A 144,179-nucleotide genomic window follows, 5' to 3' on the forward strand; every position below is an offset into this window, starting at 1 on the left:
GGGAAGAAGAAGGGGAACTTCAAGAAGAATGGCAAACAAGTTGCTGCTCAAGAGAAGAAACCCAAGTCTGGACCTAAGCCTGAAACTGAGTGCTTCTACTGCAAACAGACTGGTCACTGGAAGCGGAGCTGCCCCAAGTATTTGGCGGATAAGAAGGATGGCAAGGTGAACAAAGGTATATGTGATATACAGGTTATTGATGTTTACCTTACTAATGCTCGTAGTAGCACCTGGGTATTTGATACTGGTTCTCTTGCTAATATTTGCAACTCGAAACAGGGACTACGGATTAAGCGAAGGTAGGCTAAGGACGAGGTGACGATGCGCGTGGGAAATGGTTCCAAAGTCGATGTGATCGCAGTTGGCACGCTACCTCTACATCTACCTTCGAGATTAGTTTTAGACCTAAATAATTGTTATTTGGTGACAGCATTGAGCATGAACATTATATCTGGATCTTGTTTGCTGCAAGACGGTTATTCATTTAAATCAGAGAATAATGGTTATTCTATTTATATGAGTAATATCTTTTATGGTCATGCACCCTTGAAGAGTGGTCTATTCTTATTGAATCTCGATAGTAGTGATACACATATTCATAATATTGAAGCCAAAAGATGCAGAGTTGATAATGATAGTGCAACTTATTTATGGCACTGTCGTTTACATCATATTGGTGTAAAGCGCATGAAGAAACTCCATACTGATGGACTTTTGGAACCACTTGATTATGAATCACTTGATACTTGCGAACCGTGCCTCATGGGCAAGATGACTGAAACACCGTTCTCCGGAACTATGGAGCGAGCAACAGATATGTTGGAAATCATACATACAGATGTATGTGGTCCGATGAATGTTGAGGCTCGCGGCGGGTATCGTTATTTTCTCACCTTCACAGATGATTTAAGAAAATATGGGTATATCTACTTAATGAAACATAAGTCTGAAACATTTCAAAAGTTCAAAGAATTTCAGAGTGAAGTTGAAAATCATCGTAACAAGAAAATAAAGTTTCTACGATCTGATCGTGGAGGAGAATATTTGATTTATGAGTTTGGTCTTCATTTGAAACAATGCAGAATAGTTTCGCAACTCACGCGTAATGGTGTGTCCGAACGTCGTAATCGTACTTTACTAGATATGGTGCGATCTATGATGTCTCTTACTAATTTACCGCTATCATTTTGGGGTTATGATTTAGAGACGGCTACATTCATGTTAAATAGGGCACCATCGAAATCCATTGAGACGGTGCCTTATGAACTGTGGTTTGGCAAGAAACCAAAGTTGTCGTTTCTTAAAGTTTGGGGCTGCGATGCTTGTGTGAAAAAACTTCAACCTGATAAGCTCGAACCCAAATCAGAGAAATGTGTCTTCATAGGATACCCAAAGGAAACTGTTGGGTACACCTTCTATCACAGATCTGAAGGCAAAATGTTTGTTGCTAAATTTGGATCCTTTCTAGAGAAGGAGTTTCTCTCGAAAGAAGTGAGTGGGAGGAAAGTAGAACTTGATGAGGTAACTATACCTGCTGCCTTATTGGAAAGTAGTTCATCACAGAAATCGGTTCCTGTGACACCTACACCAATTAGTGAGGAAGTTAATGATAATGATCATGAAACTTCAGATCAAGTTGTTATCGAACCTCGTAGATCAACCAGAGTGAGATCCACACCAGAGTGGTACGGTAATCCTGTTCTGGAGGTTGTGTTACTAGACCATGACAAACCTACGAACTATGAAGAAGCGATGGTGAGCCCAGATTCCGCAAAATGGCTTGAGGCCATGAAATCTGAGATGGGATCCATGTATGACAAAAAAGTATGGACTTTGGTTGACTTGCCCGTTGATCGGCAAGCCATCGAGAATAAATGGATCTTCAAGAAGAAGACTGACGCTGATGGTAATGTTACTGTCTATAAATCTCGACTTGTTGCAAAAGGTTTTCGACAAGTTCAAGAGATTGACTATGATGAGACCTTCTCACCCGTAGTGATGCTTAAGTCTGTCCGAATCATGTTAGCAATTGCTGCATTTTATGATTATGAAATTTGGCAAATGGATGTCTAAACAGCTTTCCTGAATGGATTTCTGGAAGAAGAGTTGTATATGATGCAACCGGAAGGTTTTGCCGATCCAAAGGGAGCTAACAAAGTGTGCAAGCTCTAGCGATCCATTTATGGACTGGTGCAAGCCTCTCCGAGTTGGAGTAAACGTTTTAATAGTGTGATCAAAGCATATAGTTTTATACAGACTTTTGGAGAAGCCTGTATTTACAAGAAAGTGAGTGGGAGCTCTGTAGCATTTCTAATATTATATGTGGATGACATATTGTTGATTGGAAATGATATAGAATTTCTGGATAGCATAAAAGGATATTTGAATAAGAGTTTTTCAAGAAAGACCTCGGTGAAGCTGCTTATATATTGGGCATCAAGATCTATAGAGATAGATTGAGAACCGTGATTGGACTTTCACAAAGCACATACCTTGACAAAGTTTCGAAAAAGTTCAAAATGGATCAGGCAAAGAAAGGGTTCTTTCCTGTATTGCAAGGTGTGAAGTTGAGTAAGACTCAATGCCCGACCACTGCAGAAGATAGAGAGAAAATGAAAGATGATCCCTATGCTTCAGCCATAGGCTCTATCATGTATGCAATGCTGTGTACCAGACCTGATGTGTGCCTTGCTATTAGTTTAGCAGGGAGATACCAAAGTAATCCAGGAGTGGATCACTGGACAGCGGTCAAGAACATCCTGAAATACTTGAAAAGGACAAAGGATATGTTTCTCGTTTATGGAGGTGACAAAGAGCTCATCGTAAATGGTTATGTCGATGCAAGCTTTGACATTGATCCAAACGATTATAAATCGCAAACCGGATACGTGTTTTTATTAAACGGTGGAGTTGTTAGTTGGAGCGTCATAGTGGGATCTACATGTGAAGCGGAGTACATAGATGCTTCGGAAGCAGCAAATGAAGGAGTCTGGATGAAGGAGTTCATATCCGATCTAGGTGTCATACCTAGTGCATCGGGTCCAAAGAAAATCTTTTGTGACAATACTGGTGCAATTGCTTTAGCAAAGGAATCCAGATTTCACATGAGAACCAAGCACATCAAGAGACGCTTCAACTCCATCCGGGATCAAGTCCAGATGGGAGACATAGAGATTTGCAAGATACATACGGATCTGAATATTGCAGACCCGTTGACTAAGCCTCTTCTACGAGCAAAACATGATCAGCTCCAAGGCTCCATGGTGTTAGAATCATTACTGTGTAATCTAGATTATTGACTCTAGTGCAAGTGGGAGACTGAAGGAAATATGCCCTAGAGGCAATAATATAGTTATTATTTATTTCCTTATATCATGATAAATATTTATTATTCATGCTAGAATTGTATTAACCGGAAACATGATACATGTGTGAATACATAGACAAACAAAGTGTCACTAGTATGCCTCTACTAGACTAGCTCGTTAATCGAAGATGGTTATGTTTCCTAGCCATAGACATGAGTTGTCATTTGATTAACGGGATCACATCATTAGGAGAATGATGTGATTGACTTGACCCATTCCGTTAGCTTAGCACTTGATCGTTTAGTTTGTTGCTATTGCTTTCTTCGTGACTTATACATGTTCATGTGACTATGAGATTATGCAACTCCCGTTTACCGGAGGAACACTTTGTGTGCTACCAACCATCACAACGTAACTGGGTGATTATAAAGGTGCTCTACAGGTGTCTCCAAAGGTACTTGTTGGGTTGGCGTATTTCAAGATTAGGATTTGTCACTCCGATTGTCGGAGAGGTATCTTAGGGCCCACTCGGTAATACACATCACTTAAGCCTTGCAAGCATTGCAACTAGTGAGTTAGTTGCGGGATCATGTATTACGGAACGAGTAAAGAGACTTGTCGGTAACAAGATTGAACTAGGTATTGAGATGCCGACGATCGAATCTCGGGCAAGTAACATATTGATGACAAAGGGAACAACGTATGTTGTTATGCGGTTTGACCGATAAAGATCTTTATAGAATATGTAGGAGCCAATATGAGCATCCAGGTTCCGCTATTGGTTATTGACCGGAGACATGTCTCGGTCATGTCTACATAGTTCTCGAACCCGTAGGGTCCGCACGCTTAAAGTTCGATGACGGTTATATTATGAGTTTATGTGTTTTGATGTATCGAAGGTAGTTCGGAGTCCCTGATGTGATCACGGACATGACGAGGAGTCTCGAAATGATCGAGACATGAAGGTTGATATATTGGACGACTATATTCGGACACCGGAATGGTTCCGGGGTTATCGGATATATACTGAAGTACCGGGGGGTTACCGGAACCCCCCCCCCCCCGGAGGTTAATGGGCCTCATGGGCCCAATTGGTGGGAGAGGAGAGGCGGCCAAGGGGCAGCCGCGCGCCCCTCCCCTCCCAAGTCCGAATTGGACTAGGAAGGGGGGCGGCGCCCCCCCCCCTTTTCCTTTCTCCCTCTTTCTCCTCTCCTACTCCAACATGGAAAGGGGGGAGTCCTACTCCCGGTGGGAGTAGGACTCCTCATGGGGCGCGCCAAGGGTGGCCGGCCCCCTCCCCCTCCTCTACTCTTTATATACGGGGAGGGAGGCACCCCTAGAGACATAACAATTGATCCCTTGGATCTCTTAGCTGTGTGCGGTGCCCCCCTCCACCATAATCCACCTCGGTCATATCGTAGCGGTGCTTAGCCAAAGCCATGTGTCGGTAGAACATCATCATCGTCACCATGACATCGTGCTGACGGAACTCTCCCTCATAGCTCGGCTAGATCGGAGTTCGAGGGACGTCATCGAGTTGAACGTGTGCAAAACTCGGAGGTGTCATACGTTCGGTGCTTGATCGGTCGGATCATGAAGGCGTACGACTACATCAACCGCGTTGTGCTAACGCTTCCGCTTTCGCTCTACGAGGGGACGTGGACACACTCTTCCCTCTCGTTGCTATGCATCACCATGATCTTGCGTGTGCGTACGAATTTTTTTGAAATTACTACGTTCCCCAACAATACATGCCTACATTATATTGATGAATTGGAGCTAGTTCTGTGTCACCCTAGGTCATGACTACTACATGATGAATATTATCTAGCACAATTATCATTATTGATCCAATGCCTACGAACTTTTCGCACATTGATCTTTGCTAAGTTACTTTCGTTGCTACTGTTGTTACAATCACTACAAAACTGCTACTATTACCATCACTATCATACTACTTTGCTACTGAATACTTTGTTGCAGATATTAACTCTTTCATGTGTGGTTGAATTGACAACTCAACTGCTAATACTTGCGAATATTCTTTGGCTCCCCTTGTGTCGAATCAATAAATTTGGGTTGAATACTCTACCCTCGAAAACTGTTGCGATTCCCTATACTTGTGGGTTATCAAGCTTCTGGCCCATTCATCAATGTGATGTCAAGAATGCATTCATTCATGGAGCTCTCAAGGAGATGGTGTACTACGCTCAAACTTCTAGTTTTGTTGATCCTCACCGTCCAGATCATGTGCACTTACTTCATAAGTCTCTATATGTCTTGAAATAAGCCTCCCACACATGGTTTAACTGATTTTGGTCATTCCTCCTTTCCCTTGGCTTTCTAGCCTCCAAGAGTGACTCCTCCCTCTTCATATTGCATCATGGTGACTCCATTGCATATCTTGTTGTCTATGTGGATGATATCATCCTCACTGCTAGCACCCCCCACACCCTCCAACGTGTCATCCATGCTCTCAAATGAGAGTTCTCCATGACAGATCTTGGTGAGCTTCATCACTTCCTTGGCATAAACGTCACACCCAACACCTCCGGTCTATCTTTGTGTCAACAACAGCATGCTCTGGAGGTCCTCAAATGGGCAAACATGCTTAATTGCAAACTTGTTTATACACCAGTTGACACCCACTCCAAGATTTCTGCCGGGGATGGGAACTTCTTAGACAACCCCACCTTGTATCACATCCTCACTGGAGCTCTTCAATATCTTACCCTCACTCGGCCCAACCTTGCCTATGCCATGCAACAAGTTTCCCTCTTCATGCATGCACCACGCGATTCCCATATGTAGCTCATCAAGCACATCCTCCAGTATTTGCATAGCACTTCTCACTATGGCTTCCAACTATACAAGTCCTCCTCTCATGAGCTTATGGCCTACACGGATGCGGATTGGGCCGGTTGTCCCGACACCCGCAAGTCCACATCTGATTTTTGTGTATTTCTTGGGCAAAATCTTTTGTCGTTGTCTTCCAAAAGGCAAGCTATAGTCTCACGGTCGAGTGCAGATGCGGAGTATAGGGGTGTTGCGAACTGTGTGGCCGAGTCTTTGTTGGCTTAGTCAACTATTGCATGAGCTTCGACGACCTCCTTCCCAAGCCAGCATTGTGTATTGTGGCAACATCAACGCTTCATACATTTCCTCCAACCCATTCTAGCATCAACGTACAAAGCACATTAAGGTTGACCTTCATTTTGTTCGTGATCGAGTAGCCTTCGGTGAGGCCCGTGTATTGCATGTATCGTCCAGCTCTCGGTTTGCAGACTTGTTCACCAAGGGGCTCCCTACACAGGTATTCCATTAGTTTCGAGGCAACCTCAATGCCCTTCTGAATGGCATTCCGGCTGAGGGGGGGATGTTCACATGTAATATAGCTTGTGTGCAACTTTGTACTCTTGTACACATTACTCCCTAGTTTATAGGATCGTGACGACTGCTCAAGCCTGCGTGTCGACTCCATCGAGCTACCTGTTGTACTCAACCTCATGGATATGACTATATGTTGTAATTGATCCATGTACAAATCAATACAGAGAATAGTTCAGCCTATCATCTTCCAACTCACTTTGCACCCGATCAATACATCGACAGTTGCATTGCCAAAACCTATTCTCCTACAGCCGGGCATGTCTGGGTCCAACGTAGTGGAGGTCCGGGCGCCCTCAAATTTCCCTACCTTTGGTTCCAATTTATTGGATTTCAAACATCAAGACCGGTTTGGAAAAATTTGTAGACACCGTATTAGATTGCAAAAATGTCTAGGTCGTCCAGTGTGAACATTTTTTTTAATGTTAGCAGGAGAACTGCTCAATTCATTGAATAGATAGATGGTTGGTCCAGTTTATGAGGGAAACTAGACCAAAAAACCATATAGACGACGCCAAATGGCATACAACGCATACATCCACGAGCCACGGGTCCCTCTAACCGAATCCACCTCCAAGACGATGCCCCCAAGAGAGAACGTGGCGCCAGATAGCACCGCCATCGTCTGATCTAAACTAGATCAATGGTTTTCCCCGAAGCACGTCGGAAAAGACAAGCTAAGAGCAGCTACATTGATGCCTCCAACGAGGGAGCGATGCCTGAAGGCGCCACCATCGACGACTCCGGCTACAATCGGAGTACGACTTTTGCCGACAGTCTCACCTACATAGTCCAAACTCAGGATCTGATTAGGCGAATGTAACACCCCGGTAACTAAGCTACAGTAATCACACCCTAATGGTTCCATGTCATTGCAATTATTTTTTCTAAACCTCACTTTGTTCTAAACCGAATTCAAATTCAAATTAAAATAAATTTAAGTTATTATTTCTTCAAATGGTAAAACAAAAATGTTTACTATGTTGCGCAAATTTGCTAACTAATGTTAGTGAATAAACCAACATTATTTGACTTATTAAAATGCCATTAAAATATTTTAATCTGGACCAAACAGCCCCAAATTAAATATTTTCTATTTAAAAAAATTCAAATCAATTCAAATACGGTTCATACTTTTTATGGCAGTGCTAAATATGACATATTATTTATTAAGACAAGTTATACTTTTTACAAAAATTAATTGGTCGCTCTACTTAATGCAGAACAGTGTACAAATTACAAAATAGAAAAATAACAGCGAAAAGTAAAAGAACTAGAGGCCTACTGCTACACTGGGCCCTAGTGGCCACAGTGCAGCCCAACCCATCTAGCCATCCTCTACCTCACGCTACAGGGGTAGAGGCAGGGCGTGGCGAGCATCCAAGCCGCCATGACCATGGATGGCCTCCACGTGCCCTACCTTGGCCTATAAACACGCCCAACCGAAACTGCTCGTCCGATCCCCTCTCGATCCCCCTTCGCCCCTCTCCTCTTTGTCTCGAAATCGAGCTCGGGCTCGATGCGGTGACTGCGTTCGTCGTCGTCGTTACCGCGGCCACCGTCGTCGCCCTCGCGCGGGAAGACGTCCAGGAGATCCGCAGCTGCCGTCTTCGTGTTCCACGTGCACCAAATCGAGCCGAGGCGGCCCGTACGTTCGCCATCGACCTCGTTTCCACCGCGTACGTCGTCGTCGTCCGCCGTTGATTGCCACCGCTTCGGTCCATCCCCGATCTTCCCGAGCACGCCTACAGCTCCGCGGTGAGCTTTTCCCCCAAATCCCCACTTTCACTACCTCGACCCGTCGCCGTTGAGGCCCGCCCTGTGCTCGACCGCCATGGCCGCCGAAGCTGTCCGTGCGCGCTGGCCCATCTCGGTCCGCGTAGGTGCCAGCACCCCGCGCCGCTCCGCGCCCGCACGCAAGCATCCGCGCACGCTCCGTGCCGCATCCACCTGCCTCTGGCTGCGCCTTGGGCGCGCGTGCCCATGCCCGCGGGCCTGCTGCTCGCGCTGCTGCCGTGTTCTGCTGCTCGTTACTTGTTCCTACTGTTGTTTGCTGCCGCCACCACCCATTGCTGTCGCTGCTGCCAGCTACTGCTGCTCCCATGTGCTGCTCGCTGGTGGTGCTCATTTGCTGCCCGGCCGGCCGCGCCGTGGCCATGGCATAGCACGGCTGTGTGCGTGTGTGTCATGTACTCATGTGTGTGTGGCCGGCCCTATCCAAATTGCTTAGTGCTAATTAGATTAGTTAGGTTTAGTTCAGCCTAACCTGTCCATGACAGGTAGTCTCATCGCACTAAAAATCCTTTTAGTTAAAAGGCCACTCAATAACATGTGTGGACCTTGTTAATTTAATCCCTAATTACTAATGTTCCTATTACATGTGGGCCACAAACCCTCTGTTGACCAGTTAAATTGATGGGGTTAAACCCAACCTATGGCCCCACTGCCATACACACCGTCTAGTAGAGCCCCTTGTGACAAAAGATTTTCTATTTAAATTTTCGAATTAAACAATTCTAGAATGTTGTTAAATCTTTTAAAAATTAATATAAAATAAACCGTAACTCAGATGAAAAAACTTTGTACATGAAAATTGCTCAGAACGACGAGACGAATCCGGATACGCAGCCCGTTCGTCCGCCACGCATCCCTAGCATAGCGAACACGCAACTTTTGCCCTCCGATTTATCTGTCCGAAAACACGAAACACCAGGGATATTTTCCCGGATGGTTCTCCCCTTCACCGGTACCACCTTATACCGCGTTAGGGCGCACCGAACATCACGCTTTGTCATGTCATGCATCACTATGCATCTGTTTGCTTAATATTTATAGTTTCTTCCCCCTCTTCTCTCGCTAGACACCGAGACCGACGCCGCTGCTACCCAGTACGACTACGGTGTTGACGACCCCTCTCTCTTGCCAGAGCAACCAGGCAAGCCCCCCTCCCCCTTGATCACCAGATATCGCCTACTCTTCTCTATACTGCTTGCATTAGAGTAGTGTAGCATGTTACTGCTTTTCGTTAATCCTATCCTGATGCATAGCTTGTCATTGTTGCTACAACTGTTGATACCTTACCTGCTATCCTACTGCTTAGTATAGGATGCTAGTGTTCCATCAGTGGCCCTACACTCTTGTCCGTCTGCCATGCTATACTACTGGATCGTGATCACTTCGGGAGGTGATCACAGGCATATATTATATACTTTACACTGTTACATTACCGGTGATAATGTTTGAAGATGGGGGCTGAATGGGCAGGTGGCTCCATCCAGGTTGTGGTGGGCCTGAGTTCGCAACGGCCCCCGACTGTTACTTTGTGGCGGAGCGACAGGGCAGCTTGAGACCACCTAGGAGAGAGGTGGGCCTGACCGTGGTCGGCGTTCGCGGTTATTTCAAGATAACATGTTTAACGAGATCTTGGTATTTGATCTGAGTCTGGCCACTGGCCTATACACACTAACCATCTACGCGGGGACAGTTATGGGCACTCGACGTCGTGGTATCAGCCGAAGCCTTTGTGACGTCAGCGACTGAGCGGCGCGCGCCGGATTGGACTGGAATGCCTGCTAGGCTAGGTCTGCTTCCGGCCGCCCTCGCAACGTGCAGGTGTGCAATGGGCGATGGGTCCAGACCCTTGCGCCATAGGATTTAGACCGGCGTGCTGACCTCTCTGTTGTGCCTAGGTAGGGCTGCGATGTGTTGATCTTCCGAGGCCGGGCATGACCCAGAAAAGTGTGTCCGGCCAAATGAGATCGAGCGTGTTGGGTTATGTGGTGCACCCCTGCAGGGAAGTTAATCTATTCGAATAGCCGTGATCTTCGGTAACAGGACGACTTGGAGTTGTACCTTGACCTTATGACAACTAGAACCGGATACTTAATAAAACACACCCTTTCAAGTGCCAGATACAACCGGTAATCGCTCTCTCACAAGGCGACGAGGGGAGGATCGTCGATTAGGATTATGCTATGCGATGCTACTTGGTGAACTTACCATCTACTCTCTTCTTCTGTTGTAAGATGAAGGTGGCCAGAAGCGTAGTCTTCGATAGGACTAGCTATCCCCCTCTTATTCCGGCATTCTGCAGTTCAGTCCACATATGATACCCTTATTCCATTTGATACCAATGCACACATATATAGTGTAGCTCCTTGCTTGCGAGTACTTTGGATGAGTACTCACGGTTGCTTTGCTCCCTCTTTTCCTCCTTTCTATACCCGATTGCTACGACCAGACGATGGAGTCCAGGAACCAGACGCCACTGTTGATGACGACTACTACTACTCGGGAGGTGCCTACTACTACGTGCAGCCCGTTGGCGACGACCAAGAGTAGTTTAGGAGGATCCCAGGCAGGAGGCATGCGCCTCTTTCGATCTGTATCCCAGTTTGTGCTAGCCTTCTTAAGGCAAACTTGTTTAACTTATGTCTGTACTCAGATATTGTTGCTTCAGCTGACTCGTATATGGTCGAGCTCTAGTATTCGAGCCCTCGAGGCCCTGGCTTGTAATATGATGCTTGTATGACTTATTTTATTTATAGAGTTGTGTTATGATATCTTCCCGTGAGTCCCTGATCTTGATCGTACACGTTTGTGTGTATGATTAGTGTACGGCCGAATCGGGGGCGTCACAGCGAACTCCACCCCTCGACCCCATTTTGTCCGGCCCCATCCGTTTGGGGTAAAAGGGACAAACCAGGCGGCCCAGCGTGCGACGGCCCGGACCCATCTGGTCTGTTTTGTGTCCGGACCGACCCATTTCGAGCGCAAACATGCGCCGGTTTGGGTCGCGGCGGACAGCGAACGGACGCTTCGAACGTCCACGTCGGGGCCGCGTGGTAGCCGCCACCTACCTCCCACCCGCCAACATCAATGCGCACGGGCGGATGGCCCCACCTGTCATCCGCCCAGCGAACGGTCGCCGTCCTTCTTAAATGGGAAGCCGTGGACCGGTCGTCGTCCACACTTCCCACTCCGGCCCTCTCTGCCCCCTCGAAACCCGACACTCTCAAAACCCTAGCCACTCCTCGTCCTCGACCTCGCCGGCCGGCCGCAGCCATTGGGCTTTGGAACTATGGCCGCAAGGGGAAGCACGACCGCGAGGCCGGCTCCTCCTTGGGACGCCACCGCAGCTCCGTCAAGGAGGAGCCCGCATCACCACCGCGCTCCTCCAATCGAGCCCCCGCTCCTGCCCCCTTCACCATCGCCCCTAGGGCCGTCGGCAAGCGCGACCAGTGGTACCTGGCCGTGGACGTGTGCTGGCGGTACTTGGAGACGAGGACGCCGGTCCCATGGAGCGACGTGCACCTCCCAACAATTGACACATCTCCGTGGACCGGGTCCCGATCCCGCCGGTGCCGACGAGCAGCCGTGCGCGGCGCGATGAGATCAAGCGCCGCCGTCGCCTCCTCCCCGACGACATCTACTACGACGAGAGGTATGCCCCCGACTCCGTGTTGTGGTACATGTGGCTCCAGGACAAGCACGACATGCAACGCGCATCCTAGTTCGCCGGCACGGTGTTGAGGCCGCGTCGGCTACGTCGGGAGGTGCACGGGCGTACGCGAGTGCGCGGCCTCACGCCCACGCCGTCGCCTTCCCCGTCTCCGTCACCACCTCCACCTCCTCGCATGACAGCGGAGAAGGAGGCCCGTCTCATGGCGCGTGTCATGGAGGACTCCATGCGCACGCACGACGAGCGCCAATGGGAGGGCCTCAAGGAGATGACGGCCCTCTCCGCGGCCGGCGACGTCGCCATCCCTGAGCTGGAGATGATGCCGAAGGAGGTGATGGAAGAGCCGTTGATGGCCGCCTTCCACCCGGGCCTGATGGGCCAGGGGTGGACCTGGTCGTGCATGGCGGGACAGATGGCCGACGCCGTGGGGGCATTAACTGGTGCCCCACGCCGCTGCGGTCGCCGGAGCGGGACGCCTCGCCTTGGGAGGAGGTGGTGCAGGCATCGGCCACCTTCCAGCCCGCCGCCCCCTAGTGCCATTCATCTCCACATCCAGCCTAGCACCTCCCCGACACGCAAGCACAGTGCCACGCCTCGCCCTGTACGGCTCAAATCTGCAGCACGGGTCCTCCACTGCAGGCTCAGAGCGACCCAGATCGGTCCTGCAGCCTGCAGATCTACCGCCTCCGACAAGCCGGAGCCTCCGCACGCATGCCGAACTGCACACAGCCCTCCCTGTGGAAACTGGCGGCCGACACTCCACTTCCACGAGCACTTGCCATGGCAGACTGCCCCGACGTCACCGTCCAGCCGCCCCAGCAGATCCGCATACGAGCACATCCGCATCGCCAAGCGGCTCACTCGCGCCGAGCACAAGCACGCCCCGACGCCGCCTCCCCAGATGCGTGGCCCAGGGCCCGCCGGAAACCCAGATCGGACCCGGCCCCTGCAACCCTCGCACCGCCGCGGCGCGCTGGACCATCTCGCGCTGCACAAGGGCCTCACCGCACCTCCTCGCGTCCCCGCGTGGCCGCGTCGCACCTCCTCACGGCCATGGGCCCACCGCGCCGCGCGGCCTCACGCCACTGCACATGATGCACTGGCGCAGAACTCCTCGAGCCAGGAACTTGCGCCCCACCGCCGCCTTCCTTGGGGCCGGCCCAGGCTTCATCAGAGGCACCCTCTCGCGGCGGCAAGACGGGCAGGGGGAGGGGAAAGAAGGTGGCGGCTCCTCTCGATAGCCGGTGTGAACATTTAGAAGCGACTTGGTAAAGCTCGCGTCGGAGTTGCCCGTAGAGTAAAGGTGAAAAAGGCGACTGAAGGCTGATGCGGAGGGAGGAGAGGTAGTGTAGCGTGAGCTCGTGTGTGCTAGCATGATGCATGCAGCACAGACTGCCACCGCTGCTGCTAGAGAAAAGAAAAGGAAAAGGGCGTGAGCAGGAAATGCCCCGCGATTCGCGCGGGACTTCTGCGCGAGCTGCAGTCTCCAGTCGCATCGTTGCTGGCCGTACCGGCCCCACACGTAGGTGGGCCAACTTGCGTACTGTTTCTCAGATGCACACTCGCGCTCCCCGGCCTAAACCAATGGATGCACACTCGCGCTCCGATCCTTCATTGTGCACTTCACTCTACATTTTCCTCCAAATTGCAATATTCTATTGGTCAGCAAGGAGCAGTGGTGGTAAGTGTGGAAGGAGCGGAATTCGTGGATTTTTTACCACAAGAACTCGACGGAAAAATAGGTGCTGGATCAAATCAAGAATGATCTCATTAATTGGACGTTGGCCAGCAAACATAAGGTGGCTTTAATGATTCACAGACCTAGGGAATCAGATTAATATTTGTGCTGTTGGTAGGCTAGTAATGAGGTTCAGATTGTAATTAGGTGGCTGGATACTAGCTTTGTATCCTGGGTAACTTGCTAGTTGCTATACCACTATAAAACTCTTCTCTAATTTCAATGAAATGCTGCATCATACAGTCTTTTTGTCAAAAAAAAAGCAAGGAGCAAGACCTGCCTTTCCTTGGCTGTAATTTTGTTTCACCGAAACTACTAGCGTTCACGACCGAATTTGAATTATTTGACGGTGAGAAATGCAATACTATTGTTTTGCCTCTGTGCAACTTATCCCCCCACTCCCGTGGCACAAGAAAAAAAACATTCAAGGCAAGCCAACAATGAAGATCAGAACATATTTTCAATTAAAAAGGTTGTATAGCCTTATCCTCTATAACACTAATCTCTCTAATTTTAAAGACCACACATTTAATTGGGGCGATGATAGGCGCCGATGCATTGGCCCAATCATCCCGCCGATCGGCTGCTAGCCACCTGATCTAGAAAACGAGAACCGTCAGATCTCAGCGTTGTCTTCCTCCGTTCTCTGTCTTTCTTCTTACTCCTGCATGCATAGGGAACAGAAAAAAAACAAAAAGGGGATCCACACGCTCCCCACATGCACGCCACGACTCCCTCCTCGTCGTCGTTGTGGTCGTGCCCAACGAGCTCTGGCGAGGTCCCACCCCACTGTTGGGTTTCGTAGTAATTTCAAAATTTTCCTACGCACACGCAAGATCATGGTGATGCATAGCAACGAGAGGGGGAGAGTGTGATCTACGTACCCTTGTAGATCGACAACGGAAGTGTTTGGTTGATGTAGTCGTACGTCTCCATGGCCCGACCGATCAAGCACCGAAACTACGGCACCTCCGAGTTCTAGCACACGTTCAGCTCGATGACGATCCCCGGACTCCGATCCAGCAAAGTGTCGGGGAAGAGTTCTGTCAGCACGACGGCGTGGTGACGATCTTGATGTACTACTGTCGCAGGGCTTCGCCTAAGCACCGCTACAATATTATCGAGGACTATGGTGAAAGGGGGCACCGCACACGGCTAAGAATATGATCACGTGGATCAACTTGTGTCTCTAGGGGGTGCCCCTGCCTCCGTATATAAAGGTTCAAGGGAGGGGGGGCGGCCGGCCAGGAGAGGCGCGCCAGGAGGAGTCCTACTCCTTCTGGGAGTAGGACTCCCCCCCTTTCCTAGTTGGAATAGGATTCGTGGAGGGGGGGAAAGAGGAGAGAGAGAGGAGGAAGGGGGGCCGGCCCCCTCTCCTTGTCCAATTCGGACCAAGGGGGGAGGGGCGCGCGGCCCAGCCCTGGCTGCCTCTTCTCTTCTTCCACTAAGGCCCAAACATAGGCTTCCGATATCACCCGGGGGGGTTCCGGTAACCTCCCGGTACTCCGGTAAAATCCCGATTTCACCCGGAACACTTCCGATATCCAAACATAGGCTTCCAATATATCAATCTTTATGTCTCGATCATTTTGAGACTCCTCGTCATGTCTGTGATCACATCTGGGACTCCGAACAACCTTCGGTACATCAAAATGCATAAACTCATAATATAACTGTCATCGTAACCTTAAGCGTGCGGACCCTACGGGTTCGAGAACAATGTAGACATGACCGAGACACGTCTCCGGTCAATAACCAATAGCGGAACATGGATGCTCATATTGGCTCCTACATATTCTACGAAGATCTTTTATCGGTCAGACCGCATAACAACATACGTTGTTCCCTTTGTCATCGGTATGTTACTTGCCCGAGATTCGATCGTCGGTATCCCATACCTAGTTCAATCTTGTTACCAGCAAGTCTCGTTACTCGTTCTGTAATACATCATCCCGCAACTAACTCATTAGTTGCAATGCTTGCAAGGCCTAAGTGATGTGGATTACCGAGAGGGCCCAGAGATACCTCTCCAACAATTGGAGTGACAAATCCTAATCTCGAAATACGCCAACCCAACATGTACCTTTGGAGACACCTGTAGAGCTCCTTTATAATCACACAGTTACGTTGTGACGTTTGGTAGCACACAAAGTGTTCCTCTGGCAAAAGGGAGTTGCATAATCTCATAGTCATAGGAACATGTATAAGTCATGAAGAAAGCAATAGCAACATACTAAACGATCGGGTGCTAAGCTAATGGAATGGGTCATCTCAATCAGATCATTCAACTAATGATGTGATCCTGTTAATCAAATGACAACTCTTTGTTCATGGTTAGGAAACATAACCATCTTTGATTAACAAGCTAGTCTAGTAGAGGCATACTAGTGACACTCTGTTTGTCTATGTATTCACACATGTATCATGTTTCCGGTTTAATACAATTCTAGCATGAATAATAAACTTTTATCATGATATATAAGGAAATAAATAATAACTTTATTATTGCCTCTAGGGTATATTTCCTTCAGTCTCCCACTTGCACTAGAGTCAATAATCTAGATTACACAGTAATGATTCTAACACCCATGGAGCCTTGGTGCTGATCATGTTTTGCTCGTGGAAGAGGCTTAGTCAACGGGTCTGCAACATTCAGATCCATATGTATCTTGCAAATCTCTATGTCTCCCACCTGGACTAGATCCCGGATGGAATTGAAGCGTCTCTTGATGTGCTTGGTTCTCTTGTGAAATCTGGATTCCTTCGCCAAGGCAATTGCACCAGTATTGTCACAAAAGATTTTCATTGGACCCGATGCACTAGGTATGACACCTATATCGGATATGAACTCCTTCATCCAGACTCCTTCATTCGCTGCTTCCGAAGAAGCTATGTATTCCGCTTCACACGTAGATCCCGCGATGACGCTCTGTTTAGAACTGCACCAACAGACAGCTCCACCGTTTAATGTAAACACGTATCCGGTTTGCGATTTAGAATCGTACGGATCAGTGTCAAAGCTTGCATCAACGTAACCGTTTACGATGAGCTCTTTGTCACCTCCATATACGAGAAACATATCCTTAGTCCTTTTCAGGTACTTCAGGATGTTCTTGACCGATGTCCAGTGATCCACTCCTGGATTACTTTGGTACCTCCCTGCTAGACTTATAGCAAGGCACACATGATAGAGCCTATGGCTGAAGCATAGGGAACATCTTCCATCTTCTCTCTATCTTCTGCAGTGGTCGGGCATTGAGTCCGACTCAACTTCACACCTTGTAACACAGGCAAGAACCCTTTCTTTGCTTGATCCATTTTGAACTTCTTCAAAATCTTGTCAAGGTATGTGCTTTGTGAAAGTCCAATTAAACGTCTTGATCTATCTCTATAGATCTTTATGCCTAATATGTAAGCAGCTTCACCGAGGTCTTTCATTGAAAAACTCTTATTCAAGTATCTCTTTATGCTATCCAAAAATTCTATATCATTTCCGATCAGTAATATGTCATCCACATATAATATCAGAAATGCTACAGAGCTCCCACTCACTTTCTTGTAAATATAGGCTTCTCCAAAAGTCTGTATAAAACCAAATGCTTTGATCACACTATCAAAGCGTTTATTCCAACTCCGAGAGGCTTGCACCAGTCCATAAATGGATCGCTGGAGCTTGCACACTTTGTTAGCTCCCTTTGGATCGACAAAACCTTCCAGTTGCATCATATACAACTCTTCTTCCAGAAATCCATTCAGGAATGCAGTTTTGACATCCATCTGCCAAATTTCATAATCATAAAATGCGGCAATTGCTAACATGATTCAGACAGACTTAAGCATCGCTACGGGTGAGAAGGTCTCATCGTAGTCAATCCCTTGAACTTGTCGAAACCCTTTTGCGACAAGTCGAGCTTTGTAGACAGTAATATTACCATCGGCGTCAGTCTTCTTCTTGAAAATCCATTTATTCTCAATTGCTTGCCGATCATTGGGCAAGTCAACCAAAGTCCACACTTTGTTCTCATACATGGATCCCATCTCAGATTTCATGGCTTCAAGCCATTTTGCGAAATCTGGGCTCACCATCGCTTCTTCATAGTTCATAGGTTCATCATGATCTAGTAGCATAACTTCCAGAACAGGATTACCGTACCACTCTGGTGCGGATCTTACTCTGGTTGATCTATAAGGTTCAGTAGTATCTTGTTCTGAAGTTTCATGATCATTATCATTAGCTTCCTCACTAATTGGTGTAGGTGTCACAGAAACAGTTTTCTGTGATGCACTACTTTCCAATAAGGGAGCAGGTACAGTTACCTCGTCAAGTTCTACTTTCCTCCCACTCACTTCTTTCGAGAGAAACTCCTTCTCTAGAAAGTTTCCGAACTTAGCAACAAAAGTCTTGCCTTCGGATCTGTGATAGAAGGTGTATCCAATAGTCTCCTTTGGATATCCTATAAAGACACATTTCTCCGATTTGGGTTCGAGCTTATCAGGTTGAAGCTTTTTCACATAAGCATCGCAGCCCCAAACTTTCAGAAACGACAACTTTGGTTTCTTGCCAAACCATAGTTCATAAGGCGTCGTCTCAATGGACTTTGATGGTGCCCTATTTAACGTGAATGCGGCCGTCTCCAAAGCATAACCCCAAAACGATAGCGGTAAATCAGTAAGAGACATCATAGATCGCACCATATCTAGTAAAGTACGATTACGATGTTCGGACACACCATTACGCTGTGGTGTTCCGGGTGGCGTGAGTTGCGAAACTATTCCGCATTGTTTCAAATGTACACCAAACTCATAACTCAAATATTCTCCTCCACGATCAGATCGTAGAAACTTTATTTTCTTGTTACGATGATTTTCAACTTCACTCTGAAATTCTTTGAACTTTTCAAATGTCTCAGACTTATGTTTCATTAAGTAGATATACCCATATCTGCTTAAGTCATCTGTGAAGGTGAGAAAATAACGATATCCGCCACGAGCCTCAATATTCATCGGACCACATACATCTGTATGTATGATTTCCAACAAATCTGTTGCTCTCTCCATAGTACCGGAGAACGGCGTTTTAGTCATCTTGCCCATGAGGCACGGTTCGCAAGTACCAAGTGATTCATAATCAAGTGGTTCCAAAAGTCCATCAGTATGGAGTTTCTTCATGCGCTTTACACCAATATGACCTAAACGGCAGTGCCACAAATAAGTTGCACTATCATTATCAACTCTGCATCTTTTGGCTTCAACATTATGAATATGTGTGTTACTACTATCGAGATTCAATAAGAATAGACCACTCTTCAAGGGTGCATGACCATAAAAGATATTACTCATATAAATAGAACAACCATTATTCTCTGATTTAAATGAATAACCGTCTCGCATCAAACAAGATCCAGATATAATGTTCATGCTTAACGCTGGCACCAAATAACAATTATTTAGGTCTAATATTAATCCCGAAGGTAGATGTAGAGGTAGCGTGCCGACCGCGATCACATCGACTTTGGAACCGTTTCCCACGCGCATCGTCACCTCGTCCTTAGCCAATCTTCGCTTAATCCGTAGTCCCTGTTTCGAGTTGCAAATATTAGCAACAGAACCAGTATCAAATACCCAGGTGCTACTGCGAGCATTAGTAAGGTACACATCAATAACATGTATATCACATATACCTTTGTTCACCTTGCCATCCTTCTTATCCGCCAAATACTTGGGGCAGTTCCGCTTCCAGTGACCAGTCTGCTTGCAGTAGAAGCACTCAGTTTCAGGCTTAGGTCCAGACTTGGGTTTCTTCTCTTGAGCAGCAACTTGCTTGCTGTTCTTCTTGAAGTTCCCCTTCTTCTTCCCTTTGCCCTTTTTCTTGAAACTAGTGGTCTTGTTGACCATCAACACTTGATGCTCCTTTTTGATTTCTACCTCCGCAGCTTTCAGCATTGCGAAGAGCTCGGGAATAGTCTTATTCATCCCTTGCATATTATAGTTCATCACGAAGCTCTTGTAGCTTGGTGGCAGTGATTGGAGAATTCTGTCAATGACGCAATCATCTGGAAGATTAACTCCCATTTGAATCAAGTGATTATTATACCCAGACATTTTGAGTATATGCTCACTGACAGAACTGTTCTCCTCCATCTTGCAGCTATAGAACTTATTGGAGACTTCATATCTCTCAATCCGGGCATTTGCTTGAAATATTAACTTCAACTCCTGGAACATCTCATATGCTCCATGACGTTCAAAACGTCGTTGAAGTCCCGGTTCTAAGCCGTAAAGCATGGCACACCGAACTATCGAGTAGTCATCAGCTTTGCTCTGCCAGACGTTCACAACATCTGGTGTTGCTCTAGCAGCAGGCCTGGCACCCAGCGGTGCTTCCAGGATGTAATTCTTCTGTGCAGTAATGAGGATAATCCTCAAGTTACGGACCCAGTCCGTGTAATTGCTACCATCATCTTTCAACTTTGCTTTCTCAAGGAACGCATTAAAATTCAACGGAACAACAGCACGGGCCATCTATCTACAATCATACATAAACAAGCAAGATACTATCAGGTACTAAGTTCATGATAAATTTAAGTTCAATTAATCATATTACTTAAAGAACTCCCACTTAGATAGACATCCCTCTAATCCTCTAAGTGATCACGTGATCCAAATCAACTAAACCATGTCCGATCATCACGTGACATGGAGTAGTTTCATTGGTGAACATCACTATGTTGATCATATCTACTATATGATTCACGCTCGACCTTTCGGTCTCTGTGTTCCGAGGCCATATATGTATATGCTAGGCTCGTCAAGTATAACCTGAGTATTCTGCGTGTGCAACTGTTTTGCACCCGTTGTATTTGAACGTAGAGCCTATCACACCCGATCATCACGTGTGTCTCAGCACGAAGAACTTTCGCAACGGTGCATACTCAGGGAGAACACTTTACTTGATAATTTAGTGAGAGATCATCTTATAATGCTACCGTCAATCAAAGCAAGATAAGATGCATAAAAGATAAACATCACATGCAATCAATATAAGTGATATGATATGGACATCATCATCTTGTGCTTGTGATCTCCATCTCCGAAGCACCGTCATGATCACCATCATCACCGGCGCGACACCTTGATCTCCATCGTAGCATCGTTGTCGTCTCGCCAATCTTATGCTTCCACGACTATCGCTACCGCTTAGTGATAAAGTAAAGCATTACAGCGCGATTGCATTGCATACAATAAAGCGACAACCATATGGCTCCTGCCAGTTGCCGATAACTCGGTTACAAAACATGATCATCTCATACAATAAAATTTAGCATCATGTCTTGACCATATCACATCACAACATGCCCTGCAAAAACAAGTTAGACGTCCTCTACTTTGTTTGTTGCAAGTTTTACGTGGCTGCTACGGGCTTAAGCAAGAACCAATCTTACCTACGCATCAAAACCACAACGATAGTTTGTCAAGTTGGTACTGTTTTAACCTTCGCAAGGACCGGGCGTAGCCACACTCGGTTCAACTAAAGTTGGAGAAACTGTCACCCGTAAGCCACCTATGTGCAAAGCACGTCGGGAGAACCCTGTTGAGTCAAGTGATTATGATACCCAAACATTTTGAGTATATGTTCACTGACAGAACTATTCTCCTCCATTTTACAGCTATAGAACTTATTGGAGACTTCATATATCTCAATCCGGGCATTTGCTTGAAATATTAACTTCAATTCCTAGAACATCTCATATGCTCCATGATGTTCAAAACGTCGTTGAAGTCCCGATTCTGAGCCGTAAAGCATGGCACACTCAACTATCGAGTAGTCATCAGCTTTACTCTGCCAAACGTTCTTAACGTTATCAGCAGCATCTGCAGCAGGCCTGGCACCCAGTGGTGCTTCCAGGACGTAATTCTTCTGTGCAGCAATGAGGATAATCCTTAAGTTACGGACCCAGTCCGTATAATTGCTACCATCATCTTTCAATTTTGCTTTCTCAAGGAACGCATTAAAATTCAATGGAACAACAGCACGAGCCATCTATCTACGATCAACATAGACAACCAAAAAACTATCAGGTACTAAGTTCATGATAAATTTAAGTTCAATTAATCATATTACTTAAGAACTCCCACTTAGATAGACATCTCTCTAATCCTCTAAGTGATCACGTGATCCAAATCAACCAAACCATGTCCGATCATCACGTGAGATGGAGTAGTTTCAATGGTGAACATCACTATGTTGATCATATCTACTATATGATTCACGCTCGACCTTTCGGTCTCAGTGTTCCGAGGCCATATCTGCATATGCTAGGCTCGTCAAGTTTAACCTGAGTATTCCGCGTGTGCAACTGTTTTGTACCCGTTGTATTTGAACGTGGAGCCTATCACACCCGATCATCATGTGGTGTCTCAGCAGGAAGAACTTTCGCAATGGTGCATACTCAGGGAGAACACTTATACCTTGATAATTTAGTGAGAGATCATCTTATAATGCTACCGTCAATCAAAGCAAGATAAGATGCATAAAAGATAAACATCAAATGCAATCAATATAAGTGATATGATATGGCCATCATCATCTTGTGCTTGTGATCTTCATCTCCGAAGCACCGTCATGATCACCATTGTCACCGGCGCGACACTTTGATCTCCACCATAGCATCGTTGTCGTCTCGCCAACTTATGCTTCTACGGCTATCGCTACCACTTAGTGATAAAGTAAAGCATTACAGGGCGATTGCATTGCATACAATAAAGCGACAACCATATGGCTCCTGCCAGTTGCCGATAACTCAGTTACAAAACATGATCATCTCATACAATAAAATTTAGCATCATGTCTTGACCATATCACATCACAACATGCCCTGCAAAAACAAGTTAGACGTCCTCTACTTTGTTGTTGCATGTTTTACGTGGCTACTACGGGCTTAAGCAAGAACCAATATTACCTACGCATCAAAACCACAACGATAGTTTGTCAAGTTGGTGCTGTTTTAACCTTTGCAAGGACCGAGCGTAGCCACACTCGGTTCAACTAAAGTTGGAGAAACTGTCACCCGCAAGCCACCTATGTGCAAAGCACATCGGGAGAACCGGTCTCGCGTAAGCGTACGCGTAATGTCGGTCTAGGCCGCTTCGTCCAACAATACCGCCGAACCAAAGTATGACATGCTGGTAAGCAGTATGACTTATATCGCCCACAACTCACTTGTGTTCTACTCGTGCATATAACATCAACATATAAAACCTAGGCTCGGATGCCACTGTTGGGTTTCTTAGTAATTTCAAAATTTTCCTACGCACACGCAAGATCATGGTGATGCATAGCAACGAGAGGGGGAGAGTGTGATCTACGTACCCTTGTAGATCGACAACGGAAGCGTTTGGTTGATGTAGTCGTACGTCTCCACGGCCCGACCGATCAAGCACCGAAACTACGGCACCTCCGAGTTCTAGCACACGTTCAGCTCGATGACGATCCCCGGACTCCGATCCAGCAAAGTGTCGGGGAAGAGTTCTGTCAGCACGACGGCGTGGTGACGATCTTGATGTACTACTGTCACAGGGCTTCGCCTAAGCACCGCTACAATATTATCGAGGACTATGGTGGAAGGGGGCACCGCACACGGCTAAGAATATGATCACGTGGATCAACTTGTGTCTCTAGGGGGTGCCCCTGCCTCCGTATATAAAGGTTCAAGGGAGGGGGGCCGGCCGGCCAGGAGAGGCGCGCCAGGAGGAGTCCTACTCCTTCTGGGAGTAGGACTCCCCCCCCTTTCCTAGTTGGAATAGGATTCGTGGAGGGGGGGAAAGAGGAGAGAGAGGAGGAAGGGGGGCCGGCCCCCTCTCCTTGTCCAATTCGGACCAAGGGGGGAGGGGCGCGCGGCCCAGCCCTGGCTGCCTCTTCTCTTCTTCCACTAAGGCCCACTAAGGCCCATATACCTCCGGGGGGGGGGTTCCGGTAACCTCCCGGTACTCCGGTAAAATCCCGATTTCACCCGGAACACTTCCATATCCAAACATAGGCTTCCAATATATCAATATTTATGTCTCAATCATTTCGAGACTCCTCGTCATGTCCGTGATCACATCCGGGACTCCGAACAACCTTCGGTACATCAAAATGCATAAACTCATAATATAACTGTCATCGTAACCTTAAGCGTGCGGACCCTACGGGTTCGAGAACAATGTAGACATGACCGAGACACGTCTCCGGTCAATAACCAATAGCGGAACCTGGATGCTCATATTGGCTCCTACATATTCTACGAAGATCTTTTATCGGTCAGACCGCATAACAACATACGTTGTTCCCTTTGTCATCGGTATGTTACTTGCCCGAGATTCGATCGTCGGTATCCCATACCTAGTTCAATCTCGTTACCGGCAAGTCTCGTTACTCATTCTGTAATACATCATCCCGCAACTAACTCATTAGTTGCAATGCTTGCAAGGCTTAAGTGATGTGCATTACCGAGAGGGCCCAGAGATACCTCTCCGACAATCGGAGTGACAAATCCTAATCTCGAAATTCGCCAACCCAACATGTACCTTTGGAGACACCTGTAGAGCTCCTTTATAATCACCCAGTTACGTTGTGACGTTTGGTAGCACACAAAGTGTTCCTCTGGCAAACGGGAGTTGCATAATTTCATAGTCATAGGAACATGCATAAGTCATGAAGAAAGCAATAGCAACATACTAAATGATTGGGTGCTAAGCTAATGGAATGGGTCATCTCAATCAGATCATTCAACTAATGATGTGATCCTGTTAATCAAATGACAACTCTTTGTCCATGGTTAGGAAACATAACCATCTTTGATTAACAAGCTAGTCTAGTAGAGGCATACTAGTGACACTCTGTTTGTCTATGTATTCACACATGTATCATGTTTCCGGTTTAATACAATTCTAGCATGAATAATAAACTTTTATCATGATATATAAGGAAATAAATAATAACTTTATTATTGCCTCTAGGGCATATTTCCTTCACCCACTGCCACCATTGATTTCAGGCGCAATTCACAATGGATGCAGCCCCAAAAACGGTCAAATCCGGTGCGGACGCCCTGATTGCTACATCCCCAGCGTAACCCCAGCCTCCGGCTTGTTGCGGTCGTCGGCTTGCACCATCATGCTCAGCAAAAAAATCTAAAAAATCATCAAATGCTCAGTGGTCTGTTGAAGCAAATCATTATAAGGTTCCGGCAAAAACAGACATTGTTTTCAGCAAAATCAAGCTCAACATGGATAACTTCAGTGATTGATTCCTAGCAAACCAAAATGCTAGTTCTAGCAAAAATAAATGATGGTTCCAGCAAATAACTCATTAGGGAGACTCCCATCGGTTTCGATTATAGCACAAAAGAAGGATTGTACCAAAAAGAAAAGCTAGTTCCAGCAAAAACACGCGCTGGCGGCGAGGGCGCGTCTGGTTCCAGCAAATCGCATAGCCGATGGCAGCAAAAACTGATGTCGGTTCCAGCAACTGGATGACCGGTTACAACAAAGAAGGTCGTTCACAGCCCGCTGTCTGTCTCCCGGTGTGAAGACCTTTCGGTGGTTGAAGCAGCTGGGGGCACCGGTTCCAGCTCTGGGATGTCGGGTTGCAACAAAAAGGCCATTGCTGTCATGGGTTTCCAGCACTTGTCGTCATCGTCACCAGCGCTAGCGGGTACTGATTGTGGCACTTGTCACCATCGACTGAAAACGGATGCAGAGATGGTGGATGGTGGCGCTCCCATGGTCGGAGACCCGCGACGGCCGCTGTTGCGCGGCGTCGTCTGTCGACCACTGCCGCACCCTATGGATGAAGAAGCAGAGAGCGAGCATAGGTAGCGAAGTGCGCGGTCAGGATAGGATTGAGGATGGATGGGCGAGGGAGATGGAATGTGTGGTGAGGAAAACAAAGGAGATGGATAAGGCAATGCTCGCTCGTTGTGAAACGGTGCGTGGGGCCCATAGGCAGTGCATGTGTGGGAGCCGACCGGCACAAGCTTGAGCCGGTCCACCGACTTGAAGCGTTTTCCATTTAATCGACGTCTTTAATTAGAATTGGATCGTCTGATTTTGATCAGGTCAACAATTTCTCAAAACCCTCTCATCCAATTTTCTTATACTATACACTATGCTTCCTAATTTTTAAGGCCTCACAATTAATCGAGGTATTTAATTTAGAATTGGACCAACCGATTTTGATCGGGTCAACACTTTCTCAAGCTCTTCCATTCAATTCTTTTAATTCACTGTGTTCGTTAAGTTTGAAGCTCTTTCATTCAATTGAGCTATTCAATTTTGGATTTGGTTTATGATTTTGGTTGGGCCAATGACTTTTTAAATCAATCAGTAGTAATTGGTCTGTAAAAACATATTAATCCCGCGCACCCTCCCACCATTGGCGAAAAAGAAGGGCCGCCATGTGATATTGTAGCATCAATATAGTAGTACATGCAACCACTGACACACAATTTCTCCACAAGAATATACGTTGCTTAGCGGATAACACATAATCACACCACGAAAGACCCTCTAAATAACCACATTATAATTAAAAATAAAACACACTTTATCATCTCCCCTCTTATCAAACTAAATATTCCATCGGTCAAAACATAAGGGGTATTAGTTTTATAGAAAGTCAAATTTCTTTAGCTTTGACCAGGTTCAGAGCAAAAATATCGACATTCACAATATTAAACAAAAAAGATATGGAAATTCAATTTATGTTGAATATAAAAATACCGTATCGATACTGACTTGATGTATTGCTCTCTTGTAAATATTTTTAATTAATGAAAATATAAAAATACTGACTTGATATTATGGATTTTGGTATATTTCTCTACAAATTGGATCAAACGGTTTGATTTTTTAAAAAAGTAATGCATCTTATATTTTGAAACGGAGTGATTAGTTTTTTCTTTTTTGAGAAACCCAACAACATCAATAACATAGCAAAGCGCGTCTAACCCTTCTAGTCTCAAATTAATTGTCAGCCTTGCTATTTGACAATCCATCCAAGCCCAAACCCTGAACTAGTTTAATACTATGTGTGTATTAATCCATCTCTAGCCATCGGCACAGCTTAAAAAATCCGAGCAACCAACTACCTCGAACTTTGTTAAGCGAAAGAACGACCAGTAATGGATCGGTTCTGCTACGTCGCAGTCTGCTAAGCATGCATGCACTACGATGCTTTGTCCTGCAACATGTTATGCCATCATTTGCAAACTGTTCAAAAGAATTGCGTAAGGGCATATGTAAAGTGGATCTCAAACCGCACGCATTAGTCCGGACCTGAACGTTTTTTGCCATCTAACACGGGACTGTAGCAATGTGCGAACGTCCGAACACACTTTTTTGGTAAACTCGAAGCAAACCGGGACGGAAGGTGTGGAGGTGTTGCAGGGGTCCGAATATAAGCCACGTAAGACTTTTACACCCCAGGCCACTCAAATCTCCCTCTCGGTCGCATTCTCTTCCACTCCGCCCTGCCCCCCCCCCCCTTGATTTGCGTTTGTGGCCTCCGATGATGATGATGCGGCCGTACTACCTCTTCGGCCGCCACCCAGGCATTGCGGGACATCCGCAACCATCACCAACGCGCCCGCTCCCCTTGTACTATGGTGTCATCCACTTAGGATCCCTCCCCAGCCAGGTACCTCCGCCCCAGTTGTCGACGACGTCCATGACGATCACCACACCCGACAGGTGTTCGGCCAAATGTCATTGAGCTTTTTTCGAACTTCATGTCTTTTTTAGAGTACGAAGGAGGACGGAGTACTCGAGCATGGACGATGAGTTCTCGTGTGATGTGTGGTTGGCTGTATCGTGGATTTCGTAGGCAGGAGCAGAAGGGGGCTCTTCTGGCAGTGCATGCATAATTCATTTCACGCGCGAAAGCACACCGCATCCTGCGACATGCACATCATCCATGAACACAATGTCAAAGTCGTTATTATATCGATGGTACAACATCCGGACCACCGTCACCAAGTTTTGTGGCGTGGTTGATTGGCTGGAGGCAAGGTGGCCATTTGCGTGCGGTAGCCGTGGAGATCGTAAGTTTTGCTTCTTGCTCAACTTGTTGATTGAATATTTCATTCACTCAATGTTGCTCTACACATTATACAGCCCGTAAGCGTTGTTGTGAAGTACCACAGGATAGATGGATGACTATTTACGCACATAAACTATTGGATGAAACTGAAGGAGCGGTATGTGTGGGATGACATGATCATCCATTCATGAAAACTTTTGAACATATGATTAATCTTGTTGAATTTCAACTTATTGAATTTAACTAATTTAAATCTAATAATCATTAAGGAAAATAACCAGTAGGATGGAAAAAACTAGACATGGAACAATCAATAGAAACTAAATTACATTAAATTTGTATGCTGCCAGCCATAGATCGAAAATTACACCGAAGCAATAGTAAAAGAAATATATGCCTGCAAACGTCTTCGCCATACCAAGCTTAAAAAACCGTAATAGTTACTCGCCTCTTCAAATAGGATATGGAATCAATGAAGCAATATGGGCTGGACCATCACCCCACACCACACAGACTTGCAATCCATCACTACCAGTGTAAAGAGTAGGAAAAATTGAATAATGCCGCAAAACATCACGTAAAAACATGTCGAAGTAGCTGCAACAATAGCCGGCCAATTGCTCTCTTTGCCACATACACCCACTGAGAAGATCCGAAGAGCCAATAGAACTGGCGAAACAAACTCTCATATGCACTTCGTCAATGCTGGTGTGAATGTCGTCGAAGTAAGGAGAGACCAGAGTCACCTTATTCAAATATACCATTTTCGGTGCCACCTCATCGATGCCGCCAAAGAAACAAAACCAAAGAAAAAGAACATGAAACGAATGGGTCCCATTCTCTTGCCACCGCCGAGGCAGCTAGACAGGGGAGAGGAGGGGTACTGACAAGAGAAGGGCCGTCACAGATACCTTTGATGACGACAACTAGGGCTAACGTAGTACTAATTTGACTGTACTAATAGGAACTCTTTAAGACGATAATTCAATTTAGAGCTAGGACTCATGTACACCCGATGAACAGTAAAATCAAAACAAAAGGTACAAAAACCATAAAAATCCGAAACTTTTTTCATTCAAGATGCTTCAATGCATGAGGTATATATGTGCAAAAATTCGTGGGTAAACGATATTCAAGGAGCTTGCGGCAAAAAGGATAAAATTGGTTATGACTTGTAGTTTTTTCAAACTTCCTCACATCCCCAAAATTTATCTTTTTTCCACGAGTTCCTCAAATGTCCAAACTCCACCTAATTTTGGCACGGGCATCACACATTTGACCATCTTGCACCATAATTTTTTTTGCTATTTTAAATACTTTTATTGTTCACACCTGGGAGCATCTGGACCTCGGTGCAGAATCGCCGCGTCCCTTGTTAAGAACTCTCGTTTAAGACAGAGGGGGAAGGTGGAGACACGGGAGGGAGGACAGTGAATCACACGCTGGTGCATTAATACTTGTGCAAATACCTACATTTTAACGCTTCTTTTTTTGTGAAAATACATTTATAATGCTAGTTGGGGTACAATGGAGATCACACCAAATTGTCTAGATCTTTGAGATATAGCTGTGATTGGTGTGATTGTCTAGATTTTTTTAATGATTTGAAGATTACTCACCACGCCTGTTGCGCGATAAGATTAAGATTATTTAGATAGTACTAGGAAATGTTGATGGGGAACGATACATGGGAAACAAATAATTTCCTACGCTCATCAAGATCAATCTAGGAGATGCACATCTACGAGAGGAGAGATTGGATCTACATACCCTTGTAGATCGCTAAGCGGAAGCGTTAAGAAACGCAGTTGATGTAGTCGAACATCTTCATGATCCAATCACGATTCGTCCACGAACTCCCGATCAAGTGCCGAATGGACGACACCTCCGAGTTTAGCACACATGTGTCTCATAGGCGTCCTCTCCTTCTTGATCCAGCAAGCGAGAGAGAGAGAGGGGTTAGATGATCGAGACCAACACGACGACATGGTGATGGTGGTGGCAGCGGAATTTTGACAGGGCTTCGCCAAGGGCGTACTGGTGAAACGTGAGAGGAGTTGGGAGAGGTAAAGGGCAAGGGTCGAAGGGTGGCTTCCCCTAACGCCTCTCCACCTTTATATAGGCGTGGAGGGGGCTGGTGGCTTCCCCCCCAAGGCCCTAGGTTCATTGGCCAAAGGGGGAGGAAGGAAATCCCACCTTTCCTTCCCCACCGATCGCTATCCCTCCTTTTAGGGATCCTGATCTTATCCCCTTGGGATATGATACTATTCCTTTTAAGGGAGGATCTTGGTGCGCCTAGACCAGGGTTGTGGGGACATTCCCCAGTACCCACGTTCATGTGGGTTTCCCATGCAGGTGGGCCCCACTCCGGAACCTTCTAGAACCTTCCTGGTACAATACCGAAAAAACTCGAACTTTTTCCGGAACCCTGATAACAATTTTCCATATATGAATCTTTACCTCCAGACTATTACGAAACTCCTCGTGATGTCCCGGATCCATCCAGGACTCCAAACAACCTTTAGACTTTCCACTATTAATATCTCAATACTACCCTAGCGCTACTGAACATTAAGCATGCGACCCTACGGGTTCGAGAATCATGTAGACATGACCGAGACTCCTCTCCAGTCAATAACCAATAGCGGGAACTGGATGCCCATATTGATTTCTACATATTCCACAAAGATATTTATCGGTTGAACCACGATGTCAAGGACTCATTTAATCCTATATACAATTTCCCTTTGCCCGGCGATGTGTTACTTGCCCGAGATTCGGTCGTTGGTATCTCCATACCTAGTTCAATCTCGTTACCGGTAAGTCTCTTTACTCGTTCTGTAATACAATATCATGTGACCAAACTCATTAGTCACATGATTGCAAGCTTCTTATGATGTTGTATTACCGAGAGGGCCCCGAGATACCTCTCTATCATACGGAGTGAAAAATCCCAGTCTTGATCCATGCCAACTCAACAGACACCCTTGAAGATACCCATAGAGCATCCTTATAGTCACCCAGATAAGTTGCGATGTTTGATACACTCAAGGTACTCCTCCGATGTCAGTGAGTTGCATGATCGCATGGTCATAGGAACAGATACTTGACATGCAGAAAACGATAACAATAAACTTGATACGATCATATGCTACATTTATAGTTTGGGTCTTGTCTATCACATCATTCTCCTAATGATGTGATCTCGTTATCAAATGACAACTCATGACTATGACTAGGGAACCATAGCCATCTTTGATCAATGAGCTAGCCCGGTAGAGGCTAACTTGGGACATGTTGTTGTCTATGCAGCCACACATGTATTTGAGTTTCCAATCAATACAATTATAGCGTGGATAATAAACGATTATCATGAATAAGGAAATATAATAATAACCACTTTATTGTTGCCTCTAGGGCATACTTCCAACAGTCTCCCACTTGCACTAGAGTCAATAATATAGCATTACATGGTAATGAATCTAACACCCATAGAGTCCTAGTGTTGATCATGTTTTGCCCGTGGAAGAGGTTTAGTCAACAGATCTACAACATCTAGATCTGTATGTACTTTGCAAATGTTTATGTCCTCCTCCTTGATCGCATCGTGGATGAAATTGAAGTGTTGCTTTATGTGTCTGGTCCTCTTGTGAAACCTTGCTTCCTTAGCTAGAGCAATGGCACCAGTGTTGTCACAGAACAGAGTCATTGGGTCCAGTGCACTGGGCACAACTCCAAGATCTATCACGAACTACTTCATCCAGACACCTTCCTTTGTTGCCTCCGAGGCAGCTATGTACCCTGCTTCGCAGGTAGAATCGGCTACCATGCTTTGCTTGGAACTGCACCAGCTTACCGCTCCCCCATTTAGAATATACAAGTATCCGGTTTGAGACTTAGAGTCATCCGGGTCAGTGTCAAAGCTTGCATCGACGTAACCCTTTACGATGAGCTCTTGATCACCTCCATAAACAAGAAACATTTCCTTAGTCCTTTTCATGTACTTAAGGATATTCTTGACCGATGTCTAGTGTTCCACTCCTGGATCACTTTGAAACCTTCCGACCATACTTATGGCAAGGCTGACATTTGTCCTTGTGCACAGCATCGCATACATGATAGAGCTTATGGTATAAGCATAGGGGATGACACTCATCTTTTCTCTATTCTCTGTAGTCGTTGGGCATTAAGTCTTACTCAACTTCACACCTTGCAAAATAGGCAAAGAACCCCTTCTTGGACTGATCCATTTTGAACTTCTTCAAAACTTTATCAAGGTATGTGCTTTTTGGAAGTCCTATCAAGCATCTTGATCTATCTCTATAGATCTTTATGGCTAATATGAAAGCATCTTCTCCTAGGTCCTTCATTGAAAAACTCTTGTTCAAATATTCCTTCACATTATCCAAAGTTCTATATTGTTTGCAGTCAGCAATATGTCATCCACATATAATATTAGAACTGCTATAGAGCTACCACTCACTTTCTTGTAAATACAAGCTTCTCCGTAAACTTGTATAAACCCAAACGCTTTGATCACCTCATCAAAGCAAAGATTCCAACTCTGAGATGTTTGCACCAGTCCATAAATGGATCACTAGAGTTTGCACACTTTGTCAGAATTCTCTGGATCGACAAAACCTTCCAGTTGCATCATATATAACTCTTACTTAAGGAAACCGTTAAGGAATGCTGTTTTGACATCCATCTGCCATATTTCATAATAGAAAAATGTAGCTATTGCCAACATGATTCTAAAGGACTTAAGCATCACTACGGGTGAGAGAGTCTCATCGTAGTCAACTCCTTGAACTTGTGGAAACCCCTTTGCCACAAGTCGAGCTTTATAGATGGTGACATTACCGTCCGCGTCCGTCTTCTTCTTGAAGACCCATTTTATTCTGAATGGCCTTTCGCCCTTCAGGTAATACTTCCAAAGTCCATACTTTGTTTTGATACATGGATCCCATCTCGGATTTCATGGCCTCTAACCATTTGTCGGAATCCGAGCCCACCATAGCTTCTCCATAGCTCATAGGTTCATCGTTGTCCAACAACATGACTTCTAAGACAGGGTTATCGTACCATTCAGGAGTAGTACGTATCCCTGTCGACCTACGAGGTTCGATAGTAACTTGATCCGAAACTTCATGATCACTATCATTAGCTTCCTCTTCAACTGATGTAGGTGCCACAGAAACATCTTTCTGCGTTGCGCTACTCTTTGGTTGAAGTGAAGGTTCAGTAACCTCATCAAGTTATATCTTCCTCCCACTCAATTCTTTCGAGAGAAACTCTTTCTCGAGAAAGGACCCGTTCTTAGCGACAAACACTGTGCCTTCGGATCTGAGATAGAAGGTATACCCAGCGTCTCTTTTGGGTATCATATGAAGACGCATTCGTCCGCTTTGGGTTCGAGCTTTTCTAGCTGTAGCCTTTTGACATAAGCATGGAAGCCCCAAACCTTAAGAAATGACAACTTAGGTTTCTTGCCAAACCATAGTTCATACGGTGTCGTCTCCACGGACTTATATGGGGCCCTATTTAAAGTGAATGCAGTTGTCTCTAATGCATAAACCCAAAACAATAGTGGCAGATCGACAAGAGACATCATAGAACGCACCATATCCAATAAGGTATGATTATGACGTTTGGACACACCATTACGCTGTGGTGTTCCAGGTGGCATCAGTTGTGAAACAATTCCACATTGTCTTAAGTGATTGCCAAACTCATAACTCAGATACCCTCCCCCTCGATCAGATCGTAGGAATTTGATCTTCTTGTTACGATGATTCTCAACTTCACTCTGAAATTGTTTGAACTTTTCAAACGTTTCATACTTATGCTTCATTAAGTAAATATACCCATATCTACTCAAATAACTGGTGAAGGTGAGAAAGTAACGATATCCACCGCGTGCGTCAATGCTCATCGGATCGCACACATCAATATGTATGATTTCCAACAAGTCACTTGATCGTTCCATTGTTTCGGAAAATGGGGTCTTAGTCATCTTGCCCATGAGGCAAGGTTCGCATGTATCAAGTGATTCAAAATCAAGTGACTCCAAAGTCCATCAGCATGGAGTTTCTTGATGTGTTTTACACCAATATGACCTAAGTGACAGTGCCACAAGAAAGTGGTACTATCATTACCAACTCTACTTCTTTTGGCATCAATGTTATGAACATGTGTATCATCACTATCGACATTCAATAAGAATAAGCCCCTCACAATGGGTGCATGACCATAAAAGATATTACCCATATAAATAGAACAACCATTATTCTCCGATTTAAATGAGTAACCGTCTCGCATTAAACAAGATCCGTATAATGTTCATGCTCAACGCAGTCACTAAATAACAATTATTCAGGTTCATCACTAATCCCGATGGTAATCCAAGAGCGAATGTGCTGACGGATGATGACCCACAAGTTTAGGGGATCTACCGTAGCCTTTTTGATAAGTAAGAGTATCGAACCCAACGAGGAGCAGAAGGAAATGATAAGCGGTTTCAGCAAGGTATTCTTTGCAAGCACAGAAATTATCAGTAACAGATAGTTTTGTGATAAGGTAATTTGTAACAGGTAACAAGTAATAAAAGTAAATACGGTGCAGCAAGATGGCCCAATCCTTTTTGTAGCAAAGGACAAGCCTAGACAAACTCTTATATAAAGGAAAGAGCCCCTGAGGACACATGGGAATTATCGTCAAGCTAGTTTTCATCACGTTCATATGATTCACGTTCGGTACTTTGATAATTTGATATGTGGGTGGACCGGTGCTTGGATAGTGCCCTTACTTGGACAAGCATCCCACTTATGATTAACCCCTATTGCAAGCATCCTCAACTACAACAGAAGTATTAAGGTAAATCTAACCATAGCATGAAACAGATGGATCCAAATCAGCCCCTTACGAAGCAACGCATAAACTAGGGTTTAAGCTTCTGTCACTCTAGCAACCCATCATCTACTTATTACTTCCCAATGACTTCCTATAGGCCCAAACAATGGTGAAGTGTCATGTTGTCGACGTTCACATGACACCACTAGAGGAAAGACAACATACATCTCATCAAAATATCGAACGAATACCAAATTCACATGACTACTTATAGCAAGACTTCTCCCATGTCCTCAGCAACAAACGTAACTACTCAAAAATCATATTCATGTTCATAATCAGAGGGGTATTGATATGCATAATGGATCTGAACATATGATCTTCCACCAAGTAAACTAACTAGCATCAACTACAAGGAGTAATCAACACTACTAGCAACCCACAGGTACCAAACTGAGGCTTTGGGACAAAGATTGGATACAAGAGATGAACTAGGGTTTGAGATGAGATGGTGTTGGTGAAGATGTTGATGGAGATTGACCCCCTCCCGATGAGAGGATCGCTGGTGATGATTTCCCCCTCTCGGAGGGAAGTTTCCCCGGCAGAACAGCTCCGTCGGAGCCCTAGATTAGTTCTGCCAAGGTTCCGCCTCGTGGCGGTGGAGTTTCGTCCCGTGAGCTTGCTTATGATTTTTTCTTGACGAAAGACTCCATATAGCCAAAGATGGGCATCAGAGGGCCACCAGGGGCCCCACGAGGCAGGGCGGCGCGCCAAGGGTGATAGGGCGCGCCCCCACCCTCGTGGACGGTGGGTGGCCCCCCTCTGGTACTTCTTTCGCTCAATATTTTTTATATATTCTAAAACGTGCTCCCGTGAAGTTTCAGGACTTTTGGAGATGTGCAGAATAGGTCTCTAATATTTGCTCCTTTTCCAACCCAGAATTCCAACTATCAGAATTCTCCCTCTTCATGTAAACCTTGTAAAAGAAGAGAGAACAGGCATAAGTATTGTGATATAATGTGTAATAACATCCCATAATGCAATAAATATTAATATATATAAGCATGATGCAAAATGGACGTATCAACTCCCCCAAGCTTAAACTTCGCTTGTCCTCAAGCGAAAGCCGAAATCGAAAAATATGTCCACATGTTTAGAGACAGAGGTGTCGATAAAATAAAATACGGACATGAGGGCATCATGATCATTATTATAACAGCAACACACACACACACACACTCACACACACACATACAGACATATATATATATATATATATATATTGTCATGTGATCTCTTATGCTAAAGTAATAATTCATTCACAGTTTCAAGTATGAACCAGAAACTTCATTGGGAACCAACAAACTATAATCTCAGTCATTGAAGCAATTTCAATTTATCATAACATAGGAAAGAGTCAATATAAGAGCTTTTCAGCAAGTCCACATACTCAACCATCATTTAGTCTTTCACAATTGCTAACACTCACACAATATTTATGGGTATGAAGTTTTAATCTGACACAGAGAAAGATAGGGGCTTATAGTTTTGCCTCCCAACCTTTTACCTCAAGGGTAATGTCAACAATAATAGTTCATGGAAACTCATATCTAATTAGCTATATATATCTGGATCTTTCCAACACATTGTGCTTGCCAAAGGATAAAATGTAAAAAAGGAAAGGTGAAGATCACCATGACTCTTATATGAAGTAATATATAAGAATAAAAGATAGGCCCTTCGCAGAGGGAAGCAGAGGTTGTCATGCGCTTTTATGGTTGGATGCACAAAATCTTAATGCGAAAGAACGTCACTTTATATTGCCACTTGTGATATGGACCGTTATTATGCAGTCCATCGCTTTTATTTCTTCCACATCACAAGATCGTATAAATATTATTTTCTCCACACTAATAAATCATACATATTTAGAGGTTAATTTTTATTGCTTGCAACGATGAAAACTTACTTGAAGGATCTTACTCAATCCATAGGTAGATATGGTGGACTCTCATGACAAAACTGGGTTTAAGGGTATTTGGAAGCACAAGTAGTATCTCTACTTGGTGCTAAGAATTTGGCTAGCATGAGAGGGAAAGGCAAGCTCAACATGTTGGATGATCCATGACAATATAATTTATTTCCGATGTAAGAAAACATAACCCATTATGTTGTCTTCCTTGTCCAACCTCAACTCTTCAACATGTCATATTTTAATGAGTGCTCACAATCATAAAAGATGTCCAAGATAGTATATTTATATGTGAAAACCTCTCTTTCTTTATTACTTCCTATTAATTGCAACGATGACCAAAACTATGTTTGTCAACTCTCAACAACTTTTATTCATCATACTCTTTATATGTGAAGTCATTACTCTCCATAAGACCCATATGATCTCCTTATTTCTTTTATTCTTTCTCTTCTTTATTTTTATTACCTCAAGGTCATAGCAAGATAATCAAGCCCTTGACTCAACACTAATCTTTATTATATATAGCTCATAGACTCGATTACATAGAAGGATCATAAAGCAAAACTCAAAACTAGATCATACTAAAACTTTTTTCTACTAGATCAAGATATTACTAAAAGGATCAAACTAAGAAAAATGATAAAGGTAAAAGTGTGATGGTCATACAATACCGGGACACTCCCCCAAGCTTGGCAATTGCCAAGGGGAGTGCCCATACCCATGTGTTTATGTATCCTTCCTCGGAGGTAGTGATGATGGAGTTGTTGATGATGTAGGCTTGTCGTCCATCTTCCAAGGCATAGGCTCACCATCATAGAAGGATGATCGAGTCTCCGGGATCCTCGAATCTGCAGCCAAACTCATCCTCTTGAATCTATATTCATACTCACAGTTTTGGTTTTGCAGGTCATAGATCTGGGCTTGGAGATGCTCGATTTTCTTGTGAAGCTTGAAGATGGTCTCCCCGATGTTCCTGGCATCTTGCTTGGTGGTGTTGGTGAACTCTGTGATCATTATGTGATTGGTGTCGAGTCCATGTTCCACCATCTCCTGGCACTTGAAAGTTGTTGCTCCATTGCTTCGAGTCTTGTCTCCACGCTTCCGGTCCTCCTTGGTCCCTCAACATCACGGATGTGCAGCAACCCCTCACGCATCTCAATGGCTTGAGGTGTTGCAGCACCTCCGCAAGGTAAGGGTTGATGACCTTCTCGAAGAACTTTCCTTGGGGGAACTTGAAGAATCCATGGTGATCTAGATCTGTCAGAAAAACAACTCGAAACAAAGACAGAGGATATTTGTGTGATAGGGTAGTCAAAACCTTCGAAAGATTATATAATGATTTTTTACCGACCAAAAGAAGTATCGTGCAAGAAAACGGAGTCCAGAGAGCACACAAGGTGCCCACGAGGCAGGGGGCGCTCCCAGGGGGTAGGGCGCACCCTCCACCCTCGTGGAAGCCTCGTGTCCTTCCCGGACTACTTCTTATTTTCCTATTTTCTTAATTATTCCAAAACGGAGAAAAAATGCCATTAGAACTGTTTTGGAGTCGGTTTACTTACCGTACCATGTACCTATTCCTTTTCGGAGTCTGAAACGTTCTGGAAAGTGTCCCTTATGTATTCCTCCGGGGTTACGGTTTCAATAACATTAGTTTCAACATTTATGGGATTACCTGAGATATAATGTTTGATTCTTTGACCGTTCACCACCCTCGGATTTGTGCCTTCGAAGTTGTTGATTTTTATAGCACCGGAACGATAGACCTCCTCGATGACGTAAGGACCTTCCCATTTAGAGAGGAGTTTGCCTGCAAAAAATCTTAAACGAGAGTTGTATAACAATACATAATCACCTACATTAAACTCATGTTTTTGTATCCTTTTGTCATGTCATCTTTTAACCTTTTCTTTAAATAGTTTGGCATTCTCATAAGCCTGGGCTCTCCATTCATCAAGTGAGCTAATGTCAAAAAGCCTCTTTTCACCGACAAGTTTGAAATCATAATTGAGCTCTTTAATGGCCCAATATGCCTTACGTTCTAGTTCAAGAGGTAAGTGACATGCCTTTCCATAAACCATTTTATACGGAGACATACCCATAGAATTTTTGTATGCAGTTATATAGGCCCATAATGAAGGAAATATGCCCTAGAGGCAATAATAAAGTTATTATTTATTTCCTTATATCATGATAAATGTTTATTATTCATGCTAGAATTGTATTAACCGGAAACATGATACATGTGTGAATACATAGACAAACAGAGTGTCACTAGTTTGCCTCTACTTAACTAGCTCGTTTATCAAAGATGGTTATGTTTCCTTACCATAGACATGAGTTGTCATTTGATTAACGGGATCACATCATTAGCCGTGGACCCAGCTGTCAGCCTCTCCACGTACAGTCCACGTCCGATGGAAGTCGTTCCTTGACCATGTTGACCAGGCCGCGTCGAGAGCACTACAGCGGTGGACGACGGCGAGGCCTAGGAAGGGGATGACGCGGGGCCGGGGAAGACGCAGCAGTGGGAGCCCGCGCGGAGAGGAGTACGAGGGTTCACTGGTTCGGCTGCGGTGTGAGGCTGCCGTCACCGCAGGGCTTGGCCAGCAGTGGGAATAGTAGGGGCGGTGAGGCCTCCGCGGCAGCACAGCCGGCCACGGGAGGCAGGAGCATGCGGCATGACCGGCGCTGCTTTGGGCGGCTGGAGCAAGAAGACCAGAGGTTGAAGAAGCACTACGGCCGTTGGATGGACATCGTACGGTCACTGGAGCTAGAATCGTTCATATTGACTAAGTTGACAAAGCCCTCTGTCCCCGTCAATTTAGTTGGCCCACAAGTCATCCTCCCACTATGGTGGGTCCCAGCTAGCAGGGGGTATTCATTTTTTTGTGTGTAATAAGGAGGCACTTCCTTGTGTGCGAAGATATAGCTGGTGGGTCTGACATGTCAGCGGGGGGAACGTTTTTTCGCGAAATACAGAGGCCCTTCTGGTGGGTCCCAGCTGTCAGGTGGAGGAATCATTATTTTGTGCGTATAGTCCATGGCCGATGGATGTCGTTCGTTGACCATGTTGACCAGGCCGCGCCGACAGCACCATGGTGGTGGACGACGGCGAGGCCTAGGAAGGGAACGACACGGAGCCGGGGAAGACTCGGCAATGGTTGCCCACGCGGTGGGGAGTACAAGGGTTTACTGGTCCGGCTGCTGTCGCCGGAAAATAATAGGAGGTGTGGGTGAGTAGAGGAATGGCCTGGCCAGCAATGAAGTAGGGTGGGGCGGTGCGGCCTGTGCGGCAGCACAACCGGCCACGGGAGGCGGGAGCAGACAGTCCCACCGGAGCTGGTTTGGGCGGCTGGAGCAAGAAGATCAGATATTGAAGAAGCAGCACGGCCGTTGGATTAACATCCAACGGTCACTGCTGCTAGAATCGTTTGTGGACTAAGTTGACAAAGCCAAAGTACACGTCAACCTAGTAGACCCACAAGTCAGCCTCCAAATCTGTCCCAAACAGCATACAGCCCGGAATTTCTAGCCAGATTCAAATTAATTTTAAATCTAAATATACCTAAATTTAAATTCAATGAAATTTTACCCGCACAAAAACAATGAAATTTAAAATATCAAAATCCGAAAGAAAACAATATTTTGGAACTAATTGCATGTTTGCTGTATTTTTTTCATTTTACTGTCCATTTATTATTACTTATAGCCCATTTCTTATTACTTATAGCCCATTTTCTGGGCAAAATGCATCCCTCCTCGTCTTGAAAGATTTCCGGCCCAGCAGGGCGTAGAAAAGCAAGTAGGCCTACGTTGGTTATTCTGCAAAAAAAAACAAAATAGCTGGCTAGCCATTTTCAGAAAGGAAAAAAACAAACTGGGCTGGTCATGTGCTAAACATATGAAATAAAAGCCACGCCTCTCGCCGGTGACCCCGTCGGAGCCCGAGAAGCCGCGCCCGCTTCCCCGAGGAACCGTCACGGCTGTGGTGGCATGCTTGCGGGGACGCCCGCGACCCCTCTTCAGCGGTGGCGAGACCAGCTCCTTCACACCCTTGCCCCTCTCTGCGGCGGAGGACTTCCTCAGCGGCGCCATGGAAATCTTGGGGCGAAGGAGAGCAAGGGAAGGAGAGAGGATGGTGGCACTGGCTTGAAGATGGCCCGGGGGCTTCCACCCCGGGCCTCATTTATAGGGTGAGGAAGGCCAACCATCGCTTGGTCATGGCCATGATGGCCGCGTCGCCCGCGCCGGGGAGTCGTCTAATCACACGGTTACCAAGGTTGCCTGGGGAGTGGAGTCGCCACGTCCCATCCAACCGTCACGCGCCAGCCTGGACCGCAGCCTTTGGGGCCCGCGGTGCTTCGTCCTCGACTAGGCTTCGCCCAGAAGCCAACTCCGCGTGCGCCTTGGGCCCCGGGGCTACTGTCGACGTACTGGGAACCAGGGTACCCAGACTTGCCTGTTTGCGGCCCACGTCGCGTTCCTGGTACGGCCCGGTAGGGCCCAGTTGATTGACCATCTGCTCAAGACCCTCGCGAGGGGGCCAGCCCTCATGAGGAGAACGACCAAGACCTGCTTAGGGAGCGGCCTCACCTAGGCTGCTCCGGAGGGGCGACCAAGACCTCTCCCTAGAGTGGCCTCGGCTAGGCTGCTTCGGGAGGGCGGAGATCTCAAGGGAAGGGTTGCTTTAGGAGGAGGCAGTGACGCAAGCCATGACGAACCGTGCCAGCGGGCGCTACTGCGCGCCAGCGGGCGCAGTTTCCATATTGGTGCAAAGGAGACCGCACAGGCGCAGGTTCTTGAGGGGCGAGACAAAGGTTTCCCCTTTGGTGCAACAAGACCGAAGACTGCAAGGACGGCAGGAAGGATGTCATCGCCGAGCCCACCACCGCGTCACCGCCTGCCCTCTTTGCAGGCGAAGACCATCTTTTGTCATGATAGGAGCGTCCTTGTGTTCCCGCTCAAATGGCCGTTGTGGGATTCCCTTCCCGCCTAAACATTTTGGGGGAATAGGACCCTGACACCTATATAAGTAGCTAGGGTTCCATCATAGAGGGGGATCGACCCATTGAGACTTAGACTAAAAAAGGAGCAAGAACATCCACCTCCAAACCCTTCTTGAGCTCGCCTCTTGAGCTCAGGAAACCACTATACTTGTTCATACTCGAGCCCTTGCGAGGCCAATCCACTAAAGCAGGACGTAGGGTTTTACACCGCAAGGTGGCCTGAACCTGGGTAAACTCTTCTGTGCTCTACTTGTTTGCTTGCTTGCATTCCATTCCCACCACCAGGAGAAGAGCGAGGCGCTAGGTAGACATGTAGTGGGAGAGATCTTCGTCACACCCCTATTTTCGAATCTTAAGGGTTTTGTGGAGCCCGAAATCCGACAGTCTACTTGTCTCGGACGTGATGCCTATATACATGATCATACCTAGATATTCTCATAACTATGCTCGATTCTGTCAATTGCTCAACAGTAATTTGTTCACCCACCATAGAATACTTATGCTCTTGAGAGAAGCCGCTAGTGAAACCTATGGCCCCCGGGTCTCTTTCTCATCATATCAATCTCCATCACTTTACTATTGCTTTGCTTTTTTACTTTGCCTTTTACTTTTCACTTTGCATCTCTATACCAAAAATACCAAAAAATATTATTTATCATCTCTATCAGATCTCACTTTTGTAAGTGACCGTGAAGGGATTGACAACCCCTAAGCGCGTTGGTTGCGTTTAGCTATTGTTTTTGTGTAGGTACGAGGGACTCGCGCGTAGCCTCCTACTAGATTGATACCTTGGTTCTTAAAAACTGAGGGAAATACTTACGCTACTTTGCTGCATCATCCTCTCCTCTTCGGGGAAATCCAACATAGTGCTCAAGAGGTAGCATAGTGCTGTATTGCATAGTTGTTAGATGTAACATGCGAGAACGTGTAGAGATGTAGTTTTGGAGGGCCTACAGAGAGAAAAGCATAATACGGTCACCGAACTTCAGAATAAGCTGATTACGGTCACTATATACATTTTGCGGTGATTATACGGTCACTTGCTCACAGTTCAGCATCGGATTGCACTCTGTTGACCGGCCAAATAGTCTGCGTGGTGCCATGTTGACTAGTTAAATTGACCACGTTCCTTGTGGGTCCCACGTGTCAGTTCGCATAGGCAAAAGGTCAGATAAACACAAATTTACGCAGGCGCGACAAGGCTCCAACCCATGCGCGGGAATCACCTGGTTGTGTATGTGTCTGTCAGGGCCTGATGTGTGCACATGCACGTGTAGGTTGAGCACTTGAGCGTGAAAGTGTGTGTTGGTCGTGTGGTGTACTGGTGTGTGCATGCATGCGTGCGTGTGTGTGAGTGTTGCGTGTGTGCGTGGCTGCATGTGTACGTGTGAGTGTTGCGTGCGTGCGTGGGTGCATGTGTTGCGTGGATGCAGTTAGTGTGCATGCGTGCGTGTGTGTATAATCACCACACCAGCTCCTGTGTGTTAAAACAAATGGCTCAGTATACCAATACAAGGCCACCTTGTCCGCTGTGCCCGCGGTCATGACTTCGAACCACCGTCCAAATATTTTTTTTGTCGTTTGTTTTCATTCTTACTAGCAAGATGCCCGTGCATTGCACGTAACATCAAGATGCATTTGTATGACTTGTTTATCTTGTGAGAGAAAAGGATGAACGAGGGAAGGCCTTATTTGCAAATGTGGAGAGGTGTGTGGGTACCTTTTTGCAAAATTGCCATAGTTTCTTTCCTATCCGTCAGATATAAATCGGACGGCCTATATTGCAGGATGGCAGGCACACCATCATCACCAACTCTATTTTTTATAAGAGTGTATTTTATGTATTTTATAAGAGTGTAGATGTAGAGTAGATACAAGTTGACAGGTGGGCACGATGGTAGTGAGATAATGTGATGCAACACTAGAGGTGCCACGTGGAGTGTTTAACTGGTCAAGTAGTCATGTCATGAGCAAATACAGAGTTGTACGGTGAGCCCGTGACTGTATAATAACCACTAAACGTAAATGGTGACCGTAATGAGTGGATTCTGAAGTCCAATGTACGTATCGTGCTTTCGCTTCAAATACAATGATCGTCATTGCATATATCGCGAGAGAAAGATGAAACATGCATGAATTTTCTGGGGGCTTACTTTTAGAGGACCTGGAGATAGTTGTGTGTGCATACGTGAAAGGGGCGTACAGGGGGAGATGCTCTTCGTTTCTCTTTATTATGACTAACTTTGTATATAGTATAAAAATATACAAATTCACAGTGCGGAATAAATATCATTGTGGGCACCATGCAATCCAAATTAGCGTTCGTACTCCTCCATATAACTCTGTAATGTTGTATATATGTAGAAACTCTAAAATAATTTTTTGGCCACACTTTATTCAAAAGGAATGTTGTATGCGAAATAAACGTGAAGAGAGGGCTTTTTAGATCAACAGGGTACATGATGTAATATGTGTGAATGTGTAGTTTATGCATTTGGCGGGGCTTAGAGAGGTATGTGTGTATTACGTATTCGAGAGAGGCATGGATAGAGGGACCGATGGGGGGCGTGGGAGAGATAGCACGAGAAATGAGAGTGGTCTAGAGAGAGAGAGAGACGAATATGACGTCACGACAAGAGATTCCATTGCCTTGAGTGTGTATATGCAAGGGGGAGGGAATAGAGGCACCAGGAGAAATTTTCTGTGTGTGTGTGGTGTTTATGTTGGTATGTGTGGGTGTGAGAAGATAATGAGACGTGGGGGCAGAGGGTGTGTCACCGCGTGAGGTCCACTGGGTCGAGGTGAGGCCCTTCGTTCGGTTCCGTCCTGCGCCACATTGGTCGGCCCGTGACGCATTTAGGAAGACCCATGGATGACTAGTCGTACAAGACAAAGATAGCAGAATTGTGAAGGACTCTGTGTCTACTGACAAAGTCGGCTAGGATTTGTAACCCTAGGTTCTCGGACTAAGGTAACCCCTTTATCTTTGATATTACTATTCATCCAACCTAACTTTAAGGGGCATCCTACAGAATGCCCTGCTAGAATCATACTCGTCGATTAGGAAGGTGTGAGACAATGCGTGAGAGACAGACGTAAAGATAATGTGCGTACATGAGACACGTAGGCAGGTCCATGTATATAGAAAGGGTCGATGAGGATTGTGCGTGTGTATGTTTGCGAGAGGAAGAGTGCTTGTGATAAAGGTTAGTGAAAACAGTTGTAAATGGTTACGAGAGGGAGGGAGGGTTATATCTAGAGCATGTGTGCGAGAAAGACACCTCGGGAGAGAGTGTGTGAGCATGTGTGAGAGACCACCGATGGAGAGTGAAACTACACTTAAAAGACTGCTCTACACATTGATTAAAGATATAAATTGTATCCAAATATTAGGATGGGATCATGATATTTGCAATTCACGGAAGGAGCGGTCATTGATCCATCAGACATCTAGATTCTATCGAATTTGAGCATGTCTATGTTATTATTCGACACAATTGATCCACATAGTTAATATTTTGAACTCTAGACAATGCATCGCTTTAGCAATCGAATATAAACGTGAGTATAGTTTATGTTGTGTGTGTAAAGGACATTATACATACGAAAGTTACACAATGGACATTATAAATAGCTACCTATGAACTAGCATACATTTGAATTCAACTTAAGGTGGTTTAAAAAAATCAAATTCAACATGAAGTCCATTCAATTATTTGAATTTGATATCATGGCATTTGTAAACCATACCAAAATTATGGGGACACCAATCTTTGCTCTGATTTTGTACATAATAGCATATGTAGTCGTGTACAAAATAGATTCAAATTTAGCTCCTCCATTCCAAAATAATCGTAGTTATAGGATTTTCAAGTGTCAAAATTTCAAAAAGAAGCGGATAATTTAATGAGGTTTTCAAACATACAAGGTCAAATATAACGTTGTCTATTTAGGTCAATCCTCATAGTTCAAGAGTACTCTAAACGTGAATTCTTGTGTTTCAAAATTTTGAACGAAGTGCCAAAAGAGCCTCTACTCGCCCGAAACTGCGTGAGACCAATGTTTGGTGGTACAAGGAAATTACTTTTCTAATAACTCCGACCCGTGAAACCTACCGGCCCGACGTCCAAAGGTCTAAACCGGGGTAGGTTTGTAGCTTCATCTAGATGCCACGCAACCGCATCCGAAAAACATTCATACACAATGGCCGCCTAAGCACACATGCGCGCGGCCGAAATCGCTCCCGCCCACTATTTGGGACACCTGGGATTACCATCCTACCCCCGACCCGCAGTAGGTCCGAAATTTAAGAGGGGGGCAAAGTTTGTACTTTCCCCAAATTTCAAACAAGTGCGTCCCATCTTCTGTTTAAAAAAGCCAAAAACAAGCGTGTCCCAGACAGAAACATGGTCCCCCCCCCACTCCCACCTGTCCTATTCCCCATTCGTACTCCGTGGGCGCCAAAACTACCTCTCCACCAGCCGCGAAACCCCGGCGTCCTCCGTCCGCCACCCCATCCCACCCATCAACCGCCTCCCTCCTCCATTATGCCGGAGCCAATACCCCGACGTCGTCGTCCACCGCAACCTCAACCGCAACGCCCTCCACGGCTAGTAGTTGAAGCCGAGGCCGAGCCGTCGGTACCCGAGCCAGTTCAACCACGTTGTCCTGCGCCTCACCGTTGCCGCTCCAACTTCGCCACCCTCCACCGCCAGCCTCCATCTATTCTGTAGTTCCTGCTTTGAGTTGCAAATGTGAGCAACCGAACCGGTATCAAATACCAAGGCACTACAACGAGAGTTGGTAAGGTACACATCAATAACATGTATATCATATATACCTTTGTTGACGTTGGTCCCCTTCTTGTCGACCAGATACTTGGGGCAATTCTACTTCCAGTGGCCAGTTCCCTTGCAATAGAAGAACTCAGTTTCCGGCTTGGGTCCAACCTTGGGTTTCTTCATGGGAGGAGCAACTGCTTTGCCACTCTTCTTGAAGTTTCCATTCTTTTCATTTCTCTTCTTGAAACTAGTGGTTTTATTGACCATCAACACTTGATGCTCCTTCTGGATGTCTGACTTCGTGACTTTCAACATCGCGAACAGCTCGGAGACTGACTTTTTCATCCCTTGCATGTTACAGTTCAACACAAAGCCCTTGTAGCTAGGTGGTAGCAATTGAAGAACTCTGTCAGCGACTGCCTCTGGCGGGAGCTCAACTCCCAACTCAACCAGACGGTTGTAATACCCAGACATTCTGAGTATATGCTCACTGACAGACCCATTCTCCTCCATTTTGCAGGCATAGAACTTATCAGAGGTCTCATACCTCTTGATCTGAGCATTCTTCTCAAAAATAAAATTCAACTCCTGGAACATCTCATATGCTCCATGATGTTCAAAACACCTTTGAAGTCCTGGTTCTAAGCCATACAACATGGCATACCGAACTATTGAGTAGTCATCAACATGCTAATGCCAGGCATTCATAACGTCCACAGACGCTGGAGGGGGTGGCGCACCAAGTGGTGCATCAAGGACATAAGACTTATGGGCAGCTATGAGGATAATCCTCAGATTACGGGCCCAGTCCACAAAGTTGCTTCCATCATCTTTCAGCTTAGCTTTCTCTAGGAACGCATTGAAATTCAGGGGGGCTACTGCGCGAGCCATTGATCTACAACATAATTTGCAAAGATAACTTAGACTATTGTTCAAGATAATGAGTTCAATTAATCATATTACCTAAGAACTCCCACTCAAATTAACATCTCTCCGGTTGTCCGAGTGTAACATGATCCAAATTCAGCAACCCAAGTCCGATCATCACGTGATATGAGTTGGTTTCAATGGTGAACATCTCCATGTTGATCATATCTACTATATGACTCATGTTCGACCTTTCGGTTTCTTGTGTTCCGAGGCCATGTCTGTACATGCTAGGCCCGTCAAGTTTAACCCAATTGTTCTGCATGTGCAAAACTGGCTTGCACCCATTGTGTGCGAGTGTAGAGTCTATCACACCCGATCATCACGTGGTGCTTCAAAACGACGAACTTTCGCAACAGTGCACACTTGGGGAGAACACAATTTTATCTTGAAATTTTAGTGAGGAATCACCTTATAATGTTATCATCGTCCTAAGCAAAATAAGATGCATAAAAGGATTAACATCACATGCAAATCATAAGTGACATGATATGGCCATCATCTTGTGCTTTTGATCTCCATCTTCAAAGCACCGGCATGATCTTCATCGTCACCTGCATGACACCATGATCTCCATCATCGTGTAGCCATCTGGTTTGTCACGCCAACCATGCTTCTACAACTATTGCTACTGCTTAGCGATAAAGTAAAGCATTACATAGCGCTTAATGATTGACACACAGGTCATACAATAATTAAAGGCAACCCTATGGCTCCTGCCGGTTGTCGCATTCATCGACATGCAAGTCATGATAATCTATACAAAACACGATCATCTCATAAATCAAATATATCTCATCATGTCTTTGGACATATCATATCACAGCATACCCTGCAAAAACAAGTTAGATGTCCTCTACTTTATTGTTGCATGTTTTACGTGGCTGCTATGGGCAACTAGTAAGAACCGTTCTTACCTACGCAAAGCCACAAAGGTGATATAAAAGTTGCTATTTAACCTTCTATAAGGACCGCCTTTGTCAAATCCGATTCAACTAAGGTGGGAGAGACAGACACCCGCCAGCCATCTTTATGCAACAAGTTGCATGTCACTCGATGGAACCGGTCTCATGTACGTGAACATGTAAAGTTGGTTTGGGCCGCTTCATCCCACAATACCGCTGAATCAAAATAAGACTAAGGAAGGAAGCAATCTGAATATCAACGCCCAAACACTCCTTTGTGTTCTACTCGTGATGTCATCTACGCATAGACCTAACTCATGATGCCACTGACGGGGAAGATGCATGGGAAACAAAAAAATTCCTACGCTCACCAAGATCAATCTAGGAGATGCACATATACAAGAGGAGAGATTGGATCTAGATACCCTTGTAGATCGCTAAGCGGAAGCGTTAAGAAACGCGATTGATGTAGTCAAACGTCTTCCCGATCCAATCATGATCCATCCACGAAATCCTGATCAAGTGCCCAACGGATAGCACCTCCGAGTTTAGCACACGTGCGGCTCGGCGGCGTCCTCTCCTTCAGGACCCAACAAGCGAGAGAGAGGGGGGGTAGATGAGATCGGGACTAACACGATGGTATGGTGGTGGTGGTGGCAGCAAAATTCCAGCAGGGTTTCGCCAAGCGCATACCGGTGAAATGTGAGAGGAGTTGGGAGAGGTAACGAGCAAGGGTCGAAGGGTGGCTACCCCCAACGCCTCCCCACCTTTATATAGGCATGGAGGGGGATGGTGGCTTGCCCTCCAAGGCCCTAGGGTAGTTGGCCAAAGGGGGAGGAAGGAAATCCCACCTTTCCTTACTCATCGATCGCTATCCCTGAAGGAAATATGTCCTAGAGGCAATATTAAAGTTGTTATTTTATATTTCCTTATTCATGATAAATGTTTATTATTCATGCTAGAATTGTATTGACCGGAAACCTTAATACATGTGTGAATACATAGACAAAACACCGAGTCCCTAGTGAGCCTCTACTTGACTACCTCGTTGATCAAAGATGGTTGAGGTTTCCTAACCATGGAAATGAGTTGTCATTTGATAATGGGATCACATCATTAGGAGAATGATGCGATGGACATGACCCATCCGTTAGCTAAGCATGTGGACCTTTCAGTTTTATTTTTATTGCTTTCTTCATGTCAAATACATATTCCTTCGACTATGAGATTATGCAACTCCCGGATACCGGAAGAATACCTTGTGTGCTATCAAACATCACAACATAACTGGGTGATTATAAAGATGCTCTACAGGTATCTCCGAAGGTGTTTGTTGGGTTGGCATAGATCGAGATTATGATTTGTCACTCCGAGTATCGGAGAGGTATCTCTGGGCCCTCTCGGTAATGCATATCATAAGAAGCCTTGCAAGCAACGTGACTAATGAGTTAGTTGCGGGGTGATGTATTACGGAACGAGTAAAGAGACTTGCCGGTAAAGAGATTGAACTAGGTATGAAGATACCGACGATCGAATCTCGGGCAAGTAACTTACCAATGACAAAGGGAATAACGTATGTTGTCATTATGGTACGACTGATAAAGATCTTCGTAGAATATGTGGGAACCAATGTGAGCATCCAGGTTCTGCTGTTGGTTATTGACTAGAGAGGTGTCTCGGTCATGTCTACATAGTTCTCAAACCCGTAGGGTCCGCACGCTTAACGTTCGATAACGATTTTGTATTATATGAGTTATGTGATTTGATGACCGAATGTTGTTCGGAGTCTCGGATGAGATCACAGACATGACGAGGAGTCTCGAAATGGTCGAGAGGCAAATATTCATATATAGGACGATAGTATTCGGACACTGGAAGTGTTCCGGAGGTACCGGGTACGTATCGGGTCACCGGAAGGGGTTCCGGGCAACCCCCGGCAAACTATATGGGCCTAATGGGCCAAGAGAGGGACAGACCATCTTCTAAGGGGCTGGTGCGCCCCCTATAGGGGGAAATAGGAGGATAAGGAAAGGAGGGAAGGGAGAAGGAAAGGGGAGGATTCGGCCTCCCCCTTTCCTTCCCCTCCCCCCTCTCTTTCCTTCCCCCTCCGATGGATATGGAAGGGGGGAGGCCGACTTGGAGGAGGCGCGCAAGTAGGATCCCTCCTACTTGCGGTGCCCCTTGCTACTCCCCTCCCTATCCCACCTATATATATATATATATGTGTGGGGGGGGCACCGCTAGAACACACAACATTGATTCCTAGCCGAGTGCAGCGCCCCCCTCCACAGTTTACGCCTCCGGTCATATTCACGTAGTGCTTAGGCGAATCACTTCACCATCACCGTCACCACGCCGACATGCTGACGGAACTCTCCCTCGACACTTTGCTGGATCAAGAGTTTGAGGGACGTAATCGAGCTGAACGTGTGTAGAACTCGGAGGTGTCGTACGTTTGGTGCTTGATCGGTCGGAACGAGAAGTTTGACTACATCAACCGCGTTGTCAAACGCTTCCGCTTTTGGTCTAGAAGGATACGTGGACACACTCTTCCCTCTCATTGCTATGCATCTCCCAGATAGATCTTGCGTGAGCGTAGGATTTTTTTTAATTGCATGCTACGTTTCCCAACAATCCCCCCTTTTAGGGATCATGATCTTATCCCCTTGGGATATGATACTAGTCCTTTTAAGGGAGGATCCTGGTGCGCCTAGAATAGGGTTGTGGGGACTTTACCCACTACACACGTTCATGTGGGTCCTCCATGCAGGTGGGCACCACTCTGGAAACTTCTAGAACCTTCCCGGTACAATACCGAAAAAAATCAAACTTTTTCCGGAACCCCGATAACAATTTTCCATATATGAATCTTTACCTCCGGACTATTCCGGAGCTCCTCGTGATTTCCTGGATCACATATGGGACTCCGAACAACCTTCGGACTTTCCACTATTAATATCTCAATACTACCCTAGCGCTACCGAACGTTAAGCGTGCGACCCTACGGGTTCGATAATCATGTAGACATGACCAAGACTCCTCTCCGATCAATAACCAATAGCGGGACCTGGATGCCCATATTGATTCTTACATATTCCAGGAAGATCTTTATCGGTTGAACCACAATGTCAACGATTCAGTTAATCACGTATACAATTTCCTTTGTCCGTCGATATGTTACTTTCCCGAGATTCGATCGACGGTATCTCCATACCTAGTTCAATCTCGTTACCGGCAAGTCTCTTTACTCGTTCGGTAATACAAGATCACGTGACCAAACTCATTAGTCACATGCTTGCAAGCTTCTTGTGATGTTGTATTACCGAGAGGGCCCCAAAATACCTCTCCGTCATACGGAGTGACAAATCCCAGTCTTGATCGATGCTAACTCAACAGACACCCTCGGAGATACCTGTAGAGCATCTTTATAGTCATCCAGTTACGTTGTGGTGTTTGATACACACAAGGTACTCCTCCGGTGTCAATGAGTTGCATCATCTCATGGTCATAGGAATAGATACTTGGCATGCAGAAAACGATAACAATAAACTTGATATGATCATATGCTACGTTTATAGTTTGGGTCTTGCCCATCACACTGTTCTCCTAATGATGCGATCCCATTATCAAATGATAACTCATGTCTGTGACTAGGAAGCCATAGCCATCTTTGATCAACGAGCTAGCCCGGTAAAGGCTCACTAGAGACATGTTGTCTATGCATCCACACACGTATCTGAGTTTCCAATCAATACAATTATAGCATGGATAATAAACCATTATCATGAACAAGGATATATAATAATAACCACTTTGTTATTGCCTCTTGGGCATATTTCCAACAAATGTGACCGTGCATTGCAACGGACGAAACAAATCGTCACACGCCGCTAGCAACCCATTATATTATGTTGCTATTTCTCGTCTTTGTCACCATCATGTATTGTGCTCATATTGTCCATCTATTCACGACGAAAGTGATCAATTCCAAGGCGATGTGCTTGGCATCGTACTCTGGCAAAAGAACTGTGTGTCGCAACACCAAACTTAGGTCAAGGAACTGTTGATGCATACTGTACATCAAATTTAGGGATAATGGATTCTGGCAAACTTAGGTCAAGGAACTGTTGATGCATACTGAACACCAAATTTAGGGATAATGGATTCTAGCATGGAAACTAAGTTTAGGAATAAGTTAAGGTTCAAACATTTCATCAGGCATCTCAAAGAAATGTAGCAAATGTGAGTCAAATTATCTTAAAATAAAATTGTACCTGAATAAACATATGTTAATAAATCAAAAGAAAATATGAAATATCATTTTAATCAAAAGCAAATTAGCAATGAAAGAAGTGACCAATCCTATGAAATTTATTTGGTTAATTAACGCCACCATATTTTTTTTTTGAAAAGATCTAGGTATTCTTTCCTTTCGTTCCCTTAGAATAAGGCCACGCGTTGTTTTGGCTCCTGGGTGCATATGCACCCATTATCTAAATACACATTTTGAAAAGTTAAAAAAATCGGAACAAAAATCCCGCGGGTATATCCGAACATTCTATATACGTGCACAATGTTTCATTGAAAAACGACGTTTTGTCTTTTTTACACAAGCCACAAAAACCCTTATTTTTCACCGGAAACTTTGTGCACGCATATAGAATTTCCGGATATACATGGAGGATTTTTGTTCGGAAATTTTTTAACTTTTCAAAATCTGTATTCAGACAATGAATGCATATGCACCTAGGAGCCATAGCCAATTCCCACTCTCACATTATATGTGCAGCGTATAGTAACACATCACGTCCCTTCCCTGCATGCTCCCTTAAAATAAGGTCATTCATAATAAGCAGTGTGCACAGCACCGTCCTTTCCGTTCATGTGAGAATACATTGCTTCCCACAATCCTAATCCATCCTTCTTTCTTGTTTAATACGGACACATAGCATACTCATTCAGCGTCTTAACTGAGCATGGTTAATAATATAGCCTGCTGCTGGCTATAGTAATTTATCATGTCATCTATAGCCAATGTAATAGTCAACACATGTAATAATTGGGTTATAAGAAAATACTGCTTTACCAACCTATGGTCCATCTCTTATTCTCATAAAATTTATTGAAGCTCGTGCTACAGCCAGCTATAAGTCTACAACCCGCTTCTCTTCTCTCTCATCTTCTCTCTCATCCAAATTAGCATCAATATAATATTTAAATACTTACAATCCACTTACGTCATCTTATTATACTTGCTCTCGTATAACCTACTCGTTCAATATGCGCATCCACCCTTCCTTCCTTTCTTTAATTTAGTATACCCAAGACAGTCACTCTCATCTTATGGTCCCTAATGTATATTAGAAGAACACCCGTGCGTTGCAACGGGGCCACATTAACTTTAAAAGTTCAATATCAGTTATATTAATATTACATTTAATATTCTCATACATATCAAATGACATTGGCAACATTTTTTACCATCAAATTCTCACACGCATACTCTCTTCCTCCCTCTTCCTCACTCTCTCTCCCCCTCTCCCCCCTCTCTCTCTAACACACACATATCCATCTTATTGGGTATGGGATCATAATCCATCTATTTCACACGCACACGCGCTAGTGCATAATAATATGGATTATATGTATTATATTTGCCACCACAACTTATATTTCTCCGAGCCGCGTCGCTACAGAGCCGAACTCCCGTCCGACCACCTCGCCGGCATCGAAGGGGAATGGATAAGGGTGACGCCATGCCTCCCCTGCCCCCATGGCCTCACTCCTCGACGTCCCCTTCTAGATCCACTTCTCCTCCTCACTCTCTCAATCCCGTCGATCTGTACGAAGTCAGACGCCACGGCCACCATGACCGACCCCGTCCACACAGCCACTGCTCTCCCTGCAGGCTAGGAGCTTGTCGAGGAGCTCCGAACTCCTCCGCTACTTCGTCTGCGCCAACGAGATCAAGTCCAGCACCCCCGCATTGACGTCGCTGCCATCTTCCTCAACCTTCGGCCACCATAACATTGTCGTTCGATCCGCGCCACCTCGAGCTCCCCTATCTTCCCCTAGGGCGCCATTGACACCGCCGTGATCTCCTCTTGCATTTTCCCTGTTTCCCCTCTCGTTTGCTCTCGTTAGGTATTTCGCCGTGGCCGAGAACCGCCGTCCGCCATGGCCATTGCAGGGGTAGCCACCGAGCTCCTCGGATTGACCCCGTGGCACATGCCCGCTCCTATGCACGCCCATGCCCGAGCATGCTGCTCTTCTTCCGCGCCCGCAGGGCCACTCCCTCTCCATGCCCACGCCTGTGCCACATCGCGTCGATCGCGCCCGCCACTGCCGTCGCGCTCGCCGCAGCCACCGCACCATTGTGACCCATGCGACGCACACCCTGGCCACGCGCCACACTCTCGCTAGCTGCGCTCGCCCCATCTGCTGCCGCCTATCCCTTTGCTCGCCCCGCAGTCGCGCCCCCTCCTGTCACAGCCATCTTCTGTCGGCCGCCCCCTCAGCCACGCCCGCCGCTTGCCTCGCCTGCTGCGTGCTGCTTCCTGCTGCTATGCGCCGCTCTACCGCTGGTACGCTGCTGGGCCATGTCCTTGATACCTCCATGGACAAACATGGAGGAGGGATTGTCAATGGAGTACGAGGAGGAGGTAGCGGAGAAGGTGTGGAGAGGCAGGAGGTCTGGGGTGGCGTCAGCTGGCTGTGGTGGAGGTGTTTATGCGAGAAGGAGCCGGAGCGGAAGGAGAGGTCATAATTGGAAAGAATCGCAAAAAAATCATAACCTGGAGATCTCATTCCAAAAAAATGCTAATATCGATGGAGGGGTGATTTCCTTTTATAGGTGGAAAACATAGGAAATAATTGTTATTATCAAGGAAAGGTAAAAATTTAAGAAAGTTAGGATTTTGAACTGATTTCTATATAAATGGGGTTTTATTGTTTGGTAACGTGATATCAGTACCTGCCCGTTTGTGACGTGTCTGATTAGGAAAGTATGCAAATGTTAAGAAACTATTTATTGGGAGGAAAGTTTGTGACGTGTCTGTTATTTGTTTCCTAAAACAAATTTCACTAATGAGAGAAATCGATTAATTTAGATAAGTTAGAAAAGTTAGATTAAAATATATTATTTGTTTTCCAAAAATCTGTTATTTGTTTCCTAAGACAAATTGAACCAATAAAAAAAATCAATTGATTTCCATAATTTAAGGAAGTTAGATCCGTGATTTGTTATATGTTAGTAAAGTTCTGATTGTAATAAAGAATGAAGAGAAAAATTTGCCAAAAAAAGAGTGGAGAGAAAAATAAATCAATGGACCAGGATGGGAGGGGATGGTGGAAGGAGAGACGAAAAAATCCAACAAAAATAAACTGTGAAGAATATTCATCAACTGCTCCATTAAAAATAGAGATAAACAGGTAGAAATTGCTTTGAACGAACGATGTGAGCTCTCAGTTGTTTGCCTCCAGCGGCACTTATTTTTCATATAAGTGGCTTATCGCGGGAGCAACTACATCGCGCGTGGGGCGCCCCCAGGGCACCCATATTTCTTGCGTTCAGTGAGACGAAGGGATGCGCTCGCTTCTGGGGCGCCCCAGATGGGCTGGCCCAGCCGTGGGAGCGACAGCCTATTTTTTTCTGTTTTCATTTTTACTTTATTTCTACACTTTTTTATACTTTCAAATATTATATATATATATATATATATATATATATATATATATTTGTGTGTGTGTGTGTGTCTGTGTGTGTGTTACAAAAAAACACTCTTCAAAACACATTTAAAAAATTGTTGAATAAGTATTAGAAAATGTTGAATTAGAATTTGAAAAATGTTGAATAAGTATTAAAAATGATGAGTAAGTATTTGAAAAATGTTGAATAGATATTAAAAAATGTTGAACGAGTATATGAAAAATGTTGAATAAATATTTGAAAATGTTGAACAAGAATTCAAAAAATGTTGAAAAAGTATTCGAAAAATATGGAATGAGTATTAAAAATGTTGAACAAGTAATTGAAAAATGTTGAATAGGTATTAAAAAATGTTGAATGAGTATTTGAAAAATGTTGAACAAGTATTAAAAAAATTAAACAAAAACATTCACACAATGTTGAACATCGATACAAAAAAGGTTGACCACTTATTATGAAAATGTAGAGTGAAAGCAAAACCAAACATAAGAAAAAACAAAAAAATGGAGAAGAAAAAAAGAAAACCAACCAAGAAATAGAGAAGAAAAATAATGAAAAACTAGTCAAATCAGAGAAAAAAACAAAGAAAACCCTATGAAAAATGAAAACAAAAACCGGAAAAAGAAACACGAAATACTAGTGAAAAAGCCACCTCAAATCAGCATCAAGTACCTCTCGTTCCTAGTGCTGAACACAAACTGGACATTGGCGTGGTGCTTAGCAGCGCGACATATTAGCTAGTAGACCAGGGTTTGAACCCTTGCGTTCGCCCCTTTTGTTCTTTATTTATTTTATTAAGTGGGTTGGCCTGATATCTCGAAACTCTTAAACGAGACATCTCTGGGGCGATGCGAGATCCTATTTGGCGCTCGCGCGCGTCATGCAGTGGGCCGGCCCAGTCAACCTTTTGAAAACAAAACGGTTCACCACTAGACCAGGCGCAGTTTTGAAATAACCCTATGTGACCCATCTTTTAGTACAAACATTAACATATAGTAGTATTATATACCCTATATAAATTATTAAACAAAGAAAAGGGAAATTTAAAAAATAATTCACGAAATAAAAAAAGCTTCACGATTTGAAAAAGAGTTCATTAGGACTGAAACAGTTCATCGAATTTGAGAAAAAGTTCACCAAGTTTGAAAAAAAATCATCGGATTTGAAAATAGTTCACCGAATTTGAAAATAATTAATTGAATTTGAAAAAATCATCAATTTTCAAAAAAAGTTCATCCGAAAAATGGAACAAGTTCATTGATCTGAGAAAAAATCCATCAAATTTTTGGAAAAGTTCCTAGAAAAAAGAAAAAAAAATCATCAAACTCAATGAAAAAGTTCGCGAACCTAAATAACTGCGCATTTAAGAACAAATATATTAAAAATTAAAAGAACTAGAAAAAAAAGAACAAAAAAGAACAAAACGAACTCACAAACGATAAAAGGAAAAAAAAACGAAGATACAGTGCCCAAGTTGGTCAATGGCCTGGTGGTTGTCGCCCAGCGCAGGAGGTGGTGTGCGCTGCCGGCGCCAGTTAACGAAATGCAGCTTAACTGGTGCATGCAGCGCCAAATAGGATTTGCCCGGAGCGATCGCTTGATGCGATAAATAGCTTCCGCGCGCCCCCAGTCGCGGCAGGGGAACTCGTATATGGGGCCGTACACGCCCGTAGCCTATATGGCGCTGGCCCATGTGCGGGGCGGGGAGCCCCTTGTCTTTTTTGTATTTTTCTGTTGTCAGTCTTTTTTATGTTTTAAAAATAATTCAGGATTTCAGAAAAAGTTGCTAAATTGTTGAATTATTCGTGAGTTCAAAGATTGCTCGTGATTCAAAAAATGTTCAGGAATTGATAAATGCCCACGGATTCAAAAAATGTTCTCAGTTTCAAAAATATTGTTCGGCTATTCAGTTTTTTTACAATTTAAAAAATATTCATCGATTTATACAAAATGTTCACAATATTAAAAAATGTTCGAGAATTCTACAAAATGTTCACCAAATTCAAAAAAATTCAAAAAATGTTCACGTTTTCCAGAAAATGTACGCAATTTCTAGGAATGTTCATGAATATGAAAACTGTTCCTGATTCGGAAAAACGTTCACAAATTTAAAAACTGTCTAGGATTTCAAAAACCAATGTTCCCGATTTCAAGAAATGTTCACGATTTTGAAAATATGTTCACTTTTTCAAAAAAATGTTCACGAATTTCCAAAACACTGTTCATCTATACAAAAATTATTATCGCGGATTTGTAAAAAGCGTTCAGCAATTTGAAAAATGTTCCACTTTTCAAAAATGTTCAAAATTGGATAAAAATTCTTCACAAATTTGAAACATGGCCGAAAAAGAAGAAATAGGAAAGGAGAAAAAAGAACTGACCATTAAAATATTTTTGCAAATTAAAAAGAGGAATAAAACAAAAAACACAAAAAACACAAACAGAACAAAAAAGGAAAAGGAAAAGAAAGAATAAACGAGATAAAACCAGAAAAACCCGGTTTAGGGAAGGTCCGCCTTCCCTAAATCGATTCGCAGCGACCTACGTTCTATATCCCGCTCGATGCGGCAAGTTGACGCACCGGCGAGCGGCAGATCGACGCGACAGGGCCGGCCCATTTGAGTAGATCGCATTGGCACTACCCCTCCAGTTTTAGGAACCTTCCAGAGGGTTCCTTAAACCGTTTTTTTATTTTTCTTTGGTTTTTTGTTTCTTTTTTCTCTTTTTCTTTGTGGTCGGGTTTTCTTTTTCATTTTTTAATTTATTTTTTTCTTTTTCCCGAAATGTTCAATATTCTAAAAAAAAGATCAAATTTTGAAAAATATTTCTGTTTTCGAATGTTGTTCCTAAATCTAAAAATGTTCCTTATTTTGAAAATGTTCCTGTTTTGTGGTATTAAAAATGTTTTTTATAATGTTTGTAGTTTCGAATTTTTGTGCACAATTTCAAAAAATGTTCTTGTTTTCAAAATTTGTTCACAAATTCAAAATTGTTTGGGGAGTTTCAAATAATGTTTAGGATTACAAAATTTGTTCGGAATATCAAACATGTTCTTGCTTTTTTAAAAAAATTGCTCACAAATTGAAAATACTTTTGTGGTTTCTAATTTTTGTTCGTCATTTTGAGATTCCAAATTTCGTTTGTCTTTTTTAGAAATCTTTTGAGGTTCAAATATTGTTAGTTTCATTTACAAAAAATGTTTTAAAATCTAAAACTAATAGAATTTTAAATTGTAAAAATGTTTGCATGTTATGTTTTTTCACAAATTCAGCAAATGTTTACGATTTTCAAAAAATGTCCCTATATTTAAAATTTGTTCACAAATTTCGTAAATGTTCATGTTCTTGAAATTATGTTTGCAAATTATAAAATTGTTTGGGAATATGAAAAAAAATTCATATCTTTTTATTTTTGTTCATAAATTCTAAAAAAATTGATCGGGAATTTCAGAAAACGTGCAAGCTTTTCCAAATTGTTCTCATTTCCAAAACAAATCATGATTTTTTTTCATTCGTTCTCACTTTATAAAATTTGTTCTGAATCTAAAATGTTGTACCCGTTTTCAAATTTTGTTCATCAATTCAAAAAAAATATTCATGTTTTCAAAGCATGTTCTCGAATTTTGAAAAATATTCACATTTTCAGAAATATTTTGAAATTTTTGAAAATGTTCATGTTTTAAATAAATCATTTATAGTTTCAAACTAAGTTCTACTTTTCAAGTTTTGTTTACAAATTACAAAAATGTTCACATTTAAAAAAAATATTTAGGAAGTTGAAAATTTCTTCATAGCTTTCAAAAGGTGATGTGAAATTTTCAAATTCATTCGCGTGTGTTAAAAAATATTCCTAACTTAATTAAAGTGTTCTAAATTTGAAACATTGTTTGCAAGGTTTTAAGTAATGTTCTGTTACGCCACTAAATATAGTACTTTATGGTTCACTCTGCTAGTTTTGTCAACAATGTTCAATATGTGGACTAGCTAGCCGCACTCATTCGCTAGCAGCAGTTCTCTAGTTCGAATCCGAGCTCGCGCGATGCATTGTTTTTGCGACTCAAATTGGGCCAGCCCAGTCGGGCACGCCCTGTGCAAAGGGAGGTCTGGAGTACTCGTTGCAAAGATCGCTCCAACTTTTCAGGTTGCGACAAGTGGCGCACATGCAACGCGTCATTTGTTGCAACTTGGGAGTTTTCCCTTTTTTCGTAGATTCATTTATTCAAAACGTTTTATCTCTCAAATCGTGCGTCCAAATCTCGAACCGCTTTCATCGTTGGATTCCTCGCATCGAGATTTTCAAAACTAGATCCCATGTTGATAGGTTTGATGAACTTTTTTAGAAGAAAAAAACCAGATGAAAAAACCAGACAAAAAAACCGAATCGGAAGCACGGGTTTTTTCCCTTTCCAAAACAGGTACACCCGTGCCTCTCACGAAATCACAACCGTGCCTCTCGCGGAAAGAAAAAGAACGAGAAAACGTGTTTTTTTTTCATTTCCGAGGAGGCACGGCCGTGACTCTCGCGAAAGCACACCCATGCCTCTCGCGGAAACAAGACCGTGACTCTCGCGAAACAAAAAAAACAGAGAAGGCATTTTTTTCGTTTCCAAGAGGCACCGCCGTGACTCTCGCGAAAGCACAACCATGCCTCTTGTGGAAGCAAAACCGTGACTCTCGCGAAAGAAAAAAAAATAGAAAATTCATTTTTTTCGTTTTCGAGAGGCACGGCCGTGACTCTCGCGAAAATACACCCGTGCCTCTCGCGGGAGCAAAACCATGACTCCCACGAAAGAAAAAAAAACAGAAAACGCGTTTTTTTGTTTCCGAGAGGCACGGCCGTGACTCTCGCGAAAGCACAACCATGTCTATCGCGGAAGCAAAACCATGACTCTCGCGAAAGACAAAACATGTTTATTCGTGCGAATTTTTTTTGATCAAAAAGCTAAGAAAGAACGATGGAAAACCAAAACGTCGAAAAAACCTGGAAAACCCCCATTTAAATAGCCGAAAACCCGTGTGGAAAAATAAAAAACAAAATCCAGAGAGAGCGCCCAAAGCAAGACACGTGGCGAATGTCTGAGAGCGCGCCAAGTGGCACTGATTGTTGCGAGGCTCCCGAAGGAGCGCTCGTTAACTAGTGGCTCCCCATGACGGCAGCGCGCACCCTCGCGCTTCCCCGCGCGCCCTGTTGGGCCAGCCCATGCACGAGCGGGGCGCCCGGTTTTTTATTTTCGTTTTTTACTTTTACTTTTTTATTTTCTGTTATTGTATTATTCTATACTAAAATAATTTGGGTTTAGTTCTACAATTTAAAAACATTTTGAATTGTGAATTGTCAAAAGAAGTTATTGAATTCAAAAAATATTTGCGATTCAATAGAATGAACATATTTTGAATTTTCAATAAAATCTTTTTATGAGCATTTTTAATAAAGATGAACATTTTTATATTTCATGAACAAATTTTGGAATTTTTGAACACTATTTCTATTCAAAAACATATTTATTTTAAATGGATGAAAAAATTGTTTTCAATGAACATTTTCTGAAAATCTATGAACAAATTTGTAATTTGATGAATATGTTTGCATTTCGAAGAACAAAATTTTAATTTTTATGAACATTATTTAAATCTGATGAAGACAAAATGAATTCGATGAACATTTTCTGAAATTTTCGAACATTTGTTTACTTTGATGAACATTTTTTTAATTTGATGAATTAAAAACTGTTCATGAATAAAAGAAAATTCACAAAAAGTGAAAAGTAAAAAGGTACATGATTTCAAAAAAATGTTCATATTTTTTTAATAAAATCATGATTTCAAAAAACTATTCACTATTATTAAAAGTGTTCATGATATTTAAAAAAAGATGTTCGCAAATTGAAAACGATCAAAAGAAGAAAACAGAAAAAATCACGAATTTAAAAGATTTTTGCAAATTAAAACAAGAATAAATTTGAAAAGGGAAAACAGAAAAAAAGGGAAAACGAAAGGAAAAGAGGAAAAAGAAAAAAAACCGGTTCGGGGAAGGTTCTGGAACCTTCCCAAAACCGGTTGGGGTGAATCACGTTAATGGACCGACCCAGATAAACTCCAGCGCTCGAGGGGGTACGCGCGACCCCGCTAGGCAGAGACCTAGCCGCCGTATAGGGTTCGCCGCTTGTCGCCCAGTCACGTTTTTTTTTTTTTTTTGAGGGGTTGTCGCCCAGTCACGTGGCTTATGTTCCAGGAAAATCTAGCAGTGCAACTATTTTAGTAAGCCCAGTGGTACAATTTTTTGAAGCCCACCAGTGCACCTATGTGGGCCGGCACACGTAGATTGAACAAGATTAGAGCGAGCATGTAGATGGGGGAGCTCCTAACCGGCGCTCTCAGCGCCCGTTCCTCGTCCCGGCGCTCGAAGTTGATGTGACTGGGCCGGCCCAGCAAAAATTCAGTGGATAGACCTCATTTGCGCGAAAAAACCCCCTAAAAAGAAGTTCTCCTAGAGGATCGAACTCACGACCTCCAACAGCAAGCAACTACTGATAACCAACTGGACTACAACACACCACTGATCAAATCCAGGGCGAAACGTAATGTACGTTTGTAGCCGCGAAATTTAATACACATGTAAACGTTCACTGTAGCGCTTTGGTTTTAAATTATTTGAAAACATTTGAGAAAAAGTTCATGAATTACAGAAAAGTTCATTGGTTCTTGAAAAGAAATCATATTTCAAACAAGGTTCATCGATTTCGAAAAGGAGTTGGTCGGTTTTGAAAAGAGTTCATAGATTTTGAAAAAAAAGTTCATCTATTTTGAAAAAGAGTTCATCGACTTTGAAAAAAGTTCATCAATTTTGAAAAAGAGTTCATCGATTTGGAAAAAAATTCATAGGTTTTGAAAAAAATAGTTTGTCGACTTTAAAAAGAGTTCATCGATTTTGAAAAAGAGTTCATTGATTTTGAAAAGGAGTTCATCGATTTGCAAAAAAGTTCATCGGTTTTCAAAAAAGAGTTCAACGACTTTGAAAAAAGTTCATCGATTTTGAAAAAGAGTTCATCGATTTGGAAAAAAGTTCATCGTTTTGAAAAAAGAGTTCATCGAGTTTAAAAAAAGTTCATCGATTTTGAAAAAGAGTTCATCGACTTGGAAAAAAAAATTCATCGGTTTTGAAAAACGAGTTCATCAACTTTGAAAAAAGTTCATCGATTATGAAAAGTGTTCGTTGATTTTGGAAAAAGAGTTCATCAATTTTGATAAAAAGTTCATTGAATTTGAACATTTGAATAAAAAATTGCACATTTACGAAAAAAGAAAAAGGAATAAGAAAAGAAAAATGAAAAATGAAAAAAGAGCAGGAAAAAGGAGAAGAAGAAAATATCGCGACCTGGACAAACAATAAAGGAAGGAAAATAGGTTTGCGGACAGCAAGTTGTTCGTTGCCTAGTGGTAACTGTGTTGCTCTCAATATCGAGACGGCCCAGGTTCGAACCACCGCACGAACGCTTTTTTGATTGATGCAGTTTTAACAGAAAAAAGAAGAAATGGGCCGGCCCAGCCTGGCGCGGGGGGTATGCGTCCGTTTGCGTGCAGTGAAGAAACGGGCGCCGTTTAGGATTTGCCTGTAGATGGCTAGGAAACGGAAACTCTTAGAGGGAATAGAGAGGGATTTATGGACTCGGTTGTTTATTGCTTGAGCCTCATGTGCAGATATATAGGAGTACATGATCTTCTTGAAGTACAAGACAAGCCAGAATACTTCCTAGTCTATCCTATGTTTCCAATCTAATCGCGATAATCAACATCCCCCCACAGTCACAACGGTAGCGATGCAAACGGTGAGACTAGAGAAGAGTCTGAAGGCAAGCTGACGAACATCCCCCCTCCCACACACACAGAGTCATAATGGTCGATGCATCACGGAAATCGTGGCTGGAGTGGAAACCGACGATGTTGCTCGAGCAAGGCAGTAGCCCTTTGTGCCGTTGTCGATGTAGCCGAGAGAATAGGTTGTGTAGCCGTGGTTGAGGTAGCTGTGCATCGAGTCAGGGTAGCCGTGTTGAGGATGTCGCCGTGGAGCCGCCGGCGCAAGGAGGCACCGAGTTAGTCATGGGCGCAGTACTGTCAAAATAGTGGTGCATCGAGAAGAAGATGTTGTTGACGAGGCGTCGCGACGGGTTTGCCAAGCCCGGGGACACATCATGGATGAAGGCACGCATCGGTGTTGCCACCACTGGGCATGCGTAGACGGAAGAAGGCGGTGTTGAGATGCGCCGCTCTAGACTTGCCAGGCCTGGGAACACATTTGGGACGAAGGCATGTGTCGGTGTGCCAGCACCGGACATGCATAGATAGGGACTTGTACGAGTTGTACGGCATGTCAGAGAAGTCGGAGGGGCCAGCCGAGAAGGACACAACGATGGTTGCGGCGCCAATTGGCATGGTGCCGATGTCGCCGATGGTGGTCGGAGTAGATGGAGTGATCAGGGAAGATGACGATGATGCTGGCGATGAGCTGGTGCTGGACGAAGACAAAGGGGATGGACGGGCGGCGCGACTTGGGTGAGCGAGCGGCAGCGGCGCCGAAGAAGAGCGGCGGCCGTGGCTAGGTTAGGAGTGCGGCGGCGATGCTGGAAGTAGGTGAGGAAGAACCCAACAGCGTGACAAAGATCGACGCGGACGGTGGCCTTCCCGAGCCGCGGGAGGCGGCGCGACATATACCATGGGAGGTTAATGCACGGGGATGGCGGAGTGGACCACGGGCCGCGGCGCTTCGGCCTGAAGGGGCGACGCGACGAGAGCAGGCGGGTCGGGACGACAGCGGAAAGACCTCGTGGCGGCGGCGTGGACCGCGTGCCGTGACGCTACTGATCGAAATATGCCCTTGAGGCAATAATAAACTGGTTATTATTATATTTCCTAAATCATGATAAAGGTTTATTGTTCATGCTAGAATTGTATTGACCGAAAACTTAAATACATGTGTGGATACATAAACAAATACCATGTCCCTAGTGAGTCTCCACTAGACTAGCTCGTTGATCAAAGATGGCTAAGGTTTTCTAACCATAGACATGAGTTGTCATTTGATAACAGGATCACATCATTAGGAGAATGATGTGATGGACGAGACCCATTCGTTAGCTTTGCATATTGATCGTTTAGTTTATTGCTATTGATTTCTTAATGTCAAATACATATTCCTTCGACTATGAGATTATGCAACTCCCAGATACTGGAGGAATACCCACTACTGCAGGATGCTGCTAACGCGATACTACAATCAGAGACCCTTTGACGAAACTGTGTGCGATGCATTAATCACAAACAGGATGTAAAAAACCGTCAGAATGGGTGCAAAATGTTTGCGATGGAGGATGCATCAAACACGGTTCACATTTTAGTTGCGTGTGCGATGCTGGGAACACGGTTAACCCGTTCGAACTGTTTGCGATGAGGCAGAACAACAGAAACGGACAACCATATCAATGTGTGTGCAATATACGACATACAGTTTGCTCCGATGAACCATTTTCTATTAGGGAGTGCAACATAAACGGTTAGTCAGATCAAGGCATGTGTGATATAGGGCATACAGTTCACTCGGATGAACTGTTTTCGATTAGCGAACGCAACATAAACGGTTCAACTTAATAAGATGTGTGTGATACGTGGCAAACAGCCGACTCAGATGAACTATTTGCGATGAGAATTTACAACACAGACGGTTAATACAATTAGTTCGTGTGTGACTCTGTGTGTACAAAAAACTTTGAAAAATGCAAACTAGTTGCTTGCGGTGGCTAAGAGTATCGCACACGATGCATCTGCGAGTACTCGTGTGTGATGATTAGTAAGTTACACATGCATTTCCTTATGTTAACACTTGTGTGATAAATAACACGTGGCAACTACGTGGTCAATCTTCTTGAAGGAAATATGCCCTAGAGGCAATAATAAAGTTATTATTTATTTCCTTATATCATGATAAATGTTTATTATTCATGCTAGAATTGTATTAACTGGAAACATAATACATGTGTGAATACATAGACAAACAGAGTGTCACTAGTATGCCTCTACTTGACTAGCTCGTTAATCAAAGATGGTTATGTTTCCTAACCATGAACAAGGAGTTGTTATTTGATTAACGAGATCACATCATTAGGTGAATGATCTGATTGACATGACCCATTCCATTAGCTTAGCACCCGATCGTTTAGTATGTTGCTATTGCTTTCTTCATGACTTATACATGTTCCTATGACTATGAGATTATGCAACTCCCGTTTGCCGGAGGAACACTTTGTGTGCTACCAAACGTCACAACGTAAATGGGTGATTATAAAGGTGCTCTACAGGTGTCTCCAAAGGTACATGTTGGGTTGGCGTATTTTGAGATTAGGATTTGTCACTCCGATTGTCGGAGAGGTATCTCTGGGCCCTCTCGGTAATGCACATCACATAAGCCTTGCAAGCATTGCAACTAATGAGTTAGTTGCGAGATGATGTATTACGAAACGAGTAAAGAGACTTGCCGGTAACGAGATTGAACTAGGTATTGAGATACCGACGATCGAATCTCGGGCAAGTAACATACCGATGACAAAGGGAACAACATATGTTGTTATGCGGTCTGACCAATAAAGATCTTCGTAGAATATGTAGGAGCCAATATGAGCATCCAGGTTCCGTTATTGGTTATTAACCGGAGACGTGTCTCGGTCATGTCTACATTGTTCTCGAACCCGTAGGGTCCGCATGCTTAAAGTTTCGATGACAGTTATATTATGAGTTTATGAGTTTTGATGTATCGAAGTTAGTTCGGAGTCCCGGATGTGATCACGGACATGACGAGGAGTCTCGAAATGGTCGAGACATAAAGATTGATATATTGGACGGCTATATTCGGACACCGGAAGTGTTCCGGGTGATTTCGGAGAAAACCGGAGAGCCGGAGGGTTGCCGGAACCCCCCGGGAGAAGTAATGGGCCATATGGGCCTTAGTGGAGAGAGAGAGGGGCTGCCAGAGGTGGGCCGCGCGCCTCCTCCTCCCTGGTCCGAATTGGACTAGGAGAGGGGGGGGGGCGGCGCCCCCCTTTCCCTCTCTCTCCCCACTTCTTCCCCCCTCCTAGTAGGAGTCCTACTCCTACTAGGAGGAGGACTCCTCCTGGCGCGCCTATAGGGGCCGGCCGGCCTCCTCCCCTTGCTCCTTTATATACGGGGGCAGGGGGGCACCCCTAGACACACAAGTTGATCTTCGTGATCGTTCCTTAGCCGTGTGCGGTGCCCCCCTCCACCATATTCCACCTCGGTCATATTGTAGCGGTGCTTAGGCGAAGCCCTGCGACGGTAGAACATCAAGATCGTCACCACGCCGTCGTGCTGACGGAACTCCTCCCCGATGCTTTGCTGGATCGGAGCCCGGGGATCGTCATCGAGATGAACGTGTGCTAGAACTCGGAGGTGCCGTAGTTTCGGTGCTTGATCGGTCGGGCCGTGGAGACGTACGACTACATCAACCAAACACTTCCGTTGTTGATCTACAAGGGTACGTAGATCACACTCTCCCCTCTCGTTGCTATGCATCACCATGATCTTGCGTGTGCGTAGGAATTTTTTTTGAAATTACTACGTTCCCCAACAGTGGCATCCGAGCCTAGGTTTTATATGTTGATGTTATATGCACGAGTAGAACACAAGTGAGTTGTGGGCGATATAAGTCATACTGCTTACCATCATGTCATACTTTGGTTCGGCGGTATTGTTGGACGAAGCGGCCCGGACCGACATTACGCGTACGCTTACGCGAGACCGGTTCTCCCGACATGCTTTGCACATAGGTGGCTTGCGGGTGACAGTTTCTCCAACTTTAGTTGAACCGAGTGTGGCTATGTCCGGTCCTTGCGAAGGTTAAAACAGCACCAACTTGACAAACTATCGTTGTGGTTTTGATGCGTAGCTAAGATTGGTTCTTGCTTAAGCCCGTAGCAGCCACGTAAAACTTGCAACAACAAAGTAGAGGACGTCTAACTTGTTTTTGCAGGGCATGTTGTGATGTGATATGGTCAAGACATGATGCTAAATTTTATTGTATGAGATGATCATGTTTTGTAACCGAGTATGGTTGTCGCTTTATTGTATGCAATGCAATCGCGCTGTAATGCTTTACTTTATCACTAAACGGCAGCGATAGTCGTGGAAGCATAAGATTGGCGTGACGACAACGACGCTACGATGGAGATCAAGGTGTCGCGCCGGTGACGATGGTGATCACGACGGTGCTTCGATGGAGATCACAAGCACAAGATGATGATGGCCATATCATATCACTTATATTGATTGCATGTGATGTTTATCTTTTATGCATCTTATCTTGCTTTGATTGACGGTAGCATTATAAGATGATCTCTCACTAATTATCAAGAAGTGTTCTCCCTGAGTATGCACCGTTGCGAAAGTTCTTCGTGCTGAGACACCACGTGATGATCGGGTGTGATAGGCTCTACGTTCAAATACAACGGGTGCAAAACAGTTGCACACGCGGAATACTCAGGTTATACTTGACGAGCCAAGCATATACAGATATGGCCTCGGAACACGGAGACCGAAAGGTCGAGCGTGAATCATATAGTAGATATGATCAACATAGTGATGTTCACCAATGAAACTACTCCATCTCACGTGATGATCGGACATGGTTTAGTTGATTTGGATCACGTAATCACTTAGAGGATTAGAGGGATGTCTATCTAAGTGGGAGTTCTTTAAGTAAATTAATTGAACCTAAATTTATCATGAAACTTAGTACCTGATAGTATCTTGCTTGTTTATGCTTGATTGTAGATAGATGGCTCGTGTTGTTGTTCCGTTGAATTTTAATGCGTTCCTTGAGAAAGCAAAGTTGAAAGATGATGGTAGCAATTACACGGACTGGGTCCGTAACTTGAGGATTATCCTCATTGCTGCACAGAAGAATTACGTCCTGGAAGCACCGCTGGGTGCCAGGCCTGCTGCTGGAGCAACACCAGATGTTATGAACGTCTGGCAGAGCAAAGCTGATGACTACTCGATAGTTCAGTGTGCCATGCTTTACGGCTTAGAATCGGGACTTCAACGATGTTTTGAACGTCATGGAGCATATGAGATGTTCCAGGAGTTGAAGTTAATATTTCAAGCAAATGCCCGGATTGAGAGATATGAAGTCTCCAATAAGTTCTATAGCTGCAAGATGGAGGAGAACAGTTCTGTCAGTGAGCATATACTCAAAATGTCTGGGTATAATAATCACTTGATTCAATTGGGAGTTAATCTTCCAGATGATTGCGTCATCGACAGAATTCTCCAATCACTGCCACCAAGCTACAAGAGCTTCGTGATGAACTATAATATGCAAGGGATGAATAAGACTATTCCCGAGCTCTTCGCAATGCTGAAAGCTGCGGAGGTAGAAATCAAGAAGAAGCATCAAGTGTTGATGGTCAACAAGACCACTAGTTTCAAGAAAAAGGGCAAAGGGAAGAAGAAGGGGAACTTCAAAAAGAACGGCAAGCAAGTTGCTACTCAAGAGAAGAAACCCAAACCTGGACCTAAGCCTGAAACTGAGTGCTTCTACTGCAAGCAGACTGGTCACTGGAAGCGGAACTGCCCCAAGTATTTGGCGGATAAGAAGGATGGCAAGGTGAACAAAGGTATATGTGATATACATGTTATTGATGTGTACCTTACTAATGCTCGCAGTAGCACCTGGTATTTGATACTGGTTCTGTTGCTAATATTTGCAACTCGAAACAGGGACTACGGATTAAGCGAAGATTGGCTAAGGACGAGGTGACGATGCGCGTGGGAAACGGTTCCAAAGTCGATGTGATCGCAGTCGGCACGCTACCTCTACATCTACCTTCGGGATTAATATTAGACCTAAATAATTGTTATTTGGTGCCAGCGTTAAGCATGAACATTATATCTGGATCTTGTTTGATGCGAGACGGTTATTCATTTAAATCTGAGAATAATGGTTGTTCTATTTATATGAGTAATATCTTTTATGGTCATGCACCCTTAAAGAGTGGTCTATTTTTATGAATCTCGATAGTAGTGACACACATATTCATAGTGTTGAAGCCAAAAGATGCAGAGTTGATAATGATAGTGCAACTTATTTGTGGCACTGCCGTTTAGGTCATATCGGTGTAAAGCGCATGAAGAAACTCCATACTGATGGACTTTTGGAACCACTTGATTATGAATCACTTGGTACTTGCGAACCGTGCCTCATGGGCAAGATGACTAAAACACCGTTCTCCGGTACTATGGAGAGAGCAACAGATTTGTTGGAAATCATACATACAGATGTATGTGGTCCGATGAATATTGAGGCTCGTGGCGGATATCGTTATTTTCTCACCTTCACAGATGACTTAAGCAGATATGGGTATATCTACTTAATGAAACATAAGTCTGAAACATTTGAAAAGTTCAAAGAATTTCAGAGTGAAGTAGAAAATCATCGTAACAAGAAAATAAATTCCTACGATCTGATCGTGGAGGAGAATATTTGAGTTACGAGTTTGGTGTACATTTGAAAAATTGTGGAATAGTTTCGCAACTCACGCCACCCGGAACACCACAGCGTAATGGTGTGTCCGAACGTCGTAATCGTACTTTACTAGATATGGTGCGATCTATGATGTCTCTTACTGATTTACCGCTATCGTTTTGGGGATACGCTCTAGAGACGGCCGCATTCACGTTAAATAGGGCACCATCAAAATCCGTTGAGACGACGCCTTATGAACTGTGGTTTGGCAAGAAACCAAAGTTGTCGTTTCTGAAAGTTTGGGGCTGCGATGCTTATGTGAAAAAGCTTCAACCTGATAAGCTCGAACCCAAATCGGAGAAATGTGTCTTCATAGGATATCCAAAGGAAACTATTGGATACACCTTCTATCACGGATCCGAAGGCAAGACTTTTGTTGCTAAGTTCGGAAACTTTCTAGAGAAGGAGTTTATCTCGAAAGAAGTGAGTGGGAGGAAAGTAGAACTTGACGAGGTAACTGTACCTGCTCCCTTATTGGAAAGTAGTGCATCACAGAAAACTGTTTCTGTGACACCTACACCAGTTAGTGAGGAAGCTAATGATGATGATCATGAAACTTCAGAACAAGATACTACTGAACCTCGTAGATCAACCAGAGTGAGATCCGCGCCAGAGTGGTACGGTAATCCTGTTCTGGAAGTCATGCTACTAGATCATGATGAACCTACGAACTACTCCCTCCATTCCAATATCTAGGGTGTATTATTTTCAGCACGTTAACCAAGGCACATAATTATGTACTATTTAGGATGAAATTACCCTTATCTAATTCGTACATTAGTGGCAATAAATCATTTAGGCTAGGAAAGGAAGAGATACATGCAATCGGGAGAGAGATAGTTTCCTTTTGTTTCTCTACAAGGAGAGATACATGCAATCAGGGGAGAGATACTTTTCTTTTTGTGGAGGGCCAAAATTGGAATTACGAGGAACTAGAACAAATGCACCTTACATTGTGGAATTTTATCAAAAAACAAATACACCTTATATAAAGGAATGGAGGGAGTATGAAGAAGCGATGGTGAGCCCAGATTCCGCAAAATGGCTTGAAGCCATGAAATCTGAGATGGGATCCATGTATGAGAACAAAGTATGGACTTTGGTTGACTTACCCGATGATCGGCAAGCAATTGAGAATAAATGGATCTTCAAGAAGAAGACCGACGCTGACGGTAATATTACTGTCTACAAAGCTCGACTTGTCGCAAAAGGTTTTCGGCAAGTTCAAGGGATTGACTACGATGAGACCTTCTCACCCGTAGCGATGCTTAAGTCTGTCCGAATCATGTTAGCAATTACCGCATTTTATGATTATGAAATTTGGCAGATGGATGTCAAAACTGCATTCCTGAATGGATTTCTGGAAGAAGAGTTGTATATGATGCAACCAGAAGGTTTTGTCGATCCAAAGGGAGCTAACAAAGTGTGCAAGCTCCAGCGATCCATTTATGGACTGGTGCAAGCCTCTCGAAGTTGGAATAAACGCTTTGATAGTGTGATCAAAGCATTTGGTTTTATACAGACTTTTGGAGAAGCCTGTATTTACAAGAAAGTGAGTGGGAGCTCTGTAGCATTTCTGATATTATATGTGGATGACATATTACTAATTGGAAATGATATAGAATTTCTGGATAGCATAAAGGGATACTTGAATAAGAGTTTTTCAATGAAAGACCTCGGTGAAGTTGCTTACATATTAGGCATTAAGATCTATAGAGATAGATCAAGACGCTTAATTGGACTTTCACAAAGCACATACCTTGACAAAGTTTTGAAGAAGTTCAAAATGGATCAAGCAAAGAAAGGGTTCTTGCCTGTGTTACAAGGTGTGAAGTTGAGTAAGACTCAATGCCCGACCACTGCAGAAGATAGAGAGAATATGAAAGATGTTCCCTATGCTTCAGCCATAGGCTCTATCATGTATGCAATGCTGTGTACCAGACCTGATGTGTGCCTTGCTATAAGTCTAGCAGGGAGGTACCAAAGTAATCCAGGAGTGGATCACTGGACAGCGGTCAAGAACATCCTGAAATACCTGAAAAGGACTAAGGATATGTTTCTCATATATGGAGGTGACAAAGAGCTCATCATAAAAGGTTACGTTGATGCAAGCTTTGACACTGATCCGGACGATTCTAAATCGCAAACCGGATACGTGTTTACATTAAACGGTGGAGCTATCAGTTGGTGTAGTTCTAAACAAAGCGTTGTAGCGGGATCTACATGTGAAGCGGAGTACATAGCTGCTTCGGAAGCAGCAAATGAAGGAGTCTGGATGAAGGAGTTCATATCCGATCTAGGTGTCATACCTAGTGCATCGGGTCCAATGAAAATCTTTTGTGACAATACTGGTGCAATTGCCTTGGCAAAGGAATCCAGATTTCACAAGAGAACCAAGCACATCAAAAGACGCTTCAATTCCATCTGGGATCTAGTCCAGGTGGGAGACATAGAGAATTGCAAGATACATACGGATCTGAATGTTGCAGACCCGTTGACTAAACCTCTTCCACGAGCAAAACATGATCAGCACCAAGGCTCCATGGGTGTTAGAATCATTACTGTGTAATCTAGATTATTGACTCTAGTGCAAGTGGGAGACTGAAGGAAATATGCCCTAGAGGCAATAATAAAGTTATTATTTATTTCCTTATATCATGATAAATGTTTATTATTCATGCTAGAATTGTATTAACCGGAAACATAATACATGTGTGAATACATAGACAAACAGAGTGTCACTAGTATGCCTCTACTTGACTAGCTCGTTAATCAAAGATGGTTATGTTTCCTAACCATGAACAAGGAGTTGTTATTTGATTAACGAGATCACATCATTAGGTGAATGATCTGATTGACATGACCCATTCCATTAGCTTAGCACCCGATCGTTTAGTATGTTGCTATTGCTTTCTTCATGACTTATACATGTTCCTATGACTATGAGATTATGCAACTCCCGTTTGCCGGAGGAACACTTTGTGTGCTACCAAACGTCACAATGTAAATGGGTGATTATAAAGGTGCTCTACAGGTGTCTCCAAAGGTACATGTTGGGTTGGCGTATTTCGAGATTAGGATTAGTCACTCTGATTGTCGGAGAGGTATCTCTGGGCCCTCTCGGTAATGCACATCACATAAGCCTTGCAAGCATTGCAACTAATGAGTTAGTTGCGAGATGATGTATTACAAAACGAGTAAAGAGACTTGCCGGTAACGAGATTGAACTAGGTATTGAGATACCGACGATCGAATCTCGGGCAAGTAACATACCGATGACAAAGGGAACAACGTATGTTGTTATGCGGTCTGACCGATAAAGATCTTCGTAGAATATGTAGGAGCCAATATGAGCATCCAGGTTCCGTTATTGGTTATTGACCAGAGACGTGTCTCGGTCATGTCTACATTGTTCTCGAACCCGTAGGGTCCGCACGCTTAAGGTTTCGATGACAGTTATATTATGAGTTTATGAGTTTTGATGTACCGAAGTTAGTTTGGAGTCCTGGATGTGATCACGGACATGACGAGGAGTCTCGAAATGGTCGAGACATAAAGATTGATATATTGGACGGCTATATTCGGACACCGGAAGTGTTCCGGGTGATTTCGGAGAAAACCGGAGAGCCGGAGGGTTACCGGAACCCCCTCGGGAGAAGTAATGGGCCATATGGGCCTTAGTGGAGAGAGAGAGGGGCTGCCAGAGCTGGGCAGCGCGCCTCCTCCCCCCTGGTCCGAATTGGACTAGGAGAGGGGGGGCGGCGCCCCCCTTTCCCTCTCCCTCCCAACTTCTTTCCCCCTCCTAGTAGGAGTCCTACTCCTACTAGGAGGAAGACTCCTCCTGGCGCGCCTATAGGGGCCGGCCGGCCTCCTCCCCTTGCTCCTTTATATACGGGGGCAGGGGGGCACCCCTAGACACACAAGTTGATCTTCGTGATCGTTCCTTAGCCGTGTGCGGTGCCCCCCTCCACCATATTCCACCTCGGTCATATTGTAGTGGTGCTTAGGCGAAGCCCTGCGACGGTAGAACATCAAGATCGTCACCACGCCATCATGCTGACGAAAATCCTCCCCGACGCTTTGCTGGATCGGAGCCCGGGGATCGTCATTGAGCTGAACATGTGCTAGAACTCGGAGGTGCCGTAGTTTCGGTGCTTGATCGGTCGGGCCGTGGAGACGTATGACTACATCAACCAAACGCTTCCGCTGTTGATCTACAAGGGTACGTAGATCACACTCTCCCCTCTCGTTGCTATGCATCACCATGATCTTGCGTGTGCGTAGGAACTTTTTTGAAATTACTACGTTCCCCAACACTTCTACCATCAATAAATTTTGACCTTGTTTCTCGTCACATTGCTGATTACAACGCAATAAGTAATTGCAAATCTGTTCATACCTATCAAACTAATATGTGTTCACACTTAGCACCGGGCTATAAAAACTACCCACTCGAAAATTACTTCACAGTTCCTCTCCTCATCACCCACAAAACTGATTTTTTCTGTCAAGTCGTTCCGCCATGACCGTTAGGAGGAGTTTAGGGTGGACATATAACCAGGCAACAAAGACCAAGGCCGCGGAAGCACTAGAGAGGTCCCATCGCGAAGCCGCAGCCGCAACAGAGATGTCCCAGTGCGCCGCGGAGCCCTCGAACGAGCTCTCACGGGCACGTGAGGGCTCTCACAAGCGCATTCTCGGCGTCGGCCATCGCGACGAGCCGGCGTTCCTGAAGTCCTTCGCCGGCGATGACGACATTCTCGCTGGCGTCACTACGCAGCAGGAGCTGGTCGACGGCTTGATGAAGCTGTTCAAGATCAGCGATGCCTCAGTTGACAAGGCGACCGGCCTCGTTGAGCAACTCATGTGTGACAATGCGAAGCTCCTCAAGTTGGTCGCCGAGATGGAGGATGAGGCCGCGCCGGCTGGAAGATGCTGCATGAGCAGAGTAGTGCCTCGGAGATGACGCTGAAAGCGGTCATAGAGGAACTGATGGGTGTCTTGAGGAAGCTCCGGATCGAGCGCGAGCAGGAGGTGGAGGAATCTGTGGCTTCTTTCAAGCAAAGTTGTGAGGAATCGAAGGAGCTGGAGGATTTCGCCGCCCGACGATCCATCGACGAGTAGAGACAGTAGCAACCCAGATCATTGCCTTCAATTTCCTTCTTCTCTTGCTCCCGTATCTTCCGGGCTTTGCCACATGTGGCATTTTAAATTATATGGAATATCTAAGACAATTATTATCTGTGAGATTGTAAATTTTTCATCGTATTATCCATTGCCATTTTATTTGTGGTCGTATTATCCGTTGCCCTATGTAGCAATTTAAATTAGGATGGAATACGAGTTGAAAACACGAACAAAGCAAATGTTGCCATGGGATCACTGAAGGAAATATGCCCTAGAGGCAATAATAAAGTTATTATTTATTTCCTTATTTCATGATAAATTTTTATTATTCATGCTAGAATTGTATTAACCGGAATCATAATACATGTGTGAATACATAGACAAAAAGAGTGTCACCAGTATGCCTCTACTAGACTAGCTCATTGATCAAAGATGGTTATGTTGCCTAACCATAGACATGAGTTGTCATTTGATAAACGGGATCACATCATTAGGAGAATGATGTGATTGACTTGACCCATTCCGTTAGCTTAGCACTTGACCGTTTTAGTTTACTGCTATTGCTTTCTTCATGACTTATAGATGTTCCTATGATTATGAGATTATGCAACTCCCCATTATCGGAGGAACACTTTGTGTGCTACCAAATGTCACAACATAACTGGGTGATTATAAAGGTGCTCTACAGGTGTCTCCGATGGTACTTGTTGAGTTGGCATAAATCGAGATTAGGATTTGTCACTCCGATTGTCGAAGAGGTATCTCTGGGCCCTCTCGGTAATACACATCACTATAAGCCTTGCAAGCATTGTGACTAATGAGTTGGTTGTGGGATGATGTATTACGGAACGAGTAGAGAGACTTGCCAGTAACGAGATTGAACTAGGTATGAGGATACCGACGATAAAGGGAACAACGTATGTTGTTATGCGGTTTGATCGATAAAGATCTTCGTAGAATATGGAGGAGCCAATATGAACATCCATGTTCCGCTATTGGTTATTGACCAGAGACGTGTCTCGGTCATGTCCACATAGTTCTCGAACCCGTAGGGTGCGCACGCTTAATGTTCAGTGACGATCGGTATTATGAGTTTATGTGATTTGTTGTACCGAAGGTAGTTCGGAGTCCCGGTGAGACCGGGGACATGACGAGGAGTCTTGAAATGGTCGAGACGTAAAGATCGATATATTGGACGACTATATTCGGACATCGGAAAGGTTCTGAGTGATTCAGGTATTTTTTGGAGTACTGGGGAGTTACGGGAATACGGGGAAGAAGTATTGGGCCTCATGGGCCAAGTGGTGGAAGAGAGGAGGCAGGGCGCGCGGCCCCTAGCCCAAACCAAATTGGACTAGGGGGGTGCCCCCCTTTCCTCCTTTCCTCCCTCTCCTTCCTTCTCCCTCTCCTCCTTCCTTTCCCCCTCCTAATAGGAGTAGGAAAGGGGAGTCCTACTCCTACTAGGAGGAGGACTCCTCCTGGCGCGCCCTGCAAGGGCCGGCCGGCCTCCCCCTTGCTCCTTTATATACGGGGGCAGGGGCACCCTAGGACACACAAGTTGATTGTTCCAAGCCGTGTGCGGTGCCCCCCTCAACCCTAATCCGCCTCGATCATATCGTAGCTGTGCTTAGGCGAAGCCCTGCGTCGGTAGCAACATCATCACCGTCATCACGCCGTCGTGCTGACGGAACTCTCCCATGAAACTCTGCTGGATCGGAGTTCGTGGAACGTCATCGAGCTAAACATGTGCTGAACTCGGAGGTGTCGTGCGTTCGGTACTAGGATCGGTCGGATCATGAAGACGTACGACTACATCAACCGCGTTCTCATAACGCTTCCGCTTACGGTCTACGAGGGTACGTAGACGATACTCTCCCCTCTCGTTGTTGTGCATCACCATGATCTTGCGTGTGCGTAGGATTTTTTTAAATTACTACGTTCCCCAACAGTGGCGTCCGAGCCAGGTTTATGCGTAGATGTTATATGCACGAGTAGAACACAAGTGAGTTGTGGGCAATACAAGCCATACTGCTTACCAGCATGTCATACTTTGGTTCAGCGGTATTGTTGGATGAAGCAGCCCGGACCGACATTACACGTACGCTTACGTGAGACTGGTTCTACCGACGTGCATTGCACACAGGTGGCTGGCGGGTGTCAGTTTCTCCAACTTTAGCTGAACCAAGTGTAACTACGCCCGGTCCTTGTTGAAGGTTAAAACAACACTAACTTGACGAAATATCATTGTGGTTTTGATGCGTAGGTAAGAACGGTTCTTGCTCAGCCCGTAGCAGCCACGTAAAACTTGCAACAACAAAATAGAGGACATCTAACTTGTTTTTGCAGGGCATGTTGTGATGTGATATTGTCAAGACGTGATGAGATATAAATTGTTGTATGAGATGACCATGTTTTGTTAAAGTTATCGGCAATTGGCAGAAGCCTTATGGTTGTCTCTTTATTGCATAAGATGCAAGCGCCATACAATTGCTTTACTTCATCGCTATGCGATAGCAATAGTTGCAAGAGCAATAGTTGGCGAGACGACCATATGATGACACATTGATAGAGATCAAGATCATGGAGATCATGGTGTCATGCCGGTGACGATAGAGATCATGACGGTACTTTGGAGATGGAGATCAAAGGCGCAAGATGATCATGGCCATATCATGTCACATATTTTGATTGCATGTGATGTTTATCCTTTATGCATCTTATTTTGCTTAGTTTGGCGGTAGCATTATAAGATGATCTCTCACTAAATTTCAAGGTACAAGTGTTCTTCCTAAGTATGCACCATTGCGAAAGTTCGTCGTGCCGAGACACCACGTGATGATCGGGTGTGATAAGCTCTACGTTCACATACAACGGGTGCAAGCCAGTTTTGCACATGCTGAAATACTCGGGTTAAACTTGACGAGCCTAGCATATGCAGATATGGCCTCGGAACACTGAGACCAAAAGGTCGAGCGTGAATCATATAGTAGATATGATCAACATAGTGATGTTCACCATTGAAAACTACTCAATTTCACGTGATGATCGGTCATGGTTTAGTTGATTTGGATCACGTGATCACTTAGATGATTAGAGGGATGTCTATCTAAGTGGGAGTTCTTAAATATGATTAATTGAACTTTAATTTATCATGAACTTAGTCCTGATAGTATTTGCATAAATATGTTGTAGATCAATAGCTCGCGATGTAGCTCCCCATTTATTTTGATATGTTCCTAGAGAAAAACTAAGTTGAAAGATGTTAGTAGCAATGATGCGGATTGGATCCATGATCTGAGGATTATCCTCATTGCTGCATAGAAGAATTATGTCCTTGATGCACCGCTAGGTGACAGACCGATTGCAGGAGCAGATGCAGATGTTATGAACGTTTGGCGAGCTCGATATGATGACTACTTGATAGTTTAGTGCACCATGATTTACGACTTAGAATCGGGGCTTCAAAGAAGTTTTGAACGCCATGGAGCATATGAGATGTTCCAAGAGTTGAAATTAGTATTTCAGACTCACACCCATGTCGAAAGGTAAGACCTTTGACAAGCACTTTTCCTACAAGATGGAGGAGAATAGCTCAGCTAGTGAGCATGTGCTCAGAATGTCTAAGTACTACAATCACTTGAATCAAGTGGGAGTTAATCTTCCAGATAAGATAGTGATTGACAGAGTTCTCTAGTCACTATCACCAAGTTACTGGAACTTCATGATGAACTATAATATGCAAGGGATAATGGAAACGATTCCCAAGATCTTCGTGATGTTGAAATCGACAAAGGTAGAAATCAAGAAAAGCATCAAGTGTTGATGGTTGACAAGACCACTAGTTTCAAGAAAAGGGCAAAGGGAAGAAGGGGAACTTCAAGAAGAATGGCAAGCAAGTTGCTGCTCAAGTGAAGAAGCCCAAGTCTAGACCTAAGCCTGGGACTAAGTGCTTCTACTGCAAAGGGACTAGTCACTGGAAGAAGAACTGCCCCAAGTATTTGGCGGATAAGAAGGATGACAAAGTGAACAAAGGTATATTTGATATACATGTTATTGATGTGTACTTTACTAGTGTTTATAGCAACCCCTCAGTATTTGATACTAGTTCAGTGCTGAGATTAGTAACTCGAAACGGGAGTTGTAGAATGAACACAGACTAGTTATGGGTGAAGTGACGATGTGTGTTGGAAGTGGTTCCAAGATTGATATGATCATCATTGCACACTCCCTATACTTTCAGGATTAGTGTTGAACCTAAATAAATGTTATTTGGTGTTTGCGTTAAGCATGAATATGATTTGATCATGTTTATTGCAATACGGTTATTCATTTAAAGTCAGGGGATAATTGTTGTTCTGTTTACATGAATAGAACCTTCAATGGTCATACACCCAAGGTGAATGGTTTATTGCATCTCGATCGTAGTGATACACATATTCATAATATTGAAGCCAAAAAGATGCAAAGTTAATAATGATAGTGCAACTTATTTGTGGCACTGCCGTTTAGGTCATATTGGTGTAAAGCGCATGAAGAAAATCCATGCTGATGGGCTTTTGGAATCACTCGATTATGAATCAGTTGATGCTTGCAAACCATGCCTCATGGGCAAGATGACTAAGACTCCGTTCTCTGGAACAATGGAGCGAGCAACAAACTTGTTGGAAATAATACATACTGATGTATGCAGTCCGATGAGTGTTGAGGCTCGCGGCAGGTATCGTTATTTTCTGACCTTCATAGATGATTTGAGTAAGATATGGGTATATCTTCTTGATGAAACAAATATCTGAAACATTTGAAAAGTTCAAATAATTTCAGAGTGAAGTGGAAAATCATCATAACAAGAAAATAAAGTTTCTACGATCTGATCGTGGAGGAGAATATTTGAGTTACGAGTTTGGTCTTCAACTAAAACAATGTGGAATAGTTTCACAAATTCATGCCACCTGGAACACCACAATATAATGGTATGTCCGAACGTCATAATTGTGCTCTATTGGATATAGTGCAATCTATGATGTCTCTTACCGATTTGCCACTATCGTTTTGGGGTTATGCATTAGAGACAACTGCATTCACGTTAAATAGGGCACCATCTAAATCCGTTGAGACGACGCCATATGAATTGTGGTTTAGCAAGAAACCTAATCTGTCGTTTCTTAAAGTTTGGGGCTATGATGCTTATGTGAAAAAGTTTCAACATGATAAGCTTGAACCCAAATCGGAGAAATGCATCATCATAGGATAGCCAAAGGAAACTGTTGGGTACACCTTCTATCACAGATCAGAAGGCAAGATATTCATTGCTAAGAATGGATCCTTTCTAGAGAAGAAGTTTCTCTCGAAAGAAGTGAGTGGGGGGAATGTAGAACTTGATAAGGTAATTGCACCTTCTCCTGAATTGGAAAGTAGTTCATCATAAAAATCAGTTCTAGTGATTCCTACACCAATTAGTAAGGAAGCTAATGATGATGATCATGAAACTTCAGATCAAGTTGTTACCGAACCTCGTAGGACAACCAGAGTCTGGTCCGCACCATAGTGGTATGGTAATCCTTTTTCGAAGTCATGTTACTAGACCATGACGAACCTACGAACTATGAGGAAGCGATGATGAGCCCAAATTCTGCAAAATGGTTTGAGGCCATGAAATCTGAGATGGGATCCATGTTTGGGAACAAAGTATGGACTTTGATTGACTTGCCCGATGATCGGTGAGTCATTAAGAATAAATGGATCTTCAAGAGGAAGACGGATGTGTTACTATCTACAAAGCTCGAATTGTCGCAAAATATTTTTGACAAGTTCAAGGTGTTGACTACGATGAGATTTTCTCACTCGTTTCGATGCTTAAAAGTCTGTCCGAATCATGTTAGCAGGTGCCGCATTTTATAAAATCTGGCAAATGGATGTCAAAACTGTATTCCTTAATGGATTTCTTAAAGAAGAGTTGTATATGATGCAACCAGAAGGTTTTGTCGATCCTAAAGGTGCTAACAAAGTGAGCAAGCTCCAGCGATCCATCTATGGACTGGTGCAAGCATCTCGGAGTTGGAATATACGCTTTGATAAAGTGATCAAAGTATATAGTTTTATACAAACTTGCGGTGAAGCCTGTATTTACAAGAAATTGAGTGGGAGCACTTCAACATTTCTGATAAGTATATGTGAATATTGTTGATCGGAAATAATGTATAATTTTCTGGAAAGCATAAAGGAGTGTTTGAAAAGAATTTTTCAAAGGAAGACCTCGATGAAGCTGCTTACACATTGAGCATCAAGATCTATAGAGATAGATCAAGATGCTTGATAAGTTTTTTCAATGAGTACATACCTTGACAAGATTTTAAAGTAGTTCAAAATGGAACAGTCAAAGAAGGAGTTCTTGCCTGTGTTGCAAGGTGTGAAGTTGAGTAAAGACTCAAAACCCAACCACAGCAGAAAATAGAAAGAGAATGAAAAGTCATTGCCTATGCCTCAGTCATAGGTTCTATAAAGTATGTTATGCAATTTACCAGTCCTATTGTATACCTTAGCATGATTCTGGCAAGGGAGTACAATAATGATCTAGGAGTAGATCACTGGACAACGGTCAAAATTATCTTTAGAGGACTAGGGAAATATTTCTCGGTTATGGAGGTGATAAAAGAGTTCGTCGTAAAGAGTTACATCAATGCAAGCTTTTTACATTGATCTAGATGACTCTAAGTCTCGATCTGGATACATATTGAAAGTGGGAGCAATTAGCTAGAGTAGCTCCGTGCAGAGCATTGTAGACATAGAAATTTGCGAAATACACATGGATCTGAATGTTACAGACCCATAGACTAAACTTCTCTCACAAGCAAAACATGATCACTCTTTGGGTGTTAATCACATAAAAATGTGAACTAGATTATTGACTCTAGTAAACCCTTTGGGTATTAGTCACATAGAGATGTGAACTAATTACATAAAAATGTGAACTAGATTATTGACTCTAGTGCAAGTGGGAGACTGAAGGAAATATGCCCTAGAGGCAATAATAAAGTTATTATTTATTTCCTTATTTCATGATAAATGTTTATTATTCATGCTATAATTGTATTAACCGGAAACATAATACATGTGTGAATACATAGACAAACAGAGTGTCACTAGTATGCCTCTACTAGACTAGCTCATTGATCAAACATGGTTATGTTTCCTAACCATAGACATGAGTTTTCATTTGATAAACGGGATCACATCATTAGGAGAATAATGTGATTGACTTGACCCATTCTGTTAGCTTAGCACTTGATCGTTTTAGTTTATTGCTATTGCTTTCTTCATGACTTATACATGTTCCTATGACTATGAGATTATGCAACTCCCAATTACCAGAGGAACACTTTGTGTGCTACCAAACGTCACAACGTAACTGAGTGATTATAAAGGTGCTCTATAGGTGTCTCCGATGATACTTGTTGAGTTGGCATAAATCAAGATTAGGATTTGTCACTCCGATTGTCGGAGAGGTATCTCTGGGCCCTCTCGGTAATACACATCACTATAAGCCTTTCAAGCATTGTGACTAATGAGTTAGTTGCGGGATGATGTATTACAGAACGAGTAAAGAGACTTGCCGGTAACGAGATTGAACTAGGTATGAGGATACCGACGATCGATTCTCGGGCAAGTAACATACCAATGACAAAGGGAACAACGTATGTTGTTATGCGGTTTGACCGATAAAGATCTTCGTAGAATATGTAGGGGCCAATATGAACATCCAGGTTCCGCTATTGGTTATTGACAAGAGACGTGTCTCGTTCATGTCTACAAAGTTCTTGAACCCGTAGGGTCCACACGCTTAACGTTCGGTGACGATCGGTATTATGAGTTTATGTGATTTGTTGTACCGAAGGTAGTTCGGAGTCCCAGATGAGATCGGGGATATGACGAGGAGTCTCGAAATGGTCGAGACGTAAAGATCGATATATTGGACGACTATATTCGGACATCGTAAAGGTTCTGAGTGATTCAGGTATTTTTCGGAGTACCGGGGAGTTACGGAAATACGGAGAAGAAGTATTGGGCCTCATGGGCCAAGTGGTGGAAGAGAGGAGGCAAGGCGCGCGCCCCCCTAGCCCAAACCGAATTGGACTAGGGGCCGGCCCCCCTTTCCTCCTTTCCTCCCTCTCCTTCCTTCTCCCTCTCCTCCTTCCTTTCCCCCTCCTAGTAGGAGTAGGAAAGGGGAGTCCTACTCCTACTAGGAGGAGGACTACTCCTCCTGGCGCGCCCTGCAAGGGCCGGCCGGCCTCCCGTTGCTCCTTTATCTACGGGGGCAGGGGGGCACCCCAGGACACAGAAGTTGATTGTTCCAAGCCGTGTGCGGTGCCCCCCTCCACCATAGTCCACCTCGATCATATCGTAGCGGTGCTTAGGCGAAGCCCTGCGTCGGTAGCAACATCATCACCGTCATCACGCAGTCGTGCTGACGGAACTCTCCCATGAAACTCTGCTGGATCGGAGTTCGTGGGACATCATCGAGATGAGCGTGTGCTGAACTCGGAGGTGCCGTGCGTTCGGTACTTGGATCGGTCGGATCATGAAGACGTATGACTACATCAACCGCGTTCTCATAACGCTTCCTCTTATGGTCTACGAGGGTACGTAGACGATACTCTCCCCTCTCGTTGCTGTGCATCACCATGATCTTGCGTGTGCGTAGGATTTTTTTTTTTGAAATTACTACATTCCCCAACAATCACAAGCAAGCACCCTCCGTCCAGGTGCTTTAATTAACCCATTAATGGAGAATTTATGAGCGAGGCGGGCAGCGGCTGGTGCATGGAGGTCAAAGAGCTTGCTTCCCGGTGAGCATGGACGGCCTTGCTGCTCGCACGTGTCCCGTTGAGCCTGCGAGGTGGACAAGATGCACGCGTCCCATCGAGCCTGCGCGGCGGACTGCTCGCACGCGTCCCATCAAGTCTGCATGGCGGACTTCTCGCGCTCATCCCGTCTAATCAAACAGCTGCACGCACACCATCGAGTATGGTTAAATTTCGACACGGTAAATATAATACAACTGTTTGCGATATTAACGTGTCAGCTTTTTGTTTCAAAAAGGACTTCGTTGGCTACTAATGTGCGCGCCTCTTCTCAAACCGGATGATTTTTTTACCACAACATATATGTGCCATGTCATGAAACCATGCCGAGTTTCTTGTTTTTTGGGTGACTTTTTGATTTACTGGTATTTAAAAACTGAGATTCTCAATGTTTCAGGACGACGACAAGTTTGTAATTCATTCTCGTTCCTTAAATGAGACCTAAACATGAACCCAATGACACATGTATGATTTCCTGCCATTTTGCTTCACTGGAGCATGTGGTTGTAGTTCAAATTTGAATTATGGACTACATTAAATGCATAGAAAACTTAGTAATTAGTAATATATATACAATGGCCAAACGAACCCTGAACAGTTTCAAATTTCAGCCCGACACTCCTGTTATTCTATGTTGCCTGTAGAAAACAAAGTTCAAGGCGAGAAGAGGCAGCGATTATCGTTTAAATTTCAGCACAGATATCCTGTCGTTCCATGTTGCCCGTAGAAGAAAATACAAGGCGAAAAGAGGCAGTGATTACGTTTCACCCACAAGGGGGACATGTTTCCCTATCGGAACCACGAGGCTTCTTTGAGAGAAGCTCTAGTTTTTGTAAGAGGTTTGTAATAAAGGTTGGCCCAAATTGGACAATGTTTTTATCACGACATATATGTGCCATGACGTGACACCATGCCACCTTTGATGAATTTCTGGTGAGTTTAGGATTTATGCGGACTTAAAAACCGAGATTTGAAATGTTTGAGGACAAGCCATGACACCGGTACAGTTATAATTCATTCCCATTCCTGGCATGGGACCTAAACATGCACCCAAGGACACATGTATAATTTTTCTAGCCATTTTGGTGAACTGGAGCATGTATTTGTAGTTCAGATTTGAATTATGGACATTAAATGCCTAGGAAACTCAATTAGTGTATAAAAGGGCCAAACGAACCCTGAATAAGTTTAAATTTCATCACTGATACCCTGTCGTTCAATGTTGCCCGTGAAAGAAAATACAAGGCGAAAAGAGGTAGTGATTACGTTTCACCCACAAGGGGAACACGTTTCCCTATCAGAACCACGAGGCTTCTTTGAGAGAAGCTCCAGTTTTTGCAAGAGCTTTGTAATAAAGCTTGTCCCAAATTGGACAATGTTTTTACCATGACATATATGTGCCATGACGTGACACCATGCCACCTTTGATGCCTTTTCGGTGAGTTTAGGATTTATGGGGACTTAAAACCCGAGATTAGAAATGTTTGAGGACGAGCCATGACACCGGTACAGTTGTAATTCGTTCCCATTCCTGGCATGGGACCTAAACATGCACCCAAGGACACATGTATAATTTTTCTAGCCATTTTGGTGAACTGGAGCATGTATTTGTAGTTCAGATTTGAATTATGGACATTAAATGCCTAGGAAACTCAATTAGTGTATAAAAAGGCCAAACGAACCCTGAATAAGTTTAAATTTCAGCACAGATATCCTGTCGTTTCATGTTGCCCATAGAAGAAAATACAAGGCGAAAAGGGGCAATGATTACATTTCGCCCACAAGGGGGACATGTTTCCCTATCGGAACCACGAGGCTTCTTTGAGAGAAGCTCTGGTTTGTAAGAGGCTTGTAATAAAACTTGCGCCACAATGGACGAAAAAATTCCTCGACATATAAGTGCCATGTCATGACACCATGGAAGGTTTCATGATTTTCAGCTTAGTTTTGGATTTACGGGGATTTAAAAACCAAGATTCTTCTCACGAAATGTTTTCAAATAGCACATAGTTCACTCACGAAAGCCGATATTCAATGAAAACATCGTGGAAACCATATTTTAAAGTTTCATAAAAATCTGAAAAAATGTGGGATGTTAAGAAGCTGATGTTTTATTGCGACACAAAATTTCAAGTTGAAAAACATTATGAGATGTGAGCTATGAAAAAGACAAATTCCACCCTAAATAGTGACATTACTATTCGGCACTATTCAACACTGATTTTGTCTTTTTCATAGCTCACATCTCGTAATGTGTTTCAACTTGAAATTTTGTGTGGCAATAAAACATCATCCTCTTAACGTCCCGCTTTTTTGGAATTTTTTTTAAACTTAAAAACATCTTTTTCTCATGGTTTTCACCGGTTTCCACTGAATGTTGGTTTTTGTATGATATCCCCCCGCTGTGCGCGTGATCTGGGTCGTGCGTTCTGACTTGCCAGAACCCAAACCCCACGGATCATACGTGTGCACCGTTGGATGCTCCCAGATCGAACAGCAACCCCGAGCCCTTTCGGCAGCACATGTAGTACATGGGTAAGCACCGTGCGCATGCGTCGTGTAGCTCATGCTTCCTTCTCTACTACGTTTTCATTCAAAGCAGGCTACCGTTTCTTTCCACTCCTCTCATCGGTTTCCCGCCTCTTCTCCCAGATGTGCATGATGTAGATGTTCGTTTAATTCTTATAGTTCATCTCATCCAAAATCAATTAGTTTTATAAAAAAACTATTTTAAGATTCATGGAATTGTGCATTGTAAAGGTAAAAACAAAAGGTGACAATTCATTTAGAAAAAAAGGTTTGGGCAATTAAGATATGGAAGATTTTAGAGAACAAAGGAGAAGTGCTTGTGTTTTGAGGTTTGTGCATTATGCTTAAGTTCAACCATGGAGTCTTCTAGATTGTACATGTGGCAGAATTTGGTGGAATGTAGATGATATCCAACGGCCAGTAGTGCTCGGATTTGCCATCTCTGTATCGTCGGATTGGCTTCATCCAACGAGCAACTTTCAAAGTTATTCGCACACTATATAGGTGTATAGATGTATATATATATATGTGTGTGTGTGTGTGTCCCATGCTAGACAAAATAAAGTTTGAGTGCATGCGTGGGACGACCCCCCCCCCCCCCCGCTGCCACCTTGAAGTTGGGAAACTGACATCATAGGTATTGAACCAGGCTTGGAGTCGGGTACGGTGTTCGGTTTGTAATGTACTTGGCGTGGCCCATCGAAGTTGTGCATTTGGGATTTAAACACATCATACACCATCGTACCCATACATATTTTCGGGCCGCATGCAGTGTATACGGGGTCTTCTGATCGACCACGTCTCCCTTGTGCGGTTTATTGTGACGACACGGATATATGCGGGCTCCCCGAGTGTATATATATCATCCCTTTGGCCGATAATGAGGGGTATGTGTTGGCCAAGAATGGATTCCTCCTAGTTCGTGTTAGGGCCGGTCACCGTCAAATGTCGGTCAACCAAAGCTCGAGCTCATGCGTTGTTGGTAACCCACAAGTATAGGGGATCGCAACAGTTTTCAAGGGTAGAGTATTCAACCCAAATTTATTGATTCAACACAAGGGGAGCCAGAGAATATTCTCAAGTATTAGTAGCTGAGTTGTCAATTCAACCACACCTGGAAACTTAATATCTGCAGCAAAGTGTTTAGTAGCAAAGTAATATGATAGTAGTGATAACGTAGCAAAAGGTAACAGTAGTAAAAGCAATATTTTTGGTATTTTGTAGTGATGATAGCAATAGCAATGGAAAAGTAAATAAGCGAAGCACAATATATGGAAAGCTCGTAGGCAATGGATCGGTGATGGAGAATTATGCCGGATGCGGTTCATCATGTAACAGTCATAACCTAGGGTGACACAGAACTAGCTCCAGTTCATTGATATAATGTAGGCATGTATTCCGAACATAGTCATACGTGCTTATGGAAAAGAACTTGCATGACATCTTTTGTCCTACCCTCCCATGGCAGCGGGGTCCTTACAGAAACTAAGGGATATTAAGGCCTCCTTTTAATAGAGAACCAGAACAAAGCATTAACATATGGTGAATACATGAACTCCTCAAACTATGGTCATCACAGGTAAGTATCCCGATTATTGTCACTTCGGGGTTAACGGATCATAACACATAATAGGTGACTATAGACTTGTAAGATAGGATCAAGAACACTCATATATTGATGAAAATATAATAGGTTCAGATCTGAAATCATGGCACTCGGGCCCTAATGACAAGCATTAAGCATAGCAAAGTCATAGCAACATCAATCTTAGAACATAGTGGATACTAGGGATCAAACCCTAACAAAACTAACTCGATTACATGATAGATCCCATCCAACCCATCACTGTCCAGCAAGCCTACGATGGAATTACTCACGCACGGCGGTGAGAATCATGAAATTGGTGATGGAGGATGGTTGATGATGACGATGGCGACAGATTCCCCTCTCTGGAGCCCCGAACGGACTCCAGATTAGCCCTCCCGAGAGGTTTTAGGGCTTGGCGGCGGCTCCGTATCATAAAACGCGATAATTTCTTCTCTCTTATTTTTTTCTCATCGAAACTCAATATATGGAGGTGGAGTTGGAGTCGGAGACGCAACAGGGGGCCCACGAGGTAGGGGGGCGTGTCCTAGGGGGGCAGGCACCCCCCACCCTCGTGGCAAGACGGTGGGCCCCCTGGCCTTCATCTTTGGCAGGTATTTTTCTTATTTTTTGAAAAGTGTCTCCGTGAAGTTTCAGGTCATTCTGAGAATGTTTGATCCTGCACATAAATAACACCATGGTAATGCTGCTAAAAACAACGTCAGTCCGGGTTAGTTCCATTCAAATCATGCAAGTTAGAGTCGAAAACAAGGGCAAAGGTGTTTGGAAAAGTAGATATGTTGGAGACGTATCAACTCCCCCAAGCTTAAACCTTTGCTTGTCCTCAAGCAATTCAGTTGACAAACTGAAAGTGATAAAGAAAAACTTCTAGAAACTCTGTTTGCTCTTGTTGTTGTAAATATGTAAAGCCAGCATTCAAGTTTTCAGCAAAGATTATAACTAACCACATTTGCAATAACGCATAGGTCTCAAGTTTACTCATATCAATAGCATAATCAACTAGCGAGCCATAATAATAAAACTCGGATGACAACACTTTCTCAAAACAATCATAATATGATATAACAAGGTGGTATCTCGCTAGCCCTGAGGCCGCAGAACATAAATGCAGAGCACCTTTAAAGACCAAGGACTGACTAGACATTGTAATTCATGGTAAAAGAGATCCAGTCAAGTCATACTCAATGTAAACTAATAGTAATGAATGGAAATGACAGCGGTGCTCTCCAACTGGTGCTTTTTAATAAGAGGGTGATGACTCAGCATAAAAGTAAATAGATAGACCCTTCTCAGAGGGAAGCAGGGATTTGTAGAGGTGCCAGATTCTGAAATAGAGGTGAATAATATTTTGAGCGGTATACTTTCATTGTCAACATAACAACCAAGAGATGGCGATATCTTCCATGCTACACACATTATAGGTGGTTCCCAAACAGAATGATAAAGTTTATACTCCCCCTTCCACCACAAGCATTAATCCATGGCTTGCTCGAAACAACGAGTGCCTCCAACTAACAAGAGTCCCAGTGGGAGTTTTGTTTGTAATTATTTTGATTTAGTTTGCATAAAGCATGGGACTAGGCATCCCGGTGACCAGCCATTTATCTCGTGAGTGAGGAGCAGAGTCCACTCCTCTTGAGAATAACCCGCCTAACATGGAAGATACGGGCAGCCCTAGTTGATACATGAGCTATTCGAGCATACAAAACAGGATATTTATTTGAAGGTTTAGAGTTTGGCACATACAAATTTACTTGGAACGGTAGGTAGATACCGTATATAGGTAGGTATAGTGGACTCATGTGGAATAACTTTGGGGTTTAAGGAGTTTGGATGCACAGGCAATATTCCTGCTTAGTACATGTGAAGGCTAGCAAAAGACTGGGAAGGGACCAGCTAGAGAGCGACAACAGTCATGAACACGCATTAAAATTAATCAACACTAAATGCAAGCATGAGTAGGATATAATCCACCATGAACATAAATATCATGAAGGCTATGTTGATTTTGTCTCAACTACATGCGTGAACATGTGCCAAGTCAGGTCACTTAAATCATTCAGAGGAGGATACCACCCTATCATACCACATCACAACTATCTCAATAGCATGTTGGCACGCAAGGTAAACCATTATAACTCATAGCTAATCAAGCATGGCACAAGAAACTATGATCTCTAGTTGTCATTGCAAACATGTTTATTCATAATAGGCCGAATCAGGAATGATGAACTAATCATGTTTACAAAAACAAGAGAGGTCGAGTTCATACCAGCTTTTCTCATCTCAGTCAGTCCATCATATATCATCATAATTGCCTTTCACTTGCACGACCGAATGATGTGAATAATATTAAAAGTGCACGTGCATTGGACTAAGCTGGAATCTGCAAGCATTCAATAAACAGGAGAAGACAAGGAAATATGGGCTCTTTTGTCAGATCAACAATAATGCATATAAGAGCCACTTCAACAATTTAATTATGGTCTTCTCCTATCGCCCCCCAAAGAAAAGAAAAGAAATAAAACTATTTACACTGGAGAGCTCCCAACAAGCAAAAGAAGGACATGAAATATTTTTGGGTTTTCTTTTTAATTACTACTACAATCATGGAAGGTAAATTAATTAAAAGCTACAACTAATTTTTTTGGTTTTTCTTAAGGTTTATTAAACACACAAGAAGAAAGCATAAAAAAGGAAATTAAACTAGCATGGATGATACAATGAAAAAGTATGAGCACCGACATCTAGCAATGAGTGTGTGAACATAAATGTAATGTCAGTGAGAAATACGTACTCCTACAAGCTTAGGCTTTTGGCCTAAGTTGGTCTATGGCCACGGCTGGCCTGGTGGATATCCATAATAATAGTTGTTGGGGCCGTATTGTGATGCAGCGGCTATCGCCTACTGAGCTGCAGTGTGGCGACGAGCAGCCTCCTCTCTCCTCTCTTACTCATCTGCCTCCTCTCTGGTAATAGTATATCCTCCTCTTGCCCAATAATCAAAGAAAGCAGGAGCAGGGAGAGTAATACGGACAACACGGCGTCTGTCAAAGATTAGTTGATACTGGAGAGGTGATTCGTTCCTCTCGACAAACTAGTGGTGAACCATAGCATTAAAATCTAGATAGGCAAGAGGTAATTCAATATCATCTTCGCGCACATCTATACCAAGAAAATTAGCTACGCGGGTTGCATAAATTCCACCAAAGAAATCTCCATTACGTCTATTAAGATGCAACCTACGTGCAACAATGGCTCCCAAATTATACGATTTGTCTCCTAACACAGCACTCCTAAGAATACTAAGATCGGGGACACACATGTGACATGCCTCATCCTTACCATTTATGCATCTACCTATGAAGAGAGCAAAATAATGTATAGCAAGAAAGTGGATGCTCCCTATGGTAGCTTGTGTAATATCTCTAGATTCTCCCACAGTTATATTAGCAAGAAAATCTCTAAATTCAGATTTTCGAGGATCCCTTATACTACCCCATTGTGGAAGTTTGCATGCAGTGGTAAAATCCTCTAAGTCCATGGTATAAGATTTATCATAAAGATCAAACAGGACAGTTGGAGAATTACGTGAAGTTGAAAATTCAAACCTCCTTACAAAGGAGCTAGTGAGCTCATTATACTAACTGCACTTCTCTTCCTCGAAGCTCACGAGATTAGCGTTACGCAAATATGCATTGAATTCTTCTTTTATTCCTACTTGACCCATAAAATTTTCAGAAGGCCACTCACAAGGACGCACTGGAGCGTCTCTTGGTGGCTCTTCGTCAGCATCACGCATTGCAAGCCTGGGTCCTTGCTTCTTTGAAGAACCACCTTGGAAAATTTTCCTAAGCATTTTTCTTCCTCTGAAAAATTCTGATTTTTTTAGTAACTTCAAAATAAAAGTAAACCAACCTCAATAATATTGATAGCAACTACTCCTACAAGTGCCTAGGGCCTACATCATGCATCAAAACTACTTTTGACCATATAAATTTGACATGCAAGCTCAAGAACAAGGTCACCTAAGCAGCAAAAATTTGCAATGAATAAAGCACTAGAACAAAAACTAATTGGACCAATGGAGGAGTAACATACCAAGGAACAATCTCCCCAAGCAGTTTTGTGAGAGGTGCTTTGAGCAAGGAGATCGAAAATGGCAGCAAAACGAGCTTGGACTCGGGTTTGAGCTGGTTTTTCGTGTTTGGGGGAGGAAGATGAAGTGTGTGGGTGCAGGAATAAGTGGAGGAGGGCCACCGTGGGCCACGAGGCAGGCGGCGCGCCCTAGGGGGGTGGGCGCGCCCTCCACCCTCGTGGCAAGGTGGTTGGCCCCCTTGGTGTGTTCTTTGTTCCATAAATCCTCAAATATTCTAGAAAAAAATCATATTTAATTTTCAGGGCATTTGGAGAACTTTTATTTTCGAGGTATTTTTATATTGCACGGATAATCAGATAACAAACAGACAAATAATTATTATTATTTATTTAATATAAATAACAGAAAGTAAAAGTGGGGTACAGAAGGCTGTGCCTTCCAGTATCATTCATCTCATGATCATTAAAAGGAATCCACTAACAAGGTTGATCAAGTCTTGTTAACGAACTCATTCCGAATAACATGGAACCGGAGAAATTTCGAATAACACTATGTTACCTCAACGGGGATATGCACATCCCCAATAATAAGAATATCATATTTCTTCTTGACAGTAGGAAGAGGAAATTCAAAACCTCCAAATATAATCGATGGAATTTTTCCAATAGAGTTGATACTATGAACTTGAGGTTGTTTCCTCGGAAAGTGTACCGTATGCTCACTGCCATTAACATGAAAAGTGACATTGCCTTTAGTGCAGTCAATAACAGCCCCTGCAGTATTCAAAAAGGGTCTTCCAAGAATAATAGACATACTATCGTCCTCGGGAATATCAAGAATAACAAAGTCTGTTAAAATAGTAACATTTGCAACTACAACAGGCACATCCTCACAAACACCGACAGGTATAGCAGTTGATTTATCAGCCATTTGCAAAGATATTTCAGTAGGTGTCAACTTATTCAATTCAAGTCTACGATATAAAGAGAGAGGCATAACACTAACACCGGCTCCAAGATCACATAAAGCAGTTTTAACATAGTTTCTTTTAATAGAGCATGGTATAGTGGGTACTCCTGGATATCCAAGTTTCTTTGGTATTCCACCCTTAAAAGTATAATTAGCAAGCATGGTGGAAATTTCAGCTTCCGGTATCTTTCTCTTATTTGTAATAATATCTTTCATGTACTTAGCATAAGGATTGGTTTTGAGCATATCAGTTAATCGCATACGCAAAAAGATAGGTCTAATCATTTCAGCAAAGTGCTCAAAATCCTCATCATCCTTTTCTTGGATGGTTTGGGAGGAAAAGGCATGGGTTTCTGAACCCAATGCTCTCTTTCTTTACCATGTTTCCTAGCAACAAAGTCTTTCTTATCATAATGTTGATTCTTTGATTGTGTGTTATCAAGATCAACATCAGGTTCAATTTCTATATCATTGTCATTACTAGGTTGAGCATCATCATGAACATTATCATTAACATTATTACTAGTTTCAGGTTCATTACCAGATTGTGTTTCAGCATCAGAAATACAAATACCATTTGGGTTCTCAGGTGTTTGAACAATAGGATCACTAGGAGCATGCAAAGTCCTATCATTTTTGTTTTTCTTCTTTTTAGAAGAGCTAGGTGCATCTAAATTATTTCTCTGAGAATCTTGCTCAATTCTCTCAGGGTGGCCTTTAGGATACAAAGGTTCCTGAGTCATTATACCAGTTCTAGTAGCCACTCTAACAGCATTATCATTATTTTTACTATTCAATTCACCGAGCAAATCAATTTGAGCTTTAAGTACTTGTTCTACTTGACTGGTAACCATAGAAGCATGTTTACTAATAAGTTTAATTTCACTTTTAACATTAGCCATATAATCACCCAAGTGTCCAAGCATATTTGAATTGTATTTCAGTTGTCTACCAAAATAAGCATTAAAATCTTCTTGCTTAGCCATAAATTTATCAAACTCATCTAAGCATGGGCTAGCAAATTTAGTAAACGGGATTACAACTTTATCATATCTATAGAGAGAATCTGCCTTTACTACCTGTGTCGGGTTATCAAGACCATGAGTTTCTTCAATAGGTAAAGGATTAAGATTATATGTTTCTTCAACACGCGGTAAATTAAGACCATGTATTTCTTCAATAGGAGGTAAATTCTTAACATCTTCAGCTTTAATACCCTTTTCTTTCATAGATTTCTTTGCCTCTTGCATATCTTCAGGACCGAGAAATAGAATACCCCTCTTCTTGGGAGTTGGTTTAGGAATAGGTTCAGGAATTGGCTTCGGAGGTGTCCAATTATTTTCATTTGTCAACATATTATTCAATAGAATTTCAGCTTCATCCGGTGTTCTTTCCCTGAAAACAGAACCAACACAACTATCCAGGTAATCTCTGGAGGCATCGATTAGTCCATTATAAAAGATATCAAGTATTTCATTTTTCTTAAGAGGATGATCATGCAAAGCATTAAGTAATTGGAGAAGCCTCCCCAAGCTTGTGGGAGACTCTCTTCTTCAATTTGCACAAAATTATATATATCCCTTAAAGCAGCTTGTTTCTTATGAGCAGGGAAATATTTAGCAGAGAAGTAATAAATCATATCCTAGGGACTACGCACACGACTAGGATCAAGAGAATTAAACCATATCTTAGCATCACCCTTTAATGAGAATGGAAATATTTTAAGGATGTAGAAGTAGCGAATTCTCTCATCTTTAGTGAACAGGGTAGCTATTTCATTTAATTTAGTAAGATGTGCCACAACACTTTCAGATTCATAACCATGAAAAGGATCAGATTCAACCAAAGTAATTATATCAGGATCAACAGAGAATTCATAATCCTTATCAGTAACAAAGATAGGTGAAGTAGCAAAAGCAGGGCCAGGTTTCATTCTAGCATTTGGAGATTGCTTACTCCATTTAGCTAATAATTTTTTAAGTTCAGTTCTATCTCTGCAAGCTAAAATGGCTAAAGAAGCATCTTGATCAAAAACATAACCCTTAGGGATGGCAAGTGGTTCTTCATCATCACTTTCATCAGTATCATCATATTCAATATTTTCAATTTCTCTAGCCCTAGCAAGTTGTTCATCAAGAAAAGCACTAAGTGGCACAGTAGTATCAGGCATAGAGGTAGTTTCATCATAAGTATCATGCATAGCAGAAGTGGCATCATCAATAACATGTGACATATCAGAACGAATAACAGAAGCAGGTGTAGGTGTTGCAAGCTTACTCAAAACAGAAGGTGAATCAAGTGCAGAGCTAGATGGCGTTCCTTACCTCCCCTCGTAGTTGAGGGATAGATCTTCATTTTTGGATCTCTCAAGTTCTTCATTATGATAAGCAGATATATATCCCAAGTGACTCAAAGAATAGAGCTATGCTCCCCGGCAACGGCGCCAGAAAATAGTCTTGGTAACCCACAAGTATAGGGGATCGCAACAGTTTTTGAGGGTAGAGTATTCAACCCACATTCATTGATTCGACACAAGGGGAGCCAAATAATATTCTCAAGTATTAGCAGCTGAGTTGTCAATTCAACCACACATGGAAACTTAATATCTGTAGCAAAGTGTTTAGTAGCAAAGTAATATGATAGTAGTGATAACGGTAGCAAAAGGTAACAGTAGTAAAAGCAATATTTTTGGTATTTTGTAGTGATGACAGCAATAGCAACGGAAAAGTAAATAAGCGAAGCACAATATATGGAAAGCTCGTAGGCAATGGATCGGTGATGGAGAATTATGCCGGATGCAGTTCATCATGTAACAGTCATAACCTAGGGTGACACACAACTAGCTCCAGTTCATTGATATAATGTAGGCATGTATTCCGAACATAGTCATACGTGCTTATGGAAAAGAACTTGCATGCCATCTTTTGTCCTACCCTCCCATGGCAGCGGGGTCCTTACGGAAACTAAGGGATATTAAGGCCTCCTTTTAATAGAGAACTGGAACAAAGCATTAACACATGGTGAATACATGAACTCCTCAAACTATGGCCATCACCGGTAAGTATCCCGATTATTGTCACTTCAGGGTTAACGGATCATAACACATAATAGGTGACTATAGACTTGGAAGGTAGGATCAAGAACACTCATATATTGATGAAAACATAATAGGTTCAGATCTGAAATCATGGCACTCGGGCCCTAGTGACAAGCATTAAGCATAGCAAAGTCATAGCAACATCAATCTCAGAACATAGTGGATACTAGGGATCAAACCCTAACAAAACTAACTCGATTACATGATAGATCCCATCCAACCCATCACTGTCTAGCAAGCCTATGATGGAATTACTCATGCACGGCGGTGAGCATCATGAAATTGGTGATGGAGGATGGTTGATGATGACGATGGCGACAGATTCCCCTCTCCGGAGCCCCGAACGGACTCCAGGTCAGCCCTCCCGAGAGGTTTTAGGGCTTGACGGCGGCTCCGTATCGTAAAACGTGATAATTTCTTCTCTCTGATTTTTTTCTCATCGAAACTCAATATATGGAGGTGGAGTTGGAGTCGGAGATGCAACGGGGGGCCCATGAGGTAGGGGGCGCGCCCTAGGGGGGCAGGCGCGCCCCCACCCTCGTGGCAAGACGGTGGGCCACCCTGGCCTTCATCTTTTGTAGTTATTTTTCTTATTTTCTGAAAAGTGTCTCCATGAAGTTTCAGGTCATTCCGAGAACATTTGATCCTGCACATAAATAACACCATGGTAATTCTGCTGAAAACATCGTCAGTCCGGGTTAGTTCCATTCAAATCATGCAAGTTAGAGTCCAAAACAAGGGCAAAAGTATTTGGAAAAGTAGATACGTTGGAGACGTATCAGTTGTCAGGATTCCCTCCTAGATGCTCGGATTTCTGGGTTCGACCTACATCAAACCCTGCGTACATATCTCGTCCTTAACTACCTTGCCTTCATGGCTATTGTTTGTATCGAGAGGTAGGAACCACATCTAAATTGTACATTATTCTATATTGAAAACACACGTCACCCCTTCCCAATGTACATCATTTTGTGCCGCATGCAAGAGGTGCTGGTTTTGTGGTCCCTCTTGTGCGATTTTTATGATGGTTCAATCTATTGGCCCAGGCGGTTTATCGACAGCAACAACTATCATTTGACCAAATGATAGATTCATTGGTCCGTCTTATGGTAGGTCATGGAGACATGCATGTATGACCAAAGTATCGATCATTATGTGCATCCGCCTGCTAACACGAAGTGGGAGGTGGTGGGTCAACCATCCTAGCTAGGTACGACATTATGCCATTATATATATCCTAGCTAGGTGGTTGTTAGGGTGTTTTAGGGTTTGCGAGGCAGGTGCCACCAAAGTTATGCATTGTGTATTTAAGGTTTTAAACATCCCCAATGGTCGTACATATATTTGGCCACTTCCAGGTGGTTCTTGACTTCTGGCCCCTCTCATCGATCTTCAACGACGCACCCAACTGTGGGCCCGTGGGGTCAAAGTTGTGCATTGGAATTTTGAACATCACAGACCTCCCTTTTCACTCATATATATTTGCGCCACATGCTGGTGTGGCTGTCTTTTGACCCTCTATAATGTTATTTTTTGCTGCAAAGACTCTGATGACCCTCAATGGACACAGGGTATAATATCTTAACTGTGTGTGATACAAGTGCGATGTGAATCACCATGCCTGCGCAAGCGCGAGCAAATTAAGGTGGAGCTGCTGGCTCAACCATGTGTGATGCAAGTGCGCTGAAATCACCACGACCGCGGAAGCGCGAGCAAATTAAGGTGGAGGTACTGGCTCAACCGTGTGCGATGCAAGTGCGCTGAAATCACCACGATCGGGCAAGCGCGAGCAAAGGGTGGAGGTACTGGCTTAACCGTGTGCGATGCAAGTGCGCTGTAAAACCATCACCTATGCAAGCTAAAGGCGGGTAAGTTTATTTGGAAATTAGGATGAACCGTGTGTGCTAGACCAGCTAGCTAGAAATATAAAAAACAAACTACCCGCCTTGAGCGTTGTAAAAATCGGCGGATCCGCGCCACTTTTCCTTATTATCATACACGCATATTGTTATTGGACCATGCGCAATCTTGGGCACTCACACCCCGCATCAATTCCTTTACCCAAATTTTAGTAGCCGCCATACTTCAACCGTCGCTCACACTTCTCCAGCACCGACCTTATAGTAAAATTGCAGTAGCCGAGGCATTTGAATCGTCGCCCTCCCTCGTCCACCACCATCTCCACCCACCGTTACTAACATTTTCAGTAGCCGCAGAGTATCCTCAAACACCACTCCCCTCCTCCACAGTCCCCCACCCGCCCCCTCGCCCCCTCGAACCCTAGCTCGCGGCCGCCTTAGGCGCCGCCGCCAACCCCTGCCAGTCTGCCTATTCCTCCTAGCTTAGATAATAAAGTTCAGGTTACCCAGCGATTCGCATACCGTCGCCCACTCCCCTGAGTTTTTAGATGAGGCCTACGGTGTCCCTCCCCGCCAGATCCACATCCCCTGCTCCAGAATGTCGCAGCCTAAGCTCGAAAACGTATCCTGGGGAGCCCGACGAGCGTTCGGCGAAGAAGAGGTTTATCATGGCCTCTCCGACGGATGTTGGCGAGGTGTCCACCGTTCGCCCCGACCTGTCGATCCCGAAGCAACACATCGCCGTGGAAGTCGGCGAAGACGTTGACTACGTTGCCATGCTGAAGGCTTCATCTCAGCGGGCTAGCGTATTACTGTATCTCAGGAAAGCTGGCTATGACATCAAGCTCGTCCACACCAATGGCTTCACGCGGGCCATACCACACGTTAAGTGGTCCATCCCCAACCCCTCTGGTTCAACCGCCATCGATCTCTTCAACGGCCCTGCCACTGATCTCCTCCGCCAAGCGGTCAAGGATTTGCGAGCTCTATACACCATCGAGTCCATTTTGTCACTTCTGAAGGACACGTTCTACGGCGGTGGCTTGGGATCCTCAATTGCCAAGTCAGATCTCACCTACCACGACCACGAGGAGGGCACCCATGAAGGTACTTCGAAGGTGAAACAACCCATCTATGACATCAGAGAGCGCACCATGGGTTTGTGCTCTTCCAACTGGAAGCATCGCGTCCATGAAATGTGAGGCAACATTCTATCAGCAAATCTTACCTTTTCTAGCTTGCCAACCCGTACCCTTTGTTGTAGTAGCATTTGCCGTGCGGTGCTTTAACTTTGCCGTGTTTAATTATTTCAGTTATGCAAAAATGTATTGTTCAATAGGTCTATGTGATTTTTAAGTATGAATTGTCCACTTCAGTTTCATGAATGGCTATATTTGGTTGTTTATAGTGAGTAGATGCCTTGTTTATCTGTATTTGGTTGTTAGGTTGGTTGGAGTGAGCATTTTTCCAATTATCGAGCAGATGCCTTGTTTATCTGTATTTGGTTCTTAGTTTGGTTGCAGTGAGTATTTGTCCAGTTATCAAGCGGATGCCTTGTTTATCTATATTTGGTTGTTAGATTGCTTTTTTAGCATTTGTCCAGTTATCAAGCAGATGCCTTGTTTATCTTTATCTGCTTGTTAGGTTGGTTGCAGTGAGCATTTGTCCAGTTTTCAAGCATATGCCCTGTCTATCTGTATTTGCTTGTTAGGTTGGTTGTAGTGAGACTCTGTCTAGTTTTCAATGGCTATATTTGGTTGTTATACTGGTCATTTATGCCTTGTTTATTTCAGTCATTCACAATGTGTTGTTCATTATGTGCAAGTCGGAACTGTGCCGCTCGACTACATCAATACCAGTTTGAATGGCTATATTTGGTTCCAGTTATTCCTGGTGTAGTTAACACATGCCCTTTATTTCAGTTTTACACATTTATCCAGTGTGATGTTTAAGCATCACTACATTCTATTCATTTTCAACAATACTAGTTTGAATTGCAATATTTGATGGCTGTTAAGCCTGCTGTCGGTAACATTGCCTTCCATTTTATATCTGCTTTAACAGCATGCTGAAACCAACACATTCAAGCTATCATTTGGAGATGATGTTGTTTATCTTTGCTATATTTGTTTGATGTTAAGATTGTTGTACTTATCATGCTTTTTCACTACTTATGCAGGACAACAACGGGAGTGGCCACCATTTTCCACCGAGGTTAGCTTCATCCCTCGGCTTGTACTCCCCCCGTCGTTCCATAATGTAGTGCATATGGATCCAGGCCTGGACACTAGTTAGCTTCTAATATTGACTTGTTGCTTGTAGGTACATATGCCCTTGGCAAGGATCCACGCATCGACCCTTTTTGCGTATGGGGCAATGAGATATTGATGAACAAGCATCAAGTGAGGAAAATGATAAGGATTATTAGCAAAAAGACACGAATGGTGGCAAGCAAATTATTTGTTTATGCTCTATCCAACACAACAATGAGTTGTAGGATGGTAACTACAAACTCTACAAAGTTCTCTTTTTACTGCCCATAATGAGTTGTTAGACAACAATGTCTGAATATTTTTCATTCCCAGTGGTTCCCGAAGCAGTTCACTCAAGATTACCTCGCAAAGTACATGATTGGTGGACACACAATGAAGGTTAAAGTATTTCATCAAGACTATAATGAGCATCGAGACGTCCTAATGAAGACAGTGAAGGATGGACGGGCAGCCATCAGAAGGGGTTGGCCTAGAGTCGTGCGCCCATTACGCATGGAGGAGGGCACAATATGGGCATTCCACTTCACCTTCTCCAGCAACCAGAATGTCTTTCGCCTCTCTATTTAACGTTTTTAGTACAACTTTGGTTCATCATTCTTTAGTTGGTGCTTCTGTAGTTCTTCAGTATATGTACCCGTGCATCGAATTATGGATTCGTGGTTGAACCTATATTTGTAATAAACATGGTTGGATATGAAATAAGTGATTGCCTACTTCAAAACATGTGATTTTTAAATTAGGGATTACACTGCACACGGTTTGCGAAAGCGAAATGTCTGCGATATACATGGAGATCAGAAACGTTTCTATGATCCACTACGTGTGTGATCAATCTCCACTGCACACATGACTTTCTCTTGAAAATTGTTTGTGTTAGGCCACCTTGCGCAAACGTTTACCACATAAAAAGTGTGTGTGATGGACAGCCTTTGCCACACAGTTTTTTCTACGCACAGTGTGTGATGCATTCAATAGCACAAACGATAAAATTATTAATATCGTGTGCAATGGCAACGCTATCACAAACGATTTAACAGGAAAAATTGTGTGTGATGTACGTGTGAACGTAAATGTTTTCCTTGGAGCGACTGTGTGGGATATACGTACGAACGGAAACGTTTAGCGGGGACTGACTGTGTGGGATGTACTTGCGACCGGAAACAATTTCACCATATAATTGTATTTTTTAGCTCTACTGTATGTATTTCCGTATTTGAGCGCTCGCCGGTCGCACACGACCTCATTTTGCCGAGCATGTGTGCCAGGAGGGCATATCCCCGATGGTTTCTGGGTCGTGTGGGAAGGACCCCCTATCGCCCACACTCACTTGGCAATGGTTCCAAATGCCGTCGCGGAAAGGGGTTAAAACCGTTTGTTTAGGACCGACACACACCAGTGACCTTGTGTGCTATCAAACATCACAATGTAACTGGGTGATCATAAAGATGCTCTACAGGTATATCCAAAGGTGTTTGTTGACTTGGCATAGATCGAGATTAGGATTTGTCACTCCGAGTATCGGAGAGGTATCTCTGGGCCCTCTCGGTAATACACATCATAAGAAGCCTTGCAAGCAAAGTGACTAATGAGTTAGTTGCAAGATGATGTATTATAGAATGAGTAAAGAGACTTGCCGGTAACGATATTGAACTAGGTATGAAGATACCGACGATCGAATCTCGGGCAAGTAACATACTGATGGACAAAGGGAATTACGTATGTTGTCATAAGGTTCAACCAATAAAGATCTTCGTAGAATATGTAGGAACCAATATGGGCATCCAGGTTCCGCTATTGGTTATTGATCGGAGAGGTGTCTCGGTCATGTCTACATAGTTCTCGAACCCATAGGGTGTCGGTGTCAAAACCGGCGGATCTCGGGTAGGGGGTCCCAAGTTGTGTGTCTGAGGATCAATGGTAACAAGGGACAGTAGGGACACGATGTTTACCTAGGTTCGGGCCCTCTTAAAGGAGGTAAAACCCTACGCCCCGCTTGATTATATTCGGTGTGTGTATAAGGGTTACAAGTGTTGATCTACCTCGAGATCGTAATTGCTAAACCCTAGCTGTCTAGCCTATGAATCTTCTCCTTTCTACGGACCTAACCCTGCGGTTTATATACACACCGGAGGGGCCTAGGGTTGTACAAAGTCGGTTTGCAGGGGAAGGAAATAGTACACCCAGACACCAAACTTGCCGTCCACGCATATAGGAGTCCTACCCGGACACGCAGAATAATCTTCTGTTTTGTCTTCACGGCCCAACAGTCCGGCCCATATCAAATAGACCGGACACCCGAGGACCCCCTAATCCAGGACTCCCTCAGTAGCCCCTGAACTAGCCTTCAATGACGATGTGTTCGGCACGCGGATTGTCTTCGGCATTGTGAGGTAGGTTCCTCCTCCCGAGTATTTTAATCAGGCCTCCTGCATAAAGGAATTGTGTCCGGTTCTGCATAATTAATACAACCCTTAGCCACAAAGACAAGGCGTCCAAATAGAAACAGTGTCTTTACTGACAACTCTTTTGGCGAAGTGTCACACTTGACTTTTCAACACTTCAAACCGTTTCCACGCTGCTTGCTTTGTGTTTCGAGGCATAACCTCCATTGGCACATGTCAAAATAGAGATCGTGCCCGCCCATTACGGGACTCTCATCAATATGATTTGGGTAATCCAACCACACCTTATGCACGATCTCATTGGGAGCGGGTGAGTTTTATGGCTTTAGAGGGGACGCTTGGCATTTTCACCGGCCATAAAGGGTAAAGACCCCTCCTTTTTCTTCACGCCTTCCTCTAGCTTCTGTCTCCTAATCTCCAAGCTCCAGCACCCACAACTCCGACCTCCTCCACCGCCGCCACCCTTCCCAGCAATGGCCAGGTCCGGCTCCAAGGGCAAGTGGGAGGCATCCACCGTCACCAAAAAGGACATCAAAGATCTCTGGAGTGCAGGATATCTGTATGCGGACATCATGCATAGGCTTCCAGACAAAGACAAGGTCATTCCTACTCCAGGGCCTGGTGAGAGGGTTGTGTTCATCCCCTATTTCCTTCGGGGGCTGGGATTTGCCCTCCACCCCTTTGTCCGGGGTCTCATGTTCTTCTATGGGCTAGATTTCCATGATCTAGCCCCAAACTCCTTCCTCCACATATAGGCGTTTATCGTCGTGTGTGAGGCTCTCCTCCGCATCACACCACACTTCAGCCTGTCGCTCAAGGTCTTTAATCTGAAGCTGAAGGTGGTCAACGAACAGCATGCGGATTGCGGTGAAGCTATGGTAACAAGCTCCCAAAGACCATCTGGCCCAAAGGGGCATTTGTAGAAACATCCAAGGTATGGCAGCAGGAGTGGTTCTATATCACCGAACCCTGTGATGCCAACGGGCGGCCACGCCCGATTTTAGATCCGGACCCCCTGTGAGAGTCACCTCGCGGACCGCCAAGGGCCTTGATTGGGGGTCCAAATCGGAGGTGAGATGCTTTAGAAGCGTATCTCCGACATGTTGGGTGAGAACACTAGTCTCACAGACGTGATTCAAGTGATGCTCTTCCGCCGCATCCTTCCTTGCCAGCTCCGGGCCTCCCCCATGTGGGAGTTCCATCCGGAGGAGCCACGGGCCTTGAAGCGCTTCTTCAGCACCACACACGAAGATATATGGAAGAAACTCTTCAAGGCTCAAAAAAAGTGGTCGAAGAAGACCGAGGACATCGGGCTCGACATCGAGAACCCGGCCACAGCGGTAAGCATAATCTTTCCGAAGACCTATCCAGTCAATATTTCAAATACAATAGAAATTATATTGTCTGCTTTCCTTACAGTCTAGACGGCAAAGGAGGAACGAATCAACTATCCGGCACTGCTGCCTGAGGATATGACCACACCCTAGCTAACGAAAATGCTGGTCACGGCACCCTATTAGGCACCAGAGAAGAAGACCAAGAAGAAGAAGGGTAAGGAGGCCAAGGACGGCCCCCGCCACAAAGGTCCTTCGAAAATAGTGTTCGGAGAGACCGAAGCCCTCTCTTCCCACGAGGGAGACGAGGAAGAAGAAGAGGAGTAGGTGGAAAGCGACTCCCCCCATAAGGGGAGGAAGAAGAAGAGAGTGGCCTCAAAAGACCCGGAGGGGGAGGCGCCCAAGAGAGGGAAGCTGACCCTCCCAGACAGTTCGGACTCAGAGTCCGATCTAGTCCCCAAGAAACCTCCCGGGGTGAAGCCCCTGGCCGAATCGTAAGTATTCAGAAACTTACTGTTTATCTTCGGTCTACCTGCTTCCATTATGTAAGTTATTTTGTTATTTGCCTTTCAGCCCTACCCATGAGCTCCCGCATAATCCATTATCGGAGGGGAATTCTCTGCTGCTATAAATGACAGAGAGTGACACGCTGTCGCAAGCCCCCTCGCCTATCATCATGGAGGACACTGAAGTGTCATCCTAAAGGGCCTCTCCTGGCCGAGGGGGTGAACGAGGCCCTCGAGAAAGCGCCTGAGGTTAATACCTCGTTCATAGAAGACCTAGGGGAGGTGGCCCCTATGACAACTGGCGGTGAGGAGCCCCAACAATCCGGGCCCCAGCCGAACATTATTCTGGAGACCAGCATGCCTCTGGGATCCGATAAGCAGCGCCCTTTGAAAGAGGGGGGAGGAGCAACAGCTCGATTGGCAACCTCCATTAATCCGAAGGCGCCCAATGCTCTGGAGGAAGCACTGCAAAGTGCTTCTGTCGTGGTGGAGCACCACACCCTGATGGGTGTGGTTATGGAGAAGGTTCAGTCTGCTAAAAATGGACTAAACGATGTGTTCTGCAGCCTACTGACATGCTTTGAGGTATGTGAAGTAATGTTCTAAAAAATCATATAGAAGAGTAAACCTGTGTACAGATACTAGCCCCTGAGGCTCTGCCCAGTTTAAAAGAAACCGGATAGAGGATCCACATGGTATACGGGAGAGTAACATGTTGTGCAATTATTGTAACATGCTTTCGTGTTGGCGGCAACCTCCCAGGCCGCAGAAGTTTCCGAACTCAATCAGAAGCTTCAAGTGGCCAATGAGGAGCTCGACCGCATCAACAAGCGGTTCGATGAAACGCAAGGTATGCGTATAATGTTGGAAAGAAATTAACTTTTCATTCTAGAAGTGATATGTATATTTTGAGGTTAACTCATAGAATGCTTTGACTATGATCACAGCCGAGGTCGAGACCCTCAAAGGCGCTCTCGCCCAAGCCAAGTAGGAAGTCGAGGCGAATAAGGCATCCCCCGATAAAGTGGCCCCTGAACTAGAGGCCGAACAAACTGCCCACCGCCAACACGAAGCTCGGGTGGCCGAAGTCAAGCAGGAGCTGAAGGATGCCATCAGCAAATGTGAAACATTGGAGCAGGAGACCTTGGCCCAGTGCTCCGAGCTTGCCAAGGCTCTCCAGGATGCCAAAGAGGCGCGGAGCGAGTCCCGGAGTGCTCGCGAAGAGATCCACCAGGCGAGGCAGATAGCGGCTGATAAGGCCTTTCTTTTGCAGAGTATCTTCGGAGGTCACAGGTACGCTTTGATCACACGAGTGTAGAGTTCTCCACGCGCGTTTATGGATCTTCCGAAGAGTGCCACTGATGCCGCGAAGTTCTTTCGAGCCCAGGAGGGGAACTCGACGGAGAAGCTGTTCTGGTCGCAATTTCTCGCGCCAGGACACCCGACACCGCTGAACGACCAACTGAAGTAGCTGGTAGAGCTGCATAGGGTGGCGGGTTTGACTATGAAGGACCTGATAGTCCAACTTTGGCCGACCGAGCCGATCCCGAGCAGCTACTTCGGTTTGGTGGCGCGGCTTGTCGACGTGCGGCCGTGGATTGATGCGTGAAGCGCTCAATCTGCATAGAGGGTGCCCGGATGGCCTTCGCCCGCGTCAAAATGCACTGGGCGAAGATGAAGGCCACCGAGGTGGCAACTGCAGGCCCGCCTGAGGGCAAAGATCATTGGAAGTCGGAGAGGTACTTTGACGACGTCCTAGAAGGAGCCCGAGAGATAGAGGGCCAATGTTTGAAGGACATAATATTTGATGAAATGTCTTCGGGTTGTACAAACCATGTTGTGAACCCTATGTTGTTATGTATCTATGTTTGTGCCTATTGTTTCAAGCAAATTTTCCTCCTGTGCGGCCGTTTATTGTTATATTTCTGAAAGTTGCCAGTCGTTGGCTTCAGCCCCCATGTAGATGCTACAGGGGTGTTCGACTTAATTCGTGACCACACTTTATCCCACGTCTTGGTCCATAAAGGAGGTGTCCGCAGGGTAAACCAGGCAATCGGACTATGCAGCTTCATTACTTTCACTTAGCCATAGGAGTTTAACTGTGGAGCTAAGTACTAGCCCCTTGTGTGCGTGTGGCTATCCGGACTACGGTGCCTCTTCCACGCGACTGGACGAAGACCAGCCCCTCGTATAATATGGGGTGAATCGCTAACAATTTGTATTACAATACTAAGTCACCGAATCACCGACCAGCTCTCGCCTATCATTACAGTCAGTTTTCGGCTTTCTTTACTGAGGTACTTGATCGGATGAACCATAAATACAATCGCATTAGTTCGTCCGGTCAAGTACCTCAGTAGAGAAAGCCAAAAACTGACTGTCATGATAGGCGAGAGCTGGTCGGTGATTCAGTGACTTAGTATTATACTACAAATCGTTAGCGATTCACCCCGTAGTATATGAGGGGCTGGTCTTTGTCCAGCCGCGTGGAAGAGGCACTGTAGACCGGATATCCACACACGCACTAGGGGCTAGTACTTAGCTCCACAGTCAAACTCCTATGGCTATGTGAAAGTAATAAAGCTGCATAGTCCGATTGCCTGGTCCACCCCGCGAACACCTCCTTTGTGGACTAAGATGTTGGATAAAGTGTGGTCACGCATTATGTCGAACACCCCTGTAGCATCTACATAGGGGCTGAAGCCGACGACTGGTAACTTTCAGAAATATAACAATAAATGATCGCACAAGAGGAAAAATTGCTTGAAAGAACAGGCACAACACATAGATACATAAAAGCATAGGGTTCACAACATGGTTTGTACGACCCGAACACATTTAATCAAATATTATGTCCTTCGAACACTGGCCCTCTATCTCTCGGGCTCCTTCTAGGACGTCATCAAAGTACCTCTCCGGCTTCCGATGATCTTTGCCCTCGGGCGGGCCTGCGGTTGCCAGCTCGGTGGCCTTCATCTTCGCCCAATGCATTTTGACGCGGGCGAAGGCCATCCGGGCACCCTCTATGCAGGCCGAGCGCTTCATGGCATCAATCCACGGCCGCGCATCGACAAGCCGTGCCACCAAACCGAAATAGCTGCTCGGGATCGGCTCGGTCAGCCAAAGTTGGACTATCAGGTTCTTCATAGCCAAACCCGCCACCCTATGCAGCTCTACCAGCTGCTTCAGTTGGTCGTTCATCAGCATCGGGTGTCCTGGCACGAGAAATTGCAACCAGAACAGCTTCTCCGTCGAGTTCCCCTCTCGGGCTCAAAAGAACTTCGCGGCATCAGCGGCACTCTTCGGAAGATCTGTAAACACGCCTGGAGAACTCCACAATCGTGTGAGAAAAAACGTACCTTTGACCTTCAAATATACTCTGCAAAAGAAAAGCCTTACCATCCGCTATCTGCCTCGCCTGGAGGATCTCTTCGCCAGTGCTCCGGGACTCGCTCCGCGCCTCTTTGGTGTCCTGGAGAGCCTGGGCAAGCTCGGAGGACTGGGCTGAAGTCTCCTGCTCCAATGTTTCGCATTTGCTAATGGCATCCTTCAGCTCCTGCTCGACTTCGGCCACCCGAGCTTCGTGTTGGCGGGGGTGGGGGGTGGGGGTGGGTGGCAGTTTGTTCAGCATCTAGTTTAGCAGTCGCTTTATTGGCGGCTGCCTTATTCTCCTCAGCTTCCTTCTTGGCTTGGGTGAGGGCGCCTTTGAGGGTCTCGACCTCGGCTGCGCCAACTATGATCATAGTCAAAGCATTCTATGAGTTAACCTCAAAATATGCACATCACTTATGATTGCTCTCAGACTATAGCGCCAGAAAAGCTCCTGTCTGGTAGGACTATGTCGGTATTTCCCCAAAGAGGAAGGGATGATGTAGCACAGCGACTGTACGTATTTCCCTTGGTGAAGAAAGTAAGGTTATTGAACCAGCAGGAGAACCAAGCAACGCAACGTAAACAGCACCTACACACAAATAACAACACCTCGCAACCCGACATGTTAAAGGGGTTGTCAATCCCTTTTGGGTAACGATGCCAGAGATTGTAATAGATTGAAAAAATAGATCTCAAATAAAATAAAGTGCAACAGAGTATTTTTATATTTTTGGTTTAATATATCTCAATAAAAATGCAAAGGAAAAGTAGATCGCAAGCAAATATATGAGAAAGAAGACCCGGTGGCCGTAGGTTTCACTAGTGGCTTCTCCCAAGAAAGATAGCAAACGGTGGGTAAAAAAATTACTGTTGGGAAATTGATAGAACCTCAAATAACTATGATGATATCCAGGCAATGATCATTATATAGGCATCACGTCCAAGATTAGTAGACCGACTCCTGCTTGCATCTACTACTATTACTCCACACATCGACCGCTATCCAGCATGCATCTAGTGTATTAAGTTCATGGAAAAATGGAGTAATGCAATAAGAATGATGACATGATGTAGACAAGATCTATCTATGTAGAGATAGACCCCATCGTTTTATCCTTAGTAGCAATGATACATACGTGTCGGTTCCCTTTCTGTCACTGGGATCAAGCACCATAAGATCGAACCCCACTACCGGGCACCTCTTCCCATTGCAAGATAAATAGATCAAGTTGGCCAAACAAAACCCAAATATCGGAGAAGAAATACGAGGCTATAAGAGATCATTCATATAAGAGATCACAGAAACTCAAATAACTTTCATGGATATAAAAAGATATGACTGATCATAAACTCAAAGTTCATCAGATCCCAACAAACACACCGCAAAAAGAGTTACATCATATGGATCTCCAAGAGACCATTGTATTGATAATCAAGAGAGAGAGAGAGAGAGATGAAGCCATCTAACTGCTAACTACGAACCCGAAGGTCTACAAAGAAATACTCACGCTTCATCGGAGAGGCACCAATGGAGGTGATCAACGCCGTCCGAGATGGTGTCTAGATTGGATCTGGTGGTTCTGGACTCTGCGGCGGCTGGATGAATATTTTGTCGACTCTCCCTAGGGTTCTGGTATTTTTGGGGTATTTATAGAGCAAAGAGGCGGTCCGGGGGGCACCCGAGGTGGGCACAACCCACCAGGGCGCGCGTGGGCCTCCTGGCACGCCCTGGTGGGTTGTCCCCTCCTAGGGACTACCCCAAGGTGCAACCAGGGCCCAACATGTTCCTTCTGGTCCATAAAAAATCTCCGTAAAGTTTCGTGGCATTTGGACTCCGTCTGATATTGATTTCCTGCGATGGAAAAAACACGGAAAAAACAGGAATTGACACTTGGCACTTTGTCAATAGGTTAGTACCAAAAAATGATATAAAATGACTAAAATTTGATTATAAAACATCCAAGATTGATAATATAACAACATGGAACAATAAAAAATTATAGATACGTTGGAGACGTATCAGCATCCCCAAGCTTAACTCCTACTCGTCCTCGAGTAGGTAAGTGATAAAAACAGAATTTTTGATGTGGAGTGTTGTTTAACATGTCATATCATATTATTTTCTTTATAGCATGGACATTTGGACTTTTTATGTGATTCAAAGCAATAGTCTAGTGTTGACATAATAATTTAGATACTCAAGCATATCAACAAGCAACCATGTCTTCCAAAATATCAATGCTAAAATAAGTTATCCCTACAAAATCATATAGTCTTGTCATGCTCTGACTTCTTAACACAAAGTATTTATCATGCACAACCCCGATGACAAGCCGAGCAATTGGTTCATACTTTTTAACGCACTTCAGATTTTTCAACTCTTACACAATACACGAGCGCAACCCATGGATATAGCACTACGGGTGGAATGGAGTATGACGATAGGGGTAAATATAGAGAAGACAAAAAAGTAAGAAAGTTTCACATCGATGCGGCTAACCAATGGGCTATGGAGATGCCCATCAATCGATATCGACGTGAGGAGTAGGGATTGCCATGCAACGAATGCACTAAGACCTATAAGTGTATGAAAGCTCAATATGAAAATTAAGTGGGTGTCCATCTAATCCTATAATTAAAAATTCCCGCTAGTATATGAAAGTGACAACATAGGAGACTCTCCATATGAAAAACATGGTGCTACTTTGAAGCACAAGTGTGGTAAAGGATACTAACAATGCCCCTTCTCTCTTTGTTTTTTTGTTTTTCCTTTTTTCTTTCCCCCCTTTTTTCTTTCTCCTTTTTTTCTCTCATTGTCCGGAGTCTCATCCCGACTTGTGGGAGAATCATAGTCTCCATCATCCTTTCCTCACTGGGGCACTGCTCTAAAAATGAATAATGATGATCATCACACTTCTATTTACTTATAACTCAAAAAAATAAAAATTACAACTCGATACCTATGACAAAGTATGACTCTATATAAATGCCTCTGGCATGTATCAGGATGTGCAATGATCTAGCATAACATGTATGAAAAATGATGAACGGTGGCTGAGCCACAAACACTATGTCAGCTATATGATCATGCAAAGCAATATGACAATGAATTCTCAAGTCATCAAACGAAAACGGTGGAAGTTGCATGGCAATATATTTCAGAATGGCCATGGAAAAGCCATAATAGGTAGGTATGGTGGCTGTTTTGAGGAATATATAATAAGGCTTATGTGTTATAGAGCGTATCATCTCACGGGGTTTGGATGCACCTGCGAAGTTTGCACCATGTCTCGATGTGAGAAAGGGCAATGCATGGTACCGTAGAGGATAGAAAATTGCGAAAAAGGTAAGAGTGCGCATAATCCATGGACTCACATTAGTCATAAAGAACTCATATACTTATTGCAAAAGTTTATTAGCCCTCGAAGCAAAGTACTACTATGCATGCCCCTAGGGGGGTAGATTGGTAGGAAAAGACCATCGCTCGTCTCCGACCGCCACTCATAAGGAAGACAATCAAAAATAAATCATGCTCCAACATCATATCATAATGAGAGACTATATGTGCATGCTTCGGGAATCACAAACCTTAACACCAATATTCTTACTAGAGCACAATTACTCATCAACATAACTCACATATCACATCATCATATCTCGAAACTATTACTAAGAATCAAGTTTATTTTGTCCAATAATCTTCATGACATTTTTTCTCCTTTTCTTTATCCTTCTTGGATATCTATCACTTTGGGACTAATTTTCACATGTTGCTTTCCATAAGCTCAAACAAATATAAGTGAAGATCATGAGCATAACAAATTTTCTTTCTCTCAAAATAATTTAAGTGAAGCAAGAGAGAATTTCTTCAAAAATTTACTAACTCTCAAATAAATCTAAGTGAAGCAAGAGAGCATTTCTTCAAAAATACTAAGCACACCGTGCTCAAAGAGATATAAGTGAAGCACTAGAGCAAGTCCTAGCTCATAAAAGATTTAAGTGAAGCATAGAGAGCAATTCTAACAAGTCATGACATAATTTTAGCTCTCTCAAATAGGTATGTCCAGCAAGGATTGATGACTTAAAACACAAAATAAAACAAGCACAGACTCATATCATACATGACGCTCCAAGAAAAACACATATCATGTGACGAATAAAAGTATAGTTTCAAGTAAAATATCGAGGATCATTGGAAGAAAGAGGGGATGCCACTTGGGGGCATCCCCAAGCTTAGTTGGTTGCTCATTTTTGGATAATAGCTTGGGATGCCGGGGCACCCCCAAGCTTAGGCTCTTCCATCCTTTCTTCATCCATCGTAAGATAACCCCAAACTTGAAAACTTCAATCACACAAAACTCAACAAAACCTTCGTGAGATCCGTTAGTATAAGAATAATAAATCACTACTATAAGTGATGTATTATATCTAATGTATTCCAACTTCTCTATGGCAAAAACTCATCAAAGAAAACCATATAGCCATCAAAATAAGCACACAACACAAAGAAAACATAATCTGTCAAAACAGAACAGTCTGTAGCAATATGACTATTTCGAATACTTCTGTAAATTAAAAAATTCATACAAATTAGGACAACCTGAGCAATTTGTATATTGATCTACTGCAAGTGGAATGGGTATTTTATCGCTCTCTGGTAAAAAATGAAAATTAACTTCTTGAGCGTAAAAGTTTCTGTTTTTCAGCAAGATCGAACAACTTTTACCCAAGAAGATCCTAAAGGCTTTACTTGGAACAAACACTAATTAAAACATAAAAAACACAATCATAACAGTAGCATAATTGTGTAAACACTCAAGAACAGAAAGCAAAAAGCAAAAATAAAATGTATTCATTGGGTTGCCTCCCAACAAGCGCTATAGTTTTACGCCCTTAGCTAGGCATAATATTTCAACGACACTCACACAATAGATAATAATGAAAACACAAAGAGAGCATCATGAAACATGTGAAAAACACATTTAAGTCTAACATACTTCCTATGCATGTTGACACTCTTCCATATGCAAGGAAAAAGAAATATCTAGCATATGCAAGGAAGAAGAAAGAAACAATAGCAATCTCAACATAACAAGAGGTAATTCAATAACATGAAAATTTCTACAACCATTTTTCCCTCTCTCATAATAATTATATATAGGATCATAATCAAATTCAATAATATAACTATCATATAAAATTTTCTCTTTATGATCCACATGCATGCAAAGTTTACACTCTTCCAAAATAGTGGGATTATCATCAAATAAAGTCATGACCTCTCCAAACCCACTTTCATCAAAAATTTCATAAGATTGAACACTCTCCAAATATGTGGGATTATTTTTAGCTAAATTTAACACTCTTACAAACCCACTTTCAATATTATCGCAAACATATTCATCATGAGGCTTAAATAAATTTTCAAGATCATAAGAAACATTATCACCCAATCATGATCATTGCAATAAGTAGCAGACATGAAAAAACAAGCATCCCCAAGCTTGGGGTTTTGCATATTATTAGCATAATCGACATTAATAGAATTTATAATAAAATTATTGCAATCATGCTTTTCATTCAAGGAGCTATCATGAATCACTTCATAAATTTCTTCAACACAATTTTCAGATTCACGATTCTCAAGCAAAACTTCATAAAGATAATCTAGTGCACTCAACTCACTAGCAATTGGTTCATATGATTGGATACTTTAAAAAGATTAGCAAGTGGATGGGGATCCATATCAATAGATTTTTATCAAGAAAAGATGCAAGCAAATAGAAGGCACATGGCAACACAAGCAAACATGAGATCTGACGAGAAAAAGGCAAACGAAAAAGATGGCGAATAAAACAGCAAATTTTTGTGAAGTGGGGGAGAGGAAAACGAGAGGCAAATGGCAAATAATGTAAATTGTGAGGAGATGAGATTTATGATTAGGAACCTGGTTATGTTGAAGATCCTCCCCAGCAACGGCGCCAGAAATTCCTTTTGATTGCTCTATGACTATAGCGCCAGAAAAGCTCATGTCTGCTAGGACTACGTCAGTATTTCCCCAAAGAGGAAGGGATATTTCCTTCGGTGAAGAAACCAAGGTTATTGAACCAGTAGGAGAACCAAACAACACAACGTAAACAACACCTGCACACAAATAACAACACCTCGCAACCCGATGTGTTAAAGGGGTTGTCAATCCCTTTCGGGTAACGATGCCAGAGATTGTAATAGATGGAAATAGTAGATCTCAAATAAAATAAAGTGCAGCAAAGTATTTTTTTTATTTTTGGTTTAATAGATCTGAATAAAAATGCAAAGGAAAAGTAGATCACAAGGAAATATATGAGAAATAAGACCCGGGGGCCATGGTTTCACTAGTGGCTTCTCTCGAGAAAGATAACAAACGATGGGTAAACAAATTACTGTTGGGAAATTGATAGAACCTCAAATAGTTATGACGATATCTAGGCAATGATCATTATATAGGCATCACGTCCAAGATTAGTAGACCAACTCCTGCCTGCATCTACTACTATTACTCCACACATCGACCGCTATCCAGCATGCATCTAGTGTATTAAGTTCATGGAAAAATGGAGTAATGCAATAAGAACGATGACATGATGTAGACAAGATCTATCTATCAAGTTGGCCAAACAAAACCCAAATATCAGAGAAGAAATACGAGGCTTTAAGAGATCATGCATATAAGAGATCAAAGAAATTCAAATAACTTTCATGGATATAAAAAGATCATATGGATCTCCAAGAGACCATTGTATTGAGAATCAGGAGAGAGAGATAAAGCCATCTAGCTACTAACTACGGACCTGAAGGTCTACAAAGAACTACTCACGCACCATTGGAGAGGCACCAATGGAGGTGGTGAACCCCATCCGAGATGGTGTCTAGATTGGATCTGGTGGTTCTGGACTCTGCGGCGGCTAGATGAATATTTCGTCGACTCTCCTAGGGTTCTGGTATTTTTGGGGTATTTATAGAGCAAAGAGGTGGTCCCGGGGGCACCCGAGGTGGGCACAACCCACCAGGGCGCGCCTGGGCCTCCTGGCGCGCCCTGGTGGGTTGTCCCCTCCTCGGGACTCACCCCAGGTGCAACCACAGCCCAACATGTTCCTTCTGGTCCATAAAAAACTCTGTAAAGTTTCGTGGCATTCGGACTCCATATGATATTGATTTTCTGTGATGTAAAAAACTTGGAAAAAACAGGAACTGACACTTGGCACTATGTCAATAGGTTAGTACCAAAAATGATATAAAATGACTATAAATTGATTATAAAACATCCAATATTGATAATTGCTACCTCTTGAGCATGCATTGGTTTTCCCTTGAAGAGGAAAGGGTGATGCAGCAAAGTAGCATAAGTATTTCCCTCAGTTTTTGAGAATCAAGGTATCAATCCAGTAGGAGACTACATGCAAATCGCCTAGTACTTTGTAACATCCCAAATTTTCAATTTGGAATGTTATACATTAGATCATCAATGCATATCATATTTTATTTGCATTTTGGTTGATCCTAGAAATTCTAGGCAACTCAATGACCCATGGAGAGAGTTGGGGATTTCGTTATTTTCATATTTGAGTTTTCTCAAATTTTGAGAATAGGATCATTTGATTTTATTTATTTTATCACCAATTATTTCTATTACAAAAATATGAGAGAGGGAATAAAATGACTTTCCCAAAATAAAGAAATATTGAGGATTTAATAATAAAATCAAATATGATTTTATTCCGGAGTTTTTCAGTGTTTTATTTGAATTTAGGAAAAAAATGCGTTTTTCAAAATTGCATTTAGGTCCCAAATAAATGTTCACCTTGTGAGGCTTGATTTTAGAAGCCCGTGAAAATTTATTTCGGAATTTTTTGGAGTCCGTTTAGTTTTTCTTTTTATTTTTCTTCCGAGCGGAATACATACATATATATATATATATATAAAACGAACCGACCTACGGGCCGTGTTCGACTAGGACTCCGGCTCGAGGGGGCCTTTATAAGCCGGCCCAGCCCCCCGAGAGGAAACCCTAGCCGCCAGCCCCGCCCGCCCTCGATTCCCGCGCCGCCGCCACCGCCGCCGCCCGCCACCGCGCCACCGGACGCCGCCGCCGCCGAGGTTCGCCGCCGCCTCAACTTCCGTGCCAACGTTGGGAATAATTGGTTTGCTGCCAAAAATTGGCATGCCAATGTTTGGCATTGTGCCAAATATTGGCAACTACTTGGTTGGCTACGAGTTGTTTCGCCTCTCTCACATAAAATTGCCAATAGTTGGCAAGTCTCGGTATTGCCAATAGTTGGCAGTGCCAACATTTAGCAAGCCAAATGTTGGCAGCAAACCAATTATGCCTGTTTTTTTAAAAAAAAAATTGTTTTCATCGGTTTTTTTAAATAGATCGGTTTTTCCGGTTTATTTAAATAGCGAGCGTTCGTCCGTTCGTTCGTTCTAGCGAGCGTTTGTCGTTTTTATTTTTCTCGGATTAAATCCACTATTTTTCTGATTGCGATTCCTGATCTGATTTTCGTTTTAGTATAACTTTTCGCTCGTTTATCAGAATCAGGCGATTCAAGCGCCTAGAGTTTCGTCTCGAAACCCTCTATCCGTTTAACCAACTTAAACAAGATTTTGCTACTGTAAAATTTGCCCTAGATCTAGATTACTAGAACGAAGTTGTTTTCTTTCGCTGTTTGACTTTTGTTGCTTCGTTCGATTTGATTCTTTTTGCCAACCGGAGTTCTTAAGTTGAACCTTCTGGTTATATCTCTTATTTGAGTTTTACCTATGCATTAGATGAGTACTTATTGTATGCTTGTTTGTTTGTCTGCGATAGAATACCCGGAGTGCCCCGCCTGTTACTTCGAATCGTTAGGTTTCCCGGATCATCAGCAAGGCAAGTAACACTTTGATCATACCTTCACTACTACCCAATTTTATTGCATTAGATCAATCCTCACACATTGCATGATTAGGATCTAATTAAATTGAGGGATGGGAAGTAGATCAGGTAGTACCTATTACCAGTTTATTTTCAAACGTTTGGGAGTTACTTCTACGTTTGCTTATTATGCCATGCTATGCTAGTAGACGTGGATTGGGTGAGTGAAATCCATTGACAGATGTGAGATTGTTAATTAATAGTTTATCTAAGGTGGCAACTTAAACACACATCTGGGTGGATTGAGGCACCTGGGTATTCCAGGACTTGCCTGTTTTCTTTTGGACCGCCACCCAGGCTCAAAGGGATCATGAGACTATTCATACTAGAAACTTCCATGTGCAGCCACAAGCTATTATGGGATCTAGCATAGTTGACTAAGTTGTGTGAACTCTTATAGTGGTAGACTAGCAGATGTAGGGGATGTAGGTGGTACGGTCTACCCGATCGTAAGGTGCTAGCGCTTCTGAAAGACTATGTCTCGGTCATCCTTCTTCTCAAACACCATGTAGTGCGAGAAACCAAACGGAGGCGATCGAGTCTTGTGGGGAAAAGTGCACAAACCTCTGCAGAGTGTAACAAACTAATCATGATTAGCCGTGTCCCCGGTTATGGACATCTTGAGTATCTAGTACCTGGATTTTCATGTGAATCTCAACATGTTACTCTAAATTAATTTTGTTGGGTTATGTTTAATGATGATACTTAATTGGGATTGAGAATGCTGTCAACCATTCTCAACGTTTAACAACTACCATGATAGTTAAATAAAATTATTCCTTTGAAGTAGGGAAAAATTGGCTTTACACAAAAACTGTAACCATAGAGCTTTCCACCGGCCAAATATGCATATAGTATAGCTGTTTCATTCCATTACTCTCTATGTGTTACATTGCCAGCATATTCCATGTGCTGACCCGTTTCGGGCTGCAACGTTAATGTTGCAGACTTTTCAGACGATGATTAAGGAGTTTTTAGGTCGTGGTTCTATACTCAGTGATGCCGTTGGAGTTGATGGACTCACTTATCTTCCAAGCCTTCCGATGTTATCGTTATTAGATGGCCTTAAGCCATATTTATTGTAATAAGTTCTCTCTTGAGACACTCGATGTAATAAGTGTGTGATTGCTACTCTGCTATAAATCCTCTGAGTACTGTGTGGTGTCAGCATTACTGATCCAGGGATGACACCGGAGCACAGAGATCAGACTGTTTGAGTTCTGGTCGCTACAGAGATGGTATCAGAGCACACGATGACTGTAGGACACGACCACTAAGTTAAAAGCCCTAGATCACTATTCACTCTCTTCTCTTCTGACTTCTCATCTTTTCTACTCTTTAGGATGGCGGATGCAAGGAACAAGTTCACACAACCGGATGAAGATACACCCTTTGGACGACACTTGAAGGAAGTCACTAGATACCTAAACATAGGAGTACCAAGCTTCACGGGAACCTACAATGCCACTTTACCTAAAGAAGAGCGCTGGATGATTCAAGTTCAAGTTCCAGGAAGGACGTTCATGCTAGTCACTGAGCCCATAGAGTTTTCATTTGATGCACCAACTTGGAGTCTAGGAAAGAGCATGGCAGCTCACATCTCCATGGGACGCATTGGAGAAGTCTACCGCAAGGATCTCAAGGATACTATCTACCAGATTTGTGGGCGCCGATATGAACACTGGGAGATGATTAGCACCAGGAAGGATAGATCAATCGCAGCTTTTATCCAGGAATTAAACCAGCACATTCAACGCCAGGAGAACCAGATGTGTGCCGACATGATAGATCTGAAGAAGGCTAAGACTAGAATCAAGGAACTGGAGGAAGAACTCAAGGCTACACGTGAAGATTATGAAGAAGAAATTGAAGTATTGGTGGAGAAGAATAACGACCTAATCAAGAAGATTGGAATATTTATGGGAGGCCCGACACCAGTAGATGAAGACGAAGAACCCAAGGAAATTAACCCAAAAGACTACATCATCATCGATGGCACCGACTCGGAACCAGATAGTAGCGATGATGACTATGTTGATGAAGCCGGAGCAGATATCATGGAGTCTACAACCGAAGAATATTTCTAGTAGACCACCTCATCAGTAGTAGTAGTCCACCATGTAAATATAGTAGTCCGAACACTTGCGATAGTTAGATCGATTGTATGCCCTTGTATGCCCTTGTTTGATTGAATGAAGTGAATTGTTTGCTTTTGCCTCATGTGCATATGGGTAGTGTTTTCTCTTTAGACCCCCTCTATTCTTATATCTCATCTTTTCTAAAGCCCACAAATGCCTCTGAGACGTGACCCCGGATTTGCTTTCCCACCGGAGCTCACCCAGTTAATCCAGCAGCAGAACACATTGATGCAGTTGCTAGTCCAGAATCAGAATCAGGGGAACAACAACAACAACCCACCACCACCACCACCACCCGTTGACCACTTAGCCCATTTTCTTAGGCTGAATCCGCCGGTGTTTTCCAGTAGCACCGAGCCGATAGTAGCAGATGATTGGCTCCGCAAGATAGCTAGGGAGTTGACCACAGCAGGATGCACAGATGCAGAGAAGGTGAAGTTTGCCGCACATCAGTTAGAAAGACCCGCAACATCATGGTGGGAGAATTTCACAGCCACTTTTCCTGTAGACACCATCACATGGGACCAGTTTTAGCAGGCTTTCCGTACTGCCCATGTTTCAGCAAGAGCTATGGTCATGAAGAAGCGTGAGTTTCGTAACTTGCGTCAAGGAGGACGGACAGTTGGCCAGTATGTGGAGGAATTTAGTAAGTTAGCACGTTATGCCCCAGATGACGTCGCTACAGATGCAGCTAAGCAAGAGAAGTTTCTGGAAGGACTGAATGATGAGTTGAGCATGCAGTTGATGGTAGCCACCTTCAACAACTACCAGGAGTTGGTAGATCGTGCTCTTATGATTGAAGGGAAGCAGCAGCAAATTGAGAATCGCAAGAGGAAGTATGGACAAGGAAAGTACAATTCAGGAGCTCAGCATAAGCCACGTTTTACCCCTAGACTGGGAGGACACTTTCAGCATACCCATGGAGGAGGTAGCTCGCACAATCACAATGGCACCAAGAATGGTAATGGCAATGGAGGAAGCAACGGCCATAACCGCACCAACCCCTCAACCCCAGCCAAGAAGGACTTGAGCCAAGTCACTTGCTATAAGTGTTCGAAGACCGGACATTATGCCAATGAATGTCCTGAAGGCCAAAATGGCAATGGAAGTTCTGGGAAGAAGCCGAACCCTTTCAACAGGGGACAGGTGAACCGCGTTAGCATGAAGGAGGTTGAAGCTCAGCCCGATGCAGTAATAGGTAAGTTTTTGGTTAAGTCATTTACTGCGCTCGTTCTTTTTGATACTGGCGCATCGCATTCATACATCTCAAGGGGATTTGTGGATAAGTATAACCTATCAACCCAAGCCCTTAGGTCACCCATGTTAGTAACCTCGCCCGGAGCAGAGTATGTGGCTAGCCTATGGTGTGATCGGTTACCATTAAGGATTGGTAGCTATGTTTTTCCCTCAAACCTAATAGTATTGGAATCTCAAGGATTGGATGTGATATTAGGCATGGATTGGTTATCAAAGTATGAAGGGAATATTGAGTGTGCTAGTAAGTCAATCTTGCTTACTACCCCAGAAGGGAGAAGGATCAAGTATGTATCCCGACATGTGCCAAAGAGGACCCAAGTAAATGTCCTAACAGGAGTTGTGCAGGAGGAAGTACCAGTGGTAAGGGATTTCCCTGATGTATTTCCAGAAGAGTTGCCAGGCATGCCACCGGATAGAGATATTGAGTTTTTGATTGAGCTATTACCAGGCACAGGGCCAATATCAAAGAGACCATATAGGATGCCAGCAAAGGATTTGGTGGAAATTAAGAAGCAGATTAAGGAGTTACTGGATAAGGGATATATTCGCCCAAGTTCTTCACCTTGGGGATCGCCAGTACTTCTAGTGGAGAAGAAGGATGGATCGTTAAGGATGGTTGTTGATTATCGAGGATTGAATGAAGTAACGATCAAGAACAAGTACCCATTACCAATGATCAACGATCTGTTTGATCGATTGCAAGGAGCTAAGGTATTTTCCAAGATCGATCTGCGATCAGGATACCACCAGTTGAAGATTCGAGAACAGGATATTCCGAAGACAGCTTTTACTACCAGATATGGACTGTATGAGTATATCGTTATGTCATTTGGTCTGACTAACGCACCTGCCTATTTTATGAACATGATGAACAAAGTGTTTATGGAGTTTTTGGATAAGTTCGTCGTAGTGTTCATTGATGATATCCTAGTTTATTCGAAGAATGAAGAGGAGCATAAGGAGCATTTGCGTTTGGTACTTGGAAAGCTCAAAGAACATCAATTATATGCCAAGTTCAGCAAATGTGAGTTTTGGTTGAAGGAAGTAGGATTCCTTGGACATGTTATATCTGGTGAAGGTATAGCAGTAGATCCCGCTAAAGTTGAAACCGTGACCAAGTGGGAAGCCCCAACAACAGTTGGAGAGATCCGGAGTTTTCTTGGACTCGCAGGATACTACCGGAGATTTATTGAGAATTTCTCAAAGATTGCGAAGCCTATGACAGAGTTATTAAAGAAGGATACCAAGTTCATATGGACAGAGGAGTGTGAGGCTAGTTTCCAGGAGTTGAAGAAACGTTTGGTTACCTCGCCAGTGTTGATTTTGCCAGACCAGACCAAAGATTATGAGGTGTACTGCGATGCTTCACGTCGAGGACTTGGAGCAGTGCTTATGCAGGAAGGGAGAGTTGTTTCATATGCCTCAAGACAACTGAAGCCCCATGAGTTAAATTATGCTACGCATGATTTGGAGTTAGCAGCCGTAGTGCATGCATTGAAAACATGGAGACATTTCCTCATTGGAAATCATTGTGAGGTGTACACGGATCATAAGAGTTTGAAGTACATTTTCACACAGAAGGAGTTGAATCTCAGACAAAGGAGATGGTTGGAGCTTATCAAGGATTATGATATGAAATTGCATTATCACCTCGGAAAGGCTAATGTAGTAGCTGACGCATTAAGCCGCAAGAGCCATGTCAATACATTAATGACGGGAGAAATACCAAGGGAGTTAGCCGAAAATCTTCGTGAACTATGTTTGGAAATAGTTCCGAGAGGCTATGTAGCAGCATTGGAGATTCAGTCAACTTTGATGGATAGAATCAGAGAAGCTCAGAAAACTGACAAAGAGATTGCCGCTATAAAGGAGAAACCGAGCAAAGGAAAAGCTAAAGGATTTCGTGAGGATGAAAACGACACCCTATGGTTTGAAGACCGTGTTTACGTGCCCAATGACCCGGAGATCAGGAAGTTGATTTTGCAAGAGGCACACGACTCACTGTATTCAATTCACCCAGGAAATACCAAGATGTATTTGGATTTGAAGGATATTTTCTGGTGGACCGGAATGAAGAAGGATATTGCGGAGTATGTAGCAGTTTGTGATGTATGCCAGAGAGTAAAGGCAGAGCATCAGAAGCCAGCAGGATTGTTACAACCATTGCAGATACCCGAATGGAAGTGGAATAAGATAGGCATGGATTTTATTACAGGATTGCCCAGAACACGTTCAGGCTATGACTCGATTTGGGTTGTAGTCGATCGTTTGACAAAGGTAGCTTATTTCATCCCAGTAAAGACCACTTACACCAGTGCTAAGTTGGCAAAGATATACATGACCAGGATCGTATGTCTGCATGGAGTTCCAAGGAGTATCATATCAGATAGAGGAACCCAGTTTACCTCAAAGTTCTGGAAGCAGTTGCACGAAACTTTGGGTACCAGGCTAGAATTCAGTACAACTTTTCATCCACAGACAGATGCACAGACCGAGAGGGTAAATCAGATTTTGGAGGATATGCTGAGAGCTTGTGTGCTAGATTATGGATCTAGTTGGGATGACAATTTGCCATATGCAGAGTTCTCTTACAACAACAGTTACCAAACCAGTTTAAAGATGGCCCCTTTCGAAGCCTTGTACGGAACGAGGTGCAGGACACCGTTGTCATGGGACGAAGTTGGAGACCGTCAGTTGTTTGGTCCTGACTTGATTAAAGAGTCTGAACAGAAGGTGAAGTTGATTCGCGATAGGCTCAAGGTAGCCCAGTCTAGACAGAAAAGTTATGCAGATTCTAAACTCAAGGAGACAGTTTATGAAGTTGGAGATAGAGCTTATCTTCGAGTATCTCCACTTCGGGGAACAAAGCGTTTTGGATTTAAGGGAAAATTAGCGCCACGATTTGTAGGACCCTATCGAGTTTTGGAACGTATGGGAGAAGTGGCCTACAAGTTGGAATTGCCCGAAGGATTGTCAGGAGTTCATGATGTGTTCCACGTTTCTCAGCTGAAGAAGTGTCACGCGGAGATGGCTGACATACCGTTGAGAGACACAATGCCTTTGGAAACTATTCAGTTGGATAACGATTTGACCTACAAGGAGAAGCCGGTCAAGATTCTCGAGTTTGCCAACCGAGTTACTCGCAGCAAGGTTATCAAGTTTTCCAAAGTTCAGTGGAGCCACCACACAAAGGATGAAGCCACCTGGGAGCGAGAGGAAGATTTGCTCAAAGACCACCCTCACCTATTTTCTAGCCAACCCGAATCTCGAGGGCGAGATTCATCTTACGGGGGTAGGTTTGTAACATCCCAAATTTTCAATTTGGAATGTTATACATTAGATCATCAATGCATATCATATTTTATTTGCATTTTGGTTGATCCTAGAAATTCTACGCAACTCAATGACCCACGGAGAGAGTTGGGGATTTCGTTATTTTCATATTTGAGTTTTCTCAAATTTTGAGAATAGGATCATTTGATTTTATTTATTTTATCATCAATTATTTCTATTACAAAAATATGAGAGAGGGAATAAAATGACTTTCCCAAAATAAAGAAATATTGAGGATTTAATAATAAAATCAAATAGGATTTTATTCCGGAGTTTTTCGGTGTTTTATTTGAATTTAGGAAAAAAATGCGTTTTTCAAAATTGCATTTAGGTCCCAAATAAATGTTCACCTTGTGAGGCTTGATTTTAGAAGCCTGCGAAAATTTATTTTGGAATTTTTGGAGTCCGTTTAGTTTTTCTTTTTACTTTCCTTCCGAGCGGAATATATATAAAAAAACGAACCGACCTACGGGCCGTGTCCGACTAGGACTCCGGGAGGAAACCCTAGCCGCCAGCCCTACCCGCCCTCGATTCTCGTGCCGCCGCCGCCGCTGCCTCGACTTCCGTGCCAATGTTTTTTTAAAAAAAAATTGGTTTTTGTCGTTTTTTTAGTTTTGGTTTTTTAAACAGATCGGTTTTTCCGGTTTATTTAAATAGCGAGCGTTCGTCCGTTCATTCGTTCTAGCGAGCGTTCGTCATTTTTCTTTTTCTCGGAATAAATCCGCGATTTTTCTGATCGCGATTCCTGATCCGATTTTCGTTTTAGTATAACTTTTCGCTCATTTATCGGAATCAGGCGATTCAAGCTCCAAGAGTTTCGTCTCGAAACCCTTTATCCCTTTAACCAACTTAAACAAGATTTTGCTACTGTAATATTTTCCCTAGATCTAGATTATTAGAACGAAGTTGTTTTCTTTCGCCGTTTGACTTTCGTTGCTTCGTTCAATTTGATTCTTTTTGCCAACCGGAGTTCTTAAGTTGAACCTTCTGGTTATATCTCTTATTTGAGTTTTACCTGTGCATTAGATGAGTACTATTGTATGCTTGTTTGTTTGTCTGCGATAGAATACCCGGAGTGCGCCGCCTGTTACTTCGAATCGTTAGGTTTCCCGGATCATCAGCAAGGCAAGTAACACTTTGATCATACCTTCACTACTACCCAGTTTTATTGCATTAGATCAATCCTCACATATTGCATGATTAGGATCTAATTAAATTGAGGGATGGGAAGTAGATGAGGTAGTACCTATTACCAGTTTATTTTCAAACCTTTGGGAGTTACTTCTACGTTTGCTTATCATGCCATGCTATGCTAGTAGACGTGGATTGGGTGAGTGAAATCCATTGATAGATGTGAGATTGTTAATTAATGGTTTATCTAAGGTAAACACACATCTGGGTGGATTGAGGCACCTGGGTATTCCAGGACTTGCCTGTTTTCTTTTGGACCGCCACCCAGGCTCAAAGGGATCATGAGACTATTCATACTAGAAACTTCCATGTGCAGCCACAAGCTATTATGGGCTCTAGCATAGTTGACTAAGTTGTGCGAACTCTTATAGTGGTAGACTAGCAGATGTAGGGGATGTAGGTGGTACGGTCTACCCGATCGTAAGGTGCTAGCGCTTCTGAAAGACTATGTCTGGGTCATCTGTCTTCTCAAACACCATGTAGTGCGAGAAACCAAACGGAGGCGATCGAGTCTTGTGGGGAAAAGTGCGCAAACCTCTGCAGAGTGTAACAAACTAATCATGATTAGCCGTGTCCACGGTTATGGACATCTTGAGTATCTAGTACCTGGATTTTCATGTGAATCTCAACATGTTACTCTAAATTAATTTTGTTGGGTTATGTTTAATGATGATACTTAATTGGGATTGAGAATGCTGTCAACCATTCTCAATGTTTAACAACTACCATGATAGTTAAATAAAATTATTCCTTTGAAGTAGGGAAAAATTGGCTTTATGCAAAAACTGTAACCATAGAGCTTTCCACCAGCCAAATATGCATATAGTATAGCTGTTTCATTCCATTACTCTCTATGTGTCACATTGCCAGCATATTCCATGTGCTGACCCATTTCGGGCTGCAACGTTAATGTTGCAGACTTTTCAGACGACGATTAAGGAGTTTTTAGGTCGTGGTTCTATACTCAGTGATGCCGTTGGAGTTCATGGACTCACTTATCTTCCAAGCCTTCCGCTGTTATCGTTATTAGATGGCCTTAAGACATATTTATTGTAATAAGTTCTCTCTTGAGACACTCGATGTAATAAGTGTGTGATTGCTACTCTGCTATAAATCCTCCGAGTACTGTGTGGTGTCAGCATTACTGATCCAGGGATGACACCAGAGCACAGAGATCAGACTGTTTGTGGTCTGGTCGCTACATACCTGCACAAACAAATAAGAACCTTGCTACCAACGTGATAAAGGGGTTGTCAATCCCTTCACGGCCACTTGCAAAAGTGAGATCTGATAAAGATAATAAGATAAATATTTTTGGTATTTTTGTGGTATAGATTGGAAAATAAAACATTGCAAAATAGATAGTAAACTAGAATTGTAGATTGGAAACTTATATGATGTAAAGTAGACCCGGGGGCCATAGGTTTCACTAGCGGCTTCTCTCAAGATAGCATGTATTACGGTGGGTGAACAAATTACTGCTGAGAAATTGATAGAAAAGCGCATAGTTATGATGATATCTAAGGCAATGATCATGAATATAGGCATCACGTCCATGACAAGTAGACCGAAACGATTCTGCATCTACTACTATTACTCCACACATCGACCGCTATCCATCATGCATCTAGAGTATTAAGTTCATAAGAACGGAGTAACGCTTTAGGCAAGATGACATGATGTAGAGGGATAAACTCAAGCAATATGATATAAACCCCATCTTTTTATCATCGATGGCAACAATACAGTACATGCCTTGCTGCCCCTGCTGTCATTGGGAAAGAACACCACAAAATTGAACCCAAAGCTAAGCACTTCTCCCATTGCAAGAAAGATCAATCTAGTAGGCCAAACTAAACCGATAATTCGAAGAGACTTGCAAAGATATCAAATCATGCATATAAGAATTCAGAGAAGAATCAAATAATATTCATAGATAATCAAGTTCATAAACCCACAATTCATCGAATCTCGGCAAACACACCGCAAAAAGAGTTACATCGAATAGATCTCCAAGAAGATCAAGGAGAACTTTGTATTGAGATCCAAAGAGAGAGAAGAAGCCATCTAGCTAATAACTACTCACACATCATCGGAGAGGCTATGGTGTTGATGTAGAAGCCCTCCGTGATCGAATCCCCCTCCGACGGAGCGCCGAAAAAGGCCCCAAGATGGGATCTCACGTGTATAGAAGGTCGCAGTTGTGGAAAAGGTGTTTTGTTGCTCTCCCCGAAGGTTTCAGGGTAGGAGAGTATATATAGGTGAAAGAAGTTGGTCGGTGGAGCCGCGAGGGGCCCACAAGGGCGGGGGCGCGCCCTCCTGCCTCGTGGCTTCCTTGCCACTTTCTTGATGTCCACTCCAAGTCTCCTGGATCACATTTGTTCCAAAAAAGATCCTCGTGAAGGTTTCATTCCGTTTGGATTCCGTTTGATATTCCTTTTCTGCGAAACACCGAAATATGCAAAACAACATCAATTTGCACTGGGATTTCGGTTAATAGGTTAGTCCTAGAAATAATATAAAAGTGCATAGTAAAGCCCATTAAACATCCAAAACAGATAATATAATAGCATGGAACAATCAAAAATTATAGATACGTTGGAGGCGTATCAATAATATAACAACATGGAACAATAAAAAATTATAGATACATTGGAGACGTATCAACTTCTAGCATGAAAACTTAATTTCTTTCCAGCATTATACGCATACCTTGCGTTTCATCGAACCGCTTGTTGATGCGGTCGAGCTCCTCATTGGCCACTTGAAGCTTTCGATTGAGTTCGAAAACTTTTGCGGCCTGGGCGGTTGCCGCCAACATGGAAGCCTGTTACAATAACAGCACAGTATGTTACTCTCGTGTATACTATGTGGATCCTCTATCCAGTTTCTATATGAGAAGTTTTTTAGAACATTATGTCGCATACCTCAAAGCCTGTGAGTAGGCTATAGAAGGCATCATTCAGTCTGTTTTTAGCAGACTAAACCTTCTCCATAAACACACCCATCAGGGTGCGATCCTCCGCCACGATGGAAGCACTTTGTAGTGCTTCCTCCAGAGCATTGGGCGCCTCGGATTAGTGGAGGCTGCCGATGGAGCTGTTGCTCCTCCCCCCTCTTTCGAAGGGGGCTGCTTGTCCGATCCCGGAGCCATGCTAGTCTTCGGAATAGTGTTCGGCTGGGGCCTAGATTGTTGGGGCTCCCCACCGTCGGTTCTCATAGGGGTCGCCTCCCCTATGTCTTCGGTGACCGTGGTATTAACCTCGGGCGCTCTCTCGACAGCCTTGTTCGCCCTCCTCGTCCAGGAGAGGCCCTTTGGGACGACACTTCAGTGTCTTCCATGGCGAAGGCGAGGGGGCTCGCGGCGACGTGTCACTCTCTACCATTTTGGGCGGCAGAGAATTCCCCTCCGATAATGGAGTATGTGGGAGCTCGTGGGGAGGGCTGAAAGGCAAATAACAAAATAAATTACATAATGGAAGCAGGTAGACCGAAGATAAACATTAAGTTTCTGAATACTTACGATTCGGCTAGGGGCTTCACCCTGGGATGTTTCTTGGGGACTAGTTCGGACACTAAGTCTGAACTGTCCAGGAGGATCAACTTCCCTCTCTTGGGCGCCTCCCCCTCCGGGTCTTCGGAGGCCACTCTCTTCTTCTTCCTCCCCTTATGGGGGGGAGTCGCTTCCCACCTCCTCCTCTTCTTCTTCCTCGTCTCCCTCGTGGGAAGAGAGGGCTTCGGTCTCTCCGGGCACTGTTTCTGAAGGAGCTTTGTGGCGGGAGCCGCCCTTGGCCTCCTTGCCCTTCTTCTTCTTAGTCTTCTTCTCCGGCGCCCGATAGGGCACCGGGACCAGCATTTCCATTAGCAATGGTGTGGCTGGATCCTTAGGCAGCGGTGCCGAATAGTTGATCCATTCCGCCTTTGCCGTCCAGACCTGCAAGGACAGCATGCAATATAATTTCTATTGTATCTGAAATATTGAATGGATAGGTCTTCGTAAAGATTATTGTCGGTGTCAAAACCGGCGGATCTTGGGTAGGGGCCCCGAACTGTGCGTCTAAGGCGGATGGTAACAGGAGGCAGGTGTCGGCGTTCTGGGAACGGGGGTCTCTAAACTTGCCTGCCTGCGGCCTGCGGCGTGGCTCAAGTGGGGGACCAGCACGGCCCATCTTCATCAGCTCAAGCTCAAGACCCTCGCGAGGGGCCAAGCCTCGCGGGGCGGATGACAGGAAGCTTCCTCAGAGGCAGCCTCATCAGGCAGGCTTGCGAGGAGGCGGAGAGATCAAGGCAGGGGTACCTCACGAGGAGCCCGTGAAGCAAGCCATGACGATTGAGACCAGGCGGGCGCCAGGCGGGCGCCGGCCTGCGCAGTGTCCTTGTTTCCACTTTGGTGCAAAGGGGGCAAGCACAGGCCAAGACATCGGGCAAAGGTTACCATTCCGGTGCATCGAGACCAAGACCAACAGAGCGGCAGGACGGAGGTCACCGTGGAGCCCAAGACGGCGTCACCACCCGTGCTTTTGGCAGCCGAAGACCACCTTTGGTCAGGATAACTTGTACTAGATGTTCCCCTTCAAAATGGCCAATTGTTGGCGCCCTTCCCGCTCATTATTTTGGGAGAGGCCCAAGGCCTCTATAAATAGAGCTAGCCACCGCAGAGTGGGAGAGAGAGAAAAGGGGAGGAGACATCAAGGGACGGTGAGACATCGAGACATCTAGAGAAAGAGAGTCATGGGGGGATCGACACACCTAGACATCTAGAGATCTGATAGAGCCCTAGCAGAGAGAGAGGGAGGCGACCAAACTCATCCAAGCAGTTCATCGCACCAGCTCAAGAACACCTCTCGCGAGGCTGTTCTTCCCTTGTACTATTCATCATCAGCCCCTGAGGCAATCCACCACACCACACACTGGAGTAGGGTATTACACCACAACGGTGGCCTGAACCAGTATAAACCTTGTGTCCCTTGTGTTGTTCGTTGTTTCCAGCTTAGATCACGCGAGGAGGTCGGACGTAGATCGGTAGGGGGGAGATCTCCGCATGCACCCTAGTGTTCGAACCTCAAGGGTCTGCGGAACCCAAAATCCGACATTTGGCGCACTAGGTAGGGGTGCGCCGGAATCTTTCTTCCACTATTCACGCGTGATCTTCCGTCGTGTCCATCGCCGACACTTGTCGGGCTCGCGCCGAGCGCCGGGCTGCTCTCGCCACCCGCGTCACCCAGACGGCACCCGTCGGCGGACGCCTTCGTCGTTCCCTGTCGCCTGCCGCCAACGCCGCCACCGGCCCGGCGGGGAACGAGCAGCAGGCCTCGTCCCAGCATCCGTCAGTGCGGCGGGAGAGCCGCACCACCACACCGTCGCTAACTCCAGCTGCTTCGTCGTCCCACGCCCATCGCGCCCCCACGGACGCGCACGCCGCGTTGCTCCTGGCAAGAGAGCTCCTGCACTACCGCCCCGTCGACGACCTCTACGAGGACTGGCTTACCCACATCACCGAGATTGTCAACGCCGCAGGGGGCTCCCCCTTGCCGTCCCTCTCGCTGCCTCGCCCACCATTCCGCGCATGAGGCGAGGATCAGGAGGTGCCTCCACCACCTCCTCCCCAAGAAGGCGCCCTGGCTCCAAGGCGCGTAGCCCCAGGGCAAGACCCTCCGCGTCCGGTGCCTGCGCAGCAAGAAAGGAGCTGCCAAGAGATCCCTCGTCCCCAAGAAGGTGCTCGCGCGCTCCCAGCGTCGGCGCGCCAAGATCGCGTCCCTGCACCTCCATGCCAAGACCCCGCGCTGCTCCAAGCGGCGGCGCGCGGTAATCCCCAGGAACAAGCCCAACACCAGCAAAAGGCACCGGTGGCCACAGAAGGCTGCCGTGCCCTCACCCCCGAGTTACGCGATGTCGCATGGCCAGGCAAGTTAAAGCCTGACCTGCCCCCTCGCTACGATGGCACGGCAGACCCCGCGGAGTTCCTCTAGCTCTACGAGCTATGCATCGAAGCCGCCAACGGAGACGAAAGGGTCATGGCGAACTGGTTTCCTATGGCGCTCAAGGATGGGGCCCGCACCTGGCTCCTGAACCTGGCTCCTGGCACAATCTCCTCCTGGGACAAGATGCGCACTCACTTCATCGCCAACTTCTAGGGCACTCGCGACCGGCCCCCGGCCGTGAGCGATCTGCGCCGCATCAAGCAGCAGCAAGGGGAAACCCTGCAGAAATACATCCAGTGCTTCAACAACGCTCGCCTCAAGATCCCCAAGGTAACTGAAGAAGCCATCATCTCGGCCTTCTCCGATGGCGTACGCGACATCAAGATGAAGGAGGAGCTAGCAATCCATGAAGACCTGTGCACATCCCTGGAGCTGTTCAACTTGGCAACCAAGTGCGCCAGGGCTAAGGAAGGGTGCCTTTCCCTCCTCGAACTCCCGGCTACCGACCCAGAAGAGAAGAAGCCCAAGGCCAAGGATGTGAAGCGCAAGGGGGCTGCCGTGCTTGCAACGGAACCAGACACCAAGAGAGGCAGGGATCAGCCCGAGTCATCCAAGGGCAGCCGGTACTGCGTGTACCATGACCTCCACACCCACAACACCAACGAATGTCAGGAGCTCAGGGCCGTGAGAGATGGACGTGTCGGCCGACGCCCCGAGCGCAACGACAGGGGCTATGGCCGAGGAGGAGGAAGAGGTGGCGGACGATGGGAAGATCGTGGCCCTCGCCAAGGGTGGCGTGACCGACCTCGCGAGGATCGCTGGCAGGACCAGCCTCGCGAGGAAGGCTGGAGAGATCAGCCTTGTGAGGATCGCCCGCACGGCAACGCAGGCCTTCCTCCTCTGCCGCCACCGCCAAGGAGGAACGAAGACCAACATCAAGACGAGGGAGCTGGGGGCTTCTAGGAGCCGCGCGCAATCGCTTGCATCTTGGGTGGAGCGCAGGCCCCAGCCTCACAGCGCATCTTCAAGCAGTTTGCTCGCGAGGTGAATGCAGTCCTCCCCAAGCTTGAGGCTACGCGCCCTCTCAGGTGGTCTGCATGCGCTATCACGTTCAGCTCAGCGGATCAGCTCAAGTGCGCGGCAACAGCCGGAGTCCTCCCGATGCTTTGTTCCCCAGTCATCAGCAACGTGCAGGTCACCAGGACCCTCATTGACGATGGAGCAGGACTCAACGTCCTGTCCGTCGAGACGTTCGACAAACTCCAAGTGCCGTACGATCAACTTCAGCCGACCAAGCCCTTCTCAGGAGTCACCGATGGTTCCACTGTTCCAATAGGGCAGGTTCGCCTTCCAGTCACCTTCGGGCAGTGCAACAACTACCGCACCGAGCTCATCGACTTTGACGTCGCCCACATCCGTCTGCCATACAATGCCATCCTCGGGTACCCAGCCTTGGCCAAGTTCATGGTAGTGACTCACCATGGGTACAACATCCTCAAGATGCCAGGAAGTGGTGGAGTCATCACCGTACCCTGTGAAGAAAGGGACATAGTGTGTTCACTTGAGCGAGCGTTCCAAGCCGCAGCAATCGAAGACCCAGACCACAGGAATGGAAGGCTTCCCGAGGCGACCCTTAAGAAGAAGAAGGTTTCGCCTGGCCCAAGCCATAAGGAGGCAGGCACCTCCGGAGGTGTTGCGTCAGGATCTGCACCCAATCAGGGAGCGCCACCCTCCCTCGCATAGGAAGGCGCACCCGGCGCCCTCCTCAGGCAGGGCTCGGGGGCTCTTTCTTGGAGAGCCACCGACTTTGCCAAGGTCGCGAGGGATGCGCTCGGGCACCACTTGGAGGGGTGCTTCCAGGCATGTTTCCCTCAGGAAGGTACAAGGCAAGGAAGACCAAACCCTCAGGAGTTCATCGCAAGAAACACCCAGGAGCTACAGGAGTCGAGAGTCATGCGCGGCAGCCGCCGTTTGCCCACCGTGGCCCCACATCCTGGCGAGGATGGTGGGCTGCGCGTCTGCATCGACATGCAAGGGCTCAACCGAGCCGCGTCTCAGGAGCGCCTCTGGCCTTCACGTGTGGGGCGTTGCGAGGGTCCACCTCACATCTACGTTCGCATGCCTTTCGGCCTACCGAATGCGGTCGCCGCTCATCAGCGCCTGCTGAGGAGCATTCTGGAAGCCCAGGAGGTCAGGCATTGTGCGGTCCTGGCAGAGATGGAGATGGCCCTCGGAAACCCACCTGTGCCCCCGGAGCCTCCCGAGGCTCCTGGGCCTGGGGGCTCGTGAGGATCGATGTCTTCATTGCGCATCACCCGCTTCTTCAGCATCACTTCATCTTCAATGGCACCAGGTGACATCTTTCTAAGTTCCGTTTTTAGCTGGGAGCGCCCACAGGGCCGCATCATTCCCAGGGTCGCGTGGGTGCGTCCCTGCGGCATGTATCCGTTTTTCTTATGCTCTTTACTTACCTTGTTGGGGCGCCCCTCGGGCTGCATCATCCCCGAGCTGCTCGGGCCTGGCCCAGCGGCGTTTGCTTTTCTCGCGTCTATTTAAATGAATTTTCTCCTGCGTGCTTAACATACCCGACCTAATCGCCTGCTCGATTGATGCCTACCAATGGAGACGCTCACTCTGGCATGGCATTTGTGCACGGGTCCGTCCCTGCAACACCGATAAACTTGAGTGGTCGAGCTCTGGCCGCGGCAGCCTCGCAAGGCGCCACCTCACCAGGCCCTCAGTGCCCCAATCACTTTCCCGGAGCGACCAAAGGTTGGCTGGCAACCATAACGACAGGTCTTGTTTCTCTTCATGATTGGTGTGCAGGACCTACTCCAGGAGCAACGCTAGGGACGTCGCGAGCTGTCTCTCCCTCTCTCCGGCACGGACCGCTTGCACGTTAAAAGGGGGGCGCCTGAGCATCGCGACTCATGGGCTCCTACTGGCTCTCCAGCTCTCACCCCTGGCATCGCGACTCATCGCTTGACCCACGGCATCGCGACCTGTCATACCAGCGGCGGCTGAGCTCACTCGAGGGCCGGGACTTGAGGACGTAGAGCATTAAGGAAAGTCCGGGGGAGTGGGAAGAAGCTCGCGAGGACCTAACCCAGCAGCACCTCAGCTGCCACCACTCGGGTCGGGCGCTTCATCGAGGAACTACACCAAACTCAAGAGATAAGTCACGCCCTTACAGGAGTTGGATCAATGCAGCGCCAAACCCTCGCCCAGTGCGGCTCTGTCATGGAGACGTTGCCTTCCTTTCTCGCCCAGTGAGGGCTGCTTGAGCACTAAAGGGGACCTCCCGAGCATCGCGACTCGGGGGCTCTTACCGGACCTCGGGCCGCTCACCTCCTGGCCTTGACCACGGCATCGCGACCTGGCATACCAGCGACAGTTGAAGCCTGCCTGGGGACTGGGACCTGTCAGCGTAGAGCGCCAAGTCCTCGTGAGGATAGAAAGGGGGAGTCGAGCCGAGACAGGACAAGCACCTCACATTGATTCATATTAAGATATAATGTTCACAAAAGACATGGCATACGCCTTACATGCCCCCATGGGGTGTTGCTTCGATTCCTCACAGGGAACAAAAGTACTAATCCTAAGGAATGCTAATCGCCCGTGATGACCCACAAGTATAGGGGATCTATCGTAGTCCTTTTGATAAGTAAGAGTGTCGAACCCAACGAGGAGCAGAAGGAAATGATAAGCAGTTTTCAGCAATGTATTCTCTGCAAGTACTGAAATAAGTGGTAACAGATAGTTTTGTGATAAGATAAATTGTAACGAGCAACAAGTAACAAAAGTAAATAAAGTGCAGCAAGGTGGCCCAATCCTTTTGTAGCAAAGGACAAGCTAGAACAAACTAGGGTTTAAGCTTCTGTCACTCTAGCAACCCATCATCTACTTATTACTTCCCAATGCCTTCCTCTAGGCCCAAATAATGGTGAAGTGTTATGTAGCCGACGTTCACATAACACCACTAGAGGCTAGACAACATACATCTTATCAAAATATCAAACGAATACCAAATTCACATGACTACTAATAGCAAGACTTCTCCCTTGTCCTCAGGAACAAACGTAATTACTCACAAAGCATACTCATGGATATAAGAGATGAACTAGGGTTTGGAGATGAGATGGTGCTGGTGAAGATGTTGATGGAGATTGCCCTCTCCCGATGAGAGGAGCGTTTGTGATGACGATAGTGATGATTTCCCCCTCCCGGAGGGAAGTATCCCCAGCAGAACAGCTCTGCCGGAGCTCTAGATTGGTTCCGCCAAGGTTCCGCCTCATGGCGGCGGAGTCTCGTCCCGAAAAGTTCCTTCTGATTTTTTTCTCATCGAAAGACTTCATATAGGAGAAGATGGACGTCAGAGAGCCACCAGGGGGCCCACGAGGTAGGGGCGCGCCCTAGGGGGGGCGCCCCCCACCCTCGTGAGCAGGGTGTGGGGCCCCTGGCCTTCATCTTTGGCGAGGATTTTTCTTTATTTATTTTAAGATGTTCCGTGGAGTTTCAGGACTTTTGGAGTTGCGCAGAATAGGTCTCTAATATTTTCTCCTTTTCCAGCCTAAATTTTGATATAAAAGCATGATGCAAAATGGATGTATCAACTCCCCCAAGCTTAGACCTTGCTTGTCCTCAAGCGAAAAGCCGATAACAATAAATATGTCCTCATGTTTAGAGGTAGAGGCGTCGATAAAAATAAAATACGGACATGAAGGCATCATGATTATTCTCATAACAGCAACATATATAGATTTTGTCATATGATTACTTATGTTCAAGTGATGATCTATTCACAATGCAAAAGTATAAATCATAAACCTTATTGGGCTCCGACAAACTATAATCTCAGTCATTGAAGCAATTGCAATTTATCATAACATCGGAAAGAGTCTATGTCAGAGCTAAAAAGCAAGTCCACATACTCAACTATCATTTAGTCCTCCATAATTGCTAACACTCACGCAATACTTGTGGTTACGGAGTTTCAATTGGACACAGAGAAAGATAGGGGCTTATAGTTTTGGCCCACAACCTTTTACCTCAAGGGTAATGTCAAAAATAATGGTTCATGCTCCCCTACATCCAATTATATATATATATATATCATGTTCTTTCCAACATGCTGAGCTTGCCAAAGGATAAAATGGAAAATAAAAGGTGTAGATCACCATGACTCTTGCATAAGGTAGAAGATAATAATAAAAGATAGGCCCTTCGCAGAGGGAAGCAGAGGTTGCCATGCGCTTTTATGGTTGGATACATAAAATCTCAATGCGAAAGAACGCCACTTTATATTTCCCCTTGTGATATGAACCTTTATTATGCGGTCCGCCGCTTTTATTACTTACACATCACAAGATCGTATAAAGCTTATTTCTCCCACACCAATCAATCATACATGTTTAGAGCAATTTTTATTGCTTTGCACCGATGACAACTTACTTGAAGGATCTTACTCAATCCATAGGTAGATATGGTGGACTCTCATGGCAAAACTGGTTTAGGGATTCTGGAAGCACAAGTAGTATTTCTACTTAGTGCTGAGAATTTGGCTAGCATGAGGGGGAAAGGCAAGCTCAACAAGTTAGAGGATCCATGACAACATACTTTATCTCAGATATAAGAAAGACACAACTCATTACGTTGTCTTCCTTGTCCAACATCAACTCTTTAGCATGTCATATTTTAATGAGTGCTCCCAATCATAAAAGATGTCAATGATAATATATCTATATGTGAAAACCTCTCTTTCCTTATTACTCCCTATTAATTGCAACAATGACCAAAGCTATGTCTGCCAACTCCCAACAACTTTTAATCATCATACTCTTTCTATGTGAAGTCATTACTCTAAATAAGATCAATATGAACTCTTTGTTTTTTATTCTTTTTCTCTTTTCTTTTATTCACCCAAGATCATGGAAAAATAATCAAGCCCTTAAATCAACACTAATCTTTATTATATATAGCTCATGGACTCGATTTCAAAGAGAGGTCATAAAGCAAAACTCAAAACTAGATCATGCCATAAACTTTATTCTACTAGATCAAGATACTACTAATAGGATCGAACTAAGAAAAAAACGGTAAAGATAGGAGTTGTGATTGTGATACGATACTGGGGCACCTCCCCCAAGCTTGGAAGTTGCCAAGGGGAGTGCCCATACCCATGTGATTATATCTCCTTTGTCGGTGAAGAAGGTGGTGGTGATGTTGGCTTAGTTGATGGCTTAGGCTTCTCCCTTAATTTGCGCTTGAGGACGGCATTTTGATCCCTCAGATCATCAATCTCCCACTCCAGGGTTAATATCTTTTTGCATAGGTCCTGCTTATTTTCCTGCAAGAGACGAAAAGGGATAAACTCGAACTTGGGTTTCTTTACCCTATCAGGGAGACTTGACTTTTTGAACTCCACGTGCATGTCCCCAGGTTGAGGTAATGGTGCTTCATCTTCATCTGAGCTCGTCTCCTCCTTCCCCTTGGGTTCATAGTCCTCTTCTTCCTCCATGGTCCATCCATCGTGTTCCACGTCTCCATAGACCTTTGGATTTGCTAAGTAATCATCCACATAGCTTTCTCCTTCCGAATCCTGGGAAGATATGTTGATTTAATCTGCAATGGGACAGCTCGAAACGAAAATAGAGGATATTTGCGTGATACGGGAGTCAAAACCTTTGGGAGAATATATACTGAATTTTTACCGACCAAAATACGTAACGTGCAAGAAAACGGAGTCCGGAAGGCACACGAGGTGCTCACGAGGTAGGGGGCGCACCCAGGGGGGCAGGGCGCGCCCACCACCCTCGTGGGGGCCTCGTGTCCTTCCCAGACTACTACTTATTTTTCTATTTTTCTAAATATTCCAAAATGGAGAAATATTGCCTTAAAAATGTTTTGGAGTCGGTTTACTTATCGTACCACGTACCTATTCCTTTTCGGAGTCTGAAACGCTCCGGAAAGTGTCCCTTATGTATTCCTCCGGGGTTACGGTTTCAATAATATTGGTTTCAACATTTATGGGATTACCTGGGATATAATGTTTAATTCTTTGACCGTTTACCACCTTCGGATTTGTGCCCTCAAAGTTGTTGATTTTTATGGCACCGGAACGACAGACCTCTTCGATAACATAGGGGCCTTCCCATTTAGAGAGAAGTTTTCCTGCAAAAAATCTTAAACGAGAGTTGTATAGTAATACATAATCACCTACATTAAACTCACGCTTTTGTATCCTTTTGTCATGCCATCTTTTAACTTTTTCTTTAAACAACTTGGCATTTTCATAAGCTTGGGTTCTCCATTCATCAAGTGAGCTAATATCAAATAACCTCTTCTCACCGGCAAGTTTAAAATCATAGTTGAGCTCCTTAATAGCCCAATATGCCTTATGTTCTAGTTCGAGAGGTAAGTGACATGCTTTTCCATAAACCATTTTATACGGAGACATACCCATAGGATTTTTGTATGCAGTTCTATAAGCCCATAATGCATCATCAAGTTTCTTGGACCAATTCTTTCTAGACCTATTAACAGTCTTTTGCAAAATTAATTTGAGCTCTCTATTGCTCAACTCTACTTGACCACTAGACTGAGGGTGATAAGTAGATGCAATTCTATGATTAACATCATACTTAGCAAGCATTTTACGGAAAGCACCATGAATAAAGTGTGAACCACCATCAGTCATTAAATATCTAGGGACTCCAAACCTTGGGAAAATAACTTCCTTAAGCATTTTAATAGAAGTGTTATGATCAGCACTACTAGTTGGAATAGCTTCTACCCACTTAGTAACGTAATCAACAGCAACTAAAATATGTGTGTATCCATTAGAGGCAGGAAAAGGTCCCATATATTCAAAGCCCCAAACATCAAATGGTTCAATAACGAGTGAATAATTCATAGGCATTTCTTGACGTCTACTAATATTACCAATTCTTTGACATTCATCACAAGACAAGACAAACTTACGGGCATCCTTAAAGAGAGTAGGCCAATAAAAACCAGATTGCAATACCTTATGTGCAGTTCTATCTCCAGCGTGGTGTCCTCCATAAGACTCGGAATGACACTTGCGTAGGATCTGTTCCTGTTCATGCTCAGGTACACAATGTCTAATAACACCATCTACTCCTTTATAAAGATGTGGGTCATCCCAAAAGTAATGTCTCAAGTCGTAGAAAAACTTTTTCTTTTGCTGGTATGTGAAGCTAGGTGGTATAAACTCAGCAACAATATAATTAGCATAATCAGCATACCATGGAGTACTACGAGAAGTACTTATAACATTTAATTGTTCATCAGGAAAGCTATCATTAATAGGTAGTGGGTCATCAAGAATATTTTCTAACCTAGACAAGTTGTCTGCAACGGGGTTCTCAGCTCCCTTTCTATCAACAATATGCAAATCAAATTCTTGTAGCAAGAGAACCCATCTAATAAGTCTAGGTTTAGCATCTTTCTTTTCCATAAGATATTTAATAGCAGCATGATCAGTGTGAATAGTTACTTTAGAATCAACAATATAAGATCCGAACTTATCACAAGCAAATACAACTGCTAAAATCTCTTTTTCAGTAGTAGCATAATTTCTTTGAGCATTGTCTAGAGTCTTACTAGCATAATGAATAACATTTAATTTCTTATCAACTCTTTGCCCTAGAACAACACCTACAACATAATCACTAGCATCACACATAATTTCAAAGGGTAAATTCCAATCAGGTGGCTGAACAACAGGTGCAGAGACTAATGCTTTCTTAAGTATTTCAAATGCTTCTACACAATCATCATCAAAGACAAATGGTATATCTTTTTGCAATAAATTAGTCAGAGGCCGGGAAATTTTTGAGAATTCCTTAATGAACCTCCTATAAAATCCAGCATGACCAAGGAAACTTCTTATACCTTTGATGTCCTTAGGACATGGCATCTTCTCAATAGCATCAAACTTGGCTTTATCAACTTCAATACCTCTTTCAGAAACTTTGTGCCCCAAGACAATACCTTCATTAACCATAAGGTGGCACTTTTTCCAATTCAAGACAAGATTAGTTTCTTCACATCTCTGCAAAACTCGATCAAGATTGCTCAAGCAATCATCAAAAGAGGAACCATAGACGGAAAAGTCGTCCATGAAAACCTCACAAATCTTTTCACAAAAGTCAGAGAATATAGCCATCATGCATCTTTTAAAGGTAGCAGGTGCATTACATAAACCAAAAGGCATACGTCTATAAGTAAAAGTACCAAAAGGGCATGTAAAAGTAGTCTTTGATTGATCTCTAGCCGACACAGGTATTTGAGAGAAACCAGAATAACCGTCTAGAAAGCAATAGTGTGTATGTTTGCATAATCTTTCTAGCATTTGATCAATAAAAGGTAAGGGTAATGATCTTTCTTAGTAGCTTTATTTAATTTGCGGAAATCAATTACCATCCTATAACCTGTGATAATTCTTTGTGGAATCAATTCATCTTTATCATTAGGAACAACAGTAATACCTCCCTTCTTAGGGACACAATGAACAGGACTTACCCACTCACTATCAGCAACGGGATAGATTATACCTGCCTCCAGAAGCTTTAGTATTTCTTTTCTTACCACTTCTTTCATCTTAGGATTTAGACGTCGTTGAGGATCACGAACTGGTTTGGCATCTGCTTCCAAATTTATTTTATGTTGACATAGAGCGGGACTAATGCCCTTAAGATCATCAATAGTATATCCAATAGCAACACGATGCTTCTTCAGAGTTTTCAATAATCTTTCTTCTTCATGCTCTGAAAGGTTAGCACTAATAATAACAGGATATATCTTCTTTTCATCAAGATAAGCATATTTAAGATTATCAGGCAAGGGTTTAAGCTCAAACACGGGATCACCCTTGGGTGGAGGAGGATCCCCTAAAATTTCGACAGGAAAATTGTGTTGCAGAATAGGTTCCTGTTTAAAGAATACTTCATCTATTTCCCTTCTTTCATTCATGAACATATCATTTTCATGGTCTAGCAAATAGTGTTCTAAAGGATCATTAGGAGGTACGGCAATAGAAGCAAGACCAATAATTTCATCCTCACTAGGTAATTCTTCCTCACGGTGTTGTTTACTAAATTTAGAGAAATTAAACTCATGAACCATATCATCCAAGCCAATAGTAACAACATTCTTTGTGCAATCTATGGTAGCATTGACAATATTTAAGAAGGGTCTACCAAATATAATGGGACAAAAGCTATCTTGTGGGGAACCAAGAACAAGAAAATCAGCAGGATATTTAGTTTTCCCACACAAGACTTCAACATCTCTAACAATTCCAATTGGTGAAATAGTATCTCTATTGGCAAGTTTAATTGTGACATCAATACCTTCTAACTCAGTAGGTGCAATTTCATTCTTAATTTCTTCGTATAAGTCAATAGGTATTACACTAGCACTAGCACCCATATCACATAAGCCATGATAATGATGATCTCCTATTTTAACAGAAATAACAGGCACCCCTACCACAGGTCTATGTTTATCTTTATCACAAGGTTTAGCAATTCTAGCAGTTTCACCTTTGAACTAAATAACATGCCCATCAATATTATCAGACAAGAGATCTTTAACAATAGCAATATTAGGTTCTACTTTAACTTGCTCAGGAGGTGTATAAGTTCTAATATTGCTTTTACGAACAACAGTTGAAGCTTTAGCATTATCCTTTATTCTAATAGGGAAAGGTGGTTTCTCAATATAAGAAGTAGGAACAATAGGATCATTATAAGTGACAGTCTTTTCTTCAACTTTAATAGGTGCAGCTACTTTTACTTCTATGGGAGGATGATATTTAAACCACTTCTCCTTAGGGAGATCAACATAAGTAGCAAAAGATTCATAGAAAGAAGCTACTATCTCAGAGTCAAGTCCATATTTAGTGCTAAACTTACGGAAAATATCAGTATCCGTAAAAGATTTAACGCGATCAAACTTAGGTGTCATACCTGACTCCTTACCTTCGTCGAGGTCCCAATCTTCAGAGTTGCGTTTAATTCTATCCAATAAATTCCATCTGAATTCAATAGTCTTCATCATAAAAGAGCCAGCACAAGAAGTATCGAGCATGGTGCGATTGTTATCAGAAAGCCGAGCGTATAAATTTTGAATAATCATTTCTCTTGAGAGCTCATGATTGGGGCATGAATATAACATTGATTTAAGCCTCCCCCAAGCTTGAGCGATGCTTTCTCCTTCGCGAGGCCAGAAATTATATATATAATTGCGATCACGATGAACAAGATGCATAGGGTAATACTTTTGATGAAATTCCAACTTCAATCTTTTATAGTCCCATGATCTCATATCATCACATAGCCTATACCATATCAATGCGTCTCCCTTCAAAGATAAAGGGAAGACCTTCTTCTTAGCAACATCATCGGGTATACCTGCAAGCTTAAATAGTCCACAAACTTCATCCACATATATTAAGTACTCATCAGGATGCTTTGTTCCATCTCCTATAAAAGGGTTAGCTAGCAGTTTTTCCATCATACCCGAAGGAAATTCAAAAGGAGTTTCATTTTCAATAGGTTCAATAGGTTGAGGAGCAACTCTTTGCTCTACTGGACGGGGTGAAGATACCCCGAACAAGCCCCTCAGAGAATTACTTTCCATAGTAACAAGTGACAGTAAATTTCAGCACACTATATAAATTTTTCCTTACCAAATTCCACCTACCAAAGGCGCTACACTCCCCGGCAACGGCGCCAGAAAAGAGTCTTGATGACCCACAAGTATAGGGGATCTATCGTAGTCCTCTTGATAAGTAAGAGTGTCGAACCCAACGAGGAGCAGAAGGAAATGATAAGTGGTTTTCAGCAAGGTATTCTCTGCAAGTACTGAAATAAGGGGTAATAGATAGTTTTGTGATAAGATAAATTGTAACGAGCAACAAGTAACAAAAGTAAATAAAGTGCAGCAAGGTGGCCCAATCCTTTTGTAGCAAAGGACAAGCCGGAACAAACTCTTATAATAGGAAAAGCGCTCCCGAGGACACATGGGAATATCGTCAAGCTAGTTTTCATCACGTTCATATGATTCGCGTTCGATACTTTGATACTTTGATATGTGGGTGGACCAGTGCTTGGGTGCTGTTCTTACTTGAACAAGCGTCCCACTTATGATTAACCTCTACTGCAAGCATCCGCAACTACAACAAAAGTATTAAGGTAAACCTAACCATAGCATGAAACATGTGGATCCAAATCAGCCCCTTATGAAGCAATGCATAAACTAGGGTTTAAGCTTCTATCACTCTAGCAACCCATCATCTACTTATTACTTCCCAATGCCTTCCTCTAGGCCCAAATAATGGTCAAGTGTTATGTAGTCAACATTCACATAACACCACTAGAGGCTAGACAGCATACATCTTATCAAAATATCAAACGAATACCAAATTCACATGACTACTAATAGCAAGACTTCTCCCTTGTCCTCAGGAACAAACGTAATTACTCACAAAGCATATTCATGTTCATAATCAGAGGGGTAATAATATGCATATAGGAGCTGAACATATGATCTTCCACCAAATAAACCAACTAGCATCAACTACAAGGAGTAATCAACACTACTAGCAACCTACT

The sequence above is a fragment of the Triticum aestivum genome, chromosome 2A, assembly GCF_018294505.1.
Source record: "Triticum aestivum cultivar Chinese Spring chromosome 2A, IWGSC CS RefSeq v2.1, whole genome shotgun sequence".
NCBI classification, from domain to species: Eukaryota; Viridiplantae; Streptophyta; class Magnoliopsida; order Poales; family Poaceae; genus Triticum; species Triticum aestivum.